This window comes from Hoplias malabaricus, chromosome 6 (genome assembly GCF_029633855.1).
Source record: "Hoplias malabaricus isolate fHopMal1 chromosome 6, fHopMal1.hap1, whole genome shotgun sequence".
Classification (NCBI taxonomy): domain Eukaryota; kingdom Metazoa; phylum Chordata; class Actinopteri; order Characiformes; family Erythrinidae; genus Hoplias; species Hoplias malabaricus.
The window spans coordinates 24129603-24236963 of record NC_089805.1 but is presented as its reverse complement, the minus strand read 5'-3'; the positions used below and the strand labels follow the sequence as shown (position 1 = coordinate 24236963).

The window sequence follows — 107361 nt, the reverse complement described above, 5'->3', positions numbered from 1 at the left end:
ATACATTAAGTGCTTGCGCAGTGCCAGACAATACTGTAACTTTCCGTGGAGCTATATTCAAGGGTCAGGTGAGACCAAAATACAGCTCACTGGCAACTAATACCAGGATTTTATTTGAAGCAGAGACCGAGATGACCATGCAAAACATATCTCATCTGTAAAGTATGAAGGTGGATGTGTAATGCTGTGGAAGAGTTTTCTTACAGAGGTCCTGGAAAACATACTTGGATATGTGATATGGATTCTACAGAATAGCAGCAGATGTGAATTAAAGCTAGGAAAATCAAACATGCCAATTGATCAAATCAAAATCAAAGTCTCTGATAGAATTTAAATTAGATTAATTACACTAGTGAAGCCCCAGGACTAAAAAAAAACTATTATTTTAGTGTTCCTTTAAACCTTTAGAGTAGGTCATCATAAGTGGATCAATATCATGGTAGGACTAAAAAATTTTAATAAATGTTGAAACACAGGCCTATTGGTTCTTGATAATATTTCACATGGGTTCTGCAAATATAGTGTAGAGCCTCACACAGAGTATAAATACATTTAAAATACATCGAATGCACGAGCGTTGGAACGCCCATTAGTTTGGTTAATTTCAGCCCGATTGAGGTTTTAAAAAAAGGCAATGTATTTTATGGAATAATTTATTTAAACTATGAACGTCTTTGGGGGTCTCTGGGTTTATTGGGTTTACTATAGCTCGTTTAAGAGTAAAGTTGACGTTTTAAGCTTCAGCCGCTTTTTCACAAACGTCGCCGTTATGCGCTTTAAAAATGATGAGTGATAGCAAAGAAAAGAGCGGGAAAACGCGCTTAGGAGTGTCTCCACAGCTCAGGAGCTCGAGGTGGTCTGTCCGCCATGTTGGGGTGGTCTCCTTCCCTGACCGGTTTAGCGGGGTATGTTATTTCTCACGTGACTCGTATCCCTGTCGTTGTTCGCGTCGGCGCAGTTTCACTGCGTTCAGCGGTGTTTTAAACACAAGCGCGAGTTTACACTGGAGAGGATTCAAAGAATTCCAAGAACACAAGCCCCCTTACTGAAGTCTGATATCCTCATGTCCCTTCGTTTACTAAACCCCTCTCTCTCTCTCTCTCTCTCTCTGTATGAAGAGCTGTAGTTTACTGTAATGGCAGCTGGACCGCTTTTCTCCGAGGAAAATCTGACGTCATACTGCGAGTAAAATCCATATTCGTAAAAATGACCCTCTGAGCATCTTCACGCGTCGGTGGAGGATGGAGGGGCTTTATTCATACAGAGTTAACATTAGGAAACACAACGTGAAAAACCCTATTGGGTATTTAAAACGCACGTAATTATAGTATTTTTATTACTCTGTTCTCATAATAAAATTGGGTTGTTGTTTTTTTTGTTTTTTTTTGCTGTGAGCGTGACTCATTTTGAATATTAACTCTGATGTTACAAATTATTCGAGATATTTTAGAAAGTCCGAGTTATAAATTCAATTTGAGCGATGGTGAGATAATGTTTTAATCGTTGTGAGTGGAGGTGAGGGGTCTTGAGTGCTCTGGGAAGCTGCTGTTGTCTCTTTAAGAGCAGAGGGAGGGGAGGTTTGGCGGCCGTGTTTTTGTCTCGCTGTCAGTGAAGACTGTTGGCCTTTACGCGTCTGAGGGACAGCACGGGGGTAGGTGAAAATCCTAATTTTTAAGGGTCTTGGTATTAATTAACGGTGGCGCGCACAAAAGCGCGCAGATGAAGGGAATACTCTTTGTTTTTCTCTCTGTCGCCGGTGAGATGCTCCGCTCTTTGTGCTGCTGGGGCTTTTGCCCGACTTTCCAAGTAACGGGACACCGACCTGAGAGCCTGATGATTTCAAGCGCTTTTGTTCGGTCCGCTTTCGCGAGGTTAATTGTTTTCAGTTGTGGTAAAAACGAAAACGGCGGGTGTTGTGGTGAAGGTGGTGACTGAACAAAAGCATCTTCACAGAAAATAACAGTAAAGCGTCGTGATAGACGCTCATGTGTTAGACCTTTAGACGGCACTCACGCGGAATACTCCCAGCACACAGTAAAATTAACGACAAATAAAAGGAAACCGTTTTTTAACGCCGTGAACTTATGTTCTGTTTAGTCTCGTCGTCCCTCGAGCTCTTTCTGAGGGAAAATTATGAACTCGCGCGCTCTGAAGTGGCGACACAATGTTTCCTTTCGGGAGTTTTGTGAAGATGATTCTCAGCCATTCACAGCAAAATGTTTGGGGGCTTTTCCCTGTGCTAGAGTTTTGAGGGGGATTTTTTGAAGATTTTTTAGGTTCAGTATGTGCCTGTCGAGACTCAGGGGAGAGGGTGGGACCGCGAAGGAGCGGACTTTTCATTACTTCCAGATGTTCATCACATTGCTGCCTCGCCTTTAGATCCACTGCAGTGGGCAGCAGAGCGACTTACATGTGGCTTTAGCCTTTTTAAAGGTGTCAGCTTTGCGACTGTTTATAAGACAAATCTGTCTAGTCTCGTCTGCACTCTGAGAAAGACAAGTCTTTAAATGCCATTGATGTGTCTTTCCTCGAGATTAGGCAGGATTTGTAGCATTTGCATTTACTCATGCACAATGTCATGATTCCAAGCCTTTATTTATTTATTTATTTATTTTTTAAAGGTCATGAAAAATGCTCAGATAATCCCAGTTTCGCTGTGAAAGTGAGAAGTGTGAAGCTAAGTTAAGGTACATATTTGGACCACAGGCCATTGTTAGATTTAATGGTACATTTGCGGTGATAAAAAAGTGCAACGTTTCTTTATGTGAGCTTGGTATATCACTCCAGTTCAACCACACACTTAACTAATATAAATCACGCGTCCTTCACTTTGCCTCCCTGGTTCAAACCATTACTTGCCTATTTCCAGTTTCGGTCCTGTTTATAGCTTTAAAGGTCAGTAAAGCCATTGGTGACACGTTCCTTTTCTGAAAGTTCTCGTGAACTTTTACAGTCACAGAAATAAACCTGCTGGTCGAGGGGTCGTGCGGTGACGTCACGCCGTCGAATTCACCCGGTGGCTTGCGTCCCTCTCACCGCTGCGAAGCGCGCGCACAGGAATGCGGAGCGGTAAACGCCGTTTGTAGCGCCGAACACGTTTAAAAGGGCAAAGCAGCATGGACGGAAAAAGCCGTACATTTATTTTAACTTGGAAACCTGTCCGTCGCAAGCACGTTTCTGTCAGTTGATGGGTTAGAGGTCAATACGAGCAAATTAGTAGAGCACCTAGTATTTTTGTAACTGCCCCACATTTCACTGTTCAACTCATTAGCTAATTACGAAGCTCCTGCTAACTCTTAGATAGTGGAGTTAATGCTGAGGGCAGCGTGGACACATTCAAACTGGGGGTAAGGCATCCAGGCTGACTAAAGTCTTTACCGGGCCCCTCGCGTGATTTATGGCAACATCTCACCAGTTAACTTCCTTCAGCTCTGAGAGGCCTGATTGTTCATAGCCATTCACAAAACATTTTCCAAAAGATGTTTCACAACCTGCATTTTAGTATCCACGTTTTTTATAATTCTATAGTCTTTAAAAGTTCCTGTAAACATGTAAACAATATTAGATAACCTTCATCACCCAGACATAGACCTGTTATGGGACATCAGACAGTACATTAAACTTGTTTACATGTTTCCTCTTGAATATATGTATGTGACGTGTACACAGTCACATACTTTAGTGTGACTCCTATGACCTGTTGACCCACAATACCTGAATCTACCTTACAGTGAAAGAAAGTGAGCCAGCATGCCAGATCATATCTAATCAAGGACCTTACCTTTCTGCTTAAGCATGGTTTTCCTTACAGACCCATGTCACAACACAGGACGAAAATATCACAATCCTTCCCTCACCTTTTCCACCCACTTAAAATAACATAACATAACATACAGATGAGTTATTTAAGTCATATTTGTGTATAACGCAATCTCACTGATAGATTCAACCCTGGGAAACATAACATTCCTCTCTAGCTTCTTATTGTACTTAAATGCAGTCAAGTAGTTAATCTCTTAAGCCTTCAGTAAGACAGATATTATCTTACACTCAAGGAAGCTCACCACTATATCTAACAGCACTACTATGTACATATGCATATTCAGAATATTATGTAGAATATTATTTTGCATTTTAGAGAAGTATATTTGATTCCCACACAAAAGCAATACTGCTCTATATATAGTTTGTGTGTGTGTGTATGTATGTGTATATGTATTTATGTGTACACGTGTATGCATGTGTATGTGTATATATGTATTTTTTTCTTTTTTCTTTTCTGTCTCTCCCTCACTTTCTTTCCCTTTTTAAACAATTAAGGTCAAACATTTTTCAAATAGCCTCCTATGGACTGGTTTTGTAAATTAGCATTTTGCTACAAACACTGTATACAGTGCATAATTATATATTACAGTTCCAATGTTGCTGTACTGTCAACGTCAAATAAATAAATAAAAACATACATAAATAAAATAAATAAAGCTGTAGCTAGAAATATATCTTGCTGTGTGTTTGGCAAAAAAATGCCAAACATAGTCAAGAATAAACTGAGAGGAATATGGTTGTTTTTCTTTAGCTGAACATCTAAGGACATGCGACTGTAGTGTGGGTTTCCCAGTTGGAAAAAGGGAATCATCAGGATTTTGTGAAGGCTTAAGCAATTGCTCCATTGGACTACATTTAAGTCCAAAGAAGCTACAGAGGGGATTTCATTTCTAAACAACCAAGCTATCAGAGAGATTGTGCTACATGGGATTATAAAGGATGGAAAACAAGTATTTGAATAAGGTCTGGCCTGAGAAACATTGAAACCCATCCTTTAAGTATGTGTTTACCTTACTGACTTACTTGCTTCGTTTTGCCATTTGGTGGGTTAGAGTGCTGGAAACCATTATCTTTAGCAAATACTCACATAATCCCTTTAAGACCTGAATTTAAAAGAGTGGAGGCAAATGTTGCATCCTCAGCGAGTCTCTAGACTGAAGGTGTGTCCTATGTGTTTTTCTCGTCCAAATGTAGGGCATGTTTTTAATGGCCTGTTGTTGTAGATGCTGCACTCTAAACTGGAAGTGTTTGACAAAAATATTAATGAGGGTAGTGCGTAGTATCGGTGCTTATGTTTATGGGATTGAAATGCTGGTACGGATACAAAGTTTGACATTAACTTGTTAGTCCATATGGGCTTCAACAACCAAACCTGCCTTATCTAGGATTTTAACCTGATGCCTGGGACTGAATGTGCTTCTCCTATTTCCATGACACCTCTCTATCCACCCCAACCCCCTTTTGTTTACATTACCACTCAGTGTGCGGTCACTTGACACAAGTCTTCACTTTTCCCTTAAACTTCTTCTTCAAACACATTTTTTCCGCCTGTCTCCTCACAGCTCCCAGATCTGTTCTGCTCTATGTCTTGACCTCTCTGGATATTCTCTCCTCCTTGCAAATTTTTGCCGCCCTTCATTCCACCCCTAACTCCCATAGGAATTCTGCCTTAATTCTCCTTTTTTTATTTTGGTTGCTGTAGCAATTCCTGTCGCCTGAGCCCCACCCATAAGCTGCTTCCTGTTGGAGGTCAGCACAGTGGCCAATAGCAGGGCGGCATGTGTTTTATTCTGCTCTCGTCCCCGGGGTAACCTGAGCAGGGTGAGGCCCCTCCTTGGCCTTCGAGCTCTGGCTAAGGCCTGCCGTGCTATGTCTTTTTCTCCATACCACTCCCTGATGTAAAAAGCAGTCCTAATGCATGTGTCTGTAAAGGCTAGTCTGACTTCATGGAGAGAGGTTTCCAGCACTGCTCATCGTGGCTTGGCTGCCGTCAGCACAGTTCTAAGCCTCATCCTGAGACCTAAGATGTCCAACTCGTTCCGTTTAGACTAATCTTGAGAAGAGCTTATGTGTCAAATTATGTTCTACATAAACATGCCATAAGAAGTCTATTCAAGTAATTAGTACAGATCTTTACAGCTTTGTGAGAGGACTTCTTGTACATTCATGACATGTCATTCCATTGCTGAATGTCAACAAAGTTTTTCTGTAGACCACCAACGGAGAGCAATTTCCAGACCGTCCCTCTGGCTGTGTTAATTATACTGAATGTCTTTTGTTTACTTATACCAGGTCTCTTCCCATTTCAGAAATACTTATTCCTTGGTTGAGTCAATGAAAACCTCCTACTTCAGATCCACCAACAAAGAGAATAAATAAAAGCTGAATGCACAAAACCACATAACAACACAGACCTAAACCTCCTGGAAGCTTCTTAAATGCTCTGATCTGGCCTGGCCCCTGTCCCTGTAATCTCCAGACGTCTGTTTTTCCGTGACCAGCTGGAGGAATGCATAGAAAATGATTGCAATCTCTTAGGAGGAGCCTGTTAAATCTATGCGGAGAGGGCCATTGTGATTACAGCATTATTCACCCCTTAGTCCTGAGCTTCACTTAAGCCCATTTAAAGCCTTGTCGGGGCACTTCTTGCTTACTTTGCAGCATACAGTCGAAGTAGGCTTCAAGATGTAAAGTTATTGGTATTTGCAATGGCTCAGGCTGGGAGCGTTTTTAAGCTCAAAGCAGACTGGAACTCTGCTTCCCTGCTAAAGGTATTTTTGATCTGGTCATTTCCATTAGCGTTTACCATTATATTTTTCTTCCCTCTTCTCCTTTCCTTTCTTCTCACACATCCCTCCCTATGCTGTCCCCATCCCCCTTCCTCTGCTTTCAAAGTTTGTCTTCTCTTTCCCTCTCCCACCTCTTGCCTCTAGTTCTCTCTCTACATCCACTGTATCTCTTTCCCCTGATCTCTGCCTCTCCTAGTCTAGGTTAGGAGGAAGTGAGCGACTCGTTTTGGGGTCCTTAGGGAGCTGCAGCTCCCTTTCCTGGAACTCTGTCCAAACTGTACCCAAATGCGCTTATTTTTAATGAGCCGTTGCTCTGTTACTATAATGGACGTTATTATTTGGAGGAAACCCTCATTTGGGTACCCACTGAACGGTTTCTAAAGTGTGCTTTGGGCATAGAAGACAGGAAGGTTTAATGGTGGGCATTGACTTATACTGCAGCTGTTCTCTTTGAGTTGAGTGCCAGTCATTTTATCATTCCACATTTGCCTGTGCCAGGAATTATTTGCATTCATTTTTGTATTGGAATATATTTACACAGAATTAACAATTGCAGTATTAGTATTGTGCGCACATTCCTTTTAGTATAAATGAGTGAAAATATTGTACATTTTGATGCTGTTCAAATTTAATGCCACTTAAAACAAGAACCATACTGTTAAAATTAAATGTAACTTAATATACCATTCCTGTAGGCTCTTAAAACCTCAGATAAAAATAGATATGTGTTGACATTTCGTTTTTAAGGACGTTTAACAGTTGTTTATGAATATTCCATGTGCTGTGGGCCGGGAAGAAGGGTAAGGGTGAGGGTGGGGGGGTTGAGGTTCTTTTAATTAGCTCATGACAGCATCATGGTCTTTTAGTGTATCAGAGAAAGAATGAGACCTTTCCAAAACAGCTCAATGTGACCATTACATGAGCATTCAAGCAATATCTCTCTCTCTCGTGTTCTCTCTCTCTCTCTCTCTCTCTCTCTCTCTCTCTCTCAGCTCCTCCCTACTATATATTAGAACCAGCTGTGGAGCTCAGGACTGAATGAATGGTTCTTTTGTGATTTGGCTGTCATTGCTCTCATGTATAAGCGTCTGTTTCTGTCTCTCTTTCGTTTTCTTTCTTTCTTTCTTTCTCTCTCTCTCTCTCCCTCTCTATTTCTCTCTCTCTCTCTCTCTCTCTCTCTCTCTCTCTCTCTTTCTCTCTTTCTCTCTTTTCCCCACTCCTTTTCTCAGTCCAGACACTGGCATGAGGAAAGTGTTGGAACAATATAACCCAGTGTTCCCAGGATGACAGTGTTGCCTAATGGAATGAATAAGCAATGTTTGAATATGCATTTTGTAGCCTTTCCAAAAGTGGGCAGTTGAAGAATGCAAAATTTGATATCATCTGCAAAGCATCATAAGGAAAACAAATGATCTTATGATGCTTCTCTGCCTGGCCCTGCATGTCTTTGCAGAACCTATCACAGTATGGCCATTAAGCCTGGAGTAGGCGGTGGGACAACTGCAGTTTTATTGGAGGGTTCCTTGTGACCAGCAGGGTGTATGTGTATGCCTCTGGCCCTGGTTTAGGAGTGTGAGTTATTACATGCATTAACAACAAAGGGAAAAAACATTTCTCAGCATTACCACACTGAGTTTTCCCAGACTTCAGAGGGATTTGACAAGCCTCATGTTATTGTGGTTCTGCGTGAAAGGGGGGGTGTTGTTTTGTGATGATAAGCAGCGAAGATGCCAAAACCAGTGGCAGATTTCTCACTGAGGAGGCGTTTGGTTCACCACTCCCACCGAAGACCGTCCACTTTAGGCTCCAAGCTTTTTTTCCCCCGCTTGCATGTGGACTCCTGAGGTGTGGTGAACTTGGTGTGGTGCCTGGAGATTCCACCTAAACAAGGGGTGCGGCCCCAAAATATCCAGCTCAGGGCCAATGTCATCGACTACTGCCAATGTTCATAATTCTTCTACATGTCATTTTATGAACCCAGCGCTAAATTCAGCTCCTAAACCCTATGTTTCTTTTCCTGCAGGCTTGAGGTGCCACCCTTAGGAGAGAGCAGGGGCGCGAGAGGGACACAAAGGGGAAGGGAACGGTCCTGGAGGCTGGGGTAGAGAGAGCAGCATCCTTGCACTGTGAGTCATAATTTCTGCACTGAGATAAACAACCTATGACATGGTCCTAACTGATGTCTCACGCCCTGACCCAGAAATGGTAAAGAGTTTTTTTTAGAGGAGAGACAAAAACATCTTCTAAACTCCAACAAATTTTATTTCAAAAAAATATTTTGACCATTTTCAGTGGGTCCATTTTTCTTAACTGTCCAAGCTCTTTTAAGGGCCACTAACACTTCAAATCTTTGTAATAAAATATAAATTATAATTGAAATAATATAATATAAACATGAATGCGAGAAAATATTCAAGAACTGATCATTTGCAGCAGTAATAAGTGAGGCGGTCAACCTTGTTGTGCTTTGAATTTCACACATTGACTCATAATACACAGGTTGTGTAGCTGGAGGCTGGCCTCTAAATATGCAGTAAGCATACCCCATATTTATACCAAGAATATCTTAGACTTAAACCAGCATCCCTTTGCTGGTAGTCATTTTCTGACAACATCACACAGTCAGTGAAATTGTGTTATTGTTTTAGGGTTTTTTTCCCTTTCTGTTTACCGTACTGACCAGAAGAGAGCAAGAAATATATGTTTGATGATATTTAGTTATGAGCTATAGTTGAGAAATACTAAGCTTCTTTGGAGGCCAGCTTCCACCTCAATTGCTAATCTCAGTAAGTTGACTGCATGACCCTGGTGGCAGGCGATGTTAACCGCTGCTGTTCTGGAATGTAAGGGAGGGAGGTATGGGGAGAGGGAGGTAGAAACATGGGTCTGGGGCAATGCATTTTTTTTTGGTTTGTGAAGGGGTGAACTTGCTGTGCTAGTGAAAGCTTGAACGTGGGCTGCAATAGAGAGGAGGAGCTCCTCCAAGCTCTGTTCTCTGTCAGCTCAATGAAACACTGTTTACGGGCAGGGAGGAAGGTCACCGGCACACATGCACACACTCACGTACACACACATACACGCACACACACAAATAGGCATGGAAGCTCTTTCACCAATGCTGCTCTGTTCTGGGGGAACAGCAGAGCTGGTATGATTTGGGAGGGGGGGGGGGGGGGGGTATCTGGTACGCTGGATAAAACACCAGTAAAAAGAAAGAAATAAAGAATAGAAGAGGTGTATTATAAGAGCGTACTACCTGAGGGCACTCACAGTTTGTTAGTGAACACAGAAAGAAGTAGAAGAAGAGACGTAGGTGGGACTTTGTGTGTGGAGAGGGGATGACAGATTGGTGGTATAGCTGAGAGCTTGGATGTTTATCATGCTATGTGACTGACTGGACTCCACACTCTAATTATATCTCATCAACTGTCTCCCTGTCAAGCCTGTCCCCCTCCCTCCCGCTGATTTTTTTTCTCACACACACACTGGGAAAAAAACATGCACCAATGCTATAGCGGGTAATTGGGAGAGTCTGAAATATTCTTGTCAGCTGGCAACATTTTGTGCTGGGCACTATCATCACTATGCAAAGAAAAACATGCCTCCCCATTTTTGTGGATTTTTAGTTTACCACATCGTTTGAACCCAGCAACTGTTCATAATGTTATGTAAAAATGTCATGACGATTAGAAATTCTCCAAAATTACTTGGAAAAAAATATTTTTACATTGACATCCACTGAAGGAGAAGGATTTTTCCTTCTCTTATGAAGTTGGATATGATTTCCTTTAGATAGTGACAATATATAAGCCTCCACACGCAAACATGGACACAGAGAGAAACTAGAAATGTTGCCACAAAGTCTATATTTGCAGTAATGTAAGGGTGACAGTTACATGAAAAATATATCATAATTCCAAATGTGATTCCTGGGACACCACTGTGTGGCATCACCTTGCCTTTTACCTTGAGAAGACACCATTTAACCCAAAGGTGAAAGCATTGTTTTGCCAGTTCTCTGTTATGCAACAACTGACCTTCACTGTTGTCCCACAATGGGAGACAAGTTTGTAACATGAGCAGAATATGGACTTTGCATTGTTATGATGAAATAACATTGGCTTTTCTAAAATGCATGTTTTAAAAAGGGCAGCATATGTAGCTACAAAATAGCATTTATGTAACATTTATGGTGACAGAAGTTACCCATGCCATGGGCAATATTACCATGACTAACTTCAATTCAATTTCCTTTCAAATGAATGTCAAACCTATGATTGTCCAAGCCTATGTAGCAATGTTCATCACATGCATGCTTTAAGCCATCTGAGAGATCAGATATCACAACTCAGTTGTAGTTTTCGGTCTTCCATTTATATGCAGACTTTTCTCTGGATTCTTAGACATTTTTGATAAGTGAAACTTTTAAAATACCTGACGTTGTCCCACGAGTATTGTCTTTTTAACTGCTGGATTATTTGTTGACATATTTTTGGGCAAAATAGTGACTCTTGCTCATAAAATTGTTTCATGAAAAACATTTCATGATGAATGGACCAACAGAAATGCTCCAGAATTACTTGCAATAAATCTTTTTTTACAGTGAAACTAAAGAAGGTTTTTTCCTTCTCTTGTAAAGTTATTATTTTGGAGATATAGGCTTGTCATTGGTATATATTCGTTTCATACATGAACAACCATCAATATATTTACACCTCTTTAGGGTATTTTTTTTTACTTTTCCAGTAAATTTCAGAATGACAGTACAAAGAATTAAATCCACAGCCAGTGTACTTTACAAATTGGATATATAAATCACTGCTTTCTGGTTTTTACTTGACTGCAGTCGCAGTGGATTTGGAACTGAAATATTGTTGAAAATAGTGTGTGCTGTTCTGCATCATCAAATAAATCCTACTCTGCCCCTGCCCACCTGATATCTACAGGAATATAAATATAAACTGAAAAATATACATTCATCCTGCATCTTGTGCTCTTAGGTCAACCTTCTACATTTCAGGAGTTTAATCCGGCATGGGAAAGAGCGGGGAGAGAGCACATAGTGGGAGACACAAAGAAATAGAAAGGCATTTTTGTTGACAAAATAGGCTAATAAAATACAGAGTCAGTTTTGTCAGTGGCCTAGTTTCCCCCCCGAGTAGGCAAGAATCTAAAAAGTCTTAGAGGGTCATGAGATTAGGCGGATGGGGAAAAGTTTTTTTTTGTTTTCTTTTTTTTTTTTTTTCTTTTTTTTTAATTCATGAAGCAGAAAGCGAAGCCCAGTTGTTGGGTGAATAGAAAAATGAACCATGGCTGACCTCGGCCAGTGGACAAAGCGTTCTAAAGTTCCTGTGAAGTCTGAGCCAAAAGTTTTAAACCCGCTACCCAGTTTATGGAAGGAACATAGATAGCCTGTGGCACAGCCAAGCAAGAGATGACTAAAGTGTATAACTCTCCCCCTCAACCACCCCCGCTTCCCCAGCCCCATCCTCATCCCCACACACTAATGGCCTAGAAAGTTAATCTTTGGCGAGGACACTCTCTAACACCAAAAGCCATTTTTAAAACGAAGGGAGCACAGGCCAAAGTCAGCACGAACAAAAAAGTTGTTGCCTAAAAGAGCATGCTAAGAGCAGGCTACTATCATTGCAGAAATGTAGCCCATTTGTGGAGGCAGAGGTTGTTTTGTTTGGCCCAACTGATTTATACGTGGACCTGACTTTCTCTGCTGGAGTTGGGATGTGCCACTGAGAGACAGGAAGGAGGACGAGGAGACAGCGGTCAGCTGCAATCTCCTGATTGTCAGCTGACCCAGGAGAAAGAAATGGGGGAAGGGAACGAGGGAGGTGGGGGAAAAGAGAGAAGCAAGGGAAAGTGATGGCATGGAAAAGTGTGGGAGAGAGATGAAGAGCACGAGTGTGTGTGTGTGTGTGTATATCATTTCCAGCACCTCCATATGGAGTAGTGCAGTGAGAGCAAATGATTCCTAATAAGGTTGAAACTAGAAGCCATTTCTCGAAGAGTTACTGTAGCTGCCAACAAATCTTTCTTTCCATTCTCTTCCCTCCAAGCATGAGAAATAGAAACAAACAGAAAACCAAATGTCAAGCTCTAGCAGTGGAGAGAGACTGGGAACCTTTTTTTTAAAAAAAAAAAGTACTTTTACGTTGGAGGGACAATGATCATCTTCACACAAGTGCATAAGACGTTGGATATGAAAATGACTTTCTCTTGTATTCTGGGCCCAGTAAACGTTTTTACAGTCCCTCCCACCATTCCAGCACCTTTGGATAATGAGTAAAATCTGAGAGTCAGTTTCATACATAGTAATGTCACGCAAGTTCATTTTCATTCACTGGAGCCTGGTGTTCATTCCAATTGATGTCACTCTCTCAACAAACGAGAGAATAGTCATCCCATGGGCCTTTTTTTATACAGGTGTTAACAGGTTTGCTTTTATGTAAAGAGACCTCTCATTTCAAATACAACCTATCAAACAGAACTCAACAAATACTAGGTTTTCCGGTGACAGATGGAGATATAATACCCACGTATTGATCATTTATGGCACTGGCTAGTGTTGTGTGGGCCAAAGGTGGGCCAAGTGTCATGAACCAGGCTTGACTTGGGTTACAGCAAGTATTGTGTGAGCCAGACCACAATACACCTAACATCTGGCCCATGTAAGATGGACCTGCTGAGTGGAGGCAACCAGACTCAACCTGAGTCCATACCATCGTCCAAGGGGAAACGGTCATTCAAGCCAATGGGAGTCATAAGAGAACTGCAGATGTGGGCCACATTCATTGCTATCTGTGTATCACTGAGGCACTGCTGAAACTGCAAAAAGCAGAAAAATGACTGTGAAAGAGGGGTCTCTGAAATTAACGATATAGCTATGTCACTATGGACAACATTACATCCTGCACAGATGTTAATTCCTTTGGTTGTGGCTCCTTTGAACAAGTGTGATTCAGAAAATTGTAGTTATGTCGAGAAATGAGTGCTTGAATGAAAGATCAGCTGATCACATGACCTGCCCACAGAGAAAACAAATACACCACAGCTGTACTAATAAATTTCTGAATAATTCTGAGGGATTAATTTTACCTTGCTGCACCACAACTCTGGATCTTAGGGTTCCTCCCAAAAGTCTCACTTCAACCCTCTAGTTACAGTTACGGTGGTTATCAATTCTTGCAATTTTAAAACTAGAACAAACTCACAGATTCAGAATTCACAAACAAAAGCAGAAATGGAACCTCTGTACATTTGACACAAGGGGCAAAATTTCCCACAAGATCAAAGCTGTTTGTGTGTATGCATGTGCATGAACATCTGTCTTCACTTGCCTTTGCATGGACAATGGTTGTCATTTTGTATGCAATAACCTCTTTCTTTCCTCCCCTTTTTTATCTTTCGTCTCTGACTCTCTCTCTAGGGTTTTGAATGTGATGGTGTAACAAGAGGTTGAAATCATGGCTCAAGTGCTGCATATGGACACTAGCTTCCCAGGTACATTTATCATGTGCCTTCCCTATATATTCTTCTCTGACTCACAGAAAGCACAAATGTACAAAATTGCATCAGTTGAAAGTAGATTTAAAAACGTATTTTGTATTAAAAGTGACATTTACAACTTGTATAACCATAGCTAGGACAGATCATTTCTAAGAGGAAAAAAAATCAACAGACAGCAATCTGTAGATTAAAGACCAAAATACAGAAACGGTCATTTTAAATAATAATAATAATAATTTAAAATAAATAAAATATTTGAAGAATGTCAAATATCTTGTACAGGTTTTCCTCATTGCTCTAGTGATTATAGTGATTCTGTTTGAAACAAACTTGTTATAGGTTCCTGAAATTGTCCACTACTGGGCTCAGCTATTTACAAAGAAGATTAGACTGTTTAAAAGCTCATCTCCCTCCCAAACCTTATTTCCATTAGGAGATGCTTAAGGAAATAAGTAGTGCAGTAAATTCCCTTGCTTAATATTGCTTGCAGTTAATGCTGTCCTCTGTTGTCTGACTCAGAGATTAGACTGAGATTTCCCCTGGTTTAAAGTTGATTTCCCCTCTCTGCAGGAAAGATTAACCCTCCAGCTCCTGCCTCCCTGCACGCAAAAGACCCAGAGGCTCCTTACTCAGTAGAGACCCCCTACGGTTACCGGCTGGATCTGGACTTCCTGAAATATGTTAATGACATAGAGAAGGGGAACACCATAAAGAAAGTGCCTGTGCAGCGCCGGCCGCGGTACGGCTCCCTGCCCCGTGGCTATGGCTACACAGGCTCGTGGTGGACCTCCACCGAATCTCTGTGCTCCAATGCCAGTGTTGACAGTCGGCACTCGTCCTACTCGTATTGTGCCCCAGGATACCATACTTCTCTGCGTCCTGGCTTTGGCACAGCCCGTGTGGAGAAAACCCTGCTGGATGCCCGACGCAAGCTGGAGGAGGAGAAGGATGCCCGTCGCTTTTCCAACCTGGGCAGCATGCACAACAGTATGGCTGGCTCCAACACTTCCCTCTCTAGCGCCCACAGCTTCAACAGGGCCCAAGGAGGTGGCCGCTCATACACCCCAGCCAGCTCGGGCCTTTCCACACCTGTGTCCCCGACCCCGGCCCACCTGCAGCATGTCCGTGAGCAAATGGCCATGGCTCTCAGGAAGATCCGTGACCTGGAAGAGCAAGTAAAAACCATTCCTGTACTGCAGGTGAAGATTTCGGTGCTGCAGGAGGAGAAGAGGCAACTCAGTGTGCAGCTCAAGAGCCAGAAGTTCCTTGGCGTTGGCAGGGGTCGACCCCGGGAGCTGTATATTGACATCCCTGAGGAAGAAGCTGTGGCTGGATCCACCAAGCAAGAATCAGTGCTCTCGCCCACCACACCTGATGGCTCACGGCAAGACTCAGGGTGTGAGATTGAAGACACAGTGATTGTGGGTGGCGCAAGGCCTGGCAACAGAAAGGAAGTACGTACCATTGGGGTGGGTCCTGAGGTCCAGACCCGGCAGGTGGGTGTAGGTGTGCGGGAGGAAGATTTAGGCCTACTGCCCGCGACGGCAGCACTAAAGATCCAGGTGGATCAACTGGAGTTACAGCTGAAGAGGACTGTGCAGGAGCTGCAAAGTACCCAGAAGAGGATGGAGGTGGTGCAGAAAGAGCGAGAAAGGCAACCTCTGCAAGCAGACCATGCTGTTAAAGCCACCAGCTTAGGGTGGCAGGAGCAGCAGCAAGGCCGGATCGGTGCTGGCCTCCACACAGTGGTCAGCTTCACCCAGCAAGACCAGCAGAGGCAGCAAAGGACAGTGGGGATCCAGGTGTACACACTGGAACAGCCCACGGTAGTGGGAGTAGGCACTCTGTTGAGGGCTCAAGACTGCAGTTCCCCTACAAGGCCTCTCTCTGCAACCCTTCTGGAGGGAGTTCCTCACAGAGTGCATGTTGAAGCTCTGGCTACAGAAGGTAATGCAGTTTTCTACTGTTTACTTTGCAATTATTAAGTGGGGAGCCATTCATGTGAAAGCTGAAGTTTGCTGTGTTGTCTCCTTCTTATCTTAGAATCCCCAAGAGACCTGCCAATCGCAATAAGCTCCAAGCAGATACGAGAGGTCTTGAGAAGTGAAGTGTCCATGTCAGTGCCAGTCACCAGCCCTGTTATTGCCATGGAGACAAAATGCAATCAAGTAACTTCTCTCTGCTTGAGACTGAAGGAAGGAGAGGTACACCAGCATCCAGCAAAAGAAGCTGTCCAGTCACACGTAGACGCAACCAAACCAGGTATCTCCTTCTGTTTGTAACTATTTGGCATAAATTTATTTTATTGATATTCAAGAAAAAAAAATTACCATTGGATTTTTGAATTGTTCATCAGCTGAGACAGCACCGTACAACAATGAAGTAGGAGTCGCCCAAATAATTTACATAAACCTTCCTTCAAAACTCAGCAAAATGCTGCTTTCAGCCATTTTCTCACATCTATCAGAGGCAAAATATGTTCACAATTTCTGTTGTTTATTGATTTATAATAAACTATTCATCTTGAATTTTCCCATATGTTTGTGAAGTGGAATTTAATTTGGTGAGAAATTTATGCAACGTTGCTTATAGTTTGAGTTTATTTTTGTTTATTTTTGTAGCTTCCAGTAAGTTATACTGTGTCTTAAACCACATCCACAAAGTTTACAGATCCTAAAGCTTGTGATGTGGTTTGAGAATATTTTGAGAGTTTATGGCATGTATTATATTTTGGATAAGGATTTAGGTGTCTATTTACATCTAGTGTTGGTTAGGCTTGTTGTTCCTATGCTCCAACAAAGAAACAACATTTATATGACAAACACCTCTGATCAAACAAAAATTGGGTACATTTTATTCGTGCTCTACCTTTACATGAAATTTGTATTTGTATATTTAAGCCTCTCCTCAGCCCAGCCTGAGATCAATCATGAAGCGCAAAGCCCAGAAAGGCCCAGGTTCTCCCTCAACCAAGAAGAATCTGCAGTTTATAGGGGTCAATGGAGGGTAAAACAGATTTATATTACACTATGATTTTTTGCATTATATACTAGGCTTGTGGATCAAATTAATGAGATCAGTGACATGCACTGCAGGTACGAGTCAACCTCAACAGAGGAGAGCAGTTCTGAGAGTTCGGAGGATGAGAGCGACGCAAGTGAATATCATGAGGCCACAGAGAAACTACCAGAATCTGGAGCTCAACAGCCTCAGACAGCTTCTGCCAGCATCCCAGCTGTGTCTGCTTCTGAAATCACCAAATCCACAGAGACAGAGGCTCCCCACACACCTCAGAACAGCAGTGTGCCACCTATAGTCAATAAGGCTTCAACCCAGCAGAGTACCAACCAATCACCAGCCTTGGATAGTGAAAAACAGCACTGTGCAAACTTGTCATCTGCCACTGTCATGGCAACTCAAGACAAGGTCAGCCAAATATCAGAGACAGACTGTAGTCAGCAGCATACCTCCCAAAGCACTGCCACTTCCGCTGAACCATGCTCAGTCCAATCATCAGCCACTTGCATCTTATTGGAACAAACTGTTAACCAACCCAAAACCACGGACTCCGGTGCGCAGCGGAATTGTAACCAATCAGAGGCCCCAAGCCTGACCTCTCATCAGCCTACTACACTGTCCTACACCACTGGCTCCTCTCAGCCAGATACCAGCCAATCACAAACCACTGACCTCGCTTCACAGCAAGAAGGCAATCAGACAAAGGACCTAGAAACATCAATGCAACAGGGCACAGCCAGCAATCCAACAAACTTAGCAGCTAAACAGGAAAGCAGGTGTAGTACTAAATACATTGATATTGATCATTTACTTGAGTTTAAATTACATAAAATAGTAAATATAGTAACTTTATAAAACAGTAAGTTTACAGGGGAAGGGAGAAAAACGTCTTAACGTTCAGTGTAAGTACATCTAAAAAGATTTGATTCCAAGCAATTTCAAAGCATTTCTATTGGTCCATGAGAGAAATGGGAGAAATAGCTGCCGTGTTCAAAATATGTAGTAAATTAATAATCTACAAAAATGGAGATACATTTTGTTTGTCTTTGTTTTTGACAGCGACAGTGTATAAATGCTGAGTGTTATACTGAGAAATGTGAGGATGTTGTCTTTACACTTTCAGAGGGGAAATGAGTGAGAGCTTCATGACAGCTCTTCACACCTTGCAGAAAGCACTCGGTGAACCAAATGCCTTCAGCCAGCAGGGGGCGGTATGTTAAAATTTATCTTCATCTTTGTAATTGTTCAAGGAGCTCAACTGGACAAGGAAATGTTCTTGTTGTTTTTATTTGATCTATATTAAGTTATTCTCATTTTAAGACCCATTTAATTATCACTCATTATGTTGTTATATTATATTATTTTCTCTATTTCACTGGAATGTGTGTGTATTAAATAACTTAATTTCATTAAATATGTTTTTTTGAACATACATTCTTACAGTTTACCAATACAAACACTGTCTTCTATAAACCAAATAAGGTCTAAACCCTGCATCTCTTCCTCTCTTCTTAGAGAACGGCTTACACTACAGTACTGCAGGAGTGGCTGCGTGTGTCCTGTCACAAATCCGCAGACACGGCAGTCGTCCAGGCCTACATGGACACATTCGCCACCATCTCGCCCCAGCTGCTGGAGTTCGTGGTCAACATGGCTGACGGCAATGGAAACACAGCACTGCACTACACAGTCTCACACTCAAACTTCCCTGTGGTCAAACTGCTGCTGGACACCGGTTAGTTTCATTGGTGGAGAATGTTTAAAAAAATCATTAATCGGTAAAAGAGGTGACATTTAATACCTTTAACTGTTTTCACATATGAACTCCTGGAAAAAGTCAGGAGAATGGGTCCAGACATTTTCCGGAGTTATCCTTTCACACATGTAGAGAACATTTTCTGTGTCATAATGGTTCTCGCATCTGGAAATGTTCCGCATGCTTTAGGCATTGGACTGCCAGGTAATGTTCAGTACAAATGTTATGGGGTAAAGTGCCGAAAGGTTCTGGTTTAACATGCATGTGTGAAAAGGGCTTTAGAAAGCTTTCTACATACGTAACATAATTTTTTTAAACCCACACATGCTGGAGAGGTACCGTGTGTTTTGTAAAGAGTTTATCCAGGTAAATATCACAATTTTAAAACAACACAAAAGAAGGCTGGCTGTTTTTTGTAGAAAATAAAATGGCTAAATATATATTGGAGACATAGTGACCTCTACTTTCATTCACCACCACTGTAAAGACATTTTGCTATTTTTCAGTACACCATTTCACTTTCACAAACTTATTTTGCATACACTCTTCAAAAATGATGTGTCTTCAAGGGTTCTTTGCTATAGATGGTTCTACATAGCACCTTTTAGACAAGAGTTCTATATGGCAAAATAAGTTTCTTTTATTGTTACAATGTCAAGCTTCACGCTTAAAAATGATTGTTCTACAAGCTTGTCATCATAACAATATAGGAACCATTTTTGGTGGTATACAGAGCCCTTTTTAAAAGGTGCTGAACAGAACCATCTATAGCACATTCTCCATCGATCTGAAGAATCTTTAATCATGCAAAGGGTTCTTCAAGTGTTCAGGGTTCCATATAGAACCATTTTCTTTACTAAAGAAACCTTGTAGAACCATAATTTTAAGTATGTATGAATTATTGACAAGTGCTGCACTGGAATTCCCCTTTTGACCTTCTCTCTCTCTCTCTCTCTGTGTGTGTGTGTGTGTTTATCTATATCATGCATGTACAACTCCAGAACTGGAAAGGCACAGAAGTTCCCTGTTTACTACTTTAACTCTGTTTACTGTTCCAACCCACTCGACTGACCTTAGCAAGGCCTTGATTAACTGTTGAATTGAATGAGATCTAATAAAACACGGAAGTCCCCGAAATGTACTGTGCGTTTGTGTGGTCTGTTCAGTACTCCTGAATCAGACATGTGTACCACACAGACAGCGTTGCCCTTGTTTAACTTGAGACGGATCTGTGTTCATGTGCCTCGTGCAGGTCTCTGTAATGCGAACAAGCAGAACAAGGCTGGCTACACGGCGATCATGCTGACAGCTCTGGCTGCGTTCCACTCTGACAGCGACCTTCAGACTGTCCTGCAGCTGCTCCGCACTGGAGACGTCAATGCCAAAGCCAGCCAGGTGCGCCCTCTACTGGCCCAACAGGCTGGTTCAGTTCATACCCTTGCATTAAACTGGTATCAATCAATGCAGTGCCTTTATTTTCCCTGAAAAAAACTGAAAAGTTGTAAGACATTAAAAATACAGCACCACGAATGTAAAGTCTAAAATGCCATTAAGTACAAGTTATTCACTTTCTGAAACACATGAGGGATATAATATTGAATGGACAAAGAATGTGAACTCTGCACTAACTCAGCAGAGCACTGACTACTTTTACACACTGTGCGCCTCAGCACTTGGTGACCACACTCTGCAACTTTATGTGACCTGCCAATTTGTGGCTGAGTTCCTGCGGAATAATACCATTCATATTTAATCTTTGGTTACCTAGAAGAGAATCATTTCACCAACTGACTTTTTGCCATTATTACCGTACCATGCAAGAATCCAGGGAGATCTGTATAAAGACCCATTCTTTCATACATTTGTAAAAGCAGACTGCACAAACAGGTGCTTGATTTTATACACACTATGGCATTGGGACTGAATGAAACACTTGAATTCAGTGATTATGGACTGTGTGCCAGTACTTTTATACGTTTTTAAGGAAATGTGAATTAAAAAGAAAATTCCAGGTGTTTAAAAACTATTAAAAACTACTAACAACCCTTCAAGATCTGATAGATCCCCAGAACTCCACTTAGAGCTTTTATCTGTGAAAGAGAGGAAACAATCAAGCTCCACCCTTGCTTCAAAGGAATATCCACGTGTTTTATTCCTTCCTTCCACTTTGAGAAAACAATTCAAAGCTATGTGTCTGAACGGATACGCAGCCATCAAGAAGCCACTAGGAAAAGAAACAAAGAAAAAATAAATAGATACAAGAGAAGAGAATGTAGAACCCAGGTTATATCCCTGAATGTGAGGGATTCATTAAATTGGGTGAAAGTAAAGTTATAACAAATTTCTAAGACTGAACTTTGGTTGTTCCAAAAACAATGAGAAATGTAATAAAGGCAAAGTTGGAAATCAATACTAAATACTGATAAATCTGGATATTATCATTTCCTTTTGCCAAAAAAAAAAAGAAAAACTAATGATTGTACTGGTGAATGATGACTAGTTAATTATTGAAGGGTGGGCACTGTACTGTAATTCAGATTGTAGTATTGTATGTGATATATATATATATATAATGACTGACTTTTGCATATCTCTGTTTGTATGTGCTGTAGGCAGGGCAGACTGCTCTGATGTTAGCAGTCAGTCATGGCCGGGGGGACATGGTCAAGGCCCTGCTGTCCTGCGGAGCCCAGGTCAACCTGCAGGATGATGATGGCTCCACAGCTCTCATGTGCGCCTGTGAGCACGGCCATGTGGACATTGTGCGGCAGTTACTGTCTGTACCGGGCTGTGACGCCACACTCACAGATAATGTGAGTGGAAACTCACTTACCACTAAAATTTCAGATATTCACAATGGTCCCAGTCTTTCCCACAATAGGCCTTCCACAATATCCAAAATGTCTGTTTACATGTTTCTTAATTCCCTTAGGATGGCAGCACTGCTCTGTCCATAGCCCTGGAGGCCAGTCAGAATGACATTGCCGTGCTTCTCTATGCCCATCTCAATTTTGCCAAGCCACCATCACCGGTGAGTAAAGTTGTATTTGTATAATTTAGCTGCATAATCAGTTGTGACTTCACCTCAGAGAGTTTACTATGATTTCATATGCTCTCAGGTGTCTCCAAAGTCTCCGATCCTAGGCTCCCCTCCGTCCTCTTCGGAACTGAAGTGAGAGAATAAAACTGATGGGCTTACTCCTCCATTTCCAGTAAAGTCCTTCATCCATTCTGCCACGTATTCATGTGTGAGAGTGTCTGTTGATTGTGAATTGATTGTGTTCTCTCTTTCAAGAAGCACTTGTTGTCACTTGAGTATATTTTCATTCATGTTTTAACAATAATGGTTTGGTTAATAATATCATTGTAGCATATGAAGCCCATACCTGGATCCATGTCCAATAATGTGCAGAACCAAATCTTTTCACATTGATATGCTGGTCACACACACAGTTCTAGGTAATTAATGAAATCATCTGCTTATTAATGTAACTTATCCAGTTGTATTTCATTCTGGGTACGTAATGCCCAATGCCCAATGCCATATTCCTTTTCATTCCTTCATTATCTGTAAGCGCTTATCCAGTTCAGGGTTGCGGTGGGTCCAGAGCCCACCTGGAATCATTGGGCGCAAGGAAGGAATACACCCTGGAGGGGGCGCCAGTCCTTCACAGGCCAATCTATCTACCAACGTGTGTTTTTGGACTGTGGGAGGAAACCGGAGCACCCGGAGGAAACCCACACGAACACAGGGAGAACACACCAACTCCTCACAGACAGTCACCCGGAGCAGGAATCGAACCCACAACCTCCAGGTCCCTGGAGCTGTGCGACTGCGACACTACCTGCTGCACCACCATGCCGCCTCATATTCCTTTTATAAATCTAAAATTACAAATATTCTTTCATCATAACCGGCAATACTTTTGAAGCGGTCCAATCATGTTGCCCTTAACAATCAGTGATTTTTTTTAAACTGAATTTTTACAACGATGAACATTTTTATAAGGATGCTAAGTTGAGCACAACATATTCAAATATTCAGACCAGCATTTTTGAGACTATTTTTTCTCAGACGTCTTCTGCACAGGTTCATTACTCTATTGGAGGTGTCTTTGTAGAGCTCAAAGGGCACGTTTTCAGTTTCCTGTAGTTTATTGATGACATTGTGGTGTTTTTACTGTTTGTTTACAGTTTATAGCATCTACATCTATACAACAGCGTGTGAAATAAGGTCTTTACTGATTTGCCTTAGCTTGTATTTGTGCACACTCAAAGCAATATTACACATCCCCTACATATGGATTGTCATTACCTTGGTGGCAAAGTGTGCTGCCATTGATTCTTCCCCTAATTGTGTAGTTTCAGTGTGTAAACTTTAAAAATCCGGATATTTACAAGTCTCTGTGGTTTTGCCTCTCAACATGAAGACTGCAGCCTTTAAGTATTTGTGATCAAGACTCCAGAAAATGACTTGTGAACACAAAAGGAAGTAGGTTCTCCAAAGAAAAGTTGGACTTTCTGTTGAGTGTCTGGACAGTGAATGGGTTGCCCTCGATGACAGATGTCATGAAAGTGGTAAATGTCCCATGTAAAGTATGGTTGACAGGTTAATGCACTGCTATAGTGGGTGTGGTTTGATGCTGAATTGGGCACTATACTGTGCTCCTCGACCTGATGTTATCTTGTGGTTCTAGAAAGTGTGGACAAAAAGGCTATCTATGAAGAATGTCTTGAATGAGATGTTTTCTGAAATAATAATAATAATAATAATAATAATAATAATAATAATATATGTCATCTCCAAAGGTTTTAAGCAAATGACTATACAGCTTTTAGCTTTTATCCACACATTACTTGTTTGAACTGCAATCAGTGTGTAATTTGATGGGTAATTAGATTTTTATCATGGTTTTTACACATGCTTTCTAATCACCTATTTAGGAACTAATTGGATTTATAATCTTTTATATTTGTTTTATTTAACTCTATGTATATCTTTATATTTGTAATATCTGTTCACAAGTATGTATATCTTTTGGCACATTTGCCTGTCTGTATTTTTTTTTTATTAGCATCACGTATCCTTTATGAAAAAGAAATCCTCACTTTGTACTGTTTGTTTGTTTGTTTGTTTTTCTCTCTCATTTTTGAACAAATAAATTTAGACCTTATAGACTTGGGCTGTGTTTTTGAAAATACTAATACACAATATATGTTTTTTTTCTGCAGACGCTAGAGGGTGCCATCGACCAACATGTAAAGTCGAAATTGGTGTGAAATTGTTTCCTGCTCGTTAATACTGTATATTCTATGCTAGAAAAACAATGACGTCTTCAACCAAAGACTGTACCAAATGATAGAAAAGAAATATACTGATAGAAAAAAAACATACAGCTGAATATCTTTAATTTAGACATAAAATACTCAATACCGATTAGTCACACCTTTATGATCGCCTTATTACATTGTGTCCATGTCCTTTGACAATACAGGAGCACATTGTTTTTGTACAAGTACAGACAGTAGCCGATCTGTTGCTTTGCATACTTTGATGGCACCCTTTCACCCTGTTCCTTAAATGGTCAGGGCCCCTACAGAACAGGTATGATGTGGATGGTGAATCATTCACAGCAGTGCTTCTGGAGTTTTTGGTGTCACTGCTGGACCGAGAATAGTCCACAAAGCCAACAGCATCCTGTGTCCACTGATGAAGGACTAGAATATGACCGGCACAAACTGGGTAGCAACAGATGAGCTACTGTTTCTGACTTTACATCTACAAGGTGGACCAGAGGTAAGTGTAACAGAGTGGACAGTGTTTTAAAACTACACTGCTGAGGCTGATCAACTCATACTTAGGCAAAGCCTGCATGTCACAAATCATACCTGCCCTGTGGTTGTCCTGAACATTGAAGAACAGAGTGATCGGCAGAAGCTTATGGCAAGCTATTTTAGCCTGAAATGACATCAGCGATACAAGTCCTAATTCCATTTGTACTAGTAAAAATACACTGCTCCAAAAAATAAAGGGAACACTTAAACAACACAACGTAACTCCAAGTCACTCACACTTCTGTGAAATAAACCTGTCCAGTTAGGAAACAACACTGATTGTGAATGAATTTCATCTGCGGTTGTGCAAATAGAACAGACAACAAGTAGAATTGTGAGGTAATTAGCAAGACAACCCCTATAAAGGAATGGTTCTGCAGGTGGTGACCATTTCAGTCTCCTTTCTGGCTGATGTTTTGGTCACTTTTACATTTTGTCAGTGCTCTCACCTGTAGCCCACAGAAGTTGCTCAGGTAGTGCAGCTCATCCTGGATAACACATCAATGTGAGCTGTGGCAAGAAGGTTTGCTGTGTCTGTCAGCACAGTGTTCAGAGCATGGAGGAGATGCCAGGAGATAGGCCAGTACACCAGGAGACGTGGAGGGGGCCATAGGAGGGCAACAACTCAGCAGCAGGACTGCTGCCTCCTCCTTTGTGCAAGGAGGAATAAGTGGCCTGCAAAAGGACCTCCAGCAGGCCACTAATATCAATATTTCTGCACAGACTGTCAGAAGCAGACTCCATGAGGGTGGTATGAGGGTCCGACATCCACAAGTGGGGCTTGTGCTTACAGCCCAACACCGTGCAGGGCGATGGGTATTTGCCAGAGAACACCAGGATGGGCAGATTCGCCATTGGTGCCCCAGACCTGAATCCAATCAGGCACATCTGGGACATCATATCTCTTCCATCCACCAACGCCACATTGCACCACAGACCGTCCAGGACATCCCTCAGGATCCTTCAGTAGAACATCCGCCGCCTCCTCAGGAACATGCCCAGACATTGTAGGGAGGTCATACGGCACGTGGAGGCCACACTACTGAGCCTCATTTAACTTGTCCTGAGGAATTTCCACTGAATTTGGATCAGCCTGTAATTTGATATTCCACTTTTATTTTGACTATGATTCCAAATCCAGACCTCCATTTTAAGTTAATTTGTTCTCAACACATTCCACTGTGTTAATGAATAAATATTTTCAACTGGAATATTTCATTAATTGAGATCTAGCATGTGTTATTTTAGTGTTCCCTTTATTTTATTTATTTATTTATTTATTTTTGAGCAGTGTATAATTTCTACCAGTAAAAATAAAATTCTGACTTCTAAAAAGGTATTTTAAAAAGGCTTTAAAAGGTATCATACAAAGGCTTTAAAAATATTTTTCTTGATATCAAGACTTCAATTTGCTGTGAAAATTCTGTTGTTACTAGTGAAAAAGCTATGTTTACTGGTAAGAATTTAAATCTTCAGTTGTCACTAGTGAAAATGTAATCTCTGATATCAGGAATGTAATATTTACTAGTAAAAATGTAATTCTTACTAGTGATAATGAATGGGGAAACTCTTGAATCTCCGGGTGTGTGTGTTTGTGTTTTCACTGTCAGAAAATGGTTAACTTTCATTGTACGTTGTAGGTGTTTGACCCTCGCCAGAGGGCGCAAGAAGACCACCTTCCGGAATATCGCTCCTTTAAACTCTACATATTTTGGCGATATTCCAACTCGGACACGCCGAACCTATTTGTGTGTGTATATAAATACGTCATTTTCAGATTTATATTGCATTTTACAAAAAACTATTAAGCTCTTAATTTATAAATGTATTATAGTAAATAAGTATATTATAGTAAAGAAAAAATGTAGTATATTATAAGTAAATAAATAAACAGTGCTAAACTGGCCATGGCTTATATTAAGCCACCGAAAACTGATATTTATGTGTCCCAAAACTCGTAGCCTAAAAGTACACTAAACAGTCTTCATTAATATTACACCCCATCAGACGTACATTGATTACAAAATGAATGGTTTAATAGATCGTTTCGCATCGTTAAACAAATAATGAAAACGCTAATAATAAATAGGCCTTTATTTTTTTACTATACATTAACATAATCAGGAGGGTATCCTTGACTTAACATATATTTGAACAAAACGAACAGATGTCTAAATTCTGCCCAAGGAATGTATCGTATGCTAATCTAGATGACTTCCAAGGGTGGGAATCAAGATAAAATTGAGCCTGTTCTTAGCAGATAGAGATGGGCCTTTTTAAAACACTATAATCTCTTGATTGAGAATAGTGAATTTAGTCCGTGTAAAACAAAACTACTTATACCAAATTATACAATGAAGGTATTTAATCGACGTTTTTTTAGATGTACATTTGAGAAGTAAAGTGAAAAATTTAAAAACTAAAAAAAAAAATTATACCACCTTATGAATGATATTCCGAAGACAAAGCCCAGTTCACAGAATCACACACACATACACACACACACACACACGGCACATATGAGCATCCCAGCTGGTAGCTACCATAAAATATTGTCCACGAGTTAAAATTCCCCCTGCTAGATATTCCTCTAGGGGCAGTCGATTGGACCAGGATCGACTGGGGACCAATGTGGACAGCCCACCTGAAAACACATCTCTCTAAGCACTTTGTGTCACGTACATAAAAAGTTACTTGGTTTGTCCACATTTATCTGATGTGGATTGACAAACTGAGTCTCACTAATATAGCCTACACCCAACATGAACCCAGCTAGCCCATGTTTAACGGTATGCCGCCTGAACGATGTTTGTGGAGGGCCCCAAAAAACTGTGATTAGGAACTCAGGAAAGCAGTGACATTCATTCGTTCATTCATTCATTCATTCATAGCCTGTAACCGCTTATCCAGCTGTACCAAAATTTGCGGAAGTTAAAACAGGGGCTGAAGGTCAATAGAGGGCGCTAGTGCGCCGTCTTCCTTTGCAGAAACAACTGGTTCATTTATAAAAACCAACCTTTTTCCTACAATCAGTAACTACCCGTTACCCGTATTAGATGTTGACCATGTGACACAAACAGCGCCACTCAGAATAGATTTCACCAGCAGCCGAGTTAAAAATACAGCCAGTAAAAGATTAAAAGGTGCCACAGACCATACATACCTATAGACCATTTGTAATGTACTAAAGCAGTTGCATTTCTCATTCATTCATGCTGTAACTATTACGTGAAACTGTGTTGAAAGTCATGGTGCCCTCTGAACTACTCAGCATGTGTTTTTCTGCAGAACCGCAGGACTGATGAATGCTTTTGGAGCCCTTGGAGGCGAGCAGTTCTAATGTGGAAATATGAAGTATGTGAATTTCAAATGATAAGAAAACGACATGCAGCAGAAAAGTAAAACTGCGGTGATTACAAACTTCAGAAAGAAACAGGTTATTGCTGTGTCCTTGCTACTTCATTGCTAACAACCCCCAATTTCAAGGTATACTATGGTTGTCTCTTCAAATTCTCTGCCTTGTTTTATCTACTCATTTTTCACAAAACTCCGACATTTTAACGTCAGTTCCTTGGCATCATGTGATTTCTTTATGTGCTATTTATGTATTTAAGATCCTCTCACACAACAACCTCGTGGTGTTTGTCATACTATTTAAGGAAGATGCCCACACCCCTCCCCCCAGGTTCATGTCTCCTTAGATAAACTCTTAGCACACGTTAACCAGGCTCTGTCCGAGAAGATCGACACTCCCTCGTCCTTTGTTCGAGGGCTCTTATACAGCAGTGGGTCACGATAAGACGACAAAGCGCGCTACGTGTTCACATAGGTCGGTAACACATTAAATTACAGCCCGCTAATTACTGGCTACGTACAGTGTAAGTGCTTGTTAAGTAAGCCGTAATGTAAACTACGGAGTAAGTAAAGGGTATGATACTAGAGATATGGTTATTACTGGTTACAGACAGGAAGAAGAGCAGAAGAGAAACACTCATTTTATCATTAGTGATATGTACATATAATGCCCCAATACATATCTGCTACACAGTGTAAAATATCTCAGAAGTATGTGATGATCATTACTGTGGTAAATCACATGTTCTGAACCTAATGAGTACAAAGCATCTCTACTCTGCTAGTGCCAGTAATGAAAGTAGACCATGTCCTTCCCTGTATGTGCACTGTAAATAATTTTAAAGGATCTATAATAACATTCAGAACTACATTGAATTCAAAATATTAGCTGCATTCCTTATTTATAAAAAATGACAGTAATTGTCACTTCCATAAACTGTCATATGTTTAATTCAATTTTCTAATCTATAATTATGTTTAGAAGTACAATGGATTCAGAATGTGCCTTATTTGTAAAACGTTTGTGAGATACCCAGTAACAACCACATATTTCTAGTATCAAACCCTTTACTCAGCATTTATTTTATCTTACGGCTTACTGAACAGGTACTTACTCTGTACAAGTAATTAGCGAGCTGTAATTTAAAGTCTTACCGAATATTATTTTTGAAATAAACACAACACGCCTGCATTACTTCAGTGATGTGATATTCACAAAACCAGGATTAATTCAACAACCATTGTTGTTAATAATGTATAAAAAATATATGTATAAAAAAGCTTAAGATTAAGGGATGTATTTTTAAAACGTTAATGGGTTCTTCACACTCACACATCGCTTAAACAAATATGATTATTTATGGAAGCAAAAATGATTCTTGTATGGCGTCACTAAGAGAACCTCATAAAGCAGCTTTATTTTTTAAGAGTATAATCTAAGGCATAAAGGAAAATAACCATAAAGCCATTTTAAAAACATTATTTAAATCTAAACTCCAGTCAACCCAATAACCAGTGGTCGGTGTTCAGGTGTAAAGTGATCCATTCTCCATCAAATCAGAAGCTTGACAGTTTTATAGACTTACTTCAGTAGCATGACAGAGCTCACTGAGAGCACATAAATCATACGTCTGATCTGGATGTAATGAATGAATGGAGTGAGACACACCACAATATTATAACATTAAATAAGCAATGCTTGCATGTGCTGTGCCCCCAGTCATTTGGCAGCCATACCCAAATGATACGTAAAGCTGAAACAAAATAGACATTTTAATTAAATGGAATATCAACTAGTCTGGGGTTCGTTTCCCAAACTAACTTTCTACGTTAGCAGCTTACATAGTTTGAACAATGCAGTTGCGATGCAAGTGTTTCTCAAAACCATCGAGGTAACTACGTTGGTAACTTGCACAGTCCGATGTTAATATTTAATTTAATAACAGTAATACAAATATTTGAAAATGTATTTAAAAAAACCTTGGTCTTAATACACAGTAAAAATTAAAGTTTTAATTTAACACGTACAGAGTTGTATTTAACTCTATAGGTGTAACAGATAACATTTGGTCCCACTCAGTGTTAAATTTACTCTATGGACAGTGTCAAATTTTAAGACTACATTCAACTAAAAATCCAAAATTGAGTTAATCTTAACACCAAAACGTGTAAATATAATTGGTCTAAAATGTAATTCTTAAATATTAATTGCATTATATTGTATAACTTGAATTACGTGATGAAATTAATGTCATAATCAAAAAACAAAAAAACAAAAAAAACAAATAAACAAACAAACAAAAAAAAAAAACCACAACAGTAGTACAATTTATTGTAACCAACTTTTTGTAGCCAATCCACCTGCCAATGTTTTTGGACCACGGAAGGAAATCTATATTTTAAGCATGCCTGCCTTCTATTAAGCCTCCAGTAATGTCTTCACTTCTTAATTTTGGGTTCAGTTTGGTGTTTTTTCTTTAGAATCCCACTTCATTCAAACATTTTAAACTATCTACTTTAAACAGAAAGTGTCTGATAAATGTGCAGCTGGGTCTTTAATAACCTAACTTTTACAATAACTGATAAAGGTTTGCAAGCATTTAACATTGCACTTCCAGAGTGGCAAATGTAATGACAGGATATTAGCCTCCTCTAATATCTCACTCACTAAGAGCTGTCACTGTTTAAACCATCAAATACTAGACTATTTTGACGGTCAATAATCATATAAATAAAAGTTGAAAATAAAAGAAAAAGAATGAAAAAAGACCTAAATGAACACCCCCTACACAGCCGTTTTATGTCTGCCCTATATAAGGCTGTGTTTATATGAGTTTTAATGTGAGATTTAGAGAGTAATCATTTGTGTTAGGTTTTAAGTTTAACAGTAAATCAGTAATTTAACGTCATAAACGACATAAAATAACATCTTAAACAATTATTTTGTGGAAATACATTTGCTACATAGACCGTTTATGTCAAATAGCACAGAGAGTCAGAGAGAACATGAGCATAAAGACCAACACATAAACGTGGAAAATGCGTCGGAATGTAAACGGTGCACCATTTAAGGGACCATAGAACCAGCAGAATATACCGAAGGCGTTAAGGTGGACCGAGGCTCAGAAGGGAACTTTGAGCACACTGATATAACTGCGGCACAATTTAAGGTGGAACTGAACGCTAAAATGTAAACTGCCGTGCCATTTAAGGTGGAACGCGGTTCAGAATCGAAGTTCCCCAATATGTGAGCGGCCTCTCGAATATGTTTACTGCACCATTTAAGGAAGAACACAATAATAAAAGTTAAACTGTTACACCATTTAAAGTGGAACGAGACTCAGAATGTATCTTCCACCCATTTTAAAGTAGGAGAGGTCATTCGAATAGAACTACTTTTAGGGTTACATTTAAGTAGATCCTAGCGCAAAAATCTAAACTGCTGAATCATTTAAGGTGGAATAGAGCGCCAACATGAAAACTGTTTCATAATTTTGAGGTGTAACTGCACGCTAAACTGTACACAGCTGCACAGTTTAAGTAATTTAACCAGATAGAATGTTCTTTTTATTAGTCTTTTTATGTTAAACCACTCTGGATTTAAATTAGTTAAATTTGAATTTTTTTACTGTATACACAGTCATCATTTAAACTCTGGTTTTAAATACCTCATCATGATTTTTATATACCTGGCATTTCTGAACTATGAATGACCATTATGAAATACACTGTGTGAGTGTAGAGATAAGTTTTATTAAAAGGTAAAGGAGAGCAATACATTTAGCAGCTTACATTCCCTCAACACTGTGTTCCTGTTGGACAGAATACATCAATTTCCTACTCCCCACGTCTAGGATGAGGAGTTGTGGCAGCATGTAAGCCTGAATTACAGGCCTTTATTGAAGTAGGGAATGGGTAGAAGGGATTGGATGCAGAAAGGATCAATCAAGGTCTATAAAAGTGAAAAAAGCTACTCATTATACAACCAGTACATGAATACAAATAAAGAGCAATATTAATTACTCTCTGGTGGGTGGGGAACACTGGGGATCCGAGGAGCTATACACTGCACTGACTGCAGATGCTTCAAAGCCAGTGAGTCTGGGTGTGAGGGCTTCTGTGGTTGGACAGATGAGCTCCCAGACTGAGAGGATTCTGGGGGCCAGGGGACAGCCCAGCCCTGGGGGAGAAATGGTTCTCTATAGAACCCCAAACACTTGAAGAACCTTAGTAATATTAAAGGTTCCATCAATCTGAAGAACACTTTCATGATGCAAAGGTTCTTCAAGTGTTCTATATACAACCGTTTTCTTTATTAAAGAACCCTTGTAGAACCATTTTTTAAGTGTGAGATTAGGGCATAAACATATAGCAGTTGTTTTCTCACAGATTTCCCACCTGCTCTGAACTGTTTAATTACTACAGGACTCACCCAGAGGTGAAAAAAAAAATTCAAAGGTTGAAAAAAGACAGAATACAACTGGCACTTTAACTGTACGCTTCAGTTGCTGTTATAATTACACGATGAACACAGTCGGGTCTCAAAACACCTTCTGTGTGATAAAGAAAGGGGGGGATTTCACAAAGACTTCTTGCCTTTATATTTATGAAGATTTCTAATATATTTAATATAATTTTTTTATAATAATAATACTCTGAAATACAATTTTCGGGGTGGGGGCGGGCATTAGTTTTAAAGTAAACAGGACATTTGATACTCAAAAATGCATCTTAGCGTGGGCTCTCCAGATCCCCTATACATCGATCACATTTGTGCGACCAATCTTAGTTTTTTTTAAATAAGGTTTTGTAGCACACAGCAATGCCTTATATTATTCTTTGTGAAGTTGCTTGTAGGTTAATTTCACAAGAGCAAAACATACCTACATCAGAATTACCTTAAAATAGAAGAACAAGAAGGATGCTTCAAAGATCAGTTAATAGCCGGCCCTGTATCTGGGTTAAATCCCACGTTTTGGTTTGGTTTGGAATGAACTGCAAAGAAAGGTGAAAGCAAAGCTACAAATGCAGAACATTTGTGGAAACCTACAACAGTGTGGGGCAAGACTTTCCAGACATAGAATACCTAGAGTTGTCTTTATATCTGTAAAAAGTGGCTAATCCTAATACAGGATAAATTGTGTTGTTTTGTGTAGTTTGTTACATTTGTATTAACCAAGAACAGAAAGCTGTGTCTGCACTGGCAGAGGTTCACCGAAAGTTAACAGTTAGGATTGTGATTTCTACTGAGGCACACAGATGGTAGGGTTAGAAATTATTGGCAGCAGCATTCATCCATTGACTCAATCCACCTTGTATCAACAGTCATGGTGGAGTTGGAATAATGAGGAATGTTTCCTCAGCACACTTTCCTGAGGAATTAATTATAGTTTGAATGCCACAGTATTCAAGCATTGTTGCTGACATTTATTACCACAATTCAGCTGTCTTCTAATGGTTCCACTTCTGTGGACAGTTCAGCATTCAAACATAAAATATAAGTCTCACTACAGCACATTAGAATCCTATGATAATAGATTAATTCAGTTGAATAAGAAAAAAACAACTGAAAAAAAATGTATTGACAAGTTCACTTAAAGTCTGCACTCACCATTCGCTAGCTCTCCCACCTGTTTGTATGTAGCCCTTACTCAGTAAATGGGAAACAAACTAATGGTGACTTCTGACTGCATGGGGCCTTCTCTGCTCTGCTTTGTTGCTTTTCCACTAGCTGAATCTGGTACCTGGTCTCTGAAAGTGGTACCTTTTTTAGTCCCTGCTCCCAACTGGTTAATAATAATAATAATAATAATAATAATAATAATAAATATCAATACATTTTGAATGTGACCTATCTTTTGTCAGATAGTTGTTGTAAATAACACAATATTATGCAAAACTTATTTAATAAAATCTTGTTTTATTAAGAAAATGTATATTGTTCATTCATTCATTCATTCATTCATTCATTCATTCATTCATTCATCTGTGACCATTTATCTTGTTCAGGGTTGCTCTGGGAAAGGGTGAGTAGCTTTAATAATAGTGTCACAAAAAGTACAATATCAGGTTTTATTATGATTACCATTAAAAAGTGCTAATATCTTTCAGGGCGGCACGGTGGTGCAGCAGGTACCCAGTAAACATTTAGCCGCTGATTCAACGTTGAAATAAGGTAATGGCTGCCGTCTAATCAACGTTCTCTTAAGGTTGAAAATGAAAGTTGAAAAGACGTCCAAACACAGACGTTGAAAAGACGACTATTAGACGTATTTTGGACGTCCATTGACGTTATTACTTGGTCCCGAAATAAATTACTTTTATAAAACGCATTTTGGACGTCCATTGACGTTTAAAATATGTCCTTGAGGGACAGACTACTTTTAGACCTATTTTTAACGTCCAGGGACGTTCCTTGTTTACTGGGTAGTGTCGCAGTCACACAGCTCCAGGGACCTGGAGGCTGTGGGTTCGATTTCCACTCCGGGTGACTGTCTTTGAGGAGTTGGTGTGTTCTCCCGTGTCCGCGTGGGTTTTTTCCGGGTGCTACGGTTTCCTCCCACAGTCCAAAAACACACGTTTGGTAGGTGAACTGGCTACGCAAAATGTCCATATGTGTGAGTGAATCAATGGGGGACGGTGTGATGTGATTGTAGGTAGACTCTCCAACACTGAACTAGAGAAGCAGTTACAGACAATGAATGAATGAATGATTTAACAAAGTATTTCTTTTGAACAAGTATTTGAAAATTCCACCGCTGAATTAAGTTCATATTCAGTGTATTTCATGTAAATTCAGAATTTTAAATCTGAGAAAAAATGGTCTAATTTGAAAAATTCACATTAAAACCTAATGCCACCAAAGCCATCGCATGTCCATTCACGTCCAAAGTAAACCACTCTTACAAATGATTCCACAATATTTAAGAATGACTTCCCTGATTAGACTCTAGGAAGAAAATCACACTTTCCTTAATGCACAGAGTAGTCAGTAAAAACACAAAACGGAAATTAATGAATGAACTAAAGTGAAAAAGGTGAACTATGTAAGGGAGAAAGAAAATTATAAGAAGGTGATATAAAAATGTGACTGCAATCATTTAAAGACCTTATATGCAAAAGGACAGTTAAAAGCGTGAAACATACGGTAGTTTTTAGCCTGTGAACTGAACACATTTAAATACAGAAGGTAGTTTAATTCAAATTTACTGCATTTCAGAACAAAATATAGATCAAAACATGAAACGAAAATGTAACTGTCTCAAGGCTTAAATGTAGCTTATCTTTGGCAGGCAGCCACGGTGTAATCTTTCATCTCTGGCACGCCTCCAAACTTAGCACGTTTTTAGAGGAGGGTCCGGGGTGTGCCGACGTTGGGTCGTGGTATAAAAGGACGATTCATTTTGCTGTCACCTCACAGAAGTCTTCTTCCAAATCACTCTAACCATGAGCCTCACTGCAAAGGACAAGGAAACCGTCAAGGCCTTCTGGGCCACGATCGCCCCCAAATCCGACCAGATCGGTGCCGATGCTTTTGGGAGGTAGGCTGTTAGATTCATTCATCTCTTCTCTCTGTTCATCTCTCCTCTCTGTTCTCTGTCCTCAGCGCTAAGAGTTAACTCTGTGTGTGTGTGTGTGTCATCACAGGATGCTGACCGTCTACCCTCAGACCAAGACCTACTTCTCCCACTGGAAGGACTTGAGCCCTGGCTCTGCCCCCGTGAAGAAGCACGGAAAGACTGTCATGACCGGCGTGGGTGAGGCCATCAGCAAAATCGATGACCTGACCAACGGACTGCTCACCCTCAGCGAGCTGCACGCTTTCCAGCTGCGTATTGACCCAGCCAACTTCAAGGTAAGACGCGTTCCCCCTAATGCCCAATCCTCCTCTGGCTACAGGGTTTAAATCATGCACATGTTGAACCATGCTCTTGGTTTCTTTTAGATCCTGTCCCACAACCTGCTTGTGGTTCTGGCCATCCACTTCCCCAACGAATTCACCCCGGAGGTGCATGTGTCTGTGGACAAGTTCCTCGCTGCTGTGGCCCTGGCTCTCTCTGAGAAGTACCGATAAACAGCCAGCTCTCATCAGGAGGACGCAAACACGCACAAGCTGTATTATTAATATCTAATAAATACTTTTGAATATCTTAAGAAATGTTGTTCGACTGTTATTTGCCATCAGTGTTTCTGGGGTGTGTGTGTGTGTGTGTGTGTGTGTATAGGGGTTAATGTGATTTGCGTGTATATTAAAATGGCTAAAATTAATGAAACCCTGATAAATGAAAAAACACAACGCAGATAAAACAATAAACGGGGATCCTGGAGTTGTGTGGCAGCGTAGACTTTCATATGTAGATTTTCATAACCATTTAACAATATAAAACAGAAAAGCGTGGTAAAGCTATGAAAACAAGTCAGATGTTGTAATGAATAACAATTTTTGATTAACCATGGTATCTTTAAGAACTAATGACTTGTGTCACAGCTTCATGTCAGTATTTTATTATGCCCAGTAAACAAGGGACGTCCCTGGACGTTCAAAATGGGTCTAAAAGTAGTCTGTCCGTCAAGGACATATTTTAAACGTCAATGGACGTCCGAAATCCGTCTTAATAAGTTAGTTAAGTGGTGACCAATCGATAACGTCAGTGGACGTCCAAAACGCGTTTTATACAAATAATTTATTTCGGGACCAATTAATAACGTCAATGGACGTCCAAAATACGTCTAATAGTCGTCTTTTCAATGTCTGTGTTTGGACGTCTTTTCAACGTTCATTTTCAACCTTAAGAGAACGTTGATTAGACGGCAGTCATTATGTTATTTCAACGTTGAATCAACGACTAAATGTTTACTGGGTGATCTTTCGTCTACACGCTGTCCTTTCTCTAAAGCTGACAAAGAGTCGAATAGCGCACGATTGCTGCCTCAGAGGAAGCAGAACACCGTTCTGTAGCTTCTTCAGAAGCGGTACTCATAAATCCTGTTCATTCATACCAGATTTTGCCTCAGATGAAGCAGGATTTTTTTGTGTAACATTCTGTAGCTCACATATTTCTTCCAAAAACATTTCTGACAGTCAAAACACATGTTAACCGGAGCTTTACCGGTTTATATCGGTATCTGAATATCTCCACCAAGTGTATTCAGCACCCCTTCGGCAAAAAGGCATCCCGTCGGGAGCGCGCGCATATTTTGTCCAAAAGGAACTTAATCCGCGTTTTGTGAGAAACCGTGCAAAATGTCATGTTAATTTCAACAATATCAACAACAAGTAGAAACACCCTAGACGTTGACTGAACGTTGAGATGTAAAAATAAAAAAGACACTTGTAAATAATAAAATTATATAATGAACACACTGCTTTTTCTGAAGTCAGCTTCAACCTTTTAACGCCACGTTCATTTTCTGACCACATGAAACGCCTACATATCGTCGCAATTCTTAGAAAATCTTTAGATTAAACAAAAGATAGTAATTTAGGAAAGAAGCAGTGCATTTCAAATAAAAGATACCTCTTCATTATTGCATTTGCTAAAATGTTATATCCATGAAAACATACACATGCGGCCATTAACTTTATATATATATATATTAGAAAGAAAGGTACCCCATTGTATTTCTGGCTACATTACTATTATAACCATGAAAATTATACAGGTATTTTATATTGATCCTACACGGCTACTGACAAAAACAAACCGTATTTGTGTGTACAGAAAGAGTTACAGGTGGATTCTCTTTAAGGTAGCCAACTGCCTGTAAATGCACCCCTCTTAAATCCGGCTACTATTCCGGGATAAAGATTGCTCTCTATCATTTCTCTATCTTGAGTTTTTAAACCTAAACTGAGTTTCTTTAAGCTCTTGTCTAAAGCTTTGTGTGTGAGGTTATGGATATTTCTGTCAGCAAAATAACTGTTGAGAAAATTCCTCTTGATTTTCACATTCACCACTGGTTTTATAGGCAGTGCGTATAAGAATACGTTTTGAAGTATATTGTCCTTTTATATTTGCCACACATTTTGCAAACATTTGATTACATTTTTTTTGAAAAATATAGCCACACATTTATTGTATAATATAAAAACAAAAGAACATATATTATTATAAACTGCACATGCAAATAAACATTAGAATCTAGAAACAAGGTCAGTTTAAAATAACTTTTTAAATATGTTCATGCAAACATGTAGAATTATATTACATTATTATATATTATGGCAATTATTATAATGAAAAAAGCAAGTTCATAAATAAAAAAAACAAAGGTTAAAACTTTTAAAAACTATTATAACAATCGACAATTTTTGAATGATCTTAAAGTAGTTAAAGTATCTGAAAATGAACCACAATATTTTATACATATGTACCTTACATTTGTAAATAAACAAATTTTAAATTATTCAAGTTTATTTAACCAAAAAACATGGGATACTAGAAATAGGAGCACCCTGCATGCTGGACACATAAGCTCTAGAAGAAGAAGAAACACCTTTATAGATCCCCTTGCTTCTCTGCATTTGCCCCATCCGTAGTGAACACACAAAAAAAAACACACTAACGAGCAATTTTTCACAAACACTAGGAGCAGTGAACATACACAACCGGAGCAGGGAGCTGCCAACCACCTCGACTCCCGGTGAGCAGTTTGGGCCATGAATGAATGTTTCCTTGCCAGTCCGGGAATTAAACCAGCGCTTCTCTAAACTTAAGGCCACGGCGGCCAAAGTCACGAGCAGTGGAGACTTCTGCACAAATTCATGGTGGTACCATCTCTCACAAAAATCACAGCATATTTGAAACAACGGTGGGTCCTACTTGTCAAGATTGTTTCCATGTAATTATATTTCACTTTGTCCTGTGTAGAACCTCAGAATTTTGTGTGTGTCTGTAATACTACTGGGTCATTCACATATCTAGTTGTACCTGAAAACCCATTTAATACTGTTAATCCATGATTAAAGTTTTGATTTCAAGTAAAAAAATGCGTAAATAAAGACTGCAGTATTTAGTTTACATATTAAAATGGCTTTGTTTACATATTATTTGTATATTTATATATATATTAGAAAAAATAAAAAATACACTGTTGGGTTTATCATGCTCCTGCATCCCACAAAAATGGTACAGGTTGCTGAGGTTGTCGGGGAAGAAAGTATTCATATTCAGACTTGAGTTTTGTCTTCCAAAAAGGGGAAAAAAATTGTAATAATACTGATGAACCTTTGTATTGTCTTTTTGTATGAAGTAATAAGCATCAGAGTACTGAAATTTTAAGCAATAAAAAATGATCAGCCAAAATTAAAATAAACCAGATTCCCGAAGGACAGTAATGGCAATATCCAGCCTCAGCTTGAAAATATTTTTATTAGTATGGCATGAGAAAGAATTACCAAATGACAAGATATATATTACGGCAATTGCTGTAATCTTTACCTTTAACGCCAAGACACCACAGGATTGCTGATGTGCAAATTGAACTTTCATTCGTTTTCTGTAACTCACCGCTTCAGGTCGCGGTGGGTCCACACACTCACATTCACTAACACACTTACACCTATGGAGACTTTTTAGTCGCCAATCCACCTACCAACGTGTGTTTTTGAACCGTGGGAGGAAACCGGAGCACCCGGAGGAAACCCGCGTGGACACGGGGAGAACACATCACAGAGCAGAAAATAAGCCTCCTCACAGAGAGTCACCGGGAACGGGAATCGAACTCACAACCTCTAGGTTCCTGGAGCTGTGTGACTGAGGCACCACCTGCTAAATATTAGCAAATAAATTACAAATACATTTTAATCAATGTCATTTTTTTTATTCTTATTTTTTATTAACAGGAGCCACTTAGAATGTTTTCTTTATACTGTTAAAAATCCTCTCAACTTTGGAGGAGCTGCTGCCTTTACACAAAGATTTTCAAATATATCCATCTACATGTAGAAAAACAAAACTGAGTTGTGAACAACTATTAACTGATTATGTACAGGTATATGTAAAATAAACAGTCATAACGTCTGGAAAAAAACCACCTCAGTGTTTAATGCATGAACACTGGCTTTTTTCAGCAGGTTTACTTTACCTTCAGGAAACTCACTGCACATTCTCCCCACACTGTAAACCCGAACAGTACTACTAACTTATAAAATGTAACAGTATAACAATCAAAACCTGTTATTTAGTTAACCCAGCATTAAAGTTTTGCGTTACCTCAATCTATTCTTTTCTTTTGTTTAGACCTGAGTATATAATTATGAGTAAACCGTGCCACATATATTATAATTTATGAGTATAAGGAGATACGCAGCGTCTGACGTCATCAACGTGCCTTGCGTCCCTGTTGTACCTGTTCAAGACTGTCAAGATGGCTGCATGTTAGCGGGAGATTTCAACGGAAGATTTTTTGAGCAAAACAGGTATGTAGTTGTTATACAAAACTTGCGTGGGCACAACTTGTTCCGTAATTGTGAGAAAAAAAAAGTTTTGGGGTATTTTTATTTAAACTTCGATTTGTGTATCAATATCTGACCGAAGCTTGGAAAAAAGTTATACATATAAATATAAGTGCCAGTCGTCAACAAAAAAAGATATAAGATTTATTTTTTACAATTTTTTTATTGTGCTTCTGTTTTGAGTAGGTATTTTGGTATTGTAAATAAAAAGGGTTTAAAAAAAACCGTTATCTGTTGGCAGTCACGGTAACTTAAGTGCAGGGCTGATCAATTTAGCGGGCTAAGGCTTGAGGGTACAAGTGTGCAACGTTTATAACTTAATTAATAATATAAGAGCATGTCTGAATATTAGGTCAGGTATTGCTTCTCGTTTGTTTGGTAAATCAGCGGAGGTATAATCTGTTCTTTGCGATTTTCCCCCCAAAAAAGCGGATACTTTTTAATCGTTTTGAAGAACAAGTTAATTGCTCAGAACAGCTAATACTGTCCCTGTTTGTGCATTTTAGCTAACAATTTTAGCAGTGTTGTTTTTTTTTTTTTTACATTCATATTTTTCGTTCAGGTATTTATAGTACGGTGGTACTATAAAAGTAAAGAAAGTGCTGCTGAACAAACGCATTACATCTTGTTGGAATTGGTTTGGATAGTTAAGGTTTGTATTAAAGCAGAACAGCATCAAATATTTTGCTTGTTGTTAATTGGATTTTTTGGAATTATTTATTGATGGAATTTTCTTTTTTCCCCTCTACAGGGTCATTTTGACATATCTACCTACAGTTTCTTCAGCAGCAATCTGAGGTATTTTTTATGTTGGATTTTAGAGAAGGGGAATCAAAGACAACAAAAACTCCTCTTTGTATAGGTTTAAATTTGTAATGTTGCCCATTTGATGGGACAGTGAAACACTTCTGAAACTTAAGCCTGCATTTATGGACACTGCTTTAATGAACAGTGTGTTGAATATATAGTGCCGTGCTAATACTTAAATCAGTTCCTCTTTTCATAGAAAGTATTATATTTTCAGGGTGCAGGACATTCAATGGAGTGGAAGTGCAAGTTATGTTCTGCACTCTTAGATACTAGGGCAAAATCATTTGCTCACTATCATTTGCATCATAGCCATTATTCAAGAATTAGCCCTTTGCCATGTATGTATCACAATTGTATTTGTACTTTTCAGTCATTTAATTCACTGAAAGCTCATGTTTCACGGTCTCATAAAGATGTGCACAGATTAGAGAGAGAAGTAGAAGAACATGCATATTATTCATGCAACATGTGTAACTTTAAGCAGCCATTTTCTGAAGCAACACTGTTTGGTCATTTGAGAAGTCGTTTACGAAAACATGAGATGGTAGCATGCCCATTCAAGGATTGTAAATACCGTACAAATGTGTACTCATCATTTAATGCATACAAAAGTAGAAAACATGTGGGTACTTCACTTTTTGTTGATAATGTATTGTTAGCAGAAATTGATAGTACTCCAATAACAACATCTGTGGACTGTGATGATGGACCTTCTCAGTGTGAGAGCTCAGCCTTCTTAGATCTTTCTGAGGTTGAGAGTCAGTGTGACACTGATGATTTGAGAGCCCAGTTGCACCATAACTTAGCATCATTATTTCTGAAGATGCAAACTGTTCTTCACATTTCCAACATGGCAATTCAGGAAATAGTAGAACATTTGACACAAATATTTTGCTTGTCCCAACCCCTTGTCAAGAAGACTATTCGAGATGCCTTACAGAGTCATGACATTCCTGGTACTGAAGCATCTCTTGACCAGGTAGTCAGTGCTGTTATGGAGAGTAATATTTTTACCTGTGCAACAGCTAAATGTGAAGACTTGTCTTCGACCAAGAGACGGAAATCTTATATCGAAAAAAAATCTCCTGTAGTAAAGCCTGTACAGTATGTGCTAGAACCAGGCCACACAGTAGTACATGTTTCCATACTGGAAATGATTCAGGTAATATTCAGACATACTGACATTCTTGACAGAATTAAAGAAACAAAGACTGCACTAAAAGGACATTATGTGAGCCACCAAGATGGGTCATATTTTAAAGGTAATGATCTGTTGTCTTCTTTAGAGGAGCTAAAGCTACATCTCCTTTTGTACACTGATGATCTTGAAATAGCAAACCCACTTGGTACATCAAGGAAAATCCATAAGCTAACAGCAGTGTACTGGGTACCTGCTGATCTCCCTAGTAAAAACAGATCAGCCTTGCATGTGATTCAGCTGGCAGCATTGTGTAAAGTTTCTGACATTCAGAAATTTGGCTATGAAAGAGTACTCGGTCCTCTGCTAAAAGACATTTGTACACTCGAACAAGATGGTGTATTCATAGAGTCTATGGGTAAGGCAGTTCAGGGCACGGTCATGTGTGTGGTTAATGGAGATCTACTGGTAAAGGACTTTTTAGAGAGGTGGCCAGCCCTACGAATGGAGTCACAGGTAATGTCTGTCCTCTTCCCTTCCGCAAAAATTTGTTATAAAATCCAACCCAAATTCATTCTACCAACACATTTTAATGTGTGAAGAAGTGTAGCACACAGTAACCATAACTGTAGCTAACTTATACCTTGTCATTTAGCAAGATGCTTGAAACAATTATTCTCTAACATGTGTTTGTGTGGTTGCAGATCTTTGCAGAGTTCCACCGTATTACAAATGTAAACTTGCGCAACCAGTTCTACACAGAGCTTGACCAACATACACCACGATTGATCTCTTTGTTCAGACAGAAAGCATTGCAGACAGGCAAGAGAGCAGTGGTGCTTCGAGAGATCCTTGGAACTTATGATTGCCAAGTATGTTTATGATTAACTTTGCCATCAGCACAATATTCATAACATTTTATGCAGATGTTTCAGTGTTGCAGCACAATGTCAAATGGTTAAGCTGAGTAAAAACAGACTAAATCTAACAATTGTTAGGTTAATATTAGTTGATATAATGGATTCACATGTACTATGTCTGGGCTGTGCACTTAAACATCTCCACTATAAATATCAAATTTGCTTATGTTATCGTCTGTACCCATTATTACATAGAGCTGTCTAAATATAGCTATCACTTATTATTGCATTATTTAACTTCTTTTCAGTATAAGTAGGAATCATAAACACAAGAAGCTTGATTCAGAAAAAAATATTTTACACAAACATATCACAGATGTTAATTGAAAATTGTATGTACACTCCAGAATCATTTATGGCAAGGCCTAGCCTCGTTGGCACTTCTAAAACATGTGACTGACAAATATGGATGCATAAAAAAATAGTCGTATAGTCGTACAAAAAAAAAATGTGTACAGTTAAAATAAGAAATGAATGTATTAGTACTGGGTGCTGGGGAACCACAATTATTCCAAATCACAATGTAGGGAGTTTTTGTTGTTGTTTAATATAAATTGTATTATGGTAGAACTAATATGTGCTTAACTTTTGTTTTTGATTTCTCAATCAAGGAAGAAAATGATGTCAGTGTAAGACGGACTATGGCCCTTCAGGCACTTCCAGTCTACCTGCGTGAGGATGACTCAGAGTTCTTCAAGACCTACAATGTAAGCAATGCAAAATGTAAATATCTGTTAATACAACATATACATATAAACACATTTTAATGTCTTTCACTCTTTCACAGTTGTATCACACAATTGTAATAGACTAATTGGAATAGACATTTGCAAGTCTGTCTTATTATACTGGTAAAATGCCTTATGTACAGAGTGATTGGCCCTGTTTACACTTGGTTTAATAATGCATCTTGGGGAATCAGTTCAATAGTGGACAGCCAACACACCATCGTTTACATGTGGGTCAGTCATGCATTGCCAAGGCGTCCAGTTGGTCAGTTGTCTTTAGATTTCTTAAATGCCTTTGTCAGTTCAACTGCCACACACAGTTATGTTTGTCTCTGTTAACAGACAAGCATCAGATTTGTTTGTGGTAAAGCTATAAAAATGAAAATGGTTTAAGGACCAATATACTTGTACAGACTAACTCTCAATATGCATATTTCAAAATGAGTGATGCATCAAAGCTGGAAAAATAAATGCAACCCTATACAAGTGTGAATGGAGCGATGAATGAACCACAGAGTTTTTGGCTTGTAACCTTCCTTCTGCAACACTTGTCATAATTGTGTTGTTTGTATTTTGCAGCAGGAAGAGGAGCCAGATATCACTGACATTCCTGTTGCTCTCCTCATGGCTGGTGCAGACCCCTTTAGCTCCAAGAGCTTCTTTGTTGTAGGGGAACATTGTTGTGAGTGATCTTCCTGCGTTGCCTGATGCATTATTGGTATTGTTTGGCTTGATATACACTTTCAATTTACAATATCCAAAGAAACTGATGCACACTTTCACTTTTATTCAGAAAATAATGATGTGTCTGGATGATGGTAAACCACTGAAACCATGCCTGCTGAATTTGAAAAACGATTTGTTTAAAGACTGAACAAAGCAACAAACTTGAATGCAAATGTGCATCAAAGTTCTATCCATGTACACTGAAAACACATGTTATTAAAATAACTTCAGTGAAAACAGTGCCATAATAGAGTTTGCAGCCTTTTTCAATTGTCTGTTGTCAGGATTTTATTGCAGTGTTCTTCAAAGTTCAAAATTTGAACACAGGATGAGGAGAATGTTAATGTACTTACACAACTGGCCACTTTATTAACACAACCTCCTTGTTTCTGAACCTATTGTTCATTATATTATCTCCACTTGCCACGCAGGAGCTCTTTTCAGTTTTATAATTACAGTTGTAGTGAATCTGGTTCACCTTGTAGATGTAAAGTCAGAGACTATGTTGCTGCACATTTGGTGTTTTCTGTCATCTAGTCCATCAGTGACACAGGACATGGTTGGATGTTTTCGGTTGGTGGACTATTCTCAGTTCAGCAGTGACACTAAGTGTCTTAAAAGAAATTCCAAAAATCTCCTGCTATGTCTGATCCACTCGTATCAGCACAACACACACTAACACACCACCACTTTTAGTGTCACTGCAGCACTGAGAATGATCCACCACCACATCACACCTGCTCTGTGGGAGTCCTGACAATTGAAGAAGAGGGTGAAAGGGGGCAAACAACGTATGCAGAACAAGACATGGACTCCAGACTAATAATAAAATTTTAAATTGCTTCTATATGGCATATGGAGCTTAAAATGAACAATGAGTAAACAAACTAGGTGTTGTTAATTAAGTGGCTAGTCGTGTATATAAAGAATAAAATGTGATGTGAGATTATGAAAAAGATTATTATATATGGCAGCTCTTGATGTTTTACCTGCAGGTTTTGTTTTGTATTGTATTGGAGAAGATACTTCAAGCTCTGATAATGTTAATGCCTTTGGAATGGCAGCCAGTTTTAACAAGTGTTTTACAACTTTTAATAAATTTACTTTTATTAGTAGATTGGTGTTATGTGTTTTGTGAATGAATAAATTTAAATTTAACTTAAATTTGATTTCAACCTATGAATTACAAAATTTATCTTGACTAGGACAAACTTTAATCTTTTAAGTACATTTTCTTAAAAGTATTAATTTGCCTACAATTATATGTTTTGAGTTATAAGTAACTTGGCGGAACTAAGTTTAATTATATACTGCTTACTAAAACTAATTAAGTATATAGAACTATAAAAATGGCTAATTTTAAATATATATATGTTAAGAGAACTTAAAACTTTTACAAAAAGAATTAAGTTTACTTAAAAAAAATATTTCATTAACTTAAACTTTTTTAGGTAATCAGTTACAACAGAAGTTTTGAGTAAACTGAACTTGTTTGGTTTTACAGTGCACATACAGCAATATAGACAGATAGCCAACGGCGTCAAAGGAGTAACGGCAGCAGCTCCCCCGGGTCCTAGTGCGCCCAATTTCAATACATAGGGGGAGGGGGCTGTGAAGGACTGGTGCCTCCTCCAGGGTGTTTCTACCTTGCGCCCAATGATTCCAAGTAGGCTCTGGACCCACCGCGACCCTGAACTGGAGAAGCGGTTACAGACAATGAATGAATTAATGAATAATTTGGCGGGATAAAGAATATTTAGGGGGTGGCTACAGCCCCCCTAAAACATGTCTAACGACGTTCATGGTGTGTGCATGTAGTTGTTAATCTTCAGTTAGTGTTTAAGCCAATTTCTGATATTCTGACAACTAAGAAACTGTAGAGATGTATATATTGAAAATGTTAGAACAGTTCAACATGTTATAAATAGTTTAGAGCAGTAGTTCTTAACTTCACCCACCTTGCAAAATTTCAACAATCTAGCACTGACCCGAACTAACAAACCATATTTACCTTAATGGGAGTATATTCCACCACCTGTTTTATTATGTTCTGGTTGGCCTGACTTACCACACGTTCTGACACCGGTATAACACATTTGTGTAATTTTTATAAAACCTTATTAACATCCACTCACAACACACTTACGTTTTTACTATATGCAGTATACTGGGCCAAAGTAGTCAAATCTATCAATTATCTCATTATTAATTGGTACACTTTCTATTAGTTTCTTCCAACCCGTTCCAATCCTTGTCCTTTCAAAAATGCTTTTCTCAAAGATGTCATTATATTCCCCTTAGAACAGACAACAGCACTCATACAAACAACTACATAACCTCACCACGTGCATGTAAAATGTCTAAATAAGATGTTTCTAGTGAGACAGAAGATTATCCAACTGCATCCGAATGGGGTAGTCAACTGAACCTTAGTGGAAAAAAACAGAGCACAAAACAATTTTGCAAATTAGTAGGTCCCCAAACTCTGTCCCTCAGAAAAACATCACTTATTCCATATTTGACTGAGAAGCTCCATTCTCACGTCTTATCTGAACATGTCCACAGGTTTGCTCTCCTTCCCTTCACTGCGAAAAGACAACTCAAATATCCATGAAAGTGTGGTCTCAGATTGTGCCATAGCACTGCACTACATGCTAAAGAAATCTACATGCTAATGTTGTCATTCAATACGTTTGTGTGAACTAAGCAAAGTACTATTTCTGTTAGGCATAAAGTAATAGATGAGTTTGTGAAAAAGAAGCAGAGTATGACGTGAAACACATAAATTTTTCATCAGAATATTTAGCAATTAGGGTATTATAAACATAATATAATATATATATATATATATTATTTTTTTGCCCTATGACACCTCAGGTTTATTTTCATGTCTCTCTTAAATATCCACATACAGTGATTTTGAAATACCTTTTTAGATATAAAATGTCTTTTTATTACAGCTTTAAAAATATAGAATTTTCACATTATGGAGTTTCTCGTGCGATAACTGGGCCAGATCTGGCTTCATAATGTAAATTTGATATTAGAAAAGACCCGGGGCTAATGAAAAAAGATCAGGGCCTAGGCACGCTCTTGCCCACTGAAGAACATGGTCAAACAAGATATGCAGAACAACAGGTAGACCACAGTCTGTAATTGTAGATCTATACACAATCCTTTTTCACCAACGTATGTTTTCACCAACATGTTATGAGGTCTGGGCCTCACAAGCAAAAGAGTCCCCAGAGCCTCAAATAAAGCATGATTACACAGTGGAGCTTTGGAGTTTGTTGTCATTCACTCATTGTCTATAACCGTTTATCCAAGGTTGCGGCGGTCCGGAGCCTACCCGGAATCATTGAGCGAAAGGCAGGAACACACCCTGGAGGGGGCACCAGTCCTTCACAGGGCGACAAGCATGGAGTGTGTTTTATTATCCTCAAAATACCACAGAACCAGATGGGTCTATTTTTGAAGAGGTAAACAGGCCCACGTTTCTCTGTGTAAATGATCCTTATAAAGTGTTTTCTGCTTTCTCGATTTTAAAATAGTTAATTCATTCTGTCATTCAGTGCTGTCGTTTGTCATTCTACTGTGTTACACTGATGCGCATGTGTAGCAAAACAAAGGGAAATGCGGTTAATGGAGACGAACTAACTGGGTGAAGGCACCAAGTCAAACACTGCTTGTTTTCTGCTCCAAAATCTTCAAAGTTAGTAATTATTTTGGCGCGCACTTTAGAGCTGTGTCATGTAAGGTGTTGAAATATTTCTGTTTTTTTAATGCGATTTAGTTACAAATACCTTAATGTCAATATACATTAAATCTGAGGCACTGATTTGCGAGACAACAAGGCATTAAGGTTGCTGCCTTCTGCTTGAGACACCGCCACTGAAATGCTCTCAGTAAACTCGGCAATATAGCACCTATAGTTAAGTTAAACTACACTGTAAAAAATGTGACCCATTAGTTACTTAAAAAAATTATGGCAACAAAGTGACACGTAATATTAATGAGTAGATTCTAATTTTCCAACTTTTAAGTAACATTCATTGAATAAATTAACTAAATTTAAGCAAGAAGATTATGTAAATGTTAATAAAATGCACAGTTAAAATGTGTTGGATTTAGTAATAACATGCCTAAATATGAATTAATATAGCTCAAAAATATTGAGTAAATACAACTTAATTTCACAAGGAAAGGACTATTTATCTGAGAAAACTTAATTAATATTTACTAAATATCTTGCAAGTATTGATTTACATTTACTAAATATCTGGCAAAAATTGAGTAGCATGTACTAGGTTTCTGGAGAAAGCTTGTTTCTATTTACTAATTATAGTAACTTTACATCTATTCAATAATATCACGTGTCACTTTGTTGCCATAATTTTTTTATGTTAAATCTACTTAATTTGTCCTTTTTGTGCCATGTTCGAGTCATCAGGTCAATGTGCATAAAAATAATACCAGGTAAACATTTATTCAACTCTTGAAACATTTATTCATACAAAAATTGAAAATTGATACAACTACATCAAGGATCACAGGAAGAATATATTTTGGAATGTGATGCAAGGTCAAAACTTGTTGGTGCACTTAAATCTCAATAATGTTTTGAGACTGCACTCATCTTATACCAGATCAGTTTAATTAGGATTCAGCAGGCACCTGCAAATAGATGAATATTAGCTTTAACTTCATAAGCAAGTGTAATGTTTTAGTGTTGGTCTTTTCTATTCATCTATTTGCAGGTGCATCCTAATTAGATTGACTGGGTATAATTGTTAACAAAATATGATCTCTTGTATTTCAAATTCATTATGTACATAAAATATAAACAGACATAACCTTGCTATACAGTCAAATCATTTAAACCACACTGTAGACAGTGAGAAAACACAGGTCATAACATTTTATAGAAACGATTGGAATTGGAATTTTTCTTGCTTTTAATAAGTACTAATTATATTGTTTATAGTAGTGCCCTCAAGTCACGCTCGAATTTAGTTTTACGATTCAGATTCACAGTAAAAAAGTAAACTACGAGCCATATCGGCTACAGCCTGTTTTCGAACGCTACAAAATGTCCGAAACACAAATTAGTGCAAATAAAGAGTGAATATAACACATTTCTGACACAGAAATAACACAGCAGTAAAAATGTCAGAGTGATCTGAATGGTCTACTTTAACAGAAACCATCGGGTATATGGCGCGAAAAGAGAAAATGAGATTGGGAAATAGATAAAAAAAAAAACTTAGCAGAAAACCAAAGAGATTAAAAATAAAAACAAATAGGTGTTCCTACACAATATTATGAAAACATGCATTCTGATATATTGAGAATGGAATGCTAACATAATACGTAAAATGTTAAATGTTTAGTAAACAGACGAATCATTGCCACTGATTTCGTGGTGTGCTCTAATTTGCTGAACTCTGTTCAAACGCAGCTCTGTGTGTGAAGTGAGAGTGAGCTAGTGCTGCAATGACCGTTTGAAAGTGTACTCTGACAGAGACTGAGCGTCCTCTCATGGCTTCAATATACCGTCAACAGACACATGAACGACCTGCAAACTACAGAAAGCAAAACATCAGCTTCTGTAAATAAACCGCCTCAGTTACCTGCTAGGTCTCTCTCTCCCTGCTCATAGCAGAGGCGTCTGGTGTTGTTTTAGACAGAGAAAAGAACTCCAAACGTTGAAAACAACGAACAGAAATGAGGATTACTCTATTCCTGCTCCATGGTTTTGCGGTTTCGGATCTCTTAAGGTGGAAATGTCTCAAAACTTCGGAGACAGCTAACTGCATTAGCGACAGTGCTACAAACTAAACACCTCGAGTTACACATGAGTGTCTCTGGGAATTCAATCAGTGAATTAAAAACTTACAGACAAGTTAAACTTCATCCACATACAAACAACTGTTTTTCCTCAAACACACCGATCCACCTTAAAAAATGCAGAGCTTAGAACTGCGTGTCCCCACATTTAAGAGCGCCTCAAACAAAATACACAAATTTAGATAAAAATTGTTCTTTTGCTGTTAATAATTTAAAAGCTGTTCACTTTGGGAAGTCCGAGGACGTTCAGAACCCAGTAACGCTGGTGTCCACGAGTTTCAAAATGCATTGGGCGGAAGTGTATGATGATTAAAATTAAAGACCTCCCAGTGAGTAAAATCTATTGCATTTTCTGGATCTTTGGTGTTACTCATAAAATATGAATAAATTCTATTCAACATATCCCAGCTAATTTTATTCAGCCAAAACTGTGTAAATTGCAATTAATACTTTGTTCAAATTTGTTGAATTTAGCTCAATTTTATTTCAAACTACATGAAGTCTTTTTATTAAGTGCAAGTTACTATTAGTTTTTAACTAAATATTAATTTACCCAATCCCACTTTTTACAGTGTATACTTATTTACCTAGGTCATTTTATCATTTTATATTTGCGAGTAGGCGGTGGCGCAACAGGTAAGTGTCTCTGTCACGGGTCCTGGGGGTTCTGGGAGACTGTTTCTGAGCAATTTGGTGTATTCTCCCTGTGTTTGCCCGGGTTTCCTCCCAAGGTCCAAAAACACACGTTGGTAGGCTGTCATCAATTTTCGAGTTGACTGTGATTCAACTGGGGCTACTACACTCTGATCATTTGGAGTGTGTTTTATTACCCCCAAAAGTACAGAAAACCAGATGGATCTGTCTTCCTTTTCAAAAATGTTTCATTTTGAAATTAGAAAGCAGGAAAGTCCCTTTATCCAATTTCTGATTTGGAAAGGAATCTGGCAAATTCAAGGAAGTAAAAACAAGAAAATTCTCCGTCTCGGAAACAAGGATATTTTCATAACATTCGGGTATCATTTGACTGATTTTGCTAGCGCAAACATTTCGTATGAGTATTTCAATTACGGAAGGCTTATTATTTATTAATATAAATGATATTTTATTAACTTCAAATAAATAAAAATACAAAATGATTCAATATAAAACCTCTCAAAGCATTATCACTATGCAAGATTTTATTGTAGATGTGTATTAATACTGGGCTTGGAGCGTCTATTTATTATATAAAGAGACAGCTGGCTTGGAAACTGAAAACCTAAATGAACGCTGAAATAAATCTGTGCAATAGTTTAGAAATGAAACGTATAGCGTGGAACTGTGTAAACTAGATGTAAAATTAGGATTTATTTTATCATGCATTTATTATTCTTAGTTTATTGTACGTTAAGGATGATCATTAATGACCTGCGCTTGCTTAAATTAGTTAACTCAGTTAAGACAGCTCGACCTTTTTAAGAGACATGTCCCATGTGATTGTTTAAGCATGTATAGAACTGTACGCCTTTGTAATTACAGACTTTACGTAACACACCGCATACTAAATTAACATAAGAAGCATGTCTAGTATTTTTGTATTTTTCTTGGATCGTGTGCCACTTTTGAAATTGTCATCTGATTACACACACTGCACGAAACACGTGTTAATAATAAAGATCAAGTTTATTTATTTTAACTGACAAATACAGTTTCGATTATACAATTGGTAGTTTCTCATGGTCCTGTCGAGCAGTCAAGTCCATTCAGCGTCTAGTGGTACTGCTTTCTGAGGGCAGCGGCTACCACGGCCAGGAACTTCTGGAAAGCTGCCTGCACCTCAGGTGTGAAAGCAGCTCCCATTTGAGCGGCAACGACGATGGTAATGCAGTCAGCCAACAGCTGCGGGGAGAAGAGAATAAGGAACAAACATTAGACAATATTCTTCAACATCGGTGCCTTTAACAGACGAGGACTTCACAAAACAGAAAGAGATTTCACACTGGACTTACCCTGAAGTTGTCGGGATCCACATGCAGTTTCTCGGAGTGCAGCACACTCAGTTCAGCGAAGGCAGCCTTGATGTTGTCCATGTTCTTCACAGCTTTGTCCAGACCACTGAATACAACTAAGCCGTGAGCAGCGACCATGGGGTTTCCCATGATTGCGGCGGCGTTGTACAAGTTTCCAAACTTGGCGAAGTACCTCTGAGTCCAGGGGTACACCACAAGACATCTGAGGGTTAAAGAAAGCATAGATCAGCAGAATAAACCACGAAGCGTTTACAAAAGCGTGAACTAAACTTCAAATCGCTTACCTCGTCAAGGCGTTCAGTCCCACGTTGGCGTAATCGATTTTGGAGAAGATGTCCTGGATGGTAGCACGCTCGAAATCTGTCCAGACAACCATGTTGATGTATTTGTTTTCTACGTTTCTTGACGTGGAAAAGCTGTGTAATGTAAGGGACTCTGTCAGGGGCTTATATATCTGAAAGTCCACCCCACCCAAACCCAGCTGATTGGTCGGCAGTTACATGGGGTGTGTTCTGTCACGATGTGGTGAACAACTGTCATTTGATATGTAGAGCTTTTATTTGTATCGACGTATATTTTTACTTTAATATTTAAAATATACTTTAATAATTACTTTGTATAGTACCCAATAGTAATTTAGTGTATTTAATATAAACACACTAAATCGTACTAAAATTTAAACTGCTCTTTGGGTATTCAGAAATGTCCTTCATTAATTTATTCATGCATTACTTGATAGTATGTTTGAATATTTAAAGTATGATGCATTTTAGTAAATTGTCATTAACTACACACATAAAAATGATCGTTTTCCAAAGTACTTTAGTAAATTTAAAAGCACTCTGAGCACCCGAAGAACCCTTTGCATGTTTATTCAGATTGACGGAGAATGGGCTGTAGATGGTTGTATTTAGGAGAATTTAGAGAAGGGTTTTGCACCAAAAAAAGGTTATTTTTGTTTCTCACATCATAACTACAGAAGAACTGTGTTGGTATGCTGGTGCTATGTAGAATAATTTGCAAAGAGCTCATTGAGTTTTCAGGGTTCTATAGAGAACCATTTTATTTACTATTGACACAAAAGAGTATTCAAATACAATTATATATATTTGTTGCCGACACAAACTCATAAAAATTACACAGAGTATACTTTAAGTATATTTAGTATATGCTATATGCTCTATTTATTGTACTAAAATATATGAATACCTTTAGAGCATATAGAGTGTATGATCTAAAAATTTGACTAAGTTATAGAAAATAAATATAATTTCCAATAGTTGGAATCTTGTGTGTTCTCCAAGTTGAAATAAGGTGTATTTTTTAAAAATTCAGAGTTAGTGCCTCAATAGAGTACAGTTATTAAAATTATTTGTTTTTATATTTTAATAGCATTAAAGTTCTCAGAAGGATAAGGTGTGGCAGAGGTACATTATTGGTCACTTAAGGTACACACAGTGTAAAGGTACATTTTAAAGGTACAACAGTGGATATGTCCTTAAAGGTACATTACATTCTCTTCTCCAAATGGAAACTTTCATTATAGATCTGTGTAAAATAAAATAATATAATGTAAGTCCAGGAGATTAAATGAAGAAATCAACAAAATATAAAAATGTATAATGATAACAGATTAAGGCACAATTATGTTCCCTAACTGACATTGTATAAATAGCATACTAAGTGTGTACTTTTGAAAATCGAAAATAGCACATGCAAAATGATGTATAGTCCAGTATACTAAGTATACTTAAATGAAGTATACCTCGGTGTACTATTCCCCCAGGGTAGACATGAAAGTCTGTGAATATTTATTATTGAAAACAATTCTTACTGACACGCTTGTGCTGAACAATAAGTGAGGAATAAAAGGTACATCATTGTTATTGTAATCTGCAGTTATAGAATTTAAATTAAAAACATGCAGAAGCTACACAAGACCAAACAGTCTGAAAAGCTTCAGCATAAGGCAAGGGATAATGATTGACCTAAAGGTGTCCAAATCACCACTAATTTGCCAGAATTATAGGTTTTGTTAATTTATTTTTTTCAGACGTTGTATGACATCAAACAGATTCATCAACATATTGATTTAATTTCACAAACAAAAATGATAAAACATATATTTCAAAGAGGAAACACTCCTTTAGAATTCTCACTTGGTTCACTGTGATAGTACAGGGAAGCGCTATCTCAGATGTACACAGGCTCCTTGAGGTCTTCATAAACCACAGATAATTTTATCTGTTGACATAGTCTTTCTTACTGCAGATAACTTTTATTGTTTCAAGAAACAGACAAGTTTAAAATAGCGTCCAAAAATAATGATATGCATTAAAACTAATACATGTATACTTTGTGTAGTTTTCTTTATATGGCAAGAGTTTTCATGACCAGTCTGAATGCCTTTATAGCTTTGTAGATCTATATTATTACTAGCAAAAATTCGTAATGTGAAATGAGAGTTGTTTCTTTCATTGATTATTTTTCTGAAGCTTCCTGTTTATGGTTGCTGTAGTTTTTTTTAATCAATTAAGATTATCTCAGAATGAGAAATATTAGCTTTAGATAATGTTCATTTATAATCGTGCACTTAAAATATTCCATGCTAACTACACATGTACATAAGAATTCCGTTGTCAAAAAGAAAAAAAAGAAAAACAACGTGAAATATTTATTTAGTTATACCAGCTATTCCTTGATTTCAATGCAAAGAATATTTACAAGTAATGGTAACAATATGATATAAGCAAACCTACTAATCTGGATCAAATTGTACACATACCGTCATATTGAATTATCTTAACATCAGCTTGAATTAACTGACAACAGGTTAATTAAAATGACTTAATTAACTGAACATGAAAGAGCTTTATAATGTGTTAAATCTATGTCGATTGTACTTAATGACTGGACCCTAGGTGCTCAGTTTAAGTTTGCAGGTCAAATTGAACTTATTTTATTCAGCATTAGGCATTTGAAATAGAGAGGAACTTTTCAGAACATAGTTTGCTAAACTTAATTCAAGGTATACATTACATGAACTAACATATTTTTAATCAGATATGTAGACTGAAGTGTTACATACTGTTTAATACATTCAAAACATTCAAATAAAATACAAAAAAATGACAAAAATGATGAATATATTAAAAAATGCTTAGTTAAAATATCATACACCAAATAAAGAAAACAAACAAAATATATTTCCAATCAATAAACAAAAATTATTTTAAAATACATTTGTTTTTGAGTCTTTTTTCACTCTGTAATCCAATAAGTTTGAATCAGTTTCAAATGTCCTCATACTGAATTTCTTTTTAACCATAAGAAAACTAGAACAACCTCCAACACTAGATTTATCACAAGACTCATTTTTCACGTAGAGGTGTTGCCTGTCCTTGAGCAAAGTAACACAGGGTCACTTACATAGTTCACTAAAAAATGAATTAATACCTGCAGCAATTTTTTTTATTGCCTAAAGTATTCCCTTGACTGCCTTTGCAAGCATATGAACTTCAGTGACATCCCATTCTTCATCCATAGTGTTCAATATGATGTCAGTCCACACTTTTCAGCAATAACAGCTTCAGCTCCTCTACGAAGGCTTTCCACAAGGTTTAGGAATGTGTTTATGGGAATATTTGACCATTCTTCCAGAAACGTATTTGTGAGTTCAGATACTGATTTTGGATGAAAAGGCCTGTGTCGCAGTCTCCGTTTTAATTCATCACAAAGGTGTTTTATTGGGTTGAGGTCAAGTCAAGTCAAAAGTCAAGTCAAAGTGAACTTTATTGTCATTTAGAAAAAACACAGCAGTGCACAGCTTAACAAGATTCTGGTTCTCTAAACTCCAATGTGCTATGCAAAATAAGACAATATGTAATTTAAATAGAAATACTCACAAACAACTAAAAACATTACAACTACACAGAATAAGGCACCATATCTATGAAATTAAATAATAGCAGCAAGGAATGGCAGTGTGTATAAATAAATAGGTATACGCATAGAATGTAATATACATATGAAGCAGAAAAATATTGTACATGAATATTGCACATCAGGTATATAAATGAATATAAGTTGTGCTGTACAAAATATAAATGAGTCAAGCTCAAGCGAAGTGCTACTGATATGGCATCATCTGTTGATCGGTTTGGGCGATATGCAAATTGGAGTGGGTCGAATGTAGCAGGGAGATTTGCTGTAATGTGATCTTTGACCAGCCTTTCGAAGCATTTCATTATGATGGGGGTGAGTGCAATCAGACGGTAGTCATTAAGTGATGATACAGGTGAGTTTTTTGTCAATGGCACAATGGTGGTGGACTTGAAACACTTGGGAACAGTGGCTTAACTCAGGGAGGTGTTGTAGATGTCAGTAACCACGTGCGCCAGTTTGTCAGCGCATTCCCTAAGAACCAAACCTGATATGTTATCAGGACCAGCAGCTTTTTTGGGTTGACCCTGTGTAGGGCTGTCCGTACTTTGGCTTGGTCTAATCTAAGCACTTCATCATCCAGATCCAAAGTGGCCTTTGTTATTGGTGTGGTGTTAGTTTCATCAAACCTGCTGAAGTATTTGTTGAGTTTGTCGATGTTGGCATTGCTGAGTGAAGTGAATGGCTTATAGTCTGTGATGGACTGGATGTCTTGCCACAGCCGTCTGGGGTCTTTGGAGTTAGTGAAGTGGCTTTGGATTTTCTGTCCATAGGCACGTTTAGCAGATCCCACACCCTTATTCAGTTTGGCTCTTGCAGATCTGAGTGCATCTTTGTCTCCAGACTTAAAAGCAGTGTCTCATGCTCTCAGTAGAGCATTCACCTCAGTGTTGAACCAGGGTTTCTGATTAGCCCGTGTGGTGATGTTTTTGGTGACTGTCACATCTTCCACACACTTGGATATGTATCCGATTACTGACTTAGCATACTCTATAAGTATGATGTGTTGGTTGACAGTGGCAGCTTCTCTAAACATAATCCAGTCTGTGCATTCAATACAGTCCTGTAAAGCTGAAACTGCTCCCTCTGGCCAGCATCTTATCTGCTTCATGTATGGTTGGTTTCTGGTAAGCAGGGGTCTGTATACTGGTCTTAACATGAAAGAGAGGTGGTCTAAATTCCCCAGGTGCGGGTATGGAACTGCCCTGAATGCACTCTTGATGTTACAGTAACATCAGGTCAGGACTCTGTGCAGGTCAGTCAATTTCTTCCACACCAAACTCACTCATCCATGTCTTTATGGACCTTGCTTTGTGCACTGGTGCACAGTCATGTTGGAACAGGAATGAGCTACCCCTAAACTGTTCACAGAAAGTTAAGGGCATGAAATATTCCAAAACCTCAAAGCATTCCCTTTCACTGGAATTAAGGGGCTGAACCCAGCTCCTGAAAAACAACCCCAGACCATAATCTCCTATACCAAAGTTTACACTTGGCACAATGCTGTCAGACAAGTATTGTTCTCCTGGCAAACGGCAAACCCAGACTTGTCCAACAGATTGCATGGAGAACAGAGAACACGTCTCCACTTCTCTAGGGGCAGCGTGCTTTATACCACTGCATCCGACATTTTGCATTGCACTTGGCAATGAAAGGCTTGGATGCAGGTGTTTCGCCATGGAAACATATTCCGTGCAGAAAGTTGGCAACGTCTGTGCACTATGTTCTTTAACATCTGCTGACATTGCTCTGTCATTTTACGTGGCCTAGTCTTGTCTACTTTTGTGGCTGAGATGCTGTCAATCCAAACCACTTTGTTATAATCCCCATTTTGTTATAATACCACTGACAGCTGACTGAAATATTTAGTAGTGAGGATATTTCACAACTGGACTTGTTGCAAAGGTGGCATCTTATCATGGTACCACGCTGGATCTCACAGCCCCTGAGGTTGACCCATACTTTCAGAAAAGAAAAAGCTTTAATTTGTAGTTATTGAACTGTAACAGAATACCATCTGCATGCGTTTAAAGTGTAATATGCTACATTTTTGAGTTAATATTCCCATTATTTATAATGGCTTTTATCTTGCCGATGATTCACAATGCATTTATAGCCCTTCATTTAAAGTGTGCCCTTGAAAATTGTCAAAGGATATATAGCTTTAAACTTTTTTCCCCATTTAGAATTGTGATGCCTTAACCTTAAGCAAATCAGATGGCTGGGGCAGGTAGGGCTAAGGGGCTAAGTCTCTCATCAGACACCACTTATGACAACTGATAATTTGGAACGTATGCCAGGAAAAACCTAGCCTGTTGTCTAACCACATATAAGCACCTAAAATTTATAAAAATCTATGGGGCTTTGATTTGAACTGGTCAGAGAAAACCTAAAAGAATGTGATGTCCACAATTAATTGGAAGGTCTGCAAAATTATTAGGTTGTTTCATGTCCAAAGATCCTCTGACACTCATTACATGGAATCATGGACTCTATGACATACTGGAACATTTGTAAAGTCATAATTATGAGATAGTAAGTCATAATAATGATAGAGTATAGGCCATAGTTATGTTAAGGTATAGTCAGTCAAAATTTAGAGTTGCTAAGTTGTCATTATGAGATAGTAATTAAATTATGAGATACTAGAAATAGTAGGTCACGAAATAGTTAGTCATAATTATGAGATGAAAAGTCACTGGCGATGTATTCCATTGGCAGTGGCCAATCCCAGTTGCGAGGAACAGGCTGCATTCAGACAAGCCCCATGCTAAACTCAGTCTGAGAAAATGGAGGAGAGACTGATTACCGATATTTCAGCGGCCCCTGTATTTCTAAGTCTCTGTACATTTACAAAAATGTATTAGAACTAAAAGAAGCAGAGGACATTGTCTGGACTTTTCTGTATTTCTCATACAGGACTGTTAACTTTTTATTTTCTTTTTTTATGAAGTGGGAAGGGCTGAGATATTAACCTTTTACATTACTTAATGTATAAATACGAAGTGAAAGGAAATACATTACTCAAGAAATATATTGTATTCAAATCATGTATGAACATTCAGCAGGGTGCAAAAGAAATTGAATGCAAAAGAAATAAAATAACCTCAGAGTCTCATGCTTAAAACAATCTCATGCAAGCCGGTTAGCAAACCTCGGATTTCATCATTGGTAAAACCACATTTAAAACATTCTTCTATGTTCATAATCCATTTGTCAGGCAATCTCCTCTGAATTGTGATTAAAAACTATTAAATATAAAAATTCATAATCATGACTTACTATCTGTATTATGGCTTACTGTCTCATAATTATGACTTTGAATCTCATTTTGACATAGTATATCATAATGTATGGCTTTTTTTTTAGTTTTTTAAGGGGTGGTTAAAGGAAGTTGTAGAATGTAAAATGCAGGGTTGGCTGTAATATTGTTGTGAGGCCCTGGAGAGTGTACACATGCCTTGAGCCTAGTGACTCTACATATGATCCAGACCCACCGCAGCCATGAACAGTATGAAGCGGTTACACGAAATGTTTTGCTGTTGCCATCATTAAATTTGCAAAACCAGTAAATGACGAATATAAGCAACAATTTATTAACGGAAGGGAAAAATTAGCGTTCATCGAAAGTGAAAGAGCTTTCAGTCTCACAGATCATCATTTGGAACATCATTCCAAAATAAGACACCAACGTCAAACTTTAATGAGAATAAACACTTGAACAACAAAATGAAATAATATTTTGCCAATAACCGTGGCATATACATTTAGGGAAAAGTTCTTGATTCATTTACTTCAATTAAACTGTAAGTAATTTACTGCTAATAAATTCGTTTTCCTCGTTATTTCCCGTGAGATTCACTTTTGCCTTGGATCAGTGTATGTGTAACTGATGTGTTTACTGTTTACTTAAGATAAAACCTTACGTGTGATTTTGCTCTAAAGCAATAATTTGGTTATTTTCTGTTAATTTAGACTTAAACATACAGGAGTCCTCAAATGTAGAAGTTTATTTTTGGTACATTTACAACTATTAAACATAAAATACGAATAAACAGAGCTTTGGCTGTAGAGTGTAAACCCCATCAGTGCATTCTGTAATTGTTTACAGCTCTCTGATATCCAAAAGTTTTGTTGGGACGTAACATTCACTTTTTGCCGCTGTTAAATCTGAGCATATAACTCATGTTTGTGATTAGTGTTAGAGATTGGTTTAGACGCAGGGTTTGGAATTATTCCAAGTGTTGAATTTAGCGGCAGATTATAAGATACTTTCCCGCACACTGGAGTTACGACTGTTGCCGCTGAAGACGCAGCAATGCTTCCTCAGAATCTGCTTCAGAGAATTTTTACATTCAGCAGCTTCCTTTGTTTATCCTCCATTCAGGCAAAATAAAAATTATGAGATATCGGCAGCACTGCCAACAAATTATGAAATAGAACAGCAAGTCTACAGGAACAAAAATAGAATCACATTGCACATTTCTTCCAAAAATATTTCTGGCTGTAAAAGCAGGGTCTAGGGGAGTTTTACCTGTGTATTTGTTATTTACCGGTATTTGTAAATACGTCCAGTGGTTTTACGTTCATCCTTATACGTTTTGGTTGGTCCATCGTCGAAAGCGCTGCCTCTAAAACCAGTTTGATTAGTATTTTGCACGGGCTTATTTTAATATTGTGTTGTTTAATTCGGCTCTAAAAATCTATCATTTTTGATTATGTTTTTTGTTTGTTTGTTTTATTGTTTTATCTGCGTTGTGTTTTTCATTTGTCAGGTTTTTCATTAATTTTAGCCATTTTAATATGCATGCAAAGCACATTAACCCCCATACAGACACACACCAGAAACACTGATGGCAAATAACAGTCGAACAACATTTCTTAAGATATTCAAAAGTATTTATTAGATATTAATAATACAGCTTGTGCGTGTTTGCGTCCTCCTGATGAGAGCTGACTGTTTATCGGTACTTCTCAGAGAGAGCCAGGGCCACAGCAGCGAGGAACTTGTCCACAGACACATGCACCTCCGGGGTGAATTCGTTGGGGAAGTGGATGGCCAGAACCACAAGCAGGTTGTGGGACAGGATCTAAAAGAAACCAAGAGCATGGTTCAACATGTGCATGATTTAAACCCTGTAGCCAGAGGAGGATGGGGCATTAGGGGGAACGCGTCTTACCTTGAAGTTGGCTGGGTCAATACGCAGCTGGAAAGCGTGCAGCTCGCTGAGGGTGAGCAGTCCGTTGGTCAGGTCATCGATTTTGCTGATGGCCTCACCCACGCCGGTCATGACAGTCTTTCCGTGCTTCTTCACGGGGGCAGAGCCAGGGCTCAAGTCCTTCCAGTGGGAGAAGTAGGTCTTGGTCTGAGGGTAGACGGTCAGCATCCTGTGATGACACACACACACACACACACACACACACAGAGTTAACTCTTAGCGCTGAGGACAGAGAACAGAGAGAAGAGAGGAACAGAGAGAAGAGATGAAGGAATCTAACAGCCTACCTCCCAAAAGCATCGGCACCGATCTGGTCGGATTTGGGGGCGATCGTGGCCCAGAAGGCCTTGACGGTTTCCTTGTCCTTTGCAGTGAGGCTCATGGTTAGAGTGATTTGGAAGAAGACTTCTGTGAGGTGACAGCAAAATGAATCGTCCTTTTATACCACGACCCAACGTCGGCACACCCCGGACCCTCCTCTAAAAACGTGCTAAGTTTGGAGGCGTGCCAGAGATGAAAGATTACACCGTGGCTGCCTGCCAAAGATAAGCTACATTTAAGCCTTGAGACAGTTACATTTTCGTTTCATGTTTTGATCTATATTTTGTTCTGAAATGCAGTAAATTTGAATTAAACTACCTTCTGTATTTAAATGTGTTCAGTTCACAGGCTAAAAACTACCGTATGTTTCACGCTTTTAACTGTCCTTTTGCATTTAAGGTCTTTAAATGATTGCAGTCACATTTTTATATCACCTTCTTATAATTTTCTTTCTCCTTTACATAGTTCACCTTTTTCACTTTAGTTCATTCATTAATTTCCGTTTTGTGTTTTTACTGACTACTCTGTGCATTAAGGAAAGTGTGATTTTCTTCCTAGAGTCTAATCAGGGAAGTCATTCTTAAATATTGTGGAATCATTTGTAAGAGTGGTTTACTTTGGACGTGAATGGACATGCGATGGCTTTGGTGGCATTAGGTTTTAATGTGAATTTTTCAAATTAGATCATTTTTTCTCAGATTTAAAATTCTGAATTTACATGAAATACACTGAATATGAACTTAATTCAGCGGTGGAATTTTCAAATACTTTTTCAAAAGAAATACTTTGTTAAATCATTCATTCATTCATTGTCTGTAACTGCTTCTCTAGTTCAGTGTTGGAGAGTCTACCTACAATCACATCACACCGTCCCCCATTGATTCACTCACACATATGGACATTTTGCGTAGCCAGTTCACCTACCAAACGTGTGTTTTTGGACTGTGGGAGGAAACCAGAGGAAACCCATGGTGACACGGAAAACACACCAGCCTCCACACAGACCCCATCAGCGACCATATCCCTGAATAACCTTTATTCAAGATTGTGGTGGAACCTGACCAATGATGATTTTAGGCACTTTGCAACTAAAGAACTAGAGGAGGTTTATTCATTTTAATCTGAAAGATATTAGCACTTTTTAATGGTAATCATAATAAAAGCTGATATTGTACTTTTTGTGACACTATTATTAAAGCTACTCACCCTTTCCCAGAGCAACCCTGAACAAGATAAATGGTCACAGATGAATGAATGAATGAATGAATGAATGAACAATATACATTTTCTTAATAAAACAAGATTTTATTAAATACGTTTTGCATAATATTGTGTTATTTACAACAACTATCTGACAAAAGAGATGTCACATTCAAACTTTTATTGATTATTATTATTATTATTATTATTATTATTATTTCAGCTCTGACCCTGCTCTGAAACGGCAGCTGTTCAGTGACATTCTGAACCTCAGCCAGTAAGTGTCTTAGTGACAGATTGGGGGTAACTGTTTGTGTTAGTTTCAATGTTCTGAGGTCTCTCCATTGTGTAGGTGATGTTTCTTGGCTGTGGCTGAGCAGGCAATGAAGGGAGAGAGCTCTGAATTAAGAAGCTTTAAGCACTTTTTTTCCACTACATGGGATGTCCTCTTCTTGACTCGGCTCTATTTGTATGGTCCCTGGTGGGTTTTCCACTATAAAGTCTCCCGTACCAATATATATTTGATGACACAGCAAAACCCCAATAGCTTGTTTCCTCATTTTGTATTTGCCTGTTGTATCTTTGTTTGGGATTAAACACAACTCTGCACATCAGTTCAGACAAATCAATTGCGTTTTTCCATTCTGTGTTCCCAAGTCTGGCTCTCAGTGCATTATTTTATTGGCCTCCGATTCAAGGAACGTTTAAATCTCTTCAAAACACCACAGTGCAGTTTTACCAGTTTGCCAATGTGAGTCGGATAAATCAATGTGATCTCTTGCAGATTTTATAAGTGGCTAGCTTGTGTTGACTGTTTATATTTTGCTGTCTAAAGAAGTCTCTTTGGACATTCAGCCCTCTGTAATGTTTTTACATCATATTTAGTTCCTATTCGGCTCGCTTTGGAACCAGTTGGGAGCAGGGACTAAAAAAAGTACCACTTTCAGGGACCAGGTACCAGATTTACCAAGTGGAAAAGCAACAAAGCAGAGCAGAGAAGGCACCATGCAGTCAAAAGTCACCATTAGTTTGTTTCCCATTTACTGAGTAAGGGCTACATACAAACAGGTGGGAGACTTTAAGTGAACTTGTCAATACATTTTTTTTCAGTTGTTTTTTTCTTATTCAATTGAATTAATCTATTACCATAGGATTCTAATGTGCTGTAGTGAGACTTATATTTTATCTTTGAATGCTGAACTGTCCACAGAAGTGGAACCATTAGAAGACAGCTGAATTGTGGTAATAAATGTCAGCAACAATGCTTGAATACTGTGGCATTCAAACTATAATTAATTCCTCAGGAAAGTGTGCTGAGGAAACATTCCTCATTATTCCAACTCCACCATGACTGTTGATACAAGGTGGATTGAGTCAATGGATGAATGCTGCTGCCAAATATTTCTAACCCTACCATCTGTGTGCCTCAGTAGAAATCACAATCCTAACTGTTAACTTTCGGTGAACCTCTGCCAGTGCAGACACAGCTTTCTGTTCTTGGTTAATACAAATGTAACAAACTACACATCAACACAATTTCTCTTGTATTAGGATTAGCCACTTTTTACAGATATAAAGACAACTCTAGGTATTCTATGTCTGGAAAGTCTTGCCCCACACTGTTGTAGGTTTCCACAAATGTTCTGCATTTGTAGCTTTGCTTTCACCTTTCTTTGCAGTTCATTCCAAACCAAACCAAAACGTGGGATTTAACCCAGATACAGGGCCGGCTATTAACTGATCTTTGAAGCATTCCTTCTTGTTCTTCTCTTTTAAGGTAATTCTGATGAAAAATATGTTCACGTATTATATGTTTATGTATAATACGATTGTTAATGTACTTATGAAATCAAATTCTTGAAAGATATTATCTTCAGAAACCTTGTCACTGTGGTGGTACCTTTTGCTGTCTCTGTGGTGGTACCCTCAAGAGTAATTTAAATACTAGTCAAAGACAACACCTGCAATCAAGTGTTTGCAGTAACTTGCAATAAGTCTTTCACAGCACTGTGAAGGAATTTTGGCCCACTCATCTGTGCAGAATTGCTGTAATTCAGCCACATTGAAGGGTTTTTGAGCATTAACCACTTTTTTAAAATCAAAACTGCATTTTGTGTTTACATGTGTTGACTAATATTTAACTAATATTTAAATTTGTTTGATGATCTGAAACATTTAACAGTGACAAACATGCCAATAAATAAATAAATATAATAATAAATAATAATACATTTTACACCTCTATTTATTCTTTAATTAAGGAGCGTAATTATACCTTATTTTATTATAATTGTCTATTTTAAAATTGCGTTGATTTCATACGCCCCGTTTCATCTCCAGGACTTATATTATGTTTTTAATTTTTTTTTTATATGACACAGTTCTATTATGAAAGATTACAAACATGTATCTCTCTTTCTAGAGAAGATAATGTGATGTACTTTTTAGGAACAAATCTGGACTTTTAAACACTGTTGTAGCTTTAAAGGTACATTTACACCGTACCTTTTTTTCTGAGAGTGCAATAAGGCGATGTCAGCAGATAAAATTGTGCGAAGATCTCAAAGAGATTGTGAACTTCTGCGACAGCGCTTTCCTTTACTATCACAATGAAACAACAGGATTCTAACAGAAGGGTTTCCTCCTTGAAATATCTGCTTTTTAATGTTTGTGAAATTAAACAATGTACTAATGTCTGTGTACATTGTTAGAAAACTGTCACTGTGGTTATACCCTCAAATGGTACAAATGGGAACTAAGTTGTACTAATATTCTATACTGTATATTTGTACGTTGTCATGACTGCATATGCCCAATTTAATTTCCAGGACTTATATTCTTTTTACACAGTTATATAATGAAAGATATCAAATTTAACTCTCCTTGTGGAGAAGAGAATGTAGCTTTATATAACATAACTCCAGTTAAACACCACTTTTGTACATTTAAAGGTACATTTGCATGACTGTCGATGACAACTTACAATGTCTAAAAAATAATTTAACCATACAAACCTATCAGTTTGACAAATGAGTGATTTAAACATGTAGCGTTTATACGTATACACTATTTACGCGGTTTTATTACAAACATTTTCGTCTACATATATTTTCACAGACAGACTTTCAAGTTTAGGTACTCAGAAATACTATCACTGTGGTCGGACAATCAAGGGTATCTTAATCTGTACATTTAGTTAGGGAACATATCTATACCTTATTCTATTATAATTGTAGATTTAAAAATGTTATTGATACACTCAAGTCTACATGACTTATATTACGTTATTTTATTTCACACAGTTCTATAATGAAATATTAAAAATATTCACTTGTCTTTCTGGAGAAGAGGATTTAATGTACCTTGAGGGATTATAAGTGGACTTTAAATCCACTGATGTACCTTTAGTAAATGTACTTCTACCGTACTTTTTTTTCCGAGACACTACTTTCGCCTAATACAATTACAACATCGATAGAAATTAAGAAAGAAAAAAATTGCTCTACACACATATCAGATAACAGTTGTTCACCACATCGTGACAGAACACACCCCATGTAACTGCCGACCAATCAGCTGGGTTTGGGTGGGGTGGACTTTCAGATATATAAGCCCCTGACAGAGTCCCTTACATTACACAGCTTTTCCACGTCAGGAAACGTAGAAAACAAATACATCAACATGGTTGTCTGGACAGATTTCGAGCGTGCTACCATCCAGGACATCTTCTCCAAAATCGATTACGCCAACGTGGGACTGAACGCCTTGACGAGGTAAGCGATTTGAAGTTTAGTTCACGCTTTTGTAAACGCTTCGTGGTTTATTCTGCTGATCTATGCTTTCTTTAACCCTCAGATGTCTTGTGGTGTACCCCTGGACTCAGAGGTACTTCGCCAAGTTTGGAAACTTGTACAACGCCGCCGCAATCATGGGAAACCCCATGGTCGCTGCTCACGGCTTAGTTGTATTCAGTGGTCTGGACAAAGCTGTGAAGAACATGGACAACATCAAGGTTGCCTTCGCTGAACTGAGTGTGCTGCACTCCGAGAAACTGCATGTGGATCCCGACAACTTCAGGGTAAGTCCAGTGTGAAATCTCTTTCTGTTTTGTGAAGTCCTCGTCTGTTAAAGGCACCGATGTTGAAGAATATTGTCTAATGTTTGTTCCTTATTCTCTTCTCCCCGCAGCTGTTGGCTGACTGCATTACCATCGTCGTTGCCGCTCAAATGGGAGCTGCTTTCACACCTGAGGTGCAGGCAGCTTTCCAGAAGTTCCTGGCCGTGGTAGCCGCTGCCCTCAGAAAGCAGTACCACTAGACGCTGAATGGACTTGACTGCTCGACAGGACCATGAGAAACTACCAATTGTATAATCGAAACTGTATTTGTCAGTTAAAATAAATAAACTTGATCAGAACTGATGTGTTCGGTGCAGCGTGTGATATTTTCTTACTCCAGATAGCATACATAATTGGGCATTAGCTCAGATACACATGATTTATTAGATTTACGTCATAATCAAACGATATAATGACTTTTCAAATAGGCTTTCAATATAGGTGTATGGATTTTTATTTTTAAAAGCAAGAAAACGACTGCTGTGTGTATTTACAGAAACATTATCAAATAAACCATATATAACAGTGTTATATTAAAAATGCGACGTAATTCCCAAATTTAACCCGGCATTGTGCAAACCAATAGTTTGGTTTAGAATAATCTTTACCGTGCATTCCGATAAAGTTAGTTGAATGCTTTGATGTTTGTCTTCTCATATTAAAATGTAATTATAAAATGTATAAATATTTATATTTACAAATATAATAATTCAATAAAACTGATTTTAATAGCACTTGGACTGCTGTTTGTGTTTAACGATATTTATTGCCTGTCACTTTAAATAGATATCTAAAACTGATGTAGTGATTTTTAGAAACTTCTGATTAGCCAGCTGTAAAATATTATTGCACCTACAGCTGTATTTAAGGGTCGAGAATTACAGAAATAAACATTTTATCTCTTGATACAATGGGGAACTCTGAAAGCAGCTCATTGAGAAACAAACCAGTGGGTTTAGGGGGATTGGGGATTTAAACATTTATATATCCTCCTTACCTATAATGCTAAATATTACAATACATTTACAATTTCCATGCCTGGAAATATCTTTGAAATACGATTTCAAACAACCCTACATTGGACAATACCACTCGTCTCTGCCTCCCTCATATTATTGGTCATGTGGGTTGCGTCCTCATAAGCACCTGCACAAGCCAGAGAAGGCATATAAATAGCTATCTAGATTTTTTAAAACACGTTGCTGCCTTCATTAAGTCACTCACATGAAGATGTTAGATTGCTCAATTTTACATTTCTACCTGCTGTGGCGACACGTATTTCACTGCGGTCACGTCATCAGACATTCAATTTTCTTGGTCTCCCTATTAGATGTAAAAGAGCAATCAGCTCTCTGAGGCTAAAAAAGACACTTACACTTTCTATAAATGGTATAATAGGATGCTGACAGACCTTAAATAGTTCATATTGTTCTACGATGTGAAGCTAGACTGCTTATGTTGTCCCTTTTTGCCGCACACAGCACTACACTAAAGAAAGACATTCTCTGTTAGACAGCAACTGCCGCTATGGAATGCCAACGAGTTCAAAAGAGTAGATTTAAAAAAAGCATTTGTTCTCCACTGCTTTTGATGTCTGACATTGTATATTTTCAGTATTTTATTACTGTTATTTTTCTGTTTGCTTACTGAATTGTTATACATGCTTTAAAAATGGCTGATTTAAATTGTTTCTACACAAAATTAAATAATTTTTCAACTTGTAAATGTTTTTCCTTTTCCATTTTTAATTCCACCTTGGATTTGGTCACAAAACCCACATCACATACATCAATAACTATCGTAAAATGGCTTTAGTAGTTTTAAAGTCTCTCGTTTTCATCCTACATTTAGCCATTCATTTCTACCTACAAAGGAATTCATCAGGATTGACAGATCATTTTACTGTCAGATTATTTTTTTAATTTTACTTTGAACATTTGTCGTCATGTCCAAATCCCTGATTACAGTAGCTACTTTTCAATGGCTGTAGTTTTGAAAAGATCCATAATTTCGGAATACAAAGACTACCATATTATTCACAAAGGTCAGCTAAGTCAACAAATTTAATATTAGATCATTTTACTGTCAATTGCTTTTTCAATTTCATTTTGTCATTATGTCTATATCCTAGAATACAGTAACTATATTTCAATGGCTGCAGTTTTAAAATGATCCATAATTTCTGAATACAATGGCCACCATCTTATTCAGGAAGGACAGGAAGTCAACACACTCAATATCAGATAATTTTTCTATCAGATTATTTTTTAATTCCACTTTGAACTTTGTCATTATGTTTATATCCTAGATTACAGTAACTACATTTCAATGGCTATAGTTTTAAAGAGACACATAATTTCTGAAAACAACAACTACCATATTATTCAGGAATGGCAGCCAAGTCAACATATTTAGTATCAGATCATTTTACTGTCAGATTCTTTTTTAATTGCACTTTGAACTTTGTCATTTTGTACAAAACCCTGATTACAGTAACTACTTTTCAATGGATGTAGTTTTGAAAAGATCCATAATTTCTGACAATAATGACCATTATATTATTCAGGTAGGTCAGCCAAGTCAACACACTTAATATCAGACCATTTTACTGTCAGATTCTTTTTAAATTTCAGATTCATTTTATTTCCAAACCGCTGATTACAGTACCGGAGACTAGAAGTCTGATGTTGTATTTAATATACAGAATCCAGATGTGTGCCAGAGGTGATCCTAGACTATAGTGGATGGTAGATTTATGGGTGTGACTGAATGAGTCGTGTTTTTTTTTTAAACTTACCATGAATGAAGAAACTAGAAATCTGATGTTGTATATAAGATACAGATCCAAATAATCCAAATAATTTTTTTTTTACACCAGAGGGCATCTGGACTCCAAACCTGGGTCCAGCTGGTCTTTCAGGTTGGAATCAATCTTTAAGAAAGATCCCAATGCTGCCATAGACCAGAACATAGCCCTTCAGAACCCAATAACATTGGATATGTGTGTGTGTGAGTGAGTGTATATGTGTTTGGCAATGGGGATGGGGATGGGGATCCAACTGTTTATTTATATTGCAAAAGCATGATTCAGAATTCTTGGATACTCATTCAACGGGAATCTTCCTTAAGACTTTGTCTTGTCAAGTGTCACACATTTTATGTAAAGTAGAAATGAAGTAGAAGTTTAGATTCAATCAAGGGTGAATCTGCTTCCTGTCCAGAAGATCAGCTAAGAGAGTTCAGAAATTCCAACAATAGTTTTAACTTTATTTGAAGTAGTAATTTTAGAAAGCTATAGTTTAAATCCAGCAAAGCCCAATGCCATGCCCAGAGCATGAAAGACACCTCAGTGTTCACATGTGTGCGATTGGAGAGTGTGATCCTAAGCTTTAAGGACTCTTTGGGGGTTTGGAAAATATTGCTAAACAGTTAAATATTGCTAAACATCCCAAGGACTAATTAAAGTTTAGAGGTTGGCATGACCTCGACGTAAATATAATTTAGTAAAACAGTGTACAGAGTTATGATATGTAGGATACTTTGTTCCTTGTTTGTTTGTTTTTTTTATTTTATATTTCATTAAATTAAATTCAGTCTTAAATTTCATCAAATTCATGGCAAATGAAAATATAGATCTACAATTTGTATTCACAAAATACAATGCATATAAAATAAACAATGGATGATACATCCTAATCCGTTCAACAGTTCAAACTATATAAAAGAAAAAAATATAGTTTGGTACATCAATTTTTAAATGTGTTCAATATTGTTTTAAGAAATCATTTTTTGTTTCACATAAATGAAGTAAAAAGGTGCTTTAAAAAAGGTTTAATCAAGGATTGAATGATCTTGTCCACTCTATAAGTGTTGTTAAAGAAAACAAATTCTATATTTATAGTAAATCATTTGTGTATTGATAACCACTGTTACTTATTAGGGATATTTAAGCATTTTCTCAAGTAAAACATGAAAATTCGCCAAAATACATGTTCTACTACCCCACGCTGTCTGTCTACTGAACTATAATTAATTTGAGTAAAATCTGGAACGCAGTACACAAAGAGATTTATATAAATAATGTGGGAAACTGTGACGTCAAATATGTGACGGTGGTGTTCGCCTGATGTGACATCCCAGACGGCAAGCATATATCGTTCCACTGGCATAAAAAGGCTGGCACATCACTGCTGGTCCACCATCGGAGCACTCAGATTACTGTCCTATACAGGATACTAATTTTTAATCTCCTCAAACAGATTTTAAATTCACAGAGACTTTTATTCTGGAAAACAAACTAATACTAATCTTACCAACAACTATGAGAGATATAATAATGTGTATAAGCCTGATATAAAATGATGGTAAAAATGTTGACACTGTGCGGGATTATTTATTTAGTAATTAGTAGTTTATTTACTAATCTTGTTTATAAAGGATAACAAAAGAACCTAATGATGGGGGAAAATGTAAATTGGACTGTGAATGGAAAGTGCTAAAATGTGGCATTTTGTCTAAAATTCTGTTTAATCACCAGTGGTCCGCCCAGAAATCACTGTGCTAGTCGACCTCCAACTTTGCCCTCAGTGGGTCGACAGTATTCCGCCGTGTCCTTGCTCTCTGTACTGTATAATACAACGGTCTCTCTGTACAGAGCAGTTATTCATCGACCGCTGAGTTCGTGGCCGGCTCGTTGGTCTAGGGGTATGATTCTCGCTTAGGGTGCGAGAGGTCCCGGGTTCAAATCCCGGACGAGCCCAGATTTTACTGTAAAATATACCACTGAAAACGAAAGTTTCAAATATTTCAATGGTAATGGTAATTGTGCAGCAGTTCCAGCTAGGCCCTGAGCCCACAGCGACCCTAAACTGGATAAGCGGTTACAGATAATGAATGAATGAATAATTGTGCAGCAATTGGAAACCATCCCAGCAGAAAACCTGGTGAGGTCAATTACTAGACTACGAAGGCTATCACTGTCTTATGATGAATGAACGAATGAATAAATGAGCTTAAATCACATAAAATACCTGCCCACAGATACAGCTTCTCAATATGTGTTCTTAGGAAACGTCTCATTCCAAGTACTGTTCCATTTAAAAGTCCACGGCTGCGTCCGAAATGGCATACTTGAGTACTACATGCTAGCTGGGAGTGAGTGTGTACTACTTAACCCCTAAACTAGTAAACTAACTAGTATACATTGTATACGCTACCTCGGACGCACTTGATCCGTCATCAGGCCCACTGAGCTTAATTTTATCTCAGTTTTAAATATATATATATATATATATATATATATATATATATATATATATATATATATATATATATATATATATATATAAATCTAAATCTATATATATATTTAAATATATCTATTAACATTTAGCCCTGTGAAGGACTGGCGTCCCCTCCAGGGTGTATTCCCGCCTTGCGCCCGATGGATTGGATAAGCGGTTACAGATAATGGATGGATGGATGGATATTAACATTTACAATCTGTTTTTTTCTATTTACAGTCTTAAAATGCTACATTTAGTATGCTTGTAATTTATATTAAAATATGATTTAAAAACTTTTCGATTTCATGTTTTGTCAGTTTTAGGGTCAAATATGCTGAAAAAGTGGACCAAAGAGAAAAAATAACTGACAGATCATAAAGTTGAGGTTGTTCTTAAAATAAAGATACCAAACACGGGCATGAAAACCTTTGACGCAGGATATCGAAGCAAAATCAAAAGTATGCAAAAATGGCCAAAATAGGCCTAGACTCCTAAGCAATGGTTGATTTTATGTTGGTTTTGTGTTGTGGATGAATCACAACGTTGAACCAATATTAAATCAACATAAAATCAGTGCACAAATAAAGACATTTTAATGTCACAGATCAACGCTGATTCAACCATTAAGACGTTTAAAAAACAATGAACGTTGTTTCAACATACTTTTGTTACCTGGGAATAAACAATTTAAAATAATACAGTTATTTTAAACTGGTGATACCATATTTGCAAAATATATGGACAGATTCTGCCTTGCCATTGTTCAAAAAGCTGACAGTCCTGATGGCAGTTGGCTTAATTAATGTCTGACAACAAACATGTTTTATCTGATTTATTACAGTCGAAAAGGATTTACAAGTGCACACTGGTCCCCCGGCCCTGTGTTATACTTATTTTGATATTAGAAAGTTGGCAATGAACGTTGTATACGGGGAGAATGTGTAGTGAGTCTCTGTAATTTTAAGACAAAAATAAAGAAAAAGCGTTAAATGAATGTCTGTTACAATCTTTAATTAATCCTGTATTCTGTGATGGGCAAACACTGTACTGTATAATACAGCGGTCTAGGGGTATGATTCTCGCTTTGGGTGCGAGAGGTCCCGGGTTCAAATCCCGGACGAGCCCAGATTTTACTGTAAAGTATACCACTGAATACAAAAGTTTCAAATATTTCAGTAATGGTAATTGTGCAGCAATTCCAGCTAGGTCCTGAGCCCACCGCGACCCTAAACTGGATAACCACTAAAGCAGTAAACTAACTAGTATACATAGTGTACGCTACCTCGGACGCACTTGATCCGTCATCTTACCAACAACCTTTGACCCAAGATCCCTGCAACAAGGAGACGGCGGACTACTGTTGGTCCACTGAGCTTAATTTTATCTCCGTTTTAAATATATATATATATATATATATATATATATATATATATATATATATATATATATATATATACACACTTAGACTTAGTTCTGACACTAGGTCTTAACATTGACAAAATTAATATCTTACCGCAATCCTCAGCAAGCCTCATCCTCTCCGACCATTGCTTAATTTCTTTTGAGCTACGTCTTAGCCATAATATATGTAAGAACCCTCGTTATTCTACAAGGCATATAATAAAACCATCTACCGCCCTACAATTTATAGAAAACCTCCCAGAACTATCAACCCCAGTTCCAACTCCATCAGACCCAATGGACCTAGATGTACTAACTGATTACCTAGAAAATACCTGTCGATCTACTTTAGAAAAGGTAGCACCACTTAAACATAAAAGTATAAGACAGAAAAAGCTCGCACCATGGTATAATGATAAGACCTGTACTTTAAAACAAACATTACGAAAACTAGAGCGGAAATGGCGATCAACCAAGCTTGAAGTGTTCCATTCTGCCTGGAAGGACAGCCTTATAGTGTATAGAAATGCCCTCACTAAAGCTCGCTCAGCATATCTGGCCTCGCTGATCTCCAATAATAAAAATAATCCGAGAGCACTGTTTAGTGTGTTTTCTAGAATTACAAAAAATCAAGCAGGTTCTGAACAACTAATTCCAGCAACTCTCACCAGTAAAGATTTTATGGACTTTTTTAATAATAAAATTGAGAATATTAGACAACAAACTCAAGCCACAGGATCAAATCCATCCTGGCTGCCACCCGATGTGAATGACATAAAATATAATGTAACTGTAAAAGAAAAACTTGAAACCTTTTACCCACTCCCACAGTTAGAACTAGAGAAGATTATCACTTCCGCAAACTGTACAACTTGCACACTTGATGCAATTCCAACAAAATTGCTCAAAGAAGTACTACCAGCTAATATTGATCCTCTTTTAACCATAGTAAACTCATCCCTTAGTCTGGGCCATGTACCCAAAGCTTTTAAACTAGCAGTTATTAAACCTATGATCAAGAAACCAAATCTTGATGCTAGTACACTGTCTAATTACAGGCCTATTTCAAATTTGCCATTTCTGTCCAAGATCTTAGAAAAAGCCGTGGCCCAACAACTTAGTTCATATCTACATAAGAATCATATATATGAAAAATTCCAATCTGGATTCAGGCAACATCATAGTACAGAGACTGCTCTAGTCAAGATAACAAATGATCTTCTTCTTGCCTCTGATCAAGGCCACGTATCCCTGTTGGTGCTTCTTGACCTAAGCGCAGCCTTCGATACAATAGACCACAATATTCTCCTGGAAAGGTTAGAAAACATGGTTGGAATCACAAGGACAGCCCTATTATGGTTCAAATCTTACTTAACGGAACGTTACCAATTCGTAAAAGTAAAAAATCTAAATTCAAATTATTCTAAAGTAAGATTTGGAATTCCACAAGGCTCTATTTTAGGACCATTGTTGTTTACATTGTACATGTTACCACTAGGCACAGTTATAAGAAACCATGACATTAACTTTCACTGTTACGCAGACGACACGCAATTGTATATTTCAGCCAAGCCCGATGACAAACACAGATTAAAGAAAATAGAGGACTGTGTAAAAGACGTGAAAGGCTGGATGTTGCGTAACTTCCTCCTTCTAAACAGCAACAAAACAGAGGTCCTGCTTTTGGGTCCAAAAGTGGCAAGAAATAAATTATCAGATTTAATTTTAAATCTAGCTGACTTTCCAGTTAAACCTGGTTCAGCAGCAAAAAATCTTGGTGCCATAATTGACCCAGATTTATCATTTGATCAACACATAGGCAGTATCACTAGGACAGCTTTTTTACATCTTCGCAATATTGCTAAGATTAGAAATGCCTTATCCCTCCAGGACGCAGAAACATTAGTACATGCCTTTATTACTTCAAGGCTTGACTACTGTAACGCACTACTGTCAGGATGCACCAGCAGCAATTTAAGAAAACTTCAACTAGTTCAAAATGCTGCAGCTAGGGTCCTCACTAAAACTCGAAAATTTGAACATATCAGCCCAGTTCTATCATCTCTTCATTGGCTGCCTGTTAAATTCCGCATTGACTACAAAATTTTGTTATTAACATATAAAGCTCTACATGGGCTTGCTCCTGAATACCTTCAAGATACAATTTCCTATTATGAGCCTCCACGTTCACTCAGATCACAGAATACTGGATTTTTAATTGTTCCCAGAATTCAGAAGGCCTCAGCTGGGGGAAGAGCCTTTTCTTATAAAGCCCCGAGACTCTGGAATGATCTTCCAAAAAAATGTTCGGGACTCAGACACAGTCGCAATCTTCAAATCTAGGCTAAAAACTCATTTGTTTAGTTTATCTTTTGGTAGCTAATGCTCCCCCATAGATAAAGGCGGCAGATCCGGGGGTTGAATGGAATTATAGTAAACTGAGACGCTGGTGCTGTCGTCCCGCCGCTTCTCGCGATCACTCAGGTTTGTTGACGGTGGAGCGGAGGGATGCCAGTGTTTCAGGATGCTCCTGTGTCTGTGTGTCCTTCTGGTTCTCTCCTTTTAGTTAAAGCTGTCATAGTCAGATCTGCCGGAGTCATTAGCCACACTCTGGAAATTTTCATATTTTCTACTTTACAAACACAAAACAGTTCATAACTAATTCCATCCCTTCACATCTTTCCGAGTAAACGACTGCCCACCTGTCTGTCTGGACACTGATGGATGACTGTCGAGATCCTCCTCCACACTTCAGATCAGCTGCCCACGCTCCTGCAACCATCAAGTGCCTTGAAGCTTCCCCTACACTGAAGTTCTCACGGACTCCTAACTATTATCACCAGTAGATTGACCAGAGGAGGATGGGTCACCCTTTGTGAGCCTTGGTTCCTCCCAAGGTTTCTTCCTCAGCTGGGGGAGTTTTTCCTTGCCACTGTCGCCCCTGGCTTGCTCACTTGAGGGTTTTACAATTTGTTTTTTACATTTCATGTCAAATCTTGTTTTACTGGAATTCTGTGAAGCCGCTTTGTGACAACATCAGTTGTGAAAAGTGCTTTATAAATAAATTTGATTTGATTTGATATATTGCCCTGCAGGACTGGCGTCCCCTCCAGGGTGTATTCCCGCCTTGCGCCCAATGATTCCAGGTAGGCTCTGGACCCACCGCGACCCTGAACTGGATAAGCGGTTACAGAAAATGAATGAATATCTAAATCTATATATATATTTTTTAAATATATCTATTTATATTTTCAATCTGGTTTCCAATTGCTGCACAATTATTCATTCATTCATTATCTGTAACCGCTTATCCAGTTTAGGGTCGCTGTGGGCTCAGGGCCTAGCTGGAACTGCTGCACAATTACCATTACCATTGAAATATTTGAAACTTTTGTTTTCAGTGGTATATTTTACAGTAAAATCTGGGCTCGTCCGGGATTTGAACCCGGGACCTCTCGCACCCAAAGCGAGAATCATACCCCTAGACCTTCTTTTAGATATGCCGCAACATGGCTCTCCACAGATTCGTGTGGAATCGGTGCCCCCTGTCGATGAATAACTGCTCTGTACAGAGAGACCGCTGTATTATACAGTACAGTGTTTGCCCATCACAGAATACAGGATTAATTAAAGATTGTAACAGACATTCATTTAACGCTTTTTCTTTATTTTTGTCTTAAAATTACAGACTCACTACACATTCTCCCCGTATACAACGTTCATTGCCAACTTTCTAATATCAAAATAAGTATAACACAGGGCCGGGGGACCAGTGTGCACTTGTAAATCCTTTTCGACTGTAATAAATCAGATAAAACATGTTTGTTGTCAGACATTAATTAAGCCAACTGCCATCAGGACTGTCAGCTTTTTGAACAATGACAAGGCAGAATCTGTCCATATATTTTGCAAATATGGTATCACCAGTTTAAAATAACTGTATTATTTTAAATTGTTTATTCCCAGGTAACAAAAGTATGTTGAAACAACGTTCATTGTTTTTTAAACGTCTTAATGGTTGAATCAGCGTTGATCTGTGACATTAAAATGTATTTATTTGTGCACTGATTTTATGTTGATTTAATATTGGTTCAACGTTGTGATTCATCCACAACACAAAACCAACATAAAATCAACCATTGCTTAGGAGTCTAGGCCTATTTTGGCCGTTTTTGCATACTTTTGATTTTGCTTCGATATCCTGCGTCAAATGTTTTCATGCCCGTGTTTGGTATCTTTATTTTAAGAACAACCTCAACTTTATGATCTGTCAGTTATTTTTTCTCTTTGGTCCACTTTTTCAGCATATTTGACCCTAAAACGGGAAAAAACCCCATAATATCGCAATTTTAAAAAATCATATTGTAATATAAATTACAAACATGTTAAATAGCATTTTAAGACTCTAAATATAATTATTATCTGTAAGCGCTTATCCAGTTCAGGGTCGCGGTGGGTCCAGAGCCTACCTGGAATCATTGGGCGCAAGGCGGTGCCAGTCCTTCACAGGGCAACACACACACGTTTTGAGTCACCAATCCACCGTGTGTTTTTGGACTGTGGGAGGAAACCCACGCGGACACGGGGAGAACACACCAACTCCTCACAGACAGGAGGACCCAGAGCGGGAATCGAACCCTCCACCTCCAGGTCCCTGGAGCTGTGTGACAGCGACACTACCTGCTGCACCATTATTATCTTTACAATCATAGTTAGTTACTTTACGTCGCAATCACTCTGACACTGAACTGTATGTGCCCTGCGGATCTTAAATCTTCATTTTCAACAAGGAAAAACAGCTCCAGTGTTATTCTGAGTTCAGATTTCACTTCATTTTTACCATTTACATTTATGCATTTGGCAACAAAATATAAAATCTGCCTTCCCGTGCTTCCCCCTCCCCGCCTTCTCTCTCTCACTCGCTCTGTCTATATTTCTCTCTCCGAGGAAATTCGTTCAGCCTGTAGATCAGAGAAAGCAGATTCCAGACTTTTTCCCGTTTCTTTATAAGAAGAAAAATGGCGAAGATATATTAAAACTGCATCACCAGTGCCCTCGAATTATGTGCACATTTACTCACGCGTAAGCATGTTATTTTTATACAAAACTTAAATTATTATATCTCCGCTTCTACTTGTCCTATCCACATGAAACAAACACTAAAGTGGAGCTCAAATTCTACAACAGCTTGAAGCTGGCACGTGATTTGATCACGCCGGCGTGATCGTTGACTACTAAGTTTATGAACATTGAATCAGTGCCAAGTGGCTTCTCTTAACAAAACTGCTGTAAAAAAGGCTCTGGTTATTTTCCAGAACTGTAAACAATATACAATTTTAATCTAACAACATACCTAAAACATTATAAGCTGCGATTGCACTACCCATAAAATAGAATGCTACAAACTGTCATACAGAAGTCAGAGTTATTTGTGATAATTCAAATATATAAAAACAAATAAGAAAAAAAAATACAGGTAGTATTAAAACTGAACATTTAATGTTTTCAAGACACTATAACTCCCAAAAACGCCCATAAGTAAAAGTAAAATAAAATTGTTAAGTTATATTTTACAAATATTTGCGATTGCCCCAAAAATGTGACTTACTCTCCTTCTGATATATATCCTGCTCAAAAATATAAAGGGAACATGTAAACAAAACAATGTAACAATGTCAGTCACACTTCTGTGAAATAAACCTGTCCAGTTAGGAAGCAACACTGATTGTGAATGAATTTCATCTGCGGTTGTGCAAATAGAACAGACAACAAGTAGAATTGTGAGGTAATTAGCAAGACAACCCCTATAAAGAAGTGGTTCTGCAGGTGGTGACCATTTCAGTCTCCTTTCTGGCTGATGCTTTGCTCACTTTTGCATTTTGTCAGTGCTCTCACCCGTAGCGGTAGCATAAGGCGGTGTCTACAGCCCACAGAAGTTGCTCAGGTAGTGCAACTCATCCTGGATAACACATCAAAGTGAGCTGTGGCAAGAAGGTTTGCTGTGTCTGTCAGCACAGTGTTCAGAGCATGGAGGAGATGCCAGGAGATAGGCCAGTACACCAGGAGACGTGGAGGGGGCCATAGGAGGGCAACAACCCAGCAGCAGGGCTGCTGCCTCCTCCTTTGTGCAAGGAGGAAAAAGTGGCCTGCAAAAGGACCTCCAGCAGGCCACTAATATCAATATTTCTGCACAGACTGTCAGAAACAGACTCCATGAGGGTGGTATGAGGGTCCGACATCCACAAGTGGGTCTTGTGCTCACAGCCCAACACCGTGCAGGGCGATGGGCATTTGCCAGAGAACACCAGGATGGGCAGATTCGCCATTGGTGCCCTGTGCTCTTCACGGATGAGAGCAGGTTCACACTGAGCACATGTGACAGACGTGACAGAGTCTGGAGATACTGTGGAGAATATTCTGCTGCCTGCAACATCCTCCAGCATGACCGGTTTGGCAGTGGGTCAATAATGGTGTGGGGAGGCATTTCTTTGGAGGCCCGCACAACCCTCTATGTGCTGGCCAGAGGTACCCTGACTGCCATTAGGAACCGGGATGAGATCCACAGATACACTGTTGTGTAGACCATATGCTGGTGCAGTGGGCCCTGGGTTCCTTCTGATGCATGACAATGCTAGGCCTCATGTGGCTGAAGTGTGTCAGCAGTTCCATGATGCTATGGACTGGCCTGCCCCTTCCCCAGACCTGAATCCAATCAAGCACATCTTGGACATCATATCTCTTCCATCCACCAACACACCACAGACTGTCCAGGCGTTGACTGATGCTTTAATCCAGGTATGGAAGGAATCCCTCAGAAGAACATCTGCTGCCTCATCAGGAGCATGCCCAGGTGTTGTAGGGAGGTGATACAGGCATGTGGAAGCCACACACACACTGAACCTCATTTTAACTTTGAATTTCCACTGAAGTTGGTTCAGCCTGTAATTTGATTTTCTACTTTTAAGATCTTGGGCCATAACAGCTAAAAAGAATGTGCCATAATCAACATATTTACACAGAAAAGTGTTCATCATTTCACAAAAACCTCTACGTATGCAAAAAAGTGAACATGCGGCTGCCATTTCCCTGCATTTACAAGACTTTACTGTCATATCTATCTTAAATATTTCGACTAGACAAGGCTGGTGTTACTGATTGATTTTCCCTTCCACCATAAATGTCATTTAGGAGGCAGATGTTATCCACATTTTTCATAGTCAAACATTTCGTTCCACTTTACATATGTCCATTTACAAATGGGTGTTATTCGTCAGGTTCTTGAATTCTCTGTTTCACTTTAAGAGCTATTTTAAAACGTTTTGAAGCAACTGTTATTCCCCTTTGTCTATTTTTAATCACACAAACCAGTTGTATTATTCACCCAAATATTCACAATTTTCGTATTCAAGCATTTAATTCCCTCTTAAATGGGTCAGTTTATTTACTTTGTTCTCCAGCTTCTTATTTACTCATTTCCACCTTAGACAACTATGTTTTGAAACACTTATTTCCCATTTTATCTATTTAAAACACATGACCAAGTGCACATCATGTCACTAAAATATCTAGAGAAACATTTATATTTGCTGTGTACTACCAAGCTTGATTTCTCCATTCCACCTTAAAAAGGTGAATATGCGAGGCTTTTCAAACACAAATCTTACTCCTTTATTTGTTTAAAGCACACCATGGAGAATTACACATGAATCTGCATCAATTTCTTTAAAACAAACAATGGTACTTACACTTTTCAATAATGTTGTTATTCACCTTCTTCGTATAAAACACAAAACACAGTCCTGACACTTTTCGCTATGCCTCACTTTCTTTTCTTTATATAAAACACACAGCCTATGGTGTTTACTCCTTTTAATCTATGTACAGGTCCTGGTCATAAAATTAGAATATCATGAAAAAGTTGATTAATTTCAGTATTTCCATTCAAAACATGAAACTTATATATTATACTCATTCATTACACACAGACTGATATATTTCTTCTTTTAATTTGATGATTATAACTGACTACTAATGAAAACCCCATATTCCGTCTCTCAGAAAATTAGAATAGTTTTTAAAAGGTTCAATATTGAAGACACCTGGTGCCACACTCTAATCAGCTAATTAACTCAAAACACCTGCAAAGGCCTTTAGGACCACCACCTATTTATTTCAGAAATGATTTGCTGTTACGTGTACAGGAGAATAGCTCTGGCTCCGTTCTGTAGTATATATGTAATACATTTAAGATATTAACTGGAATTATGACTAGTCAGAACAAAAGGCAAGCTATCTCTAATTTACTTTTTGACTAGTCATAATTTAATTGTAGATATCTAAAATGTAAGTTTAAGATAGTCAATAATTAATTATAATTATATATCTTGAATTGGAGCTTTCATTGAACTCAGTAGTAAATTTGACATCTTTTACACTAGTCAAAATCTAATTAAATATATCTCAAATTATTTCACCTAGACAAAATATAATTAGAATTAATCATAAATTAATTGCAGGTATCTTTAATGAAAATCCAGTCGCATGATTTAATATTAAAACATCTTTACACATATAAAAAACAATTGAAAACAAACCAAAACAGGAAGTGGCGTCCCTGTTCAAATCAAACCCAGATTTACGCATGTTTTACTGTCCCTCCCCAACCAAAGCTGTCTAGAACTGGGCCTGGCAGTAACAGCAGCAGCTTCCCCAGGCAAAAAGTGTGCCCATGTTTCATTATATTGTTATAAAGCCCCCAAAAAACAGGTCTAACATGGTAAATTATTAACATTTCTCTTTGTTTCATTGGGTAGTCAGTTGATACAAATTGTGGCACCTTGAAAGTGGTGGATACTTTGTAGTATACTGGCTGATTGATCTAGAGATCCAAGTGTTCTGAGAAATGTATCAATGTCCCACTGAACGGCTCTGCGTATGCTCAGACCCACAAATTTGAAAGTTTTCGTGTGTTTGTCATGATAAAAACTATAGCTTGTTTGGCTATGCATATCTTCTGTTTGTACTTTTGTTGGGAGCATTTCCTGATACACATTTTTTAACCTATTGAATATCCTAATGTTTTATTTAGGGGGCTGTAATTATAAAAGTACACTATGGTAGCACATTTCAGCAAGGTAGCACAAATCGAACACCAGAATCTAATTCTAGACGAGCCCTGAATTTATATATATATATATATATATATATGGCATGTGTGGGAGAGGAGTACTGGAGCTACCACTTACAAGTTTAGTTGAGGAATTTAAATGCACAAAGGTGTGTAATGAGATGATTTTGTCAGGATCGAAGAATGCAGTGGTTAAAACAGCAGCGCCAGTTATAAAAAAAAAAAAAAAAAAGCGGGAAAGAAGTGGAACCAACGAGTGGCAGTGCAGGTAGCCAGGAGCTCATTAGAGCTAAGGGATGTGCTTGGCCAAGTGTAATGCAGAAGAGCGGGCCTTGTGTCAGGTGATACATGGAAATCTTTTAGTAAGGCCACATCACCAGAGAGAAGGCAAATGATGACTAGATTTATTCACGATCAGGAAGAGGAGGCATGGTGCACAACAGCAGCATCACAGGCAAAACAAGGCCAATCTCTTCGCTGATAGAATTTAGAGAAGTGGAAGATCACTTGACAAGAACTGTGGGCAATGGAGGCAAGTCGTATTAAATTTTTGCTTGGAGCAACTTATGAAGTCCTCTAACTACATTAGCAACTTACTACGTCCTCTAATGGATTGGCATAGGATATTTTACATCTTATCTTGTGTAAAATAATATCTCAAGCAAATAATATCAGTAAGCTAGGATTGTGTAATGACTCAGAGAAAATAGTTTTATCATGACAAACACAATAAATTGTCAAAACACCAGGACTGCTAGATCAATCATCCAGTATGCTACATGTTGCAGACTGGATTTTTAAGGCTCTTAGGCTCTTTACGCTCAATGTCAAAGTTTCCTCCACTTTCAATGTGCCACAATTTGTTTCAGCTGACTGCACAAAAACAAAGAGAAGGGTTCATTCTAAAGCGGTCTCTCTGTACAGAGCAGTTATTCACCAAGTGAGGGCGCTGATCCCACACGAATCCGTGAAGAGCTACATCTGAACCAGTTCAGTGCGGGACGTGGCACTTCTAAAATGTATCTACTGTATTTTAAAACTTGTCTTCGGCTCGTTGGTCTAGGGGTATGATTCTCGCTTAGGGTGCGAGAGGTCCCGGGTTCAAATCCCGGACGAGCCCTGATTTTACTTTCCAAAGCCACACATGAGTATTTCAGTCACTCTAACTGTACAAGAATAGAAAACCTGCAGCTGCAAGAGGAAACACTGACTTACAGACTACTGTTTAAATGTTACCTCTGCCCTTTCACGCTCTGATTAAGCAAGAAAGAAGATAAAATGCGACGTGAGTAAAAAGCAACTCGGTGCATTATGATGATTTGCTTCACTGTCTCAGTCTTAGGTGCTTTTATTTTATTTTATTTTTTGCCCCAGAGCCAATTCACTCAGTGGGGTGCAAACATGTGTGGTCTTTAATAAATGCATTAAATAATATATATTTACTATACAGTTGTGGTTTGTAGCTCCAATAGTATCTCTCAATTGAACTCTACTGAATCCTACTGCCACGTCCATCTGTGATCTACATTTTCCTCATGGTTATTATGACTCGAGCGCCATCTCTCGGTGAAAAAACTTTTGTTCAAAAGAGTTTTCAGAATCCTACAGAAGTTGACGGTTCCAGTCTTGAGGAATCCGTTCGTCTTTTCTTTCTCTAGCACACTTGATTCGGCTGACCTGGTATTTACATTAGTATGAATCATTAGAAAAGTTATTTTGGACAATATAAGGTGTGGGTGTAAGGACTGGTCCATCCTGTTGATGAAGGGCGTAGTGATTTTAAGGTTAAATCTTACTGTAAAGGTTACAGCTTACTGTATCCTGTCCTTGTTTTCATATTGAGTATACAGGTCTAGCTAGCTATGTTTTGATTGATTTAATGCATTCAGTAATAAACCTTAGAAAATGTAACTATGTTTTATTATTTTGTGTCTAGAAAAGCAACTATAATGAAGGATTAAGAAAGTTGTGAACGCAGTGGAAGGACAGATTTGTCACTTAATCCACTAAGGCCAATGTATTTTTATTTGAATACAAGAATGCACTGAGCAGTCCATTTTTCCATATTCCATTTTCTGGCTGGGGCACAGTGCTATGTATCAGATACATACCGGGTTACAGTATCATATGTGTATGGACCTTAATCATCAAAGCTGCATTAAATAAACACAGATTTCACCATGTTGACATAATTGCCTGATTCATGAAAATGATGTATATGAAAACAAGCTGAGATTTGGGTTCAGTTAATGAATCAGTTTCAGTGTGAATTCAACCTCAAGCTCCTATTTATATATTTACTGAAATATTTGAAACTTTGATTTCAGTGGTGTATTTTATAACAAAATTAGGGCTCGTCCGGGATTTGAACCCGGGACCTCTCGCACCCTAAGCGAGAATCATACCCCTAGACCAACGAGCCAACCACAAACCTAAAACTCCAGTAGATGGTTTTTTAGAAGTGCCACGTCCCGCACTGACCTGTAGATTTGCCACAGATTCGTGTACGATTACGCCCTCTGTCGGTGAATAACGGCTCTGCACAACTTTATTCTACACTACAGTGTTTGCCCATCTCAAAATAGAGGACTTTCGCTGTAGTGTAGAGAATTAACATTTATCTTTGTTTCTTTGGGTTGAGTGTGAATTTCTTTGGGTTATATATTATATATATACTGCTTTAACCACTGGATCCTTCCTGACAAAATCATCTCACGACTCACCTTTGCGCATTTAAATTCCTCAGCTAAACTTGTGAGTGGGAGCTCCAGTACCCCCCTCCCATACTATATATATATATATATATATATATATATATATATATATGGATTGGCTTCTCAAAAGTGTCTGTAGGTGTGAGTGTGTGTCGCCCTGTGAAGGACTAGCACACCTTCCAGGGTGTTCTCAGTGATTCCAGGTAGGCTCTGAACCCACCACAACCCTGATTTGGATAATTGTTACAGGACTTCAACCCACAACCTCCAGGACCCTGGAGCTGTGTGACTGCAACACTATCTGCTGCGCCCTTGCAATAATAATAATAATAATAATAATAGTGATAGTGGCATCAATCTGGGGCCACAATAACAGTGCTGGAAGCATAGTGTTGCTAATCCGCATCCATTTCTACTTGAGTGTAATTGATGGTGGTGGATAACGGTGAGGGTCCGAGGCTGGCAGCAGTGGATACAGGTGAGCAGCTGGTCTGGTGTGGACCACTGGAGAACCCAGAATACAATCTTCCATCAGTGGGCCATCATTCTTGGAAAGCTGTAAAGAGAACCAATTCCTTTAGTTGAGTGCAATAGTTGTCTGGCTGATGCTTTCACATTGTGAACTACCAGGCTGTCCTCTATTTCTGGTCTGACTTCCTTGCAATCTGACTTCCCCAGCGAAAGATATTGCCTCTTTTAGAGGAACAATAATATAACATATGAATTAGCAGTGGGATTATAATAGTTGCTATAGGATAGTGCAATTGTTAGAATAGACAAATAACCCTTGTAAAATTAATTATATACTTGTTAGTTTGCTGGAAATTCCAGAAAAAGCCAGTTAACCATCAGAAATTAGTTCACACATTTTCACAAGTCTCAGTGATACACCATAGTTTACCGCAGGGCCCATGACAATGGTCCTTAAATAATCAGACCATGCTTCTTGCTTTCCTTTGAACATTACCACACATTCTTACTCCTCTCCCCTGTCCAGACAATACTGCTTCTATACCAAACACTACCACCCTCGGTCCACGTCATTGACAAAACCTGGCTATATCTTTGAGATTGGAATCAGTTGTTGTTGGTCCATTTTTTAAAGCAGCAACGTATATCAGCTATTTCTCAGATGTTTCAATGACCTGAAGACTCACATATGTGTATCAGTAGTTTCAGTATTGAGTTTTCATTTCTGTCATGCTCTGTGAAATATTCATTTATGGTTATAGAAAGTAAAACCAGGGCTCGTCCGGGATTTGAACCCGGGACCTCTCGCACCCTAAGCGAGAATCATACCCCTAGACCAACGAGCCGGCCAATTATTTACTGTGGACGTAGTTCAGGAGAAGTTTTCAGATCTGCCACGTCCTGCACTGATCTTCTAAAACTCATCCTCAGATTCGTGCGACATGAGCGCCATCTATGGGTGACTGTACACCTCCACGCAGATTGCTGGTCTTCCCATTGCTGAGGACTTCGAAGCCTTTTCCTTGTCAAATCACAACTGATTCAAGTATATATAAACCTAGACTACTTCCCCAATTAATCCAGACGCAAATGCACCTCATCAGTAAAACCACACATTTACAGAATGACACGCAAGAATTACAGCAGGGGTTAGTAGAAGACAGAGATACAAGGTACTAATGGAGCTTTTCCACTGCATGGGGCCTACTCTAATCTACTCTAATCGACTCAGCATGGCCCTTTTGCTTTTTCACAAATCTGGGACCTGGACCCTGGAACCCGGTAGGTTTTCAGTCCCATTCAGCCCCTAATATAGAGACGTCCCTGATTCTGAGTCGACATATTTTTTATTCCATCATTCAGTCTTGTGAAGGAGTGTTGTATGGAATGTATTGCATCAAATGACAAACCTTTTGTAGAGAAAATTTGGCAAGATCTAAAAAGAAAATGTAAATGAATTAAATCCAGCATACTGGATGAAACCTTAATGTAATAGTTTACATTTCAAGGATGATACACGTATTTTTGTGTGTCCAAGTATAGCCATGTTAATTATTTCCAACAGCCACAAGTGAACTACATGTGTCTCCTGAGTGTTTAGTTGTGAGACCTCAGTCAGTCTGGATCGGTAGGAACACCTCCAGCACCATCACACTGAACACTGGAGCCCCCAAGGGCTGCGTGCTCAGTCCACTGCTGTTCACACTGCTGACCCATGACTGTGCAGCGATGCACAGCTCAAATCATATCATCAAGTTCGCTGATGGCACGAATGTGGTGGGTCTCATCAGTAAGAACGAAGAGTCAGCATACAGAGAGGAGGTGCAGCGGCTAACTGACTGGTGTGAAGTCAACAATCTGTATCTGAACGTGGCCAAAACCAAAGAGATGGTTGTAGACTTCAGAAAAACAAGGGGTGAGCACTCGCCGCTGAACATCGACAACTCTGCTGTGGAGATTGTCAAGAATACCAAATTCCTTGGTGTTCACCTAGCGGATGATCTCACCTGGTCCACTAACACCAGTAACATCAAAAAGAAAGCCCAGCAACGCCTCTACTTTCTGCGAAGGCTGAAGAAGGCTCATCTCCCCCCTCCAATTCTCACCACTTTCTACAGAGGAGTCATCGAGAGCATCATGACCAGCTGCATCACTCTCTGGTTTGGAAACTGCACTGTGGCAGATCGCAAGTCCCTCCAGCGGATCGTGAGGACAGCTGAGAAGATTATCGGTGTGTCTCTTCCCTCCATTACAGACATCTACACCACTCACTGCACCCGCAAAGCATTCGGCATTGTGGGAGATCACACACACACCCTTCACACACACTCCTCAACCTACTGCCGTCTGGAAAAAGGTATCGAAGCATTCGAGCCCTCACATCCAGACTCCGTAACAGCTTCTTCCCACATGCTATCAGACTCCTAAACACCTAGAGACTGAGACTGGACTGAAGAAGCACACACACACACACACACACACACACTGACTCTCTCCCTCAACCCGTACTTATGGTTTGTATTGTCTTGTATTGCATTGTATTGTATTGTACTGTATGGACATTGTTTTGTATTTTCTTAGCCATATCTTTAAGTGTATGCACTGTTTTATGTTGCACTAGCTTTGTACTAGTTGCACTTTAATGTTGTGTATTGTTTTATGTTCTATGTCTTTTGCACTTTAATGTGTGTGCACTGTTTCATGTTTGCACTAGCTTTCGACTAGTTGCACTTTAATGTTGTGTATTGTCTTATGTAGCACCTTGGTCCTGGAGGAACGTTATTTTGTTTCACTGTGTACTGTAAACACTGTATACAGCTGAAATGACAATAAACTTCTTGAACTTGAACTTGAACTTGTAGTCCAGATTTATTAAATTTCACTTTTGGGCGTGTGGTGCCGCCCTGGTTGGTGGAACAGATGCATAATAAAAACACTAAGGTGCTTGTACTAACTTCATCATTTTGGTAATTTGTATTTATCAGTCTTTCTTAATCCACGCCATTAATCCTCAATTTCAATTGTTCTGTATAATCCAGTTAATACAGAGCTGAATATTCGGGAGTTGACCTGTATCAGGTTCAATTTATAGGTAACAGCGTGTTAATTATTTTCAGGATTTCATTTGTGTATAGTTACAGTCACTGAAATATTCATTTGTGGTTATGGAAAGTAAAACCAGGGCTCGTCTGGGATTTGAACCCGGGACCTCTCGCACCCTAAGCGAGAATCATACCCCTAGACCAACGAGCCGGCCAATTATTTACTGTGGACGTAGTTCAGGAGAAGTTTTCAGATCTGCCACGTCCTGCACTGATCTTCTAAAACTCATCCTCAGATTCGTGCGACATGAGCGCCATCTATGGGTGACTGTACACCTCCACGCAGATTGCTGGTCTTCCCATTGCTGAGGACTTCGAAGCCTTTTCCTTGTCAAATCACAACTGATTCAAGTATATATAAACCTAGACTACTTCCCCAATTAATCCAGACGCAAATGCACCTCATCAGTAAAACCACACATTTACAGAATGACACGCAAGAATTACAGCAGGGGTTAGTAGAAGACAGAGATACAAGGTACTAATGGAGCTTTTCCACTGCATGGGGCCTACTCTAATCTACTCTAATCGACTCAGCATGGCCCTTTTGCTTTTTCACAAATCTGGGACCTGGACCCTGGAACCCGGTAGGTTTTCAGTCCCATTCAGCCCCTAATATAGAGACGTCCCTGATTCTGAGTCGACATATTTTTTATTCCATCATTCAGTCTTGTGAAGGAGTGTTGTATGGAATGTATTGCATCAAATGACAAACCTTTTGTAGAGAAAATTTGGCAAGATCTAAAAAGAAAATGTAAATGAATTAAATCCAGCATACTGGATGAAACCTTAATGTAATAGTTTACATTTCAAGGATGATACACGTATTTTTGTGTGTCCAAGTATAGCCATGTTAATTATTTCCAACAGCCACAAGTGAACTACATGTGTCTCCTGAGTGTTTAGTTGTGAGACCTCAGTCAGTCTGGATCGGTAGGAACACCTCCAGCACCATCACACTGAACACTGGAGCCCCCAAGGGCTGCGTGCTCAGTCCACTGCTGTTCACACTGCTGACCCATGACTGTGCAGCGATGCACAGCTCAAATCATATCATCAAGTTCGCTGATGGCACGAATGTGGTGGGTCTCATCAGTAAGAACGAAGAGTCAGCATACAGAGAGGAGGTGCAGCGGCTAACTGACTGGTGTGAAGTCAACAATCTGTATCTGAACGTGGCCAAAACCAAAGAGATGGTTGTAGACTTCAGAAAAACAAGGGGTGAGCACTCGCCGCTGAACATCGACAACTCTGCTGTGGAGATTGTCAAGAATACCAAATTCCTTGGTGTTCACCTAGCGGATGATCTCACCTGGTCCACTAACACCAGTAACATCAAAAAGAAAGCCCAGCAACGCCTCTACTTTCTGCGAAGGCTGAAGAAGGCTCATCTCCCCCCTCCAATTCTCACCACTTTCTACAGAGGAGTCATCGAGAGCATCATGACCAGCTGCATCACTCTCTGGTTTGGAAACTGCACTGTGGCAGATCGCAAGTCCCTCCAGCGGATCGTGAGGACAGCTGAGAAGATTATCGGTGTGTCTCTTCCCTCCATTACAGACATCTACACCACTCACTGCACCCGCAAAGCATTCGGCATTGTGGGAGATCACACACACACCCTTCACACACACTCCTCAACCTACTGCCGTCTGGAAAAAGGTATCGAAGCATTCGAGCCCTCACATCCAGACTCCGTAACAGCTTCTTCCCACATGCTATCAGACTCCTAAACACCTAGAGACTGAGACTGGACTGAAGAAGCACACACACACACACACACACACACACTGACTCTCTCCCTCAACCCGTACTTATGGTTTGTATTGTCTTGTATTGCATTTTATTGTATTGTACTGTATGGACATTGTTTTGTATTTTCTTAGCCATATCTTTAAGTGTATGCACTGTTTTATGTTGCACTAGCTTTGTACTAGTTGCACTTTAATGTTGTGTATTGTTTTATGTTCTATGTCTTTTGCACTTTAATGTGTGTGCACTGTTTCATGTTTGCACTAGCTTTCGACTAGTTGCACTTTAATGTTGTGTATTGTCTTATGTAGCACCTTGGTCCTGGAGGAACGTTATTTTGTTTCACTGTGTACTGTAAACACTGTATACAGCTGAAATGACAATAAACTTCTTGAACTTGAACTTGAACTTGTAGTCCAGATTTATTAAATTTCACTTTTGGGCGTGTGGTGCCGCCCTGGTTGGTGGAACAGATGCATAATAAAAACACTAAGGTGCTTGTACTAACTTCATCATTTTGGTAATTTGTATTTATCAGTCTTTCTTAATCCACGCCATTAATCCTCAATTTCAATTGTTCTGTATAATCCAGTTAATACAGAGCTGAATATTCGGGAGTTGACCTGTATCAGGTTCAATTTATAGGTAACAGCGTGTTAATTATTTTCAGGATTTCATTTGTGTATAGTTACAGTCACTGAAATATTCATTTGTGGTTATGGAAAGTAAAACCAGGGCTCGTCTGGGATTTGAACCCGGGACCTCTCGCACCCTAAGCGAGAATCATACCCCTAGACCAACGAGCCGGCCAATTATTTACTGTGGACGTAGTTCAGGAGAAGTTTTCAGATCTGCCACGTCCTGCACTGATCTTCTAAAACTCATCCTCAGATTCGTGCGACATGAGCGCCATCTATGGGTGACTGTACACCTCCACGCAGATTGCTGGTCTTCCCATTGCTGAGGACTTCGAAGCCTTTTCCTTGTCAAATCACAACTGATTCAAGTCATTGCAGGTCATTACCAAGTCAGTTCTATGTCACGGGTGGGCTATTATTTATTTATTTATTATTTATTTTATTTTTATATATTTTATTTTATTTTAATTTTTATTTTTATTTAGTAAATGTTAAATTCTTTATAATATAGTCAACTTCTTTTTTCCAAGCCACTTGTCCAAACTCAAACACAATAAACACGACATCAGATTTCACATCAAATCAAATCAAATCAAATCAAATCAAATCAAATCAAATTTATTTGTATAGCGCCTTTTACAACTGACGTTGTCACAAAGCAGCTTCACAGTTTCAAAACAGAACATTTAAATCAAAGCCCAATGCAAGCAAGCCAAAGGTGACAGTGGCAAGGAAAAACTCCCTCGAGGCTGGAGGAAAAAACCTTGGGAGGAACCAAAACTCACAAAGGGGACCCATCCTCCTCTGATCAAACTATAGATTGAATTTTAAATGATCACCAGTGAAGTGTCATTATGCTACATAATAATAATAATAATAATAAGGTGAGCAACTGGTCTGGTCTGGTCTGGTCTGCAGGAGAATCCAGCAAACAATCTTCCATCAGTGGGCCACCATTCTCTCAGAAAACAGTAAAACAGTAAAGGGGAAGCAGTTAGTTTAGTTGAGTGCAGCAGAGAATAAGAGCATGTGAATATTTTCTTTAGTGTAGTGACGGATCTGACTATAACAGACTGGGAGGAGGGAAACCAGAAGGAGCTCAGGCAAAGACATCATTTCGTTCCAAGCAAGAGAAATTGTGAGCACATCATCTCCATGTCCATGAGTTCCTGAAATGGCAACCTTAAACTAGACAGAGGTTAGTTGCCAAAGGCTAAACTGAACAAGTGTGTTTTGAGCCTAGACTTAAACATAGTGACTGTGTCTGCATCCCGAACACTAGCTGGAAGATTGTTCCAGAGCTGAGGGGCTTTGTAGGAGAAGGCTTCCCCCCCCGCTGAAGTCTTATGAATTCTGGGTACTAGTAAGAGGCCGGCGCCCTGAGATCTGAATAATCTTGGTGGTTCATAGTGTGTGATGAGGTCTTGCAAGTATTCAGGGGCGAGACCATGTAAGGATTTATACGCGAGTAAAAGAATTTTGTAATCAATACGGAATTTAACTGGAAGCCAGTGAAGGGCCGATAATACTGGGCTGATATGATCAAATTTTCTAGTTTTAGTGAGGACCCTGGCTGCAGCATTTTGAATTAACTGGAGTTTACTCAAGTTTCTGCTGGAGCATCCTGATAAAAGTGCATTGCAATAATCTAATCTTGATGTAATAAAAGCGTGAACTAATTTTTCCACATCTGGGAGGGATAAGGAATTTCTTAACTTAGCGAGGTTCCGAAGATGTAGGAAAGCTGTTCTTGTAATGTTACCTATATGCTGATCAAATGATAGATCTGAATCAATTATAACACCCAGATTTTTAGCTGATGAGCTCGGGAGAACAGGGAAGTCAAAATTATGTATTAAGTCTGATACCTTATTTATAACAGGTTTTGGACCTAGAAGGAGAACCTCGGTTTTGTCGCTGTTTAGCAGAAGGAAATTGTATGACATCCAATGCTTCAATTCTTTAACACAGTCCTCCATTTTCTTTAGTGTTGGTTTGTCATCTGGTTTGGCTGATATGTATAACTGTGTGTCATCTGCATAACTGTGGAAGGTAATGCCATGCCTGCTAATAACTCTGCCCAGTGGCAGCATGTATAATATGAATAGTAAAGGTCCTAAAATGGAGCCTTGGGGAACTCCAAATTTCATTTTTGTATGAGTAGAAGAAACATTATTTACGTTTACAAACTGATAGCGATTTGTGAGATAAGACTTAAACCATGATAGAGCTGTTCCTGTTATTCCAACCATGTCTTTTAATTTTTCTAGCAGAATAGTATGATCAAATGTATCGAAAGCTGCACTGAGGTCTAGTAGAACTAGCATGGATACGCAGCCTCGATCAGAGGCGAGAAGAAGGTCGTTTGTTATCTTAACTAAAGCTGTTTCGGTGCTATGGTGTGGCCTAAAACCAGATTGAAATTTTTCATATATGTTATTCTTATGCAAGTATGACCTAAGTTGTTGGGCCACAACTTTTTCTAAGATCTTAGATATGAAGGGAAGGTTAGAGATGGGTCTGTAATTGGATAGTACACTAGGATCAAGATTCGGTTTTTTGATCAGGGGTTTAATAACTGCTAGTTTAAATGCTTTGGGTATGTGACCTAGTCTAAGGGATGAATTTATGATTGTTAAAATGGGATTGATTATGACTGGTAATACTTCTTTAAATAGTTTTGTTGGTATTGCATCATTTTGTTGGTATTGCATCAATTTCACATTGAGTCATATTGAGTCAATTAACATTTCTAAAAATCTTAAATATTAAATCTTAAATAATTCTGGCATACAAGCTGCTACCCTAATAACAAAATTTTGGATCTTTTTTTGTTTAATTTACAAACATTTGCACACAGCATGACGGAAATGAAAACTCAATACTGAAACTACTGATACACATATGTGAGTATTCAAGTCATAGACCTGAATAGATTAGAGTAGATTAGAGTAGGCCCCATGCAGTGGAAAAGCTCCATTAGTACCTTGTATCTCTGTCTTCTACTAACCCCTGCTGTAATTCTTGCGTGTCATTCTGTAAATGTGTGGTTTTACTGATGAGGTGCATTTGCGTCTGGATTAATTGGGGAAGTAGTCTAGGTTTATATATACTTGAATCAGTTGTGATTTGACAAGGAAAAGGCTTCGAAGTCCTCAGCAATGGGAAGACCAGCAATCTGCGTGGAGGTGTACAGTCACCCATAGATGGCGCTCATGTCGCACGAATCTGAGGATGAGTTTTAGAAGATCAGTGCAGGACGTGGCAGATCTGAAAACTTCTCCTGAACTACGTCCACAGTAAATAATTGGCCGGCTCGTTGGTCTAGGGGTATGATTCTCGCTTAGGGTGCGAGAGGTCCCGGGTTCAAATCCCGGACGAGCCCTGGTTTTACTTTCCATAACCACAAATGAATATTTCAGTGACTGTAACTATACACAAATGAAATCCTGAAAATAATTAACACGCTGTTACCTATAAATTGAACCTGATACAGGTCAACTCCCGAATATTCAGCTCTGTATTAACTGGATTATACAGAACAATTGAAATTGAGGATTAATGGCGTGGATTAAGAAAGACTGATAAATACAAATTACCAAAATGATGAAGTTAGTACAAGCACCTTAGTGTTTTTATTATGCATCTGTTCCACCAACCAGGGCGGCACCACATGCCCAAAAGTGAAATTTAATAAATCTGGACTACAAGTTCAAGTTCAAGAAGTTTATTGTCATTTCAGCTGTATACAGTGTTTACAGTACACAGTGAAACAAAATAGCGTTCCTCCAGGACCAAGGTGCTACATAAGACAATACACAACATTAAAGTGCAACTAGTCGAAAGCTAGTGCAAACATGAAACAGTGCACACACATTAAAGTGCAAAAGACATAGAACATAAAACAATACACAACATTAAAGTGCAACTAGTACAAAGCTAGTGCAACATAAAACAGTGCATACACTTAAAGATATGGCTAAGAAAATACAAAACAATGTCCATACAGTACAATACAATACAATGCAATACAAGACAATACAAACCATAAGTACGGGTTGAGGGAGAGAGTCAGTGTGTGTGTGTGTGTGTGTGTGTGTGCTTCTTCAGTCCAGTCTCAGTCTCTAGGTGTTTAGGAGTCTGATAGCATGTGGGAAGAAGCTGTTACGGAGTCTGGATGTGAGGGCTCGAATGCTTCGATACCTTTTTCCAGACGGCAGTAGGTTGAGGAGTGTGTGTGAAGGGTGTGTGTGTGATCTCCCACAATGCCGAATGCTTTGCGGGTGCAGTGAGTGGTGTAGATGTCTGTAATGGAGGGAAGAGACACACCGATAATCTTCTCAGCTGTCCTCACGATCCGCTGGAGGGACTTGCGATCTGCCACAGTGCAGTTTCCAAACCAGAGAGTGATGCAGCTGGTCATGATGCTCTCGATGACTCCTCTGTAGAAAGTGGTGAGAATTGGAGGGGGGAGATGAGCCTTCTTCAGCCTTCGCAGAAAGTAGAGGCGTTGCTGGGCTTTCTTTTTGATGTTACTGGTGTTAGTGGACCAGGTGAGATCATCCGCTAGGTGAACACCAAGGAATTTGGTATTCTTGACAATCTCCACAGCAGAGTTGTCGATGTTCAGCGGCGAGTGCTCACCCCTTGTTTTTCTGAAGTCTACAACCATCTCTTTGGTTTTGGCCACGTTCAGATACAGATTGTTGACTTCACACCAGTCAGTTAGCCGCTGCACCTCCTCTCTGTATGCTGACTCTTCGTTCTTACTGATGAGACCCACCACATTCGTGCCATCAGCGAACTTGATGATATGATTTGAGCTGTGCATCGCTGCACAGTCATGGGTCAGCAGTGTGAACAGCAGTGGACTGAGCACGCAGCCCTTGGGGGCTCCAGTGTTCAGTGTGATGGTGCTGGAGGTGTTCCTACCGATCCGGACTGACTGAGGTCTCACAACTAAACACTCAGGAGACACATGTAGTTCACTTGTGGCTGTTGGAAATAATTAACATGGCTATACTTGGACACACAAAAATACGTGTATCATCCTTGAAATGTAAACTATTACATTAAGGTTTCATCCAGTATGCTGGATTTAATTCATTTACATTTTCTTTTTAGATCTTGCCAAATTTTCTCTACAAAAGGTTTGTCATTTGATGCAATACATTCCATACAACACTCCTTCACAAGACTGAATGATGGAATAAAAAATATGTCGACTCAGAATCAGGGACGTCTCTATATTAGGGGCTGAATGGGACTGAAAACCTACCGGGTTCCAGGGTCCAGGTCCCAGATTTGTGAAAAAGCAAAAGGGCCATGCTGAGTCGATTAGAGTAGATTAGAGTAGGCCCCATGCAGTGGAAAAGCTCCATTAGTACCTTGTATCTCTGTCTTCTACTAACCCCTGCTGTAATTCTTGCGTGTCATTCTGTAAATGTGTGGTTTTACTGATGAGGTGCATTTGCGTCTGGATTAATTGGGGAAGTAGTCTAGGTTTATATATACTTGAATCAGTTGTGATTTGACAAGGAAAAGGCTTCGAAGTCCTCAGCAATGGGAAGACCAGCAATCTGCGTGGAGGTGTACAGTCACCCATAGATGGCGCTCATGTCGCACGAATCTGAGGATGAGTTTTAGAAGATCAGTGCAGGACGTGGCAGATCTGAAAACTTCTCCTGAACTACGTCCACAGTAAATAATTGGCCGGCTCGTTGGTCTAGGGGTATGATTCTCGCTTAGGGTGCGAGAGGTCCCGGGTTCAAATCCCGGACGAGCCCTGGTTTTACTTTCTATAACCATAAATGAATATTTCACAGAGCATGACAGAAATGAAAACTCAATACTGAAACTACTGATATATGTGAGTCTTCAGGTCATTGAAATAGCTGATATACGTTGCTGCTTTAAAAAATGGACCAACAACAACTGATTCCAATCTCAAAGATATAGCCAGGTTTTGTCAATGACGTGGACCGAGGGTGGTAGTGTTTGGTATAGAAGCAGTATTGTCTGGACAGGGGAGAGGAGTAAGAATGTGTGGTAATGTTCAAAGGAAAGCAAGAAGCATGGTCTGATTATTTAAGGACCATTGTCATGGGCCCTGCGGTAAACTATGGTGTATCACTGAGACTTGTGAAAATGTGTGGCCTAATTTCTGATGGTTAACTGGCTTTTTCTGGAATTTCCAGTAAACTAACAAGTATATAATTAATTTTACAAGGGTTATTTGTCTATTCTAACAATTGCACTATCCTATAGCAACTATTATAATCCCACTGCTAATTCATATGTTATATTATTGTTCCTCTAAAAGAGGCAATATCTTTCGCTGGGGAAGTCAGATTGCAAGGAAGTCAGACCAGAAATAGAGGACAGCCTGGTAGTTCACAATGTGAAAGCATCAGCCAGACAACTATTGCACTCAACTAAAGGAATTGGTTCTCTTTACAGCTTTCCAAGAATGATGGCCCACTGATGGAAGATTGTATTCTGGGTTCTCCAGTGGTCCACACCAGACCAGCTGCTCACCTGCATCCACTGCTGCCAGCCTCGGACCCTCACCGTTATCCACCACCATCAATTACACTCAAGTAGAAATGGACGCGGATTAGCAACACTATGCTTCCAGCACTGTTATTGTGGCCCCAGATTGATGCCACTATCACTATTATTATTATTATTATTATTATTGCAAGGGCGCAGCAGATAGTGTTGCAGTCACACAGCTCCAGGGTCCTGGAGGTTGTGGGTTGAAGTCCTGTAACAATTATCCAAATCACGGTTGTGGTTTCTTCAGAGCCTACCTGGAATCACTGAGAACACCCTGGAAGGTGTGCTAGTCCTTCACAGGGCGACACACACTCACACCTACAGACACCTTTGAGATTCTTGTATTTTTTTATATTAAGAAACTATTTCTTATGCCCATCTAAATACCAGTGCACTAGATAAATCCAAACACAAGGAATCTAGGCATAAGTTCTAGGAATTAAACCAGTGTAATTCATATATTCAGATATGTTTAAGATTCTAAAGTAATCTTCAGAGAAATTAACATTCAGTTTATGAATAACAACAGCTCTGCTGGACATTCCTGCAGTCAGCATGCCAATTACACACTCCCTCAAAACTTGCAACATCTGTAGAAATGTGCTGTGTGATTAAACTGCACATTTTAGAATGGCCTTTTACTGTGGCCATCCTAAGGCACACCTGTGCGACACACTCACACCTACAGACACCTTTGAGAGGCCAATCCATCTACAGTGTGTTTGGGAGGAAACCAGAGCACCTGGAGGAAGCACAGACAGACAGACACAGGGAGAACACAGAATGTTATAGCACTCTTTACTACTCTTTACTATTGTCCCCTAGCGGCTGGAAATAAAACAGCAGGAAAAATGATGACAGCATAATATGTCATATGTTAATTATGCATAATACTATTAAGTATATATATTCTTTTTAAAGTAATATAAACTGATGTTAAGAATGCATACTACTATTTATTATGCGTAATGTTATAATTTTTAGTTGCCTGAACATTTTTGGCATTTCTATTATTGTTTTTGTATGCATACTGCATTCTAGAACATTATAGTTTTTATATATACATATTTATGTTTTTAGTCTACATACTGACATTTTTAACAACACATTCTGCTTTTAAATACTGCGTATGCATATTTATTAGAAAAATATGCCCCAAATATGCATAGTAACCTTGAAGTACTACTTTTAATAACTATGCATCAAACATGCATATTATTTAAATGTATGCCCATTACGTTTTTAAGTATGCATACTGCTTTTTTTTTTTTTTAATGAGTCACATATGCATATTCCCTGTGAAGGATTGGCTGCCCCTCCAGGGTGTGTTCCTCCCTCGCGCCCAGTGATTCCAGGGTCCGGACCCACCGCGACCCTGAACTTGAAAAGCGGTTACAGACAATGAATGAATTGCTTTTTTAAATCATGCAGTACGTGTGTGTTTATTTTAGGCTTACTACATTTAACTGCAGGCTAATTAACATTTTTATTTTCATGTCAGTATGTCTTTAGAATATTTTTCTGAATTATTACCCCTCAACATTGTGTGATTCAATAATTGTTTTCATAAAACTTTTTGATGCAGTTTAATTTGTTTCAGCAATGTTTAATGAAAGCAAAAATCACAACAGACTACAACTTTTTAGAATTGTGACTTTTCCCTATTATTAGGGGAATATGTACATGATGTTCTAATACTCTAACACTTGGGGGCACCACATGCTTATATTTTTTTATATAGTAGAAACTATTTCTCATGCCATCTAAATACCAGTGCACTAGATAAATCCAAACACAAGGAATCTAGGCATAGGTTCTAGGAGGCTGTTGCTCTTATGGTTTGTAAACCAGTGTAATTCATATATTCAGATATGTTTAAGATTCTAAAGTAATCTTCAGAGAAATTAACATTCAATTTATGGGCAACAGCTCTGCTGGACATTCCTGCAGTCAGCATGTCAATTACACACTCCCTCAAAACTTGCAACATCTGTAGAATGGTGTGATGATTTACTGTGGCCATCCTAAGGCACACCTGTGCAATAATCCCGCTGTCTATTCAGAAAAATGGGAGCAAAAACAAAATGTTGCATTTATTTTTTCGCTCAATATATATATAAAACCGCAACCCTGAAATGGATTAAGCAGCAAAGAAAATGATGATGATGATATATCATCATCATCCCTAAACTTAACCCAAACTTTTTCATTGTGAATAAGGCACCTCAGTGATTTAAAGCATAAATGATACTGAGTTTAAAAGTGTATACCTTTTAGAGTAAGAAAAATGTAGATTAATAATTTTCATAAAGTTTCACACTATTATCACACTATGGTCTAATGCCACTTTAACATTTCACATTTTTTTCATTGTTAGGAGGCTAAATCAGTGTTTTCCAAAATGGTGGGTGAGGGGGCAGAGTAATTACAGGGGGTGCATCTAGGCAAGTAAATAAGGTATGTTTGAGCACTGCAAGCACTGTGTGTCCCAGTGGGGATGGATGGTAAGTGGAGGTTTAAAAATATTATTTACAAAAGTCGGACACTGCAGAAATAGTCTGAGAACCATTGGCCTCCTAACCCCTAATTAATATAGTGATGTAATATTTAGTTAACTTGAAAAAAGTGAATTCTACATTTCTACTCTCCATTGCTTAGTAATAAAAAAAACTCCCAATGCATTTTGGTCCTAATTCATCTCATGTAGTAAGCTACATGTTTCACTGTAAATTCCAAGTGCACTGTGAGAGTTTGTAACATGGGCTTTATGATCCAGACACTCAGCATCTCAAATGTGGTAGGGCACTACTGAGTTTGTCTGACATTTTCACTATAATTCATAATCAATGAGTCATAATTAAGAGAACTTTTGTGGGTTTTTTCCTCTTTGTTCAAATGATGGAATGGGCCACAGAAATAAGTTTTCATAGATAGTTAGTTTCATAGATAATTAGTTTGACAAGACCTCATTGACATTAATCTTTTTTGTAATTTATAATTTGAAAGTATATCATGTTCTTATTATGTGAAATTAATGTGGTTGCTGCTGAGCTGCAGGTGTGAAGACTTTCTTTCTGCGTCTGTCTAACCCTCCAGTGTAAGCCTGTGGGAGGAAACACGGTCAAAGACGTTAACCCTACAACTAAAAAAGTCTGTTCTGTGACCCAATATGAGATTAGCTTCATCACCTTACCAACTAATTGATCATTCAAAATGATCATTCAAAATGTAAAACTGATATTGTAGCATAGCAGCTTTACAGAAATACAGTTCTAAGACAAATGTTCAACAGCATAAAAAACAAAATTCCCAGGTGACCTAAAATATGGCAAGGGAAAAACTCCCTCATCTTGTCAAAACTACTTATAATTTTTGAAAAAGTTACAGTGCCACCACATAATCCTAGTCTTATGATCGGGGGTAATAATGTAATCATGGTGGTGGCTATAAGACTTACAATAGTAGTGATGGTTAATGACACTATTATTATTAATAATAATAATTAATAAAAACAATAATACGTTTATAAGATGCAGTTACAGCATTTATACTTGTCAACCATGTAAACATCAGTGAAGTTGGTAATAAAGGGTGGGCATTTAGCAGTAGATGGAGGGTGATCAGCTGGACTGGATTGGGTAGCAGGAGACCTTGGCAGTCAGTTTTTTTTAACTGTGTCATGCAGAATAGTTAGGCAGTCATTTACTCAGAAAAGAGTAATGTGAACATTGAGTGTGGCGAGTAACACAGAAAAATCAGCATATAATGGAGTAACTAACAGGGGAGAGAGCCAGAAGGAAACTTACACACAGGAGCACCCTGAAACACTGGCATCCATCTGCTCCCTGGTCTACAAACCTATCGAGTCTTTTTGTAAATTTGACAAAATAATTGTTCAAGAGTATCCACTAATCACAGATTGGTTTACTGCATCTTACTAAATAATCCCAACTTTTTATTTAATTACTTTGTTTAGATTTATTTTTTTCCTGCCACATGAAAGCTTAGAAATGGCTGGTTACAAGAAGTGTGCTTTCTAATGTCCTATTTTGCTTTCCAAAATTGAGAATATTTTTTTCTACAGAGATAAATATCATTGAACTACACTGAAATGTAATTGAAATCAATAGTGTAACATATAAAGTTTTATATTGTTTCTGCATATTGTCATTGTTAGATCAACGTTTTGAAAGCATTCTTAGATTACTAAAGATAGTTACATTTTATACATTGTAGGTCATTTCTAGTCCACTTGTACAAAATTTGACACAGTGTAAATGGTAGGTGGCATTTTATAAATTGCATCATGATTAAAAAATAAAAACAATGTAAAATTTTCAGATTTGAGGCTTTGTTAAAACAGTAAATATATACTGGAATGTAGAATTGCCCTGTAGAGATTAATAAAGTTTTAACTTATCTCATGGAGAAAGTGTATAATGTTCAGTAATTGATCATTAGCCAATCTTCAAAGAGTTATCTAACCATCTTAATCCTGTAATGGCAGAGAGGGAGACTGGTGTGTTTGTTTTGGATGTGTTGGGGCCTTAGGGGTTTTAGAGGTGGCTGGAAGATATATGAAAAGAGATCATCAGACAATTTGTTGCTAGAGCTCAGCCAGCAGTGTTAACCTTTGACCTTTCACCTTGACCCCCAGCTACAGCGCCTCCATCCACACGTTAAGTAGAGCGACTGTCACGTGGAAATATCCGGAACATGCTGGTGTTCTGATCTGAATGGGGATGACAGTGATGGGGTGGGCTGTTAGCGACTAAGGTTTTATTCCCAACTTGGGCCCCCTCCTGTAACATGACTAAATATTGTGTAAAAGCTTCTGTTCTATGTCATATATGTAATGTAATGTAAACATTTTCCAAAGTAAACACTGCACCCATACCCAGCCATCCATGTGATATAAAAGAAAAATGGGCTTCAGGCCAGGCCACCATCTTCCATTGTTCCAGTTTCACACACTGGAATGTGTTTGCTGCCACATAGCCCCAAACAAAGCAGGATGCTGTGTAATATGTGTTATATTTCTTCTGCAACTGTCATTAAGGATGCAGTGTCATATTTGCCCTTCTGTCAGCTTGTACCAGAATGTATGGCCTTTGCTGCCCTCACTCATTGATGAGACAAGTGCCTGACTTTATCTTCCTTGAACCACTGTTAGTAGATGGTCATCTGTGCTGAAAGAGAGCACCACACAAGGCTTGTTGGCCATAACAATATGCGATTGGATAAAGTTAGATGGGCCTGCCCTACAATAATTTTGGCATATTTTTAAGAGAAGAATGAAAAAGAATGATCTTTTTAAGATTTTCAGTCAGTAAGACTGCAATTAGTACTATGGCATTATCTATGACCCCTATAAGAAATCACCATGGTATAGGGATTTTATTGTTTTTTATTGTTATTGAAGTAATATTTTAATTTGTAGTTCAGGAATATTTGACAGAGACCAGTTGGTAAAAATAGACACAGTAGTAAGGAACACCTGGGAACAATAGGTAACTATGGTGGCTGCCATTCCAAGGTGCAGTGCATAACGCAGGAAGGGCAAGGGTGTAGACTTAAAACCAAAATCGTAACAAAAGCATATTGACCAGGGAGAAAAAAGACAGAGGGAAATGCTATAAAACAGTAAACACATTTAGTGTAGCATTTAGCTAAACTAAGATCAATCCACAAATTTTCTAAATACATTAGACAAACATATAAAAACTAAATGGATGGTATACAGTGACTAGCAGCTCCCAACATGACTCAAGTTAAAGTTTCTTGGGTAGCCACACCATACTTAATCAGTATGAATATACAAGACTAACAACACAAACCTTACCTAAGCATCCATTATAAAGGTAATGATGAATTTTTTTTTTCAGTTTACAAACACTCACATAATCACACACTCACACACACACACACACATACACACACACACACACACACACACACACACACAAAGGTGTTTGTTGCTGGCACATGTGGTGGGAACAAGAGTTTTTCTAAGGAACTTTGTACAACATTCTAAAGGGGTGTTCACCGCTCTTTCCCAGGCAACCAGCATAAAAACAGCTGAACTTTTTAAATTAAAGATATTTTAATAAAAATAAGCTGTTTTTAAGATATATTCCCATTAGTTATTTGCTGCAATGTTTTGTGCCAAGTGTGAAAAACCAGTACAAAGAAATGATAAAGGTAACCCTTTTGAATGCTACATATGCCAATTTTTATCAATTTAAATGTAGAAAAAACCTTAAATTAACATACATTGAAAGTTACAATTGTTTTTTTTTTTTTGTCCTGTATTAATACGTCTTTGGAGGCATTTTGCCCCAAAAAAATAATATATACATTTTTCATATAGTTTCATAGAAAAGAAACATTTAAAAGGGCAAATAAATATTTATGCATTCAAATATGTCTATAAATGTTTGCGGTTGTTTATATAACAATAAACATTACTAAATGATGCTAAGTATTGCAAGTTTGATGAAGCATTTGAATAGTGTACATCCTCAATTTACAGGAGTGACTGTACATTACACTACACACTGTACTGGTTTGTTTACACTGTAGTCCAGGAGAATCTTGTTTTGGATCTGTTTGCCGCTACCATCTACATTAAAAGAGTCAAATGCAATTTGGAACCTGAAAAGATGTATGTTCTTCATTCCAATGTCAACCAAACACTCCTCTATCTGTTTTAGGTGATCTCTAATCCATCCAGGTGACTTGACAGATGATTTCATCAAGTACCCACAGACACTAGAACGTTCATTCTGCAGTCCATATCCATTAGACATACACCACTTCTTACTGCATTTCAACACATCAATCAGGACATCCAATGCTGGCACAAAGAAATACAAACAAAGCCTGCAGTTTCCAGTATTCCTCTGCATGGACACAATGATAATGCCCACAGATCTTCACATATCCAGTATGTACATGATTAGTCTTGCAAGCCAGACTATCTATCATCAGAAAGTGGAGCATTTCAAAGCACCTCATGACTAAGAGTCACTTACTCTGACTGAAACGACTATGTTTTCTATGCAGATCCTATGAACAGTTCTCTAGTAATTGCCTAGTCCCAATTCCCAGCTATCATACAACAGTACCAAGCTGGTTGAAATCTATCATTTGATTCCAAGATGTGAAACCATGTACCACTTTTTGCAAATTGCTGCTAAACAACATCACTGGACAACTTAACACGCTTGGAGGAGAATGCTGACTTTAAGATGCTTTCTTGTTAATTTAAGATGCTTTCTTTTCATGCCTTGAGTGAGGCCAGAGAGTCTTATTGACCTTGGGAAAATTAGGCAAGTTAAGGCCTTTGATGGCAGTGGATATTGAACTGCCATGCATCACTGAGCATTGAACTCCTAATGAACACTTAGTCATTTAATCCTTTTAGTAGATCCAGGTTTTTTTTGTAATCTTTTTTTAAAGGTGACCTCTACATCGATTTTCAAAGTGCTCATTTTATTGTGAGCTCAGAGCAGACGGCTGCTTGGAAAAATGTTCCTTTCACACTGATAAAAACCTCTTCCGCAAGGAAGTGCGTCCACACGTACATGCTGATAGTCAGTCAAAACTGACAAAATACCAGTCGTGGCCAGTTTAGTTTACTATGGATATCAGATGCTCCGTGTACTTTGAGTGTCTGTGGTGGAGACCATGATTTCAGCTTGTTTGTTTCATGAGATTATTACATTGCTCATCAGAAATTTGGGAACACCTTGGCTTTGTTTCAAGTTGGAACAAGTCTAATTTTTCTTTATTTACTATTACCTTGCAGTTAACTAGCATAAATTAACTTTTTTGGAGTGAAAGAGTAGTAATTTAAAAGTACTGTTTTTAAACGTACACATATTAACTTTAGGGTGCTCCGGTTTCCTCCCACAGTCCAAAAACACAAGTTGGTAGGTGGATTGGCGACTCAAAAGTGTCCGTGTGTGTGTGAGTGTGTGTGTTGCCCTGTGAAGGACTGGCGCCCCCTCCAGGGTGTATTCCTGCCTTGCGCCCAATGATTCCAGGTAGGCTCTGGACCCACCATGACCCTGAACTGGATAAGCGGTTACAGATAATGGATGAATGGATATTAACTATATTTTCATATGCAGTACATGTCTATGGCAAGCATATATGTAATATTCTCCAAATAAACTTGGCTTTCTCTATATTATTCTTGTAATACATTATGCTAATCTGTAGAATATTGCTCTCAAAGAACTCCTTTTGGATGTTTGGGAGACTTTCTATGAAGAGTACTTTAAAATACATTCACTAAAAAAACTGTAGAACATATTCAGCCCAAGATGCTCAGTGATTCTTAGGCTGGATGTTCAGTTCTGTCACTGACTTCAGCACATTCCACACTGCATACATGTTTCCCATCAAAAGTTATGCTACTCATAGCTTCCCAAAATACTTTTAGTATACACTAGCAGGCTTTGTTAGTTCATAAATTTAGGTGTCCTCAATCTTCTGACCGCCAAAAAACAAAACAAATTATGTCCAAAGTATGGAATGTGCTTCAGTCAGAGGCATAGGACAACACAGTGGAGGGGGGTGGGGGCGTCAGTGTTTGCTAGTGGCTGTGACAGGCCAGTGGCACACATGCATCAAACAGCGAGGCGTTATCTTCAAAGGCCCGTCCCTCCAGAACGGCCAGGCTCTCGCTGAGCCGCAGACATGCCGCATTCTTCAGACCATTCCACAGAGTACAATAACTTCCTGGAATTCTTCGAAGCCTGGCCGTCGGAGCCAG

At 38.5% G+C, this 107361-nt stretch overlaps 5 protein-coding genes and 8 non-coding genes across 14 annotated transcripts; 7 read left to right on the top strand and 6 right to left on the bottom strand.

The window, feature by feature from the left end:
• Positions 1-1600: 1600 nt before the first annotated feature.
• Positions 1601-24012, top strand: kank2 (KN motif and ankyrin repeat domains 2). Of its 2 annotated transcripts, XM_066675066.1 has the most exons (13): positions 1601-1651; positions 8638-8740; positions 14056-14129; positions 14706-16082; positions 16179-16397; positions 17036-17141; positions 17231-17929; positions 18277-18364; positions 18669-18888; positions 20162-20304; positions 21522-21722; positions 21842-21940; positions 22029-24012. In XM_066675066.1, the coding sequence occupies exons 3-13, from the start codon at positions 14093-14095 to the stop codon at positions 22083-22085; spliced, it is 3246 nt and encodes a 1081-aa protein (XP_066531163.1). In that variant the 5' UTR covers positions 1601-1651; positions 8638-8740; positions 14056-14092; the 3' UTR covers positions 22086-24012. The 2 variants fall into 2 exon arrangements, with proteins under 2 accessions (XP_066531163.1, XP_066531164.1); XM_066675067.1 differs by lacking the exon at positions 1601-1651 and having other exon boundaries at positions 8618-8740.
• Positions 24013-35531: 11519 nt separating this feature from the next.
• Positions 35532-36180, top strand: LOC136699240 (hemoglobin embryonic subunit alpha-like). The gene is made up of 3 exons (XM_066673791.1): positions 35532-35639; positions 35746-35953; positions 36044-36180. Exons 1-3 carry the CDS (start codon positions 35545-35547, stop codon positions 36170-36172), a joined length of 432 nt encoding a protein of 143 aa, XP_066529888.1. The 5' UTR covers positions 35532-35544; the 3' UTR covers positions 36173-36180.
• A 16207-nt stretch (positions 36181-52387) lies between these two features.
• On the bottom strand, positions 52388-53170 carry LOC136699164 (hemoglobin subunit beta-like). The gene is made up of 3 exons (XM_066673645.1): positions 53018-53170; positions 52713-52935; positions 52388-52602 (listed from the first exon to the last, which is right to left on the bottom strand). The coding sequence occupies exons 1-3, from the start codon at positions 53107-53109 to the stop codon at positions 52474-52476; spliced, it is 444 nt and encodes a 147-aa protein (XP_066529742.1). The 5' UTR covers positions 53110-53170; the 3' UTR covers positions 52388-52473.
• Positions 53171-61636: 8466 nt separating this feature from the next.
• LOC136699238 (hemoglobin embryonic subunit alpha-like) lies at positions 61637-62289 on the bottom strand. The gene is made up of 3 exons (XM_066673789.1): positions 62182-62289; positions 61856-62063; positions 61637-61765 (listed from the first exon to the last, which is right to left on the bottom strand). The coding sequence occupies exons 1-3, from the start codon at positions 62274-62276 to the stop codon at positions 61637-61639; spliced, it is 432 nt and encodes a 143-aa protein (XP_066529886.1). The 5' UTR covers positions 62277-62289.
• A 4781-nt stretch (positions 62290-67070) lies between these two features.
• LOC136699181 (hemoglobin subunit beta-like) lies at positions 67071-67820 on the top strand. The gene is made up of 3 exons (XM_066673671.1): positions 67071-67188; positions 67271-67493; positions 67604-67820. The coding sequence occupies exons 1-3, from the start codon at positions 67097-67099 to the stop codon at positions 67730-67732; spliced, it is 444 nt and encodes a 147-aa protein (XP_066529768.1). The 5' UTR covers positions 67071-67096; the 3' UTR covers positions 67733-67820.
• Positions 67821-72219: 4399 nt separating this feature from the next.
• trnap-agg (transfer RNA proline (anticodon AGG)) lies at positions 72220-72291 on the top strand. Its single transcript has one exon. It is a non-coding gene; the product is annotated as a tRNA-Pro (tRNA).
• Positions 72292-84393: 12102 nt separating this feature from the next.
• Positions 84394-84465, top strand: trnap-agg (transfer RNA proline (anticodon AGG)). The gene has a single exon. It is a non-coding gene; the product is annotated as a tRNA-Pro (tRNA).
• A 1230-nt stretch (positions 84466-85695) lies between these two features.
• trnap-agg (transfer RNA proline (anticodon AGG)) lies at positions 85696-85767 on the bottom strand. Its single transcript has one exon. It is a non-coding gene; the product is annotated as a tRNA-Pro (tRNA).
• A 1536-nt stretch (positions 85768-87303) lies between these two features.
• trnap-agg (transfer RNA proline (anticodon AGG)) lies at positions 87304-87375 on the bottom strand. Its single transcript has one exon. It is a non-coding gene; the product is annotated as a tRNA-Pro (tRNA).
• Positions 87376-89710: 2335 nt separating this feature from the next.
• On the bottom strand, positions 89711-89782 carry trnap-agg (transfer RNA proline (anticodon AGG)). Its single transcript has one exon. It is a non-coding gene; the product is annotated as a tRNA-Pro (tRNA).
• A 2335-nt stretch (positions 89783-92117) lies between these two features.
• On the bottom strand, positions 92118-92189 carry trnap-agg (transfer RNA proline (anticodon AGG)). The gene has a single exon. It is a non-coding gene; the product is annotated as a tRNA-Pro (tRNA).
• A 3145-nt stretch (positions 92190-95334) lies between these two features.
• trnap-agg (transfer RNA proline (anticodon AGG)) lies at positions 95335-95406 on the top strand. Its single transcript has one exon. It is a non-coding gene; the product is annotated as a tRNA-Pro (tRNA).
• A 2329-nt stretch (positions 95407-97735) lies between these two features.
• On the top strand, positions 97736-97807 carry trnap-agg (transfer RNA proline (anticodon AGG)). The gene has a single exon. It is a non-coding gene; the product is annotated as a tRNA-Pro (tRNA).
• The last annotated feature ends 9554 nt before the right edge of the window (positions 97808-107361 follow it).

Excerpts from the sequence above, each read along its gene's own strand:
- kank2 (XM_066675066.1), top strand. The coding sequence starts at position 14,093 with ATGGCTCAAGTGCTGCATATGGACACTAGCTTCCCAG. Across the intron at positions 16,398-17,035 it reads CGTAGACGCAACCAAACCAG|CCTCTCCTCAGCCCAGCCTG; the intron begins GTATCTCCTTCT and ends TGTATATTTAAG. Across the intron at positions 17,142-17,230 it reads TTTATAGGGGTCAATGGAGG|GTACGAGTCAACCTCAACAG; the intron begins GTAAAACAGATT and ends CATGCACTGCAG.
- LOC136699240 (XM_066673791.1), top strand. The coding sequence starts at position 35,545 with ATGAGCCTCACTGCAAAGGACAAGGAAACCGTCAAGGCCTTCTGGGCC. Across the intron at positions 35,640-35,745 it reads GGTGCCGATGCTTTTGGGAG|GATGCTGACCGTCTACCCTC; the intron begins GTAGGCTGTTAG and ends GTGTCATCACAG. Across the intron at positions 35,954-36,043 it reads TTGACCCAGCCAACTTCAAG|ATCCTGTCCCACAACCTGCT; the intron begins GTAAGACGCGTT and ends GGTTTCTTTTAG.
- LOC136699164 (XM_066673645.1), bottom strand. The coding sequence starts at position 53,109 with ATGGTTGTCTGGACAGATTTCGAGCGTGCTACCATCCAGGACATCTTC. Across the intron at positions 52,936-53,017 it reads GGACTGAACGCCTTGACGAG|ATGTCTTGTGGTGTACCCCT; the intron begins GTAAGCGATTTG and ends TTTAACCCTCAG. Across the intron at positions 52,603-52,712 it reads TGGATCCCGACAACTTCAGG|CTGTTGGCTGACTGCATTAC; the intron begins GTAAGTCCAGTG and ends TTCTCCCCGCAG.
- LOC136699238 (XM_066673789.1), bottom strand. The coding sequence starts at position 62,276 with ATGAGCCTCACTGCAAAGGACAAGGAAACCGTCAAGGCCTTCTGGGCC. Across the intron at positions 62,064-62,181 it reads GGTGCCGATGCTTTTGGGAG|GATGCTGACCGTCTACCCTC; the intron begins GTAGGCTGTTAG and ends GTGTCATCACAG. Across the intron at positions 61,766-61,855 it reads TTGACCCAGCCAACTTCAAG|ATCCTGTCCCACAACCTGCT; the intron begins GTAAGACGCGTT and ends GGTTTCTTTTAG.
- LOC136699181 (XM_066673671.1), top strand. The coding sequence starts at position 67,097 with ATGGTTGTCTGGACAGATTTCGAGCGTGCTACCATCCAGGACATCTTC. Across the intron at positions 67,189-67,270 it reads GGACTGAACGCCTTGACGAG|ATGTCTTGTGGTGTACCCCT; the intron begins GTAAGCGATTTG and ends TTTAACCCTCAG. Across the intron at positions 67,494-67,603 it reads TGGATCCCGACAACTTCAGG|CTGTTGGCTGACTGCATTAC; the intron begins GTAAGTCCAGTG and ends TTCTCCCCGCAG.